The sequence below is a fragment of the Pocillopora verrucosa genome, chromosome 6, assembly GCF_036669915.1.
Source record: "Pocillopora verrucosa isolate sample1 chromosome 6, ASM3666991v2, whole genome shotgun sequence".
NCBI lineage: Eukaryota > Metazoa > Cnidaria > Anthozoa > Scleractinia > Pocilloporidae > Pocillopora > Pocillopora verrucosa.
Window position 1 is genome coordinate 7,179,070 of NC_089317.1, and position 136,132 is coordinate 7,315,201.

Here is a 136,132-nt window from a genome sequence, read left to right on the forward strand (position 1 = left end):
TTTTCCTCGCCGTTTACTTAATGAACAGAGATAAATCTTCGTTCATGAATGAATCGTCGATAAGAGTGAATAATACTCTCCGTTAGACATTGACTGTTTTTGAAGAAAACATTGTCGTGACAGTCCTAGCCAAACTAGTTCCGTTGTTTTTCAAATGTTCTTGCGTTTTTTTTTTCTTATGTTCTCCCTAATTGACAGGTGTCAGATTGTGACAGATACTTGTAAAAATAATGTTTCAAAGTTTGTTTGGAAGCCTTTTAAATCACCTTTATCGTTACGGAAATGAAAATGTTTTGGTGAGGCATCTCTCTTTAATTTGCATCACCTCCATTTTAACTACCATATACTCGCTCAAAAAATTGTTTAGTTTAGGAAAGATCTTGCCATATTTACAGCCCTAAATCATTCGGGTTCTTTCGGAAAGAATTTCGTCAAGTTTAAAAAAAATTAAATATGCTATGTACCGGCTAAGGGTCGGTCCGTATTGTGAAAAACTGTGACCTCGGTCTTAAAATGCTTTTCACCATACTGACCTCCCAGCCGGCAAATAACTTACATATATCATTTGTGTTTCTGGTTCAAAAGAAAAGGTTGGAAGTAAATGTGGGTGAAAAGCGAAATTTACTGTCTATCATTATAAATATTGGAAAATCAAGGCAATACTGTCTTAATGAAAACATTAATGATTCCCTCTTTATCAAATGAGACAAACAGGAACTAGTTTTGAGTGACATAACTAAGCCAAGACTGCCACCGTCATTTTGGACGTGCTAGGCAACGTATATTCAAGAACAAGATAGAATTTCATTTCAGACCTGTTTATCCATTTTGTGGTGTATAAGTTTCGCATTTTGGTACGTAATATCTATTTAGAATCTTCAAATTGCCTTGAAACTTGGAAGAAAATTGTTCTTTAAACATTCACTGGAAATCGGTAGCCAAAATTATTTGTTTAGGTGTTATTTAATTTTCATGTTAACCTGTAATTTCGTCAGTCGCCAGCACCTTTTGTTGCTTCACACAAGAAAAACACACGATACGAAATGCAATGATCGATTTTGTCCCCAATCTCACGTTATAACAGAAAAAGCTTTTGAACACTTGTAAAGCTCCGAGCGCTTCGGAATAAGTGATATTTTTAATGAATCTTCGAATTGTTTTCAAGTTCAAGGATTGTAAATAGCAGTTTTATGGAAAACGAAGGTTGTTCTCTTATTTCAGTGTGAATCCTCGCACGCCATCCAGTCGCTAGCGCCGCTTGTTGAAACTAAAACGAAAAAAAAATAACTCTTTTAAGATTATCATTGGCTTCTTTTTCACCTCACAACTATTCTTAGCAACAAAGGTCGCCATTTCGTTTGTTTATTACTCGCCAAAAACTATCAAATGCACTCAAAAGTCTAAAACTGAAAAAAAGTTTACAAGAATCGATCAATCGAGCGAGCGAGCGAGTGCTATTATCCAAATCATATCTACAACTCGCTCTTGCGCATGCGCGCGATTCACGAGTTAAAAATGAATTTGCTGAAAATTTTATATAGAATTTGGAAGATTTTTGCCTAGAGGGAAATTACTTTTTCTTAACATTTCAATGTTAAAATTTGTGAAATACAAGGTATGAAACCCAAAAGAAACTAAATTTTAAGATCTGAAGTTTTTGGTAAATCAGAAATGGTGTTGTGTTGAGAAAATTTCTTAAGAAAAATAGATCAATTTCGTGGCTAGTCTTAAGTCAGGCATGACTGACCAGGATTAGTCAAAAGTCACGTGGTTTGATGTAAATGGCCTTTCGTCAATAAACACTTTTTCTAAAACATTTGCTATAATTATAGCGTATAGCAATAAGATGAAACTCTGTACCATATGTAAGACCCGAGTACTCCTCGATCTCTTCGTGAATCTTATCGGTGTTTATCACCTTGCAGGTAAATAACTTTATCTCCTAGGATTTGTCGTCACAATCAGGAGCATGTCGCGAAAGTGTAATGATATTTTAACACTTACCATTTAAATGCACGGATTTTCCCCCTGGAGATGTTTATTAAATCATTAGTGCTCTTTCGAGTACCCTGGAGAGGATAAATAATAATAATAATAATGAGAACGGGTGCTGACCATACAATTTTGGAACAGTCAACAAAAGTTAGTGCTCTGGGAATTATGGGTAGTTGTCGTCAAGTAAACTGCGCTTTGTCACGAAAGAGGTAATAAACGGATTGGTAACGGGACGTACAGTGTAAATTGCTATTACCGGCGTCCAGAGTATTGTCTTGGATAAGACCACTTATCGTTTCGCGTACATTTCCTGATAAATGCAAAGCGTAATAGTAAATGATGCGATGATAGCAGCTGAGTGAAAAAAACGGGGGAGGGGTGGGTCGGGTCGCGTACTGTTTTGCTGCTACTATCGCGCAGTTCATTTATTTCGTTCTGTTTTACTAACTGAACGCCTAGAACCGGCTAATGACTCCAAGTCTCTGCATTTTTTAATTCAGTGGACTTGCTTAAGAAATGGACGTAAGCCGTAATCAAAGAACCTTCGTACAATTACTTTATATACTTATTATAATATGTGCACTATACTTAACAGTTGTTCCATGAGCCCGCACCTGATAAGGACTGGCTATGCCAATCTCGTATCCAACCAGTCAGAAACAGGAACCAATGGAATAATTGACCGCACGACTTGACCACTGAGCTTGTACAGATGAAATGTTACCTCAAAATTCCTGTCGGTTCATTCTGTCAATTGAATTTAAAAAAATTGACCCCATCAGAAAACCTGAGTAGCCAAAGAAAGTAAAAGGGAGACGTTGAATTCCACGTGTTTAAAAAAATATGTGGATCAAGAATTTGATCGAACCCAAACCCAAACACAAACCCAAACCCAGAGGCTTCACGAAGCAGAAAAAAATTGTTTAGGTTAATATGTAGTTCAGATTGACACTCGAATAAAATATGATTTGTTAAAAGCTTCTTTATAGACACTCTGGTCTTTATGTTTTATCGTTATGTAAATGAAATGGGTGTTTTGTATGGCGTAACATACCGTTCAAAATTCAGTCAGGTTATTTTCCCTATCGAAAAACTAATTTAAGTGTCGAAAATCAATTTAAAGGGTCCGTTATTGTTGGCCTCTTTCAGACCTCCTCGTTGTCTGCTATTTCCCGTGTCTGAAAGAAAACATTCAAGGAAAATGACACCCGAGCTATGGGGTAAAAAATGCTCGGTGGGACCCGGCTACGCCAATTGTTTCGTAGATTTTATCGAACACCAATTATTCAGTCAATACAACGGCCCCAAACCTGAACTCTACGATCGCTACATCGACGACTGTATCAGCGCCACCTTTTCTACCAGGGATGAGCTGACTCAATTAATAGCCGTTATCAATTAATTTCGCCTGGCTCTGAAATATACGTAGGAAACTTCCGACACTTCTCTGGCTTTTCTAGACATCAAAATTTCAATTAAAGTCAGAAACAAGAGCCAATGGAATTACTGAGTTATTAAATTTTTTCACTTTTTGGTAATCCGTTTTAACTCTCAATTTTCTTCAAATTAAAGCCACCTGAAGTCAATATCATATCTAATCGTCGAAACAGCGAAACTTGAATCACATAAGCAACGGTTAAGTTACGTCCGAAGCTGAATGAAAATTCAACTCAAGCAGTTTAATTCAGCTGTACACAATAGGCAAGCGAAAAATTTTGGGAACAGGTTAATTAAGTGTTTTGTTTAACTGGAACGAAGCAAAGCTTGTGATCGAGGATAGCTTTCGTTTCAATATCCTGACGTCAATTTCTCGCTTCGAACGTACGAGTTAAGGATTATGTTCCTACTGAGACATTTGGTTAAATCAGTAAAGATAGTTATACCCTAATGTTCAAATGTTTTGCTGCGTGGTAGCGAACGGAGGTTGTATATCAGATGATAACCGAAATTCAGAGAACTAATAAGAACACTTGAAATATGAAATATCATGATCTTGAAATTTAATGGAAATAGATGGTTAGTGAGTGCGTACGACTCTTATTCAGTTCGGACTCAAACCTACCACCTTCCGTTCAGTACTTCGGACACTCTAACACTTACATACAGTTGACTTGTGGCAAGCTAGCTCGATTACCTTTGTCCTTGGAGATAGACTTCCTGCATATTGCGAGCATATGATTATTGATATGTGATTCTTACTCGCAATGCTGCATTCATTAGATCTCTTACTCATTTTGCTAACGCTAGGTATTTGTGATCCAACTGAGCTTACCAATGGAATTCGCCGGCTGCACAAGACTCGCGAGGGATGGCTCTCACCGTCTCCATGGTGTGAACAGTATCAGTTTTTTCTTGGCTATATTTTTACAAGTCTTAAAGTGGTCAGAAGAAAGAAAACGAGAGGAGAAATCAGTAACGTATCTGTTGATATGTCGTCAATACTAGACCCGTATGAAGAGTGTTCAGCGCCGAGAACAGTGTTGATTGAAGGAGAACCTGGTATGGGAAAAACCACCTATTGTAAAAAGAACGCCTACGACTGGGCCACCCAAAAGGCGAACACCTCAGGGCTGCGGCTCAACAGCATTCAAAGCAGTATTGTTGCTGAAGTGTCGAGAAATGCATTCTGATGTTTGGGAAGCCATTGATGAGCAGCTTCTGCCCCGTGACATCGATGAAGAAGTCAAACAACAATATCATTTTATTGATATTGGATGGATTGGATGAGTTACCATCCAGTAAATTGTCGATTTTTTCTGAGTTAATTGAAGGAAGAGTACTTCCCAGGTGCCACATAGTTGCAACAGCAAGACACGAAGCTGGAAAAGAGGTGAGGAAATGCTGTGACACGCTGCTTTAGATCGAAGGATTTACTGAAAACCATGTGAGAGGACTTGTCACCAAGTACTTTAAGGAAAGACACGATTTAGCTCAACCGCACTTGGATATGGTTGAATGTGTCTCGAGAAGAAATAGAAAAAAGAAGGGCGGGGTTTGAGCTAGGATTTTATCACTGGGGGACAATTTGTCCACTCAGAAAAAATTTTGGAGGACATTTTTATTTTTAGGGGGACAGACTAATTAGTTTTTATTTAAAATTTTTTTATATTTATACAGGCAAGCCAACGCAAACATTTCTTTTTTTTTTACCGGATACTTGTAATACAAGGAAAGTGATACAAACAAGAAAAGTTAAGTTACAGTGCTGTGCAAAAGTATCAACGACGATTATCTTCGTTTATCGCGCTTTGTTCTTCCGATATATCGCCGATATATCGTTCATTTTCTTGACACTTTAAGAACGAAAAATCGACGAGATATCGGAGCTTTCCTGCGATATCTCGTTCCAACGATGTATCGTTCCGGCGATATATCGCTAAAACAATATATCGTAGAGCGTGCGGAACATCATCACGATATATCGCCTCAGTAAAATATCGTTTCAGTGATTTATCGCTGAATCAGGAATGACTCATTGCGATATATTTTTCTAGTGATATATCTCCTCAGCGAGTTTTCTTATAGCGAGAAATGCTTGTCTACTATATCTCGTTCAAGCGAACTTATGGAGGAGTTTACAACGATTCCACGCTTGGCCAGTTGTTTTTGAATCTGAATGCTTGTTACCTCGCGGGTACATTATATGCAAATACAGGTTGGTTGCCATGGGGATGCAATAACACATCGCAACGCGTTAAAAAAAATAAGCTTTGCACCCTCCCTGAGTACCGTTTTCACAAGTTGTCTTTCTCTCGCTCTCGCTATTCTCGTTTGTTCGATAGTATCAAAATAAAGGTTATAGCGGGTTTCGCCCATAACGAGTTTCGCACATATCGTTTCGCCCAGAACGAGAATGGTTTCGCCCAGAACAATAAAGGTTTCGCCCATAAGTAAAACTTCTACACTCTCACTCGGAAAACGTCAACCTTATAAACGGTTGTATGCACAGAATGAAGAAAAGTGACTTGACCTGAGATCATGAAATTTTGAAACGAACAAGTTACTGTTGAAACGAACAAGTCAATTATAGCTTTCACTGTGGAGAGGGGATTGTTAAGGTAATTCGCGCACGAAATACTGCAGAGACGTCCGTTTGTCGTAAAAGCATTGCTATAATTTTTTTGCATCACTTTTCTTCTCGAGAATTAAATTAAACGCTTTTGAAAACACTTGCGCGTGGAACATATCGTTGCAAATCTTTTGTACACGGAAGATAAGTTCCGCACGCCAGCTTATGAATACATGTGAATATGGTTTCGTGAATACTAAAACAAAGGAATCGAGAGTTAAAGATTGTATTTCTGACATAGGTAACGGCAACATATAATTGGAAAAGAGATAGAAACTAGTCAAGTTCATGAGTGCGCGCGCGTGGAATAGCTTTACTACTCCGACGAAGCGTGCGGTACGAAAGCTTTAACTTAAAGGAAATTACCGTCTTGCACAAAAAATCTCAATCAAACCTTATCAATAGAATTTGAAAAGCTTACTCTTGCAAAAATATCTCACCTGTTCGCTAATCAATAGATTTTCACTCTTGCAAAAAAAATCTCACCTTTTCACTAGTCAATAGAATTTGAAAAGAACCGAAGTTCACTCCTGCCAAAAAAATCTCCCCTTTTCACTAGTCAATAGAACTTGAAAAGAACCTTTGTTTACTCTGGCCAAAAAAATCTCACCTTTTCACTTGTCAATAGAATTTGAAAAGAAAACTGAAGTTTACTTGGCACGCTATTGTTTCCAAAGTGAAGTCAAATGTAATTTGAATACCAATAGTAATTGTATTGTTTATGAATAGACGCGCGGTCCTAATTACAATTTGTTAACAAGTTTTATAAGATGTTGTTGTCCGCCTTTCTCAGTTGACATGCCGACTAACAATAAAAAAAATCCGCCCCTTATTCCAGTATAAAAGGGGTTAATACCGATCACGAGAGTCATTCGATCATAGATCGCCATACAAACCCGCCATACGAAATTTCTCGTGTCTCGTCCAAAAAAATGTGTTCAAACGACTGTTGTATAACTTGCAAACAACCTGTGCGACCCAGACAAGAAGGTCAGGCCCCGCGCTACGTCCGCCATTACGAAAGTCGTGTATGAACATTGTATGAACAGAAAACAAAAGCCCGGTTACCGGGCTCATCTAAAGCATATGCCTAAAGAGGCCCTTAGCCTGGATAATCACTGATTGTCAGTCTGGGCGAATCGAATTTATGCCTGGGCGAAACCATTCTCGTTATGGGCGAAACGCTTCTTGGGCGAAACTCGTTATGGGCGAAACCCGCGGATACCAAAATAAATATAGTCTTTCTTATAATTTGTCTTATTTTGTGTAGTAGCGAACTTGCTTGACTGATGTGTAGCGAACGTGGGGCAAACTTCGACCATAGCCGACTCTGTATGTAGCGAAACTGGCTTAAATTCATTATACTGCCCTTTTCACGCTGATGAAACAGAATAGAATGATACACTAGGTTTACTTTCCTACTCACTCAGACAGTATCAGTCTGGTCAAAAACTCGCCGAACGGCGCAATGTTGCCTCACCAGTCTAACATTTAGCCATGGCGATATCTTATCGACGCAAACGATATATCGCTAAGCTGCAACGATATGTCGCCTAGTTTAAACGAGATATCGTTAAGCGGCTGAGTTCAAACGATATATCGTTCCGGAAAAACGATATATCGCTGAGTTCAAATGATATATCGCTCAGGGAAAACGATAATTTGTGAGGAGCTCAACGATATATCGGCGACATCTCGCGGTTGTTAGAACAATAGCCCCCCGATATATCGCCGATATATCGTTCTAACGGAAATATCGCTCAAATATCGCTGATATCTCGCGATTATCGCGATAAACGACGGTAATCGTTTGCAATTCTTTTGCACAGTACTGTATTGGTATCAACACTTTTTTTTCTCGTCATATTTAAACAAAGGATCAATGACTATGCTTTATACTTCGAAACATTACACGGCAGAATCTTGTCCCGGCATCCCCTTGTAAACTTCAATTCCTTTCTTAATTACTGGTAGACGTACTTGTACTAATTCTTCTGTTGGTTCTCGCCTAAACATCAAGGGCTGTAGAAAAGTCAAAGTCCTTGAAAGGTGGCCCCTCAATGTCAATGGTCATGAGCACATCTCAGCTTTCAATCTGTTTCTCAAAGCATTCTTAATTCGATTCTGTGCGCTAAAACCTCTTTCACAGCCAGCTGTATTAGTAGGCGATACAAGTGCCACTTGACAAAGCTTAATAAAATTTCGGACCTCATCGCTATGATGGGTAGCGAGCATTTTCCATAGTTCAGCAATGTGGCCCACGGGGTAATATTCCCTCACAATCAGCTCTTTAGCAAAGTTCCATTCAATTCTACATTTTGACGATTAAGTTTTTCGCTGCCGTCAATTATCTTAACAGAAAGATCTGTATGATCTTGGATCACAAATCCTAATCCAGATCCTCCCAAAGGAACGCACCCTTAGAGTTCGCATGTTTGTGAAAAGTGCAGTATAGATTGCCAGGTGCGTTCACCACGCTTAGTTGACCACGAGACGTACGTGTTCAGTAAAGCGTGCCTGAAACGTGACTTTAGAATGAACTTTAAACGTGCGATAAAATATACTTTCCACGTTCTGTTTTAGCTCGCAATTTCTGTTTTGAAATAAAACTCTTCGTGTGTGCTTCCTTTCGAGTTTTTTCCCCTGAATTTGGTAGGGGACAGATTGTCCCCTAGGCCGTTTTTTTTTAGGGACAATTTCAATTGCAGTGCGTGATTGGCGCAATAGCGCGGCCTGGCTCAAACCCTGGAAGGGACCAGTAGAAACGGAAGAAGACCTGACAGATCTTTACAAACCGCAATTGAATTGCCTCGGGTTGGTAGCGTTGAATGGTTTATCTAACTACAAATTGGATTTGAATGAAACTCAATTGGGAAACCATGCAAAAGAGTTGGCTGAATTTGGATTTCTTGCATAAAAGTTTTAAGAATTCTTTGCAGCATTCTTCAATTGTGCTCAGATTCAAGGGAAATTAGACTTGACGAACTAGTTTCCTATTCAAGGTATTTTTTTAAACTTGAAGAGGTACTTTCAGCCATGAAATCCGATGAACACGTCGTGGCTCTTGTAAAGAGTTTAACAAATGAAGTCAAGGAAAATGAAGGCAGTGGTTTAAAAGTTGTATTGGAGGCCATTAACGAATGTAAAAGACAAAAGAGTGATTTTCACTCACGGTTAACGAAGTCTTTTGGAACTTGTTTGAATCTGACCAATTTGAATTTGTATTACAATGGTATTGGTGGTGCTGGTGCTACCTCTATTACCGAGGCCATCAAAGTGAACAAGACGCTAACCAATTTGGATTGGTCTGACAAAGGCATGAGTGAAGCCAGCGCTACATCTATTGCTGAGGCAATCAAAGTCAACAAGACGCTAACCAATTTGAATTTGTGTAGCAATGGTATTAGTGATGCTGGAACTACATCTATTGCTGAGGCAATCAAAGTCAACAAGACGCTAACCAATTTGAATTTGTAGAGGTAATCACATGATTTCGAGTTCAATTTGGAATAAATAAGCACGAGTAAATATTTTCAAAGACTAACAAAATTGAGTTATGTGAAGAGTTTTAGAGACCAGGCACTTTATTTATCACCGGGGGAGGGACAATTCATTTTCCCTTTTTTTTTTTTTTTTTTTTTTTTGAGGGGGGAGAGGGGGATGGGGTTTACATGGTTTGCAATGAACGGAGGCTGCTCAGTTGTCGCCAACAGAGTTTTAAGGGGGACTATAGAAAACTGACCGCCAATTGACTGTCAATGAGGAATCATAAGTATATTATGGGGGAAGCAGGTAAATTAAGTCGTGACACAACCAAAATCCTCCAGCCCCCCATAGGCGATAAAAAATGACCGGCGCCTTACAACATGAAGCTAGTCTTTCTGAGTGTTTGACTCAGGGTTCAATTCAGATTTTATCTTCACTATTTGAGCTTGCACAGATAAATTTCAAGTTATAGGAATAAGGTCAATAATTCCTTAGTAGAGCTTTACGAAGTATTTATTTTGAAAACTTTATGCTTTTCCTTTGTAGGCGTCAGCTTAAAAATATATTTGAGAGCATTAATTTAAAATCAGTCGCAGAGTTCATTTCTTTAATCCCCGCAGGACCATCCGACTCTCTGTCCATGTGTTGATTCCGTACAATATTCTGATCAGGTCCATCTAGGTCAGTCCTTCTCGCCTAGCTAGTCTTTGGACGGGTTGATGATGGAGACGTCAAAAGAACAGACCTAAAGGCTTGGTTTACAGTTTAACTTTGCTGATCAGACTTCAACAATTAGTAATCAGAAGGAGGAAGGTTTTGATTGGGATTAAGTGGCAACTACGAGCGTCGAAGTTGAGAGTCTCTGGCTGTGTTTTTAAGGGGAGGGGGGAAGGGACAGATTCTGGCCTTTAAAAATTTTAAAAACGTAAGAGGACTAACGCATCACTCGTCAGTTGTTTTGGCAATAAAATGCTATTAGAAATCTGCCGTGCGTGTCTTGTCAACATGCGTGACCTGTAGTAAGAGGTGGTATGAAGTGAATCACGCGTCACTCGTCTCCAGCTTTGGGGGAAAAAAGGTTGCTTATTGTTCATGTGAACCTTAAAAGAATGCCGTTGTAATTTTTTTAACGATGTTTCTTCCTGAGGCCGAGAAACGCATTGCAAAGTTAGTTTTATTGCGTGATGGTGTTACTCGATTTTAGGTGTTATATTTCATTTCAGAATGGTCTTATCTGCGCATATCATGAACAACTCCCTTCTCTGGGTCTGTTAGAATACCTACCTTTTATGACTTTCTTCGTTCTCTCGACGGAAGATCGGGAAACAAGGAAACAAATAGGTTTAAACTCACATTGCTGTTCATGACAAGAGTTGACGCGAAGAAAGAGCAGGTACAGACAAAATAGTAAAGTTATTCACTCCGTAACTTTAACTTAAACTTCAATAACCCGTTGTTGACTTACGGTATTTCACTCGCGTAAATGCGTATGATTACGAAAATTTTAACACAAGCCTTTGGAAATAAGCGTATGGTGAAGATATAACTGATACATAAGCTACTTTTTTTCTCTTTTCAGGTCGATTGCGTACCCTCTACACGTACCCCGTGTGTAATTATTTCGTTTAAAGCGCCATTCTGAGAGGTAAGTAGATTCATGAATTATGAATTGATGCGCACTAAAAGGTCACTTTATTTGAATTTCATACTTTAGTAAGGGTCTGTTTTGTACTCAGACCAGATGTTTTACTTCCAGCAGTCGTTTCTGATCTAGATTAACGGGACAGGGAAATGCTTTAGTGAAGATTGGAACACGCAATACGTATCAGTCTAGGCGGAAGTTGCTATTTTCGAAGGCGACAGGAAACTGAAAGCGAAAGCCTTTACTCACAGTTCGTTTTCCGGTGCTAGAGAATGACTAGCCTTCTCTAATTCAATGACATGTTTTCCGAGAACTCGACTGAGGCATTATTTATTGATGATATTTTTTTCAACAAAATTATTGTGCTTTTAAATTCAATCTGATAAACCATAGGACATTTGACCACAAGTAATGTTTGGGACAAATCGTGCAGTCTCGGTTATAGTCAACTAATTTTCCACAAAGTGTGACTCTCATTTGATGCATATAAGCTGATAAATCTAATAGTGCTAAAACATAATATTAACAGAGAGACTTTCTTATGCAGAAAACCCAAAAGATAGGGAATATTTCCATAACAAATAACCACTGAGGTGGGTGGGATGGAAAGAAAATGGCGGATGAGGTTCAGTGTGCACTGAAGAGGCTATTGAGCATTTGAACTCTAATTCCAAAGCAATCTTTCTTTGTACCTTAGCATATAGCTTTACTTTACCAGTAACAGGGACCACTTAAATTATGCAACAGCTGATTCAAAGCTAAGTTTCCCAAAAACTATTGAAGTTTTCCTTGGCAATTTGTTGAATGACATATTTACATATTATATATTATATTTATATATTATCCTCAATTCCCAGTTCAACCTGCTGTGTTTTAAAAATAGCAAACACATGCAGTATCCATGAATTGAAATATCTGAAGGTTTTACCATTATAGGATTCCTCTTGAGCTCAATTATTTTTTAACAACCCCTTTTCAGCATGATCGAGTGAAACAGCCTTATGTCGTCTATGTCTTTCAGATTGTCCTAAAGCTTTCTTCAGTTCACTTTATTGTTCAATAGCAACAATTACTGCCTTAACCCTTTAACTCCCAGATCCAATTTTTAATTCTCCTTACTGTCAGTTATACAATTCTTATAATGTTAGTTCAGAGGATTTAGTATTGGATCAACTAATTATCCCTGAATTGAAATTTTTCTTAATTCTTGTCACTTAGTTGGTTGATTGTAAGGAGAAATTTGGTCTTGGTCACTCATGGGAGTTAAAGGAATAAATATAGCACCTTGAATGGAATTTTTGTGACCGTCATATCTCTCACATTTGATTAATATTTATTTTGTGTTTTTCTTTTTCAGAAATTATTAAATGTCCATCATTTTCTGACTGCTCATATTTTTTTTTTGAAGGCAGGAAATCTTAACAGGGAAGGTATATAGGTTTTTTTTTTCCATTTTTCCCTCTTTAATATAAGACATATATGTAAGGATTTTTTGTGTCTTATTCTCATGGCAATGAAAAATGTTTATGTTATTATGGGCTATTCTCTTTTTTTCATGAATATCAGTTTGCTTTGAATATGAAACATAATGTTAAAGTAGCAAGATAGGCCACTAATTAAATTTGCATCAATCTTTAACCAGTGGTTCGATCCTTTGAATTTACGCTCAGGAGTATAAATTGAATGTTGTCATCCTTCAATAGTGTTTGACACCATGTCTCATTATGTTGGACCTTGCAGCTGAAATGCATCTAATGATTAGAAAGTTGCTTTGGTTGTTACAGGTGTAATGACCAGTATAAGATGCAACTGCTTGCTCTAATGCAAGGTTCTGTATTTGTGACCATCCATACAATTTTTGGGAGAAAGGTGATAGCAAGCTTAAGCTCACAACAGGCTTCTACTTGAAAACATCCATGTTTATAATTATCAACTTCTTGATTAGCAAAAATCAAAGGAGGAACATTTGGCTATGAATGAGTTGCATTAGGATTTAAAGCAGACACTTTAATTACTTTTTCTCATGTGGAGGTTACTTTTGATGATGTTTGTAGCACATTGAAGCACAAAATCTAACTCATGGCTGAATGAATTGTGACAATTACATGTAAACAATCCATTATGTTCAAGATATTCATAAATCACAGTTATATACAGCCAAAATGTTTGTGTAAAAGTACATTTCATTGGATGGCCAGAGGAATTTTTAGGGGATGATAAAAATAATGAAAACCATCATGGCCCATACCATCTTACAACTGCTTAAATGATGAGATTTAAAATATTTCATATCTAGCCCAATCATAGATTTTTAGATTAAGGAGACCCTTAATTGTTTAAAAAATAGTAATCTGAAAGTTGACTTTGTGGCAAATGGCTAATACAGGCTGTTTATTTTTGTCCAATGAAAAGTGTGTGAAAATGGCTGGCACGCTGAAAGGTTTAAAATGATTTAAGTAAGACACATGTATTCATTAAATCTCACCAGAGGAACAAAGCTAACAGAACTCAACACAAGAAAGAACTTGTGCATAAGATTTTTTCTGAAATGGGTGTACTTTGTACGTGTAAATGAGAGCAAGTAACATTATTTTGTTATGGATATTACATAATGGCCATAATTAAACCAGTCCTCTTTTTTTGTTTTCTCTGAAATTAAAAACCATTTTTATGTCAGCCTCAGGCTCCTTTTTTACTTTCTAGGGGCCTAAACTTGAGTGTTATAAATTATCGAAATCCTGGAAAACACATGAAAACATAAAGCCCACTTCATGTAATGGACATTATATTAAAGACATTACATTACAGACATCACATTATAGACATATTATATTATGGACATTATGACTGCATTACTTTAATTATGGTAATTCTCTTTGGAGAAATAAATGCCACATGCATACCAATTTTGTTCAAATTTATCATATCCAAGTTTTCAGTGCTTTTAACTAAACACCATTAACAATAACCATAACAACAACTGTACATTGATTAGGAGAAGTAACACCATGCTGACATGAGGAGTATAAATTTTCAAAAAGTGTGAGTCCAAGTGTGAATTAAGTTTTCTGAGACATATATTTAGAGTCAGCACCTTCTTTTATAATATCTGAAGATAACAAATTAAAATATAGCATGCAATGTTTCAGAAATGTAGCTTAAAATAAGCAATACTTCAACTTTCAAAGGTCATTGCACTGATAATACTATAGAGAAAGTTGTCAATTCATACAGTTCAGTGCAGTATAACTTTCCAAAATAGTATCAACTGGCTTATTAACAGTCAATGAATAGTACTCTTGCAAAAAGTTCAGAACAATCCAAGTTTCATAATTAAAGCAGTGTTTAACTACTGCAATCTGCAGCTAGTTTGATTATTTATTTGAAAACATTTTCTTTTTGAAGATATTTAAAAAGCCTCTTGATATATGAAAGACTTGGAACATGGAAACATCCAGTGCCTTTAAGCTCTTTGGAGTCATAGAAGACTCTTCTCTTGTGGACAATATCAATAGTGCAAGTCTCAGAGGCCAGTTAAATCTTTTGACAACTTGGTGAAGAAATTTGATTTCAACCTCATTATCAGTAACCCTAAGGGCTCTTCCAATGTAAAACTCAGTGTCACACTAGAAATCCGCACCAGAAAGCAAGAACCAAAAGACAGCAGAAACACTAGTTAGAGCATGCTCATTAAAACTGAATCGTAAGGAGCATGCTCTTTATGGAATACTCCAGATACCACCATTACATGTACACCTAAGTTTAGTATTGATGCTATGATTATCAGCTGAACCAAAAAAGAGAATTAACTTGTAATTGGGCCTGATTAAGATAAATTTATCAGTTCTGACAAAGTCAATTATCAAAAGTTCATATTAAATAAATAAAAATATTCCCTTATTCTTACCAGTGTAAGAAAAAGTTCCGGTATCCGGTTAGATCGCTCCAAGTCAGATCGCTCCATACCAAAGTCAGATCGCTCCACTCGAAAGTTAGTTCGCTCCATCAAATAAGTTACTTCGCTCCATACATAAGTTACTTCGCTCCATGTAGAAACCTAATACACTAACTTACTTCTGATCTTTATAGTTTATAGTTGATGATGTGTATTGCGTCTTGCGATCGAGTTGCTGAAATATAAAGTGATCGACGATTCGCTCACTTGAACCCACCAAAGCAAATTACCAATTATGAAATAAGTGTTTCAGTGTGTAATAAATGATGAAATAAGTGTTTCACTGTGTAATAAATGATAAAGTTATGGTCTAAATGTGTTAAAAAGATCATTCGAATAAAATGTTCTGGGAGCAATATGACAACAACGAGAGGTCCGCCAGACAGCTACTGAAAGCCTGTTCTTTCCTGAACGGTCCTGTTTAAAGAGCAGCAGACACCACAACCATCACAAACAAAAGGCTCCTTTAGGAGCCACCAAATAAAATAAAAGAAATGACCAACAATGAATATGATTTATAAATATTGCTTTCAAAGAATCGGCATTTTTAAACGTTGTCAAATCCAGCCGTGAGTGAGACTGGGTTCGACTCCGGTTAAAAATGGCGAGTCTTTAGTCGCGTTACAACACTCTTTCTTTTCTTTTCCCTTATCCTTCTGTCTCTTATCAACCTTCCACTTTAGTTTTCTTCATGGAGCGAAGTAACTTATGTATGGAGCGAAGTAACTTATTTGATGGAGCGAACTAACTTTCGAGTGGAGCGATCTGACTTCGGTATGGAGCGATCTGACTTGGAGCGATCTAACCATGGAGCGATCTAACCGTAAGGCAAAGTTCCATAGCGTAATATCTGTAACGAAAATTTTATAATGTCCATAACAGGAAGTTTTTACCTCAAGCACAAAATCTAACTACAGAACAAGGAATACAACTAGATTTTAAAGTTATGCAATCTGCACGATGTGTTGATGTGTTGTGTGTGTTCTCATCTTTGTCCCTGAAATCATATGGAGGGTCACATTTGGTCAGCCTTTGTGAATCATGGAGGTTTTTGTTGTTGTTGTTTTTTTGTTGTTGTTGTTGTTTGTTGTTGTTTTTAATTCTAGTTGACTTTTGATAATTATAAATGAATAAAGGGGGTATAAGTTTCTAAGGAAACTGTGGTACTGCCTTGGTGGGAGAGTATACCAGGATAATTTAGTATTATCAGTTGAGTTGATAAGGTTATAAAGGATGACATTTTGAGTGTTAGCCCTTTGTCAGAGCAAACAAATTGTCAGCTTTTAACCTCATCACAGAGGCAAATTTACATTTATTTATCAACTCGGCTGACAATAAGAAAGTACTTTGATACAATTATATAATGTTGCCGTTAATACCACTTGTAACCTTGGGGCACCTGTTAGTGCCCTTATTTGTGACTGTCATTGTCTTTCATAACTGACATATAGTAACTGTTGTTCTGCTGCTTGTCTTTTCAGACTTTCTGACTTTATCCCTGATTCAAGGATTATTTTCTTGAACCCAGGAAACTCTATACAAGGTAGGAGGACTTGCTGCTCTTTTTTTCTCTCATTTTTGAAACTTGCCTTCATTTTGTCAATCTGTATTAACCCTTTAATTGTCATGACTGGCCAAGACAGAATTTCTCCTTACAATATCAACACAATATCAACCAGAGAAGTGATGAAAGTAAAGAAATGTATAAATGTGAGAGTTAAAGGGTTTACTTAATAATTTATTTGCAGGGAATAATTTTGTCCTGTTTGCATATGTTTAGAATTCTGCAGGCTTTTATTTCACTCATATCCATATAGTATCAATTATTTTTTCTGGTAATGTCCTTGACAAAGTACATAATCACCCCACACTTGCAGATCTTGGGAAATTAGTACATTCTTGCAAAGTGTCTATCATAGGTTTTGCCAAGTTAAACCTAACTTAAGTCCTTCAAGGTACCCTTTGGCAATTAGCAGCTACCATGTCGATTTTGTGTAAATTATTTTTTTCATGTGGAGAGGTTACTTCTGATGATGTTTGTAGCATGTCAAAGCAAAAAATCTAACCCAATGCTGGATGAATCATGAAGATCATGTAAACAATCCAACACATTCAAGATATTCATAAATTGCCATTAGATAAAGCCATTGATGGCCAAAACATTTGTGTAAAAGTATATTTCACCAGATGGCAAGAGCAATTTTTACAGTATGATAAAAATAACCAAAACCATCATGACCTATTCTATTTTACAACTGCCTCAATAGTGAAATTTAAAATAAATTATTTCATATCTAGCCCAATCATGGATTTTTGCATAAATTATTTTTTTCATGTGGAGAGCTAAGGTTACTTTTGATGATGTTTGTAGCATGTCGAAGCACAAAATCTAACCCAATGCTGGACGAATCACAAAGATCATGTAAACAATCCAAAATGTTGTGGATTAGGAGACCCTAAATTGTTTAAAAAATAGTAATCTGAAAGATGACTTTGCGGGAAATGGCCAAGAAAGGCTGTTTATTTTTGTCTAATGAAAAGTGTATGAAAATAGCTGGTACGCTGAAAGGTTTAAAATGATTTCAGTAAGACACAATGTATTCCTTAAGTCTCACCTGAACAACAAAACTAACAAAACTCAACACATAGAAGAACTTGCAGAAAGGATTTTTTCCAAAATGGATGTACTTTGTAATAATGAGAGCAAGTGCAACTGGCTTACTAAGAGTCAATGAATAGTACTCTTACAAAAAGATCAGAACAATCTAAGTTTAGTTATTAAAGTAGTGTTAAACTTCTGCAATCTGCAGTTAATTTGATCATTTATTTGCAAACATTTTATTTTCAAAGATATTTAAAAATCCTCTTAATATATGAAAGACCTGGGATATTGAAAGGTCCAGTGCCTTTCAGCTCTTTGGAGCCACAGTAGACTCTTCTCTTGTGGACAATATCAATATTGCTCCTCAGAGGCTAGTTAAATGTTTTCTAAACTTGGTGAAGAAATTTGATTTCAACCTCATTATCAGTGACCCTAAGGGCTCTTCCAATGTAAAACTTGTTGTCACACTAGAAACCTGTACTGCATCTCAGAAAGCAAGAACCAAAAGACAGCAGAAACACTAGTTAGAGCATGCTCAATAAAATGGAATTGTAAGAAGCATGCTCCATATGGGATACTCCACCTACCAGAGTTACATGTACACCCAAGTGTGATATTAATGCTTTGGTTATCAGCACAACCAGAAAAGAGAATTAACCTTTAACTCCCAAGATCTAATTGTTAATTCTCCCCTCTAGCTGCTACACATTTCCTTGTAAATTAGTTATGAGAACTTGGTTGCTAGATGAAGATAGCAGCTTCTACCTGATAAGTTTGAATATTCTCATCACCTGTTTCCTGAATAATTTATGGTTTGTAGGGAGAAGTTTTACATTAATCACCTCTGGGAGTTAAAGGGTTAACTTGTAATTGGGCCTGATTAAGATAAATTTATCAGTTCTGACAAAGCCAATTATAAAAAGCTCTTAGATAAACAAAACTATTCCTTATTCTTACCAGTGTAAAAAAGAAGTTCCACAGTGTAATGTCTTTAACAAAAATTGTGTAATGTCCACAACAGGAAGTTTTTAGCTCAAGCTCAAATCTAACTACAGAATAAGGGATACATATACAATCAGATTTTAAAAAAGCTGTGAAGCAGCTTTGTTCCTATTATTTTAAAATAATTATTGTCTGAGTAGTCAATTCACAGGGAAAAAAATGTCAAGTGAACACAAAAAATTGTAGGTTGATTTTTTTGTAATGTTCATAACAGAGTTTAACACAAAAATTTTGGAAGCCTTTGTGAAAGAAAGGAAAATTTCTTTTCTGCTGATGGTCATGTACCCTGTGAGGAATGTTTGTACAAATTATACATTGAAAACTGTGCAAAATAAGTTTGTTAAGAAAATTAGTTTCCAAAAAATTGGTCTCTGAATGTAATGTCTGTAACATGGAATTGCCCTCATGATTCTCGAAATCATGATGGCACATTTCGTTTCAAAGAAACGAGTGTCAAAGTGACTTTTAAGACTTTATTATGTCCTTATGATCATAGGAAAATTGTGCAGGTGGATTTTACCGATGAAAATAGAATCCTATATATGATTAATGATAGAACCGAAGTGTTATTGAGTAAGTTGTAGAAAGAGATGAATATGTAATGAAAGGTTTCAAAATTGAATGCTCATCCAGCTTGTAACACAAGCATGAAGGGGTGATTTTTTCTAACAATAGCATAAACAATAACTTTCTATTAAGCTGTTGTTTCTTAGCTCCACCTGAACAGTTAATGAGCTAGAGTGATATTCCCTGAGGAGGAAAGCCAATGTAATGTATGACCAATCAAAGCTCTCCAGAGTGCAGTTCACTGCTAATATTACAGATCTATATATTTTTCACTACTGTTAGTAAATATCACGAGAACAATTGGCATTCTGCATGATGTGTTGGTGTGTTGAGTGTGTGTCATCACCTTTGTTCCTAAAATCATATAGAGGGTCACATTTGGTGAATCATGGTGGTTTTTTCTGTTGTTGTTGTTGTTTTTAATTCCAGTTGAATTGTGATAATTATAAATGAATAAAGGGGGTAAGTTTCTAAAGAAACTGTGGTGCTGCCTTGGTGGGAGAGTATACCAGGATAATTTAGTATTATCAATTGAGTTGATAGGGTTTAAAAAGATGACATTTTGAGTGTTAGGCCTTCGTCAGAGCAATTGGGCTGACAAACAAATTGTCAGCTTTTAAACTCGTCACAGTAGCAAATTTACATTATCAATTAACTCAGCTGACAATATGAAATTACTTTGATATAATTATATAATGTTGGGGTTAATACCAGTTATAACCTTGGGCACCTGTTAGTGCCCTTATTTGTGACTGTCATTGTCTTTCATAACTGATATATTATAGTAACTGTTGTTCTGCTGCTTCCCTTTTCAGACTTTCTGACTTTATCCCTGATTCAAGGGTTATTTTCTTGAACCCAGGAAACTATACAAGGTAGGAGGACTAACACTGCTCTTTTTTTTTTCTCATTTTTGAAAATTGCCTTTGTTTTGTCAATCTGTATTAACCCTTTAATTGCCATGAGTGACCAAGAAAGAATTTTTCCTTACAATATCAACACAATATCAACCAGATAAATGATGAGAGTAAAGAAAAATATAAATTTGGGGATAATAAGTTGATCCAATACTAAATTCTCTGAACTAACATTATAAGAATTGTAGGATTGGGAGTAAGGAGAATTACAAATTTGATGTGGGAGTTAAAGGGTTAATAATTTATTTGCTGGGAATAATTGTGTCCTGTTTGCATATGTTTAGAATTCTGCATGCTCTCATTCCACTCATATCTATGTGAGTATTAATTATTTTACCTGGTGATGTTATATCAAGAATTATGCATGATATTAATTACCTATTTAATTATGTTGTGATCAATGGTTGTGATTATGTTTGGCTACAAACAAATTGTGGAAATACTCTTAGAAAATGTTGCTGAAATTCTGGTGGTCCTTCTGATATACTGCTGGTTTAATTACTGAGTGCAGCTTGGTTTGTAGAGTGCTACAACTGTATCTTGACTTATGAACATTAACACTTGAGAGACTTGATTTTATGCTGGTTGAGTCATCTCTTTGGTTTCTGTGTTTGGTGGTCATTGGGTCACTGGTTAATTAAGACTTGTTAATTTATATAAAATCAGAGTTTAAGCTCCCCTCCTAAAACAGGAATATGCAAGATCTTGTGCAGAGAGCTGGTTCCATCCTTGACAAAGTACATGGATTAGAAATTATCACCCCATGTTTGCATGCCTTGGGAAATTAGTACATGCATTCCTGGAAACTGTCTGTCATACAGTAGGTTTTGCAAGTTAAACCTAACACAAGTCCTTCAAGGTACTCTCTAGCAAGTAGCTGCTACCATGGTGATTTTATGCAAATATTGGTACCCAGAAGTAGTGTCAATAAAATGATGGTATTGGTATTGGTGCAGTTTTAGGTCTGGTCATGGAAGATATGGTGAAGATACATGTATAATTGATACATAAGCTTTTTTTTTTCCTCTTTTCAGGACGATTGCATAGCCTCTTCACATGCCCAAGGTGTAATTATTTTGTTTGAAGTACCATGCATTCTCAAGAAGATCATGTGAGGGGTAAGTAGATTCATAAATTATGAATTGATGTGCACTAAAAGATCACTTTATTTGAAATTCATACTTCAGTAAGGGTCTGTTTTGTACTCAGACCAGCTGTTTTACTTCCAGCAGTCATTACTAATCTAGATTAATGGGACAGGGAAATGCTTTAGTGAAGATTGGAACACACAATGCATATCAGTCAAGGCAGAAGTCACTTTTTTTGAAGGTGACAGGAAACTGAAAGCAAAACCCTTTCCTCACAGCGCTAGAGAATGACTTGCTTTCTCTAATTCAATAACATGTTTTCCGAGAACTTGAGCTAGGCATTATTTATCAATGATATTTTTTCAACAAAATTATTGTGCCTTTAAATTCAATCTGATAAACCATAAGACATTTGACCACAAGTAATGTTTGGGACAAATTGTGCAGTCTTATACAGTTAGTTACATAGGTAACTAATTTTCCACAAAATGTGACTCTTATTTGATGCATATAAACTGTTAAATCTAACAGTGCTAAAACATAATATTAACAGAGAGGCTTTCTTATACAGAAAACCCAAAAGATAGGAAATATTTCTATAACAAATAACCATTGAGGAGGGTGGGATGGAAAGAAAATGGCGACTGAGGTTCAGTGAGCACTGAAGAGGTTATTGAGCATTTGAACTTTAATCCCAAAGTGATCTTTCTTTGTGCCTTAGCATATAGCTTTACTTTACTAGTAACAGGAACCACTGAATAGTTTGCATATGTTAAATTATGCAACAGCAAATTCAAAGCTAAGTTTCCCAAAAACTATTAAAGTTTTCTTATATTATATTTCCTCAGTTCCCAGTTCAACCTGCTGTGCTCTAAAAATAGCAAACACATGCAGTATCCATGAATTGAAATATCTGAAGGTTTTACCATTATAGGATTCCTCTGAGTTCAATTATTTTCCAACAACCCCTTTTCAGCATGATTGAGTGAAACAGCCTTATGTCGTCTGTCTTTCAGATTGTCCTAAAGCTTTCTTCAGTTCATTAGACTTTTCAATAGCAACAATAACTGCCTTAACCCTTTAACTCTCAGATCCAATTTTTAATTCTCCTTACTGTCAGTTATACAATTCTTATAATGTTTGTTCAGAGAATTTAGTATTGGATCAACTAATTATCCCCGAATTGATATTTTTCTTAATTCTTGCCACTCATTTGGTTGATAACATATTTATATTGTAAGGAGAAATTTGGTCTCGGTCACTCATGGGAGTTAAAGGAATAAATACCATGTGACCATCAATATCTCTCACATTTGATTAATATTTATTTTATGTTTTTCTTTTTCAGAAATTATTACATGTCCATCATTTTTTGACTGCTCATATTGTGATTTTTTGAAGGCAGGAAATCTAAACAGGGTAGGTATGTATGTTTGTATGTTTTCAGGTGTAATGACCAATATACATGTAGGATGCAACTGCCTGCTCTAATGCAAGGTTCTGTATTTGTGACCATCCATATGATTTTTGGGAGAAAGGTGATAGCAAGCTCACATCATGCTTCTACTTAAAAACAGCTGTTTGTAATTATTAACTTCCTGATTAGCAAAATCAAAGTTGGATCCTTTTGGCTGTGAATGAGTTGCAAATTAGGATTTAAAGCAGACACTTCAATTACTTTTTTTCATGTGGTGGTTACTTTTGATGATGTTTGTAGCATGTTAAAGCACAAAATCTAACTCAATGCTGGACAAATTGTGATGATTGTGTAAACAATCCAACATGTTCAAGATATTCATAAATCACCATTACACATCTGTTAACAGCCAAAATGTTTGTGTAAAAGTATATTTCATTGGATGGCCAGAGCAATTTTTAGGGGATGGTAAAAATAATCAAAACCATCATGGCCCATACCATTTGTACAACTGCTTAAATGATGAAATTTAAAATATTTCATATCTAGCCCAATCATGGATTTTTAGAAAAAGGAGACCCTAGATTGTTTAAAAGATAGTAATCTGAAATTTTACTTTGTGGAAAATGGCTAAGAGAGACTGTTTATTTTTGTCCAATGAAAAGTGTATGAAAATAGCTGGCATGCTGAAGATTTAAAATGGTTGCAGTAAGACACATGTATTCCCAAAATCTCACCAGAGGAACAAAACTAACAGAACTCAACACAAAGAAGAACTTGTGGATAAGATTTTTTTCCAAAATGGTTGTACTTCTTAAATAAGAGCAAGTAACATTATTTTAGTATGTCCATAACAAAAACAGTGTTTTGTTTCGTTTTCTCTGAAATTAAAAACCGGTTTTTTTTTGTCAGCTTGACTCCTTGTTTACTTTTGAGGGGCCTAAAATCGAGTGTTGTAAATTATCAAAATCATTGAAAAACACAAGAAAAAGTAAATCTTACTTTATGTTATGGACATTACGTTACAGACATTAAATTATGGACATCACATCACAGACATTATATTATGGACATAATATGACTGCATGACTTTCATAATGGTAATTCTTTTGGGAGAAATAAATGCTACATGCATACCAATTTTGTTCAAATTTATCACATCCAAGTTTGCAGTGCTTTTAACTAAACGCTAATAACAATAACTATAACAACAATTGTACATTAGCAGTATAGCAACACAACGCTGACATGAGGAGTATAAATTTTCAAAAATATTGAGTCTGAGTGTGAATTAAGTTTACTGAAAACATATTGTATTTAGAGTCAGTACGTTCTGTGTCTGAAGATAATAAATTAAAATGTAGCATGCAATGTTTCAGAAATGTAGCTTATAGAACAAGCAATACTTCAACTTTCAAAGGCCATTGCACTGATAATACTATAGAAGAAGTTGTCAATTCATACAGTTCAGTGCAGTGTAACTTTCCAAAATAGTATCAACTGGCTTATAAAGAGTCAATGAATAGTACTCTTGCAAAAAGTTCAGAACAATCCAAGTTTAGTAATTAAAGCAGTGTTTAACTACTGCAATCTGCAGTTAGATTGATTATTTATTTGCAAACATTTTCTTTTTAAAGATATTTAAAAAGCCTCTCAATATATGAAAGACTTGGAACATTGAAATGTCCAGTGCCTTTCAGCTCTATAGAGCCATAGAAGACTCTTCTTCTGTTGACAATATCAATATTGCTTCTCAGAGGCCAGTTAAATGTTTCCACAACTTGGTGAAGAAATTTAATTTCAACCTCATTAGTAACCCTAAGGGCTCTTCCAATGTAAAACTTGGTGTCACACAAGAAATCTGCCTTGTGTCTCAGTAAGCAAGAACCAGAAGACAGCAGAAACATTAGTTAGAGCACATGCTCAATAAAACTGAATTGTAAGGAGCATGCTCTTAATGTGATACTCCACATACCAAAGTTACATTATGGATATCAGCACAACCAGAAATTAAAAGAGAATTAACTTGTAATTGGGCCTAGCTGATGAAGATAAATTTATCCGTTCTGATGAAGTCAATTATTAAAAGTTTAGAAATAAACAAAAATACTCCTTTATTCTTACCAGTGTAGAAAAAAGTTCCACATTGTAATATCCGTACCAAAATTGTGTAATGTCCATAACAGGAAGTTTTTACGTTAAGCTCAAAATCTAACTACAGAATAAGGGATACCACTAGATTTTTAAAAGGCTATATAAAGCAGCTTTGTTCTTCTTATTATTATTAAATGATTTTTGTCTGAATTGTCAATTCACAAGAAAAAAGTGTCAAGTGAACACAAGAAATTGAAGGTTGAATTTTTTTGTAATGTCTGTAACAAAGTTTAACACAAAAATTTTGGAAGCCTTTGTTAAAGGAAAGTATCTTTTCTTCTGATAGTCAAGTACCCTTTGAGGAATGTTTTTACAAAATTATAAATTGAAAAGTGTGCTGAATAAGTTTGTTAAGGAAATTAGTTTGCAAAAAATTGGTCTCTGAATGTAATGTCTGTAACATGGAATTGCCCTCATGATTCTCAGAATAAGCACACATGCAAGAAACTTCTGTTCAGTAACATTATGATGTACAACTTTTGATTAATACTTTAATTTCGGTTCTATTCCTCATAGGGACTCAGAATTTTTTCTTTGTCACACGCTCTGACAAGACAAAAAAAACATTTTTCTTTATTTCAATATTGGAGTTGTTACACCACAAATGTTCTTTGGCAACAAAGGAGAAAAAAACATTGTAACTGTATAAATTTTGTGCATACAAACAATGTTTATTTTTGGAAACCATACAGCTTTAAAATTCATTTGTTACACCCATTTGTTTACCAGTATTTAAGCTTACCCATCACAATTGAGTGCTATTGAGGTCAAAAGGAAAAGATATGGATGAACAAAAGAAATTTCTAGCTACATGTGCATTAGTTTTTGTTTTTCTTGAATTATTATCATTTAATTGCGTTATACTGTGTTAACTTATTATACGCTAAGCGTGACATCAATCAGACTTTTAAAACCAAAACAAAGACCAAGCGTGCAAACTTGACCAAAACAAAACATAGTGTGTCCTTTATTGTTTAAAAATAATATATGCACATATTGAACATGCTAAGCATGTTGTGTTGGGGTGTTGTTTGTGTGTGTTATCACCTTTGTCCCTGAGATCATACGGAGGGTCGCATTCAGTCAGCCATTGTGTATCATGGTGGTTTTTGTTGTTGTTGTGGTTGTTGTTGTTGTTGTTGTTGTTGTTTTTTTATTCCAGTTGAGTTTTGATAGTTATAATTAAATAAATAAAGGGGGTAAGTTTCTAAAGAGACTGTGGTGCTGCCTGTGTGGGAGAGTATATACCAGAATAATTAAGTATAATCAACTGAGTTGATAACGTTTAAAAAAATGAAAATTTGAGTGTTAGCCCTTTGTCAGAGCAATTGGGGTAACAAACAAATTATCAATTTTAAACTTGTCAAAGTGGCAAATTTATGTTATCAACTCAGTTGATAATACAAAATTACTCCATGAATGATTATAGAATGCTGTGGTTAATACCCCTTATAACCTTGGGGCACCTGTTAGTGCCCTTGTAACTGTCTTTGTCTTTCATAACTGATATGTGGTAACTGTTGTTCTGCTGCTTCCCTTTTCAGACTTTCTGACTTTATCCCTGATTCAAGGGTTATTTTCTTGAACCCAGGAAACTCTATACAAGGTAGAAGGTCTTGCTGTTTTTTTTTCTCTCATTTTTGAAACTTGCCTTCATTTTGTCAATCTGTATGTATTTAATAATTTATTTGCTGGGAATAATTGTGTCCTGTTTCCATATGTTAAAATTCTGCATGCTCTCACTGCACTCATATCCATGTGAGTATTAATTATTTTGTCTGGTAATGTTATGTCAAGAACTGTGCATAATATTACTTACCTAAAATGTGCAAATATTGGTAACCAGAAGTAGTTATAATATAATTATGGTATTGGTATTGGTACAGTCTTGGGTCTTGTCATGGAACTACAGGTTTTGTATGGTAATTAACCTGTAAAATGTGCTCTGATTTTTACTGCTACTGATCAATCTCCTACCACAATGAAGTTACTGTGATGCTCCTTATATAGTTGATCTACAGTATTGTGCAAAAGTAATGCAAACACCTGTCGACGAAATTCCTAGCTTTTCGACGAATTCTTGACCGAAACGAAACTTCGACGACATTTCTGCGAATTTTCGAGGCATGTATTGTTTTGACAACTCGAACTTTCGGCAACATATTCCTTGATGGCATTAATGCGACTCGAAATTTCAAGCGAAAATTCGTTCTATGCGGCGAATATTCGGGGCGATAATTCGTTGCAATTGTTCATTCTTTCAAAAAGATTTGGCTGAATTTGTGGTTCGGTACTGCTCTATGTAAAACTCCCATGGAATTTCCCGCTACGATTTGAGTCCTCCGCGTGACCTATGTTGTTTGCAACCATGGCAACACTCAGTGTATCAATTGTGTCGATGCGTTTGGGATCATTTACGTACTCTACTTTTGGTAGTCATCGTGGCCAAATATTTAAATTATTCTACAAAAAAAATAAAAAAGCCCCTCCACAAGCAAGGCCTCCACCCAGCTGAAATACCGAAAGCGTTGAAACGCGACGGGTTACTAGGTTTTACTACGCGCATCATTTGAAAGTTGCGTCTCACCAGTTTCGTGGTAAATTTACCTCGATCGGGAAGACCTCAAAAGCTGTCTATGGAAGCGAACAGTGTATGTAGAAACTGTACAAAATAAGCATTGGCAAAAGATGCAGGAATTTACGCAAAAATAGGGCAACGTGACCCAAATAATAGTTGTTTCAGCCGTCATTTACTAATATTCAGTATTTTGTTGCGAAATGTAAAGTATTTCACACTTTTATTAGCGTCTGATTGTGTAGGATCAAAACGAACTAAGAACGCTTAAATGCTAAAATACTGCACGCACTCTGAAGCTCGCGTTATATATATATATATATATATATATATATATATATATATATAATATATATATATATATAAATTGTGAAGAATAAATATTTCCAAACAAACATGGGTATAATGATATCTGGAAAGCAATCAGCGATATAGATGCTGTCTATTTGCGTAGCGATTGAGAACGAATAAACAAGGAACACATTTCTCGATTGACAACGTTTGAAAACACTCAAAACAATTTCTCTGCTCTGTCTGGTTTAAAAGCGGAGTACTGAAGTTGATTGGCCATGTCACCCGCCAAGAAGCTTCCATTGCAAAAACTGCTATGCATTGGACGCCAGGAGGGAAACGCAAGCGGGGTCGCCCCAAGATCACATGGCGACGGACAGTTGAGAAGGAAATAAAGGAGATGGGGAAGACCTGGGAGGGCATCAAGTTCATGGCAAGGGATCGCCAGATGTGGAAGGAACACGTTGCTGCCCTACATGCCTGTTAGGCGTAAAGGGCATGATGATGATGATGATGATGACTGAAGTTAATGTTTAAAACTATTACAATCATTTGAGAGTTTATTTCCACCAAATACATGTCTCTTGATCGCAATTGCTGTGTTTAGTCTCAAAAATTAAGTGTCTCTGTCGCGGTGAAAAAGGTTGGAAATACGTTTGATAACATTTCGTGTTGCTTACATGAGCAGTAAACAAACTTGATCACTCGCAGACGGCTACTGTCAGTTCGAAGCGAAATTTCGAACACTAATGATCGAAGAGACACTTTCCGCCACGAATTTTCGCTTCATGGCGAAAATTCATCGAAAAAGCATCCTTTGTTCAGACGAAATGTCGTTTAACAGGCCTTGAACTTTCGACTGAATTTTCGTTCGAACTTTCGACGAAAGATCGTTAGAACAAATAACGAAATTCGCCGAATTCCGCTTGCATTACTTTTGCACAATACTGTACACTTGAGAGTGGTGGTGTATGATATACTTTGGAAGCTCTGCAGTTCTATAAGTGTATGTCTGGTTTCTGTCTTATTGTAGGGCTGCAATGGCCACTAGAAGTTTCATATGAGTGTATATGTAGCTTTGCCTCAGGGCAGCTGGCAAAGATTTTTTCTCTCATGTATAACTGACTTGTGGGCTGTGTTCTGCAGATTTGTATGGGTTTAGTATCTTGGTGAAGTGTTAGGGAAACCTGATTTCATGTTTAGAGATTTGTCACTTGTGGTTAATCTGATAATACTTGCATGAATTATCATAAAGGAGATTTCTGACTGGTTTTGATTTATTATGCAATTGTTGGTCATTACTTATGGAGCAGTAGGTGTGTATAATCACCAGGTAGTGGTGTTGCATGGTGTTGCATGGTGTTGCATGGTACATGACCATCAAACTAGTTTATTCCCACCACAATGTTGTATAATATCAATGGTTTGTCCTTCTTGGAGTGGTGGTGGATGTGCCTCAGCGATGTTGTTAATAACTATTTTTCTAGCTTGTAATTTCTGTGGTCATTCTAGGAGTGGCCATGAAGGATGCATATGCTCAGTCTGATCATGCAATTATATTTATAATATTTTCCAAACACAGCAACCCCTTCTGACTGTGTTTAGATGTTTGTTTTTCTGTATATATTGGTTAGAGGCACCTAGAAAATATGGCTTTGGCACCAATAACAAATGGCTGGGATTGCTGCACTTAACCTTATAATGGTGGCCAGAGCTGCTTCTTATTGTTATGTGTTGTAAATGTTTTAAAGTGGTGGTGTATACTGAGACTGACTAGTTTATCCTGATGTCTGGGGCTTTGTTTGTGTAAAGATTAATGCACCGGGACACCAATTTGAGAGGTAAAAAGTGTCACTCTGATGCTGAGTTAATCGCTAGGTTGTTGGTGAGAAAATGCATTAATTCAGACTGAGTTCCCCTCTCTTACCCTGGAATATGGAAAAGGTCTAGTCTAAGAGTTGTTTATTTTGGTAATTGACTGAATAATTTAATGCCAGTGGTCGAAGACCTGCCAGCAGTTTGTGACGGGGGTGCCAGATTAACCTAGTAATTAATGGCCTTGCCTTGCTTACAGTTGCTGTTACTGGCTTAGTGGTGGGTGGAATCAGCTGAGGTTTTATAATTCAACTTCTTGTGGTGATTCAGATTTCTGACTTTGTCCCATGCACATGACAGGGCATAAAATATCTTTCTTCTGATAAAATAATGTTTACCAAGTTGGTAGGAAACCTCTTACTGGAATTTAGCTCCAGTTCTAGAAGTTATGTTCCTGCTGGCCACATGATAGTGCATGCTAGTGATCCCATGTGGCTTCTTTGTCATTGCAGGTTCAGTTGCAAATGGAGGTTGCATCCCTAAATTTTTTGGATGCTGCATGTAGAACAAAGTTTTTTGTTGAGTTTCTTTTCCCTAACTGTAGTGGTAACTGCAAGTGGTGGGTTTTGCTGTTAGGCACATTTTGCTGGTGGAGGTGGTAATATTATAGAGAATTTTAAATCTGTTGAATCAGACTTTTTTGTTCCATGAACTGGGACACCATATTTTGTACTGGTGCACAAGTTTCAATGACCTTGTATTGTATCAGTAACAATTAGAGTTACCTTCATGTGGCAGAATTAGTACATAACTTAAAAAAGGTGCATTTAATAACAGTGACTGTGCAATCTGTTCTCAAGGGCTGTACTGATCTAATATCAATAAGCAGAGAAACTACGAATTTCCTGAGTTTTAAAAAGACTTTTGATGTTCCCAGGTGTGATAGTGAAGTAGAAGCTGGTGAGGAAATCTACAAATTTCTTCTGAGTTGCTCCAGGAATTTTGGTACTGGAAGAGAGACCTGGTGTCAGGTTAGGTGATATACCTGTGAAAAATTGCATTTACTTTTCCATTTAGAGTGATGATTAATACCCCATATTGCCTAATGCCATAGAAATTGGGATAGTTAAGGTGTGTTACATGGATTTTGCCTTCTAGCTGTAGGCTGTCATTTAGTGATTTTTGTAAACTCACTGACCTGAAGTAATATCATTTCGGTATTTGTTGTGTTAGTATTTCCTGGTCTAGTCATGGAGTTGGTTCCATCGGCTGACCTGGTAACACACTGATTTCCATATTGATGACAATTTTCCTAACACAGTGTAGTTTGCTTGTGGTTATGTACTTCTTGTCCTTGTTGGGATGGTGATGGATAATACTTCTGCAGTTATGCTTCAAATGACCAAGTTGATGCGGTGATCTTTGCAGGGTGGTACATGGAGGTTGTGTTGTCTTGCTTTGATGTTACACTGTGGTCTGTATGTTTGTGTCAGCTTGTGGATCGCATTAGAGTTATGGAGGTTTTCAGGTTTATGTATAATAGTCGCGCTGGCAATGCTCAGATCTTTTTGAAGCTACATGAAGTAGTAAAAACGTGGCTTTTGTATTAATGCTGGTGGCATTGTTGTTGGACTTGTCCTTGCTCGGGAGACTGAAGCTGCTCTTAAATCACTGGTGCTTCTTTTATCAAAAAGAGGCATTATTTGCCAATTGAGGTGACTCTGGTTTGAGTGGTAGTGGTATTGGCTTAATGCCTATGGCTTTGCCTTTTAATGCGTTGAGCATGTCTTGATTTTGTGTGTTACCTGATTGTTAGTGATGATTTTAGTTCTCGTGTGGTAGCAGTTTCGGAAGCACTGATGGCTGGCGGATGTAGGGGTTAACGGTTTTGGTTTTTTTCATCTCTTCGCTGACAAATTATAGTTGGGGATGTTGTCGCAGTTACTACTCCTAGATCAATTTTAAAACTTTCCTATGCAGTGGTTAATTGGCAGTGTTAAAGGTGATAATGTGCCAGAACGTGATGATCTGCACGCGAGTGGCTTGAATTTAGTGCGTAACAGTGACGGTGATTATTGGGAAATATGTGTTTCGGGATTTTTGTTGTAGTAGCATAGCTAGCTTATTTGTGTACTTTGGCAGCTGTTCCACATTGAAATCTTATAGCAGACGCTAATGTCGAGTTTTCTCTTCTTTTTTTGCATCGATAAACAATTCAGACGTATTTAAGGTCAATTGGTTTGCAATACGACACTCAAGGTAAGGTTACGTGCTGGGTTATGAAAGAGTTCAACAGATGCTTTTATTATTAGTGAGGGAGAGGTCTTGGATTGGTAGATCTCAAGAAGATGCCTGACTTAAAATATTTAAGAGTATAATTACACCTTATGTCGACCTTGGTACTTAGAAGGTAGATTCCATTCCATTAAGAATCAAACGTCAACGAGCCACCAGAACTGACTAAGTTTACGGCCCCCGAGAGGAAATAAACACTCTTTTCGGTGATTCCTTTCTCCTCAAACTTTCAAATCGCGTTTCGTTTTTGCTGTTTATGTCTCTGGTTGGTACTTTGTTAACTAAAAAACGAAACTCTTTCTTAATCTAAAAACTGGGTTGAAATGAAAAATCTTAGATTAAATATCTTGTTAGGTTCTTTCGTTGGTGTTCCTTGCTCCAAATGATTTAGAAAATGATATCACGATTTGAAACCATTCTCGGTCTCAATTGGCTATCGGGAGTTTTCTTTTTTTCGAATTGGTTTGATTAGCATCACTTAATGTCAATTCTCTGTTTGACAGGTCATCCTGGAAAAGTTAGTATTATGGCTATGGCTATTTTACCATTTGCGTCTACGAAAGAGACTACTAACTATGCAAGGTTATGCCGCCTCCTGGTGGATGTTGGATCTCAGGTGCTTCGGTCCACTTTTGACACAATACACCCACCAGCGATTCTACATACAGTTTTGGGAAGTACCTCAGTGCATTATGCCACATTGCAATCACTGTACAAAGGGAGGAAGAAAGTGCTGAATCCCACGCAATGGGGAAAGTTGTACCCTTCTCACGCACCCGTGTCTTCTGTAGCCTTCGATATCACACTTCTAACGGTGCTTCTTAGAAATATCTGTGGTTTGGGCCCTCCTGCCAATGGATGGGATCGTCTTCCCCTAGCTACAAACTTAAGCATCGCAGATGACATCGCCAGAGTCAAGTATTACAGGAACACTGTATACGGCCATGCTTCTCAAGCCTCTGTGGATGACAGTAGTTTCAGTGCTTACTGGCAGGAAGTAAGAGAAGCTTTGGTGAGACTGGGAGGAGCTCATTTTAGAGCTGAAATCGACAATCTTGAGCACGACTGCATGGATCCAGATATCGAGGAGCATTATCGTGAGCTGATGAAACAATGGAAGAAAGACGACGACAGCATCAAAGACAAGCTTGAAGAAATTGAAGGTAAGAAAAGCATTGTGTACTGTCAATGAGGATGAACCAGAAGGCTACAAATGTATATATTTTCAGTTAGCACAGCATTGCATGCGAGCTCATGAAGTTTTCATTTTGGTCGGAACTAGTCTTATATTTGGAAGGTATTTTTGCGTCATGTGTGAAAAATGAAGAATAAACCCCAATGTTGACACTGTGTGTTCATTTGTAGTATTTTGGTCTGTTCGGGGTACTCGTGTACAATTGCTGGACTACATTTTTGTGATTTCTAAGCGTCCTATTGAGTTTGATCTGTTCGGAATCGACTAGATATTGACATAGGTATCATTGCTTTATCTGTACGTAAACGTGAAGCTGTAATATAAATTTGCTTATGAAAATGCGCATACCTTTGGAAATTTTCAGATTCGCTGGAAAACATGAGAAGAAACTTCAGAGACGCAACTGACAAGATAGAGATTTATATGAAAGAGGTGAAAGAAAAGCTTACTAGTCTGACGGCCTCAGCTGAAAAAAGCACACAAGAAGGTTAGTTGGTAGAAAGAGCTACTCACAGAAAAAAAGTTATGAAGAGCGACACTGTTTTTTTAATGCATGACGCAGCTCTTGTGCATGATGACGGTAATCGCTGGATGTCGGCCAACACAGCATACTTTGGTATTTTACTGGTCTAAGGGCGCACCCTGGCCACCACTCACACTTGCCATACATGAAGATACTCTATAATATGTGAGATGCCACGAAATGTGAGATATTCTGCCCTGGCTACCTCTCGGATTTGATGGTGTTTTGACAGCACTCATACATATGTATGATCTTAGGCGAGATAGGTTATCGTTCTTTTTTTTCGTATCATCTTTCTCATAATGAATCTAACTTCCTAGTAGCGTTAGATGTGACCCACGCACTTCTCAATAAAATAACCAAATCCCTCCTCCGGTCATATTGTGTAGTATTCAATTCTACATGGGAAAATAGTTGAATTAGAATCGTCTTGAGTAAAATGGGCCGGAATAAGATGCATGTGGTTATTTTACATTTCCTGAGGAAAAGACTGCAGGCAGAACCTCCCACTCCATTACAGACGGGTCTCTAGGTTTCCTTTGCGTTTTTTTTTTTGCCTAGTAAAACACAGCAGTGTAGTATAACTCATAATGTTTTCATTTTGGTTGGAACTAGTCACATATTTGGAACGTTAATCTAGCGTTATGTGTGAAAAATTAAGGATTAACCCAAATGTCGACAGTGTGTTTTCATTGGCAGTATTTTTGTCTGTTCGGGGGTACTCGTGTACAACTGCTGGAGAGCATTTTTGTGATTTCTAAGCGTCTTATTGAGCTTGATCCCTACGGAATCGAGTAGATATTGACATAGATGTCATTGTTTATCTGCACGTTAATGTGAATTTGTGATGTAACTGTGCTTATGAAATTGCGCTTATCTTTCTTACCAATGCAGATTCGCTAAATGACCTCAGAGATACAACTGAGAAGATAGAGATTGAAATGGAGGAGGTTAAAGAGACGCTTTGTAGCCTGACGACCACAGTGGAGAAAAGTACAGATGAAGGTTGGTTGCTAGAAATAGCTACTCACAGATAAACTGAACTATCAACAGGGACTCCGTTAACTTGAGTACAAAACACTCTTTTGAGCATGACCACATTATTCACTTGATGTCGGCTAATTTAACACTTTTCAGGTAATGTATTGTTGTAAGAGCACACCTTGGCTACTAAGATAAACCTACTCTGGCTACAAATGAAGATACCAGGTAATGTGTAGGATGAATGGGATGGCACGGAATCTCAGGCTACCTCTCAGATTGGATAGCTTTCTGACAGCACTCATAAACATTGGCCGAGAAGGGTTATTGCCTTATTTCAATTTTACTTTTGTTAAGGACATAACGAATCTAACTTCCTAATTCGTTAGATTTTACCTGCATATTTTTGAACAGACTAATGCAATCCTTCCTCCACTCAAATTTTTTGTAGAGCATTCCATTTTACGTGGAAAAAATTGCTGAATGAGGGCTGTGTTAGTTAAAAGGGACAGGAGAAGGCGTATGTGGTTATTTTAATTTTTCCGAGGGAAAACCTGTGAACGAAACTTCACAATGCATTGCAGGCGGACCTCTGGTTTGTTCTAGCGTTTTTCTTTTTCTATGATTAAACGACGTGAAAACGAGGGCGGAAAAGCGTTCTTTGGTTTTTTTTAATTAGTTCTTACTCTGTCCCTTTTTACCGACAAAACTCTTACTCAGACTATCGGCTCCAATGATATCAATATTTATCTCCCGAGTTTCACTATCAGAAACCGCTGAAGCCGAGCCATAAGTTTCTTAAGAATGTTGTATAAAATTTAAAAAAACAACAACGACAACAGAGGAAGGGAAAAGGATCTTTTAGTTAACTTTTACTGAATATGGCGACTCTCACACGGACTAAAAGTTCCAATGTTATTCCACGAAAGGGTCTCTTGAGAAAATGATAGGCGAAATGGTAAAGATGGACAGCGAACTGAAAGAAGTGAAGGAAAAGCTGTGTGCTTTGACAGCCTCAGTGGGAGAAAGCAAGGATGAAGGTCAGTTGAATTATACAATAAAAGTTATCCTGCTTAACCGCAAATTTCGCCGTAGTCAACGTGGCCTGTATGTGAGAGAGGGAGAGATCATCCTAGGTTAAAGAGATTCAGTTTTTCAAGTTAGACAATCTCTGGAATAATCTCTGCGGTGTACTTTCATTCCCTCCAATTGTTCAAACTTTTACCCGTAATTAGCCTGGAAAAATTTATATTTTGATTAGAGTGGAGAACGAAATAAAACGAATACAGTTTTAACGAAAACATTGGCATTAAGTTTGGCTTGATGTTAGAAATGAACAGAGCAGGTTCCACTGCATTTAGTCAGTAAATTGACATGAATCATACATTGATACCTTTTTTCATCGTCCAAGTAATTTCTTTGGCAGTGGTGTCGTACTTGTTCACTAATTTAAATTCAGTGCCGAATACCTAGTAGCATTAGATGTAATCCGCATATTTCTGAATAAAATAACTAAACCCTTCCTGCGCTCATATTGTGGAGTATTCAATTCTACATGGGAAAATAGTTGAATGAGGATCGTCTTGAGTAAAATAGGTTCCTAAGGAAAAGACTGTAGGAAAAACCTCCCACTTCATCGCAGGCGAGCCCCCGGTTTTCTGCAGCACTTTTGATGAAACCGCGTGACAAAGAAGGCACAAAGCCGTTGTTTGGTTTCCATTTATTTGTTCGTAGTCTCGGTATATCCCGAAAAAGCCTTTCTCAGACTACGGCTCCAATGATATGAATATTTATCTCCCGAGTAATTTATTTTACGACAGAGTTTCACTGTCAGACACCCTTAAAGCCGAACAAACAGAGTAGGTGTACCTGAATTTATAATCTAAATGGCTTTTAATCAGTAAGCATGAACCATACACTAAAACCTTTTTGCATCGTCCAAGTAATTTCTTTGGCAACGGTATCGTACTCATTCACTTATTTAAATCCAGTGCCGAATACCAGAGAGGCACCACAATTTTCAATGTTGCATTCATCAGATTTCTTACTTATTTTGCTACTGCTAGGTATTTTTGATCCAACTGAGCTTATCAGTGGAATTCGCCAGCTGTACAAGACTCGCGAGGGATGGCTCTCACCATTTCCATGGTGTGAAGAGTTTCAGTTTTTTCTTGGAAATATTTTTACAAGGCTTAAAGTGGTCAGAAGAAAGAAAACGAGAGGAGAAATCACTGACGTATTTGTTGACATGTCGTCAATACTAGACCCGTATGAAGAGTGTTCAGCGCCGAGAACAGTGTTGATTGAAGGAGAACCTGGTGTGGGAAAAACCACCTATTGTAAAAAGTACGCCTACGACTGGGCCACAAAACAGCAAGAACCTCAGGGCTGCGGCTCGACAGTATTTAAAGTGGTATTGTTGTTGAAATGTCGAGACATCCATTCTGACGTCTGGGAAGCCATTGATGATCAGCTGCTGTCCCTAGACATCGATGAAAAAGTCAAACGACAATTTTTTCGGTTTATTCGTGAAAATCAGTCCAGCATTTTATTGATATTGGATGGATTGGATGAGTTACCATCCGGCAAATTGTCGATGTTTTCCGATTTAATTGAAGGAAAAGTACTCCCCAGATGCCACATAGTTGCAACAGCAAGACACGAAGCTGGAAAAGAGGTGAGGAAATGTTGTGATGCGCTGCTTCAGATCGAAGGATTCACTGAAAAGCATGTGAAAGGATTTGTCACTCAGTACTTTAGAGAAAGGACGGATTTAGCCACCAAGCTCTCGCAACGGATGTCGCGAGATAAAAACCTGATTGAAATATCGGCCAATCCTCTAAACACAGCACTTCTTTGCCTTTTATGCGAAGAGGTTGAGGGCAAACTCCCCGAAAACAGAGCTCAACTTTATTTGGATATGGTTGAATGTGTCTTGAGGAGGTATCGGAAAAAGAAGGGACTGTCAGAAACGGAAGAAGACCTGACAAACCATTACAAACTGGAACTGAATCACCTTGGGTGGGTAGCATTGAATGGTTTACTTAAAGACAAGTTGGATTTTAATGAAAGTGAATTGGGAAACCTTGCAAAAGACTTGACTGAATTTGGATTTCTTTCAGCGCAGCCTGGTGGCAGCAAATTGAGACCAAAACTGCATTATGCTTTCTTACATAAAAGTTTTCAGGAATGCTTCGCAGCATTCTTCATTTGTTCTCAGATTCAAAGCAATGAAATTACACCTGCAGAACTAGTTTCCGATCCAAGGTATTTCGTAAAACTTGAACAAGTACTCTTGTTTTCATGTGGAATTTTAGCCGTGAAATGCGATGAACAAGCTGAGGCTCTTGTAAAGAGTTTAACAGATGAAGTCAACAAATATGAAGGCAGTGGTACAAAAGTTGTATTGGAGGCAATCAACGAATGTAAAAGACAAGGAAGTGATTTTCACTTACAGTTAGCAAAGTCTTTTGGAACTGGTTTGAATCTGACCCATTTGGATTTGTCTTACAGTGGTATTAGTTATGCCGGTGCTACAGTTATTGCCGAGGCAATCAAAGTCAATAAGACGCTAACCCATTTGGATTTGTATCGCAATGGTATTACTAATGCCGGTGCTACATCTATAGCCGAGGCAATCAAAGTCAACAATACGCTAACCAATTTAGATTTGTCTCTCAATGGTATTAGTGATGCCGGTGCTACATCTATTGCTGTGGCAATGAAAGTCAACAAGACGCTAACCAATTTGGATTTGTCTCGCAATGGTATTAGTAATGCCGGTGCTAAATCTATAGCTGAGGCAATCAAAGTCAACAAGACGCTAACCAGTTGGGATTTGTCTCGCAATGGTATCAGTGATGCCGGTGCTAGGTCTATTGCTGAGGCAATCAAAGTCAACAATACGCTAACCAATTTGGATTTGTCTTACAATTATAGTAGTGATACCGGTGCTGCATGTATTGCTGAGGCAATCAAAGCCAACAAGACGTTAATCAATTTGGATTTGTCTCGCAATGGCATTAGTGATGCCGGTGCTACATCTATAGCTGAGGCAATCAAAGTCAACAAGACGCTAACTAATTTGGATTTGTCTCTCAATAGTATTGGTGATGCCGGTGTTACATCTATAGCTGAGGCCATCAAAGTCAACAATACGCTAACAAATTTGGATTTGTCTCGCAATGGTATTTGTGAAACTGGTGCTAGATCTATTGCTGAGGCAATCAAAGTTAAGAATTCCCTAACCAATTTGGATTTGTCCTTCAATTATACTAGTGATGCCGGTGCTACATGTATTGCTGAGGCAATCAAAGTCAACAAGACGCTAACCAATTTGGATTTGTCTGAGAATGATATTAGTGATGCCGGTGCTACATGTATTGCTGAGGCAATCAAAGTCAACGAGACGCTAACCAATTTGGATTTGTCTGAGAATGATATTGGTGATGCCGGTGCTACATGTATTGCTAAGGCAATCCATGTCAACAAGACGCTAACCAATTTGGATTTTTCTTTCAATAATATTAGTGATGCCGGTGCTACATGTATTGCTGAGGCAATCAAAGTCAACATGACGCTAACGAATTTGGATTTGTCTTTCAATGATATTCGTGATGCCGGTGCAACATGTATTGCTGAGGCAATCAAAGTCAACAAGACGCTAACCAATTTGAATTTGTTTCGCAATGATATTAGTGATGGCGGTGCTACATGTATTGCTGAGGCAATCAAAGTCAACAAGACGCTAACCAATCTGGATTTGTCTCGTAATGATATAAGTGATGCTGGTGCTACATACATTGCTGAGGCAATCAAAGTCAACAAGACCCTAACCAATTTAGATTTGTCTGAGAATGATATTCGTGATGCCGGTGCTATATGTATTGCTGAGGCAATCCAAGTCAACAAGACGCTAACCAATTTGGATTTGTCTCGCAATGATGTTAGTGATGCCGGTGCTACATGTATTGCTGAGGCAATCCAAGTCAGCAAGACGCCAACCAATTTAGGTTTGTCTGAGAATGATATTTGTGATGCCGGTGCTATATGTATTGATGAGGCAATCTAAGTCAACAAGAAGCTAACCAATTTGGATTTGTCTGAGAATGATATCAGTAATGCCGGTGCTACATGTATTGCTGGATTTTTCTTTTAATGATATTAATGGAAACAAATGTGAACAAAACCGCCAATGATTTGAACCGACTAATTGAAGTGATTGTACTTTCTCTTTTGTATTTCAAAGTATTTGGCTTTTTGTAACTTTTCCTTTTTGTGAACACATGGGAAAACTCTTTGGGTGGCTTCTTTTAATCGTCATTAGTTTCGCTTTGATTAGATTACATTGAAGTTGTAATAGCTACCTTTGTGATATTTTCTTTACTTAAGGTGATGCTTATACTCCTGAGGTATTTAACTTAGAAGAAAAGAAGAAGTGTATAACGCCTTTGTTTTTTGAGTTTTGTTATTAAAGGAATATGATAGATCAGGGCCATAGCCAGACTTCAGAACAAGACGAGGTACGCTTCGAGCGCCGAAGGCGCGAGCCACTAGGGGGGGTGTGGGGGCATGCCCCCCAGAAAATTTTGAAATCTAGAGGCTCAGAAATGCTCTTTTAGGCATTTTCCATGACATTTCTCTTCAGAAAAGTTAATCTTGGGCAAGTGTAGAAGTTCACTTTTTATTGCTGAACGATACTGGTGCCAAGTTAATGACCATCTGCATTTTAAAGTATTCAAATGTTGTAACACGTATTATAACAATAAAATGAATCCACGAGAGTGGCTAACGTTTATGGATTTTATACTGTAGATAATTAGGAGAAGACTTAGGTAACAATTTTTTGAAGTTAGTTCTTATATGATATACAGAATCGCACTTACTTATAAATTATCTGTTTCGATACACTCTTGCCTATGTTCTTCAAGTTTGAGACAGCCATGTCATAATATTGCCATCTCTTATACTTGTAGGACTAATAAAATACTTTTCCCTTAAAAGTTAGAAAACTGAAAATTTTTTGCCGGTCGTTTGTTCTTTACTGAAATTTAAGGCAATCCGTCTGTGGCCACAGGCATCCCATCTCTTTAACTGCTGTCAATTTCCGTTGGTTTATGAATGTACGCTAAAGCAAGCCCATTCAGCCTCGGGGTAGCCATGCCGGTTCGGGACCAGGTTTTAAGCCTTCTCAGTGAGCTGAAGGAACGCTCGCATGAGCAGGAGCCAACTGGAAAGGTCAACAGAAGCTGTATAATGGTCGATATTTGTGGATAGAATTCTTCATTACAATGGCTCACTGCTTGTTGCAAGCTTTGGATTTGCTTAGCATCGGAGTTGTTGTTCTCCATCTTCCAACGCAGTAGCTGTTGAAAAAATATTCCTTTTGTATAGATAAACAAATCGCTATTCTGGGATTGCTCACTAAAGTTAAGGAGTCAGTTTCCTTACCTCTTGCGCAAATTCGGCGTTGTTAGGGAGTTCGTCTCTGTAAATAGACTCGTAGTTCAACTCAAGTAGTTTATTAAGCCATTACTACAAAAGCATGTGGTCGGGAAGAACACAGCACGTGATGAATTACACGTTACGTAATCAACATGCGTGACATAGAGAAGTCGTTACGTTACATAATTATCATAGAGATTAGATACTGTTACATCCCCCCACTTTGAAACAAAACAAGTTATAACGATTCTATAAAGAATGATATGCATAATTAGTGATTGTGTTCATGACTAATCTATAACGGTAGTGTTCAACATAGTTCAACTGTTCAAGTATTTAAGTGTCTAGTCAGTCTGGAGGTTTTGAAATGCGTCCAGATCTTGTTGTGTAGGCTTGACCGTCCTGAGGTGGGGTAGCTAAGCTATCTTGTGATGCTGCTGTCTCAGGAGTAGTTGGTGGTGTTTCTTTAATGCTGTTGTCCTTTACCTCGGGTCTGGGTTTCAACTGTAGTCAAATGCGACGGTAGACACCTTCGGTTCGGTCATTCTTAACGATGAAGGGTCTTGGTTCCTTCGCAGGTCTGATAACTGTTCCTCGTTCCCATGTCTGAGTGTGGTGGTCATAGATGTTGATTGGCTGACCTGGTTGAAATGGTTGCAGTGTCGGTCCAGCAGTCTTGTTGTAGTAGAATGCTTGTAGCTTTTGTCGCTGGTGCAGCTTTTCCTTTCTCTTACTGGTAGTGTCGCTGACACTTACACGCTTGAATATTGGTAGTGTTCTTCAACTTACGGTTGTTCAGCAGTTCTGCTGAAGATTTCAAGTTGCTGCTGACAGGTGTCGTACGGTAGGATAGTAGTCCAAGATGGGGGCCTTCTCCTTCTTAGTCACATTTCTTGAGGATATTCTCTACTGTCTAAACCATGCGTTCTGCAGAACCATTAGACTGGGGGTACATCGGAGAGTTGGTAAAATGTGCTACTCTATGGGTCTGCATGAAGTTGCGGAATTCTTGTGATGCACTGTGAAGACCGTTGTCTGTGGTAAGCTGTTCCGGTATCTCGTGTTCAGCGAAGATGCTTTTCAGGTGGTTGATGATGGCACGGGAGGTAGTGCTGGTGAGCTTCCTAGAGATTAGAAACTTTCTGAACTTGTCAAATATCAGGAGGTATTGGTTTCTTTTGAACTCGAACAGATCTGAGCTAAGTATCTGCCGTGGGTAGCAGGGTGCTTTAGGCTATAGAATTTGCTGCTTTTGTTGTTTTCTTTGATGTGCTTGGCAGGTGGCACAGTTTTGGACTAGGTTGATGACATCTGTGGTGTTGCCTGGCCAAAATACTGCTGATCTGGCTCGTACAAGGCACTTCTCTTGTCCAAGATGTCCGTGGTGGATGGTGTTAAGAGTATCATGCCTGAGCGTGGTAGGCATGACTATTAGCTCTTGCTTCGGGATGAGGCCGTCCTCAATGGTGAGTTCCTCGCGGAAGTTCTCGTAGTTGTGGGGTGCTTTAGGGCATTTCTCCCTGGTCGCAGGCCACCCTCATGTATCACATCGCGAAGTTCGCTTGACGTTGGGTCGCTGGCTGTCTCGTTGCGAATCTAATGAAGTTTTGTCGCTGATGCTGGGAGATTCTTTGTGATCTGGTGGATGTCAAACTGTGGGAATTCTCCTTCGGGTGGAGCTGGATGTAGTGATACTCTGGAGGGCATAGGCGATGGGTACTTCGGCTCCCTTTACATACTTCACGGTAACGTCGTACTTCAGAGCCCGTCGAACTTCAGAGCTCTGTAATCTAGCAGGGTAGCTGCTTAGTTTTTTCTTGAAGATCGTCCCGAGCGGCTTGTGATCTGTGTGGATAGTGCATTACTTGCTGTAGGTGAAGTAATGGAACCTTTCAAGTACCCAGGTGACGCCGAGTGCCTCACGTTCAATGTTACTGTATCGCTGTTCGGTCTTGGTAAGGGCTTTAAAGGCATAGCAGACAGGCTGTCCGTCTTGTAGTAGTACAGCGCCTAATCCTTTCAGCAGGGCGTCAGTTTCAATGACGGTTTCTGCATGCGGGTCGAAGTACTTAAGTACGCCGAGTGATGAGACTTATTTCTTGACCTTGGTGATGATGTTTCTCAGGTCCCCAGGAGAAGGCTGTGCCTTTCTTGGTCAGGTTACTCAGTGGTGCTGACAAGGTAACTAGGCGTCCGAAATATCTCGTGACATAGTTGACTAAGCCAAGGCCTGAATCAGCAAGCAAGTAATTACCGGCACTTTCTGAGAGTTCCTCGGAGAGGATTCCGTTAAGCTTAAGACTTCTAGGGGAATGGTTCTCAACGGCAAGAAGTGCAAAGAAATGTGCATTACGTTTTTACAGTATTGCCCGTTTTCGCCACCCACTTTAGCTGTTGGTAATTCTATAATAGAAAAGGTTTCCTGTTACAAGTTGTTGGGGATACACTTATCAGATAACTTAACGTGGAACGAGCATGTATTTCATATTGTAAAGAAAGGAAACAAGAGGTTATATGCAATACGTGCTCTTAAGAAGTGTGGTTTAACTGATGGGCAGCTTATCTTGGTCTACTGTAGCATGATCAGATCTGTCTTGGAGTATGCAAGTCCTGTATGGGCTGGCCTCACGCAGTACTTGAGTGATCAAATTGAGTCGGTGCAAAAGAGGGCTCTAAAAATCATTTTCCCGTTTATGAGTTATGAGGACGTGCTTAAGAAGTCAGGCCATAGGAGAGAGGATGCATGCGTCACTTTCCTTAAGCGGAGTTACTACTCTTCTGACCTACTACGAAATTTAGTACCGCGATGTCAATTTTCAAGACCATATGCCCTTAGGGCAGCAAGATCTGTGTCTGTACCTACCTCCTCAAGATCTATTAGATTTGGAAATTTTTGTACTATTAAATATCAGAATCATGTGTAATATACTTAACTACAAGTTATCTTATTACTTATAGTATTTAATGTTTACACAATATTTAATATTTATATTTAATTGATATCTAAAATAGTTCTATGTATGCATAATGTAGAAGTATTTGTAAATTATGACCCACCTTGTAATTCAGTTTCTTCTGCAAGAAGGCTGAATAAACGATCATAAATAGGCTGGCAGAAAAGAAGAAAGTAATGTATTTGAAAGTATCCATAAAGTTTCGGACTTCGGGAACTTTACTGCAGCTGGCAACAATGGCTAAATTAAGGCAATGGCTTGTGCAGTGAACAAAAAAACTTTGCCTTGGGCAGTTTTAAGGTAACTCTTGCTTGAACCCCGGACACATGTCCACTCATTGTAGAGGCGCCATCATACCTTTGACCGCGCCACTTACTTGAATCCAAACTCTATTGTTGTACATTGTCTACTAGAACTTCGGAAATGGTATCGGCATCTGTTTTATGCAGGTCAACTAAACCAAGAAAAGCTTCTTTAACCTCAAAGTTGTCTGTAAGATACCTTACACAGACAGAAAGTTGTGTTTTTGTTGACTTGTCTGTTTTCTCTCGGCCATTACGCTAAAGAACTTTGACTTTTCTATTTGTTTAACGATACTCTCGCGAATTTCGTCTCCTGGGCAAGAGATAAGTTAATTCTGAATTTGCGGAGATAGGTAAAACGCATTTCTTGGGGAGGTATCTAGATGATTCCTAAGAATAGAACCAAGTCGACTCTTCCACTCAATAAAGAAGTCAAAACTACCATCTTCTCGGTGTTGCTGCGAGTTCCAGTTGCCCCTGAGCGGTATTCAAGGATCCAAGATTTTTCTTAGGAGGAGGTGCACCACTAAGGAACGACGTAACTGACAGGTAACGTAAACAAATGCTGCAGAATACTAGTTATATCTTAAAGCTACAGGTCATCTGAGGGGGGGAGGGGGCTGTGCACCCCCTGTACCTTCCCCCTAGGTCCACCCCTGATCTTTAAAATCAAAATTGGTTTGATAAATTAACTAAATTAACCAACATCGTCAGGTCCTAAGTTTTCTTTGTACCTAACAAAACCTTTTCTCCTTCTCACTGTCCAACCTCGTTTTCCTTTCGATCTCCCGGTCGTTTTACGAACTCAGGTTAATTAAGGCCTGGGTCACCCTGTCTTTAACCCATATTTTGAGAATAACTTAGCTATTTTGCGAGGGATTTTTCTCACACTTGGCAGAAATGTGTATCACTACCATCTCTCTCGGACTGAATTGTGGCAGCGTAATATGATACTCTCAACAGCCAAAAACAGTTAATTTAGGCGCCAAATTCGTCGGTTGCTTTCTTGAGCAAATTCCCTCCACTAAACACAAGGCAAATCAAAATGCAGTTATCGCTATGAATATTTGAGACGTTTTTCATTGTTTTCCCACTTGGAATGGCTGCCAAAAAAAAGAGAGATGTGCTAAGCAGATTAAATCAAGTTTTGTCTCTGCGAAGCTGCTTCCTCTATCATGGTTTTTGCCAGAAAACATCTTAGCCTTTACCTGGTTCCAACCACTATCAACGAAAGTAATCCTACAGGTTCCTATTTATTTGGAAAAAAGACAAATTAAAACTGTTTAAGAGGTGGGAATTTTCAAAAAACTCGCAGTCACGTAATTCAACTTAGTGTCCGCCATTTTGACACGCGAGTCACGCGAGTGTTCAGAAGCAATAATTTAACGGCTGATACACTACCAAATACTAATTGGAGCAATCTCAGAAGTAATACAGGCAAACTTTGTATACTTTTGGTGATATTTATTTCTTTTTCTCGTTTTCTGAGGTCGATTGCATCTCTGTAAATCCAGGGTTAGATCGCCTTTGACAGTTCTAATAAAACACAATTGCAAATTTGGGCGGTAAGAATTAAGAACGTTTGTAATTTTATCCTAAGTAGTATCATATAACGAGACTGAATTACAATTTTGGCGCAAAACTTGAAAGTTATTGCACTGATTCCTTGGAATTCTTCAAGGTTTTGTTCCCTAACAACGGTACTACTCGATAACGAGCTAAGTGTATTCGTGTGAAACGAAAATGTCTGTCATTTTTAATTGTGGATTTGCAAGAGTTGCTGTAAAGGAGAGCTTTCGTAAGGGTTGGAAGTGCTTCGGTTGAAACTTTAAACCCTAGCGAAAAGTGGAAGAACTATCTTGCAGCGTTCGAGGGTGACAGTCAGGAAGTCTTTGCGGTCGAACGTTCCACCTACGTCAAGAAATCCAAAGCAATTTACAGCTCTTTCCGAAAGATGAACTCAAAAGCCAGGGCCCAGTACCAAGACACGTTTTCAATGGTAAACTGGAAAGCTCTTAATACAGCGCAGAAGAAACAGCACACACTGTCAAATTGTGGAGGTTGTCAAGTGCACTATTATGCCATCCGTAATTTTTTCCCTAGTGGAGAAACTTTCAAAACCCGAAAACTTTTAAAAGAGGCCCTTATTGAAAGTGGGGTGAAAACACAAAGTTAAGTGAAACCAACGCAAAAAGCCATTAAAACTGCTGTAAAACACATTTATTCAAAAGTGAATAGCCACTTTGAGAAAATATTTAAAATAAGCTTTGCTGAAGCACAAACAAAAGTGAAGGAACTTCAACTCCAAAAAAAGAAAGACGCAATTGAGAAAAAGCGGCAGCGTCGAGGGAGAGCACGCCAAGAAAAAAATAAAATCCAATGCTAATGTCTAGTCCATCTGGAGGAGGAGTAATGTTTCTAGTTACTTTGCAGTAATTTGCATGCCAAACAATGAGATCAACAATCTTCACCTTTACTTTTGTTGCAATCTAGCATTTATTTAAGCACACTCTCTATAATATATTTGCCTTCATTTTCCAGTTTTTTAAAAGGAATGCAAGTATCAAATAATCCACTGTAAACTTAATCAATCATACTGAACTTCTTCCAACCAATGGAGAGAATATAATACTGGGAGAAGGATCCTATGGCTGATGCCTTCTGAGACAGTACACACGATTTGATATAAAGGTTGTGGAAAAACAGTCTCTGATGCAGGACACCACAGAGATAATGAAGGAGGCTCACATTATGCAGGCACTCACACAAAAATATCCTAACCATAATAGGTGTGCAGCTTCAAAAGCAGCCCATTTACTTAATAATGTAGTTTAAAGGGGAAGACAATACATCTGTGACAATAAGCAAACTATTGTCTTGTCAGAAAAACAGTGCAACAATACAGAATGTGCAAAGCTCACTCATAACAAATGACTGGTTAATTATTTCACATGATTTGACAGAAGCCCTTTCACATATTCACACAAAAGGCTTTCTTCACTGTGATTTGAAGGGTAATAATTTTCTTGTGAGTAACAAATATGACTACATCATCGATTTTGGAAAAGCATGTGACAGCTCCTTTCCTCCTGCAAAGAATTAATGAAGCTAGTGATATTTTTTCCCTTGGTAAAATTCTGTTCAAAGTAGGTGGTAAGCAAAACATTCCACTTTTGGTTTCCATGGCTCAAGAATGTTTGGATGCCAGCCCTGTAAGAAGACCAACAACAACAGGCATTATGGCAACACTGGCTTCCATAATATCTCACTGAATACTATAAGCTTAAGCAGGGGTTTCACGGGCCTAACACTGGGCAAATTGACTGGCTGGGAACATAATTTTTCCTGCATGTTGTGACTGACATAAATCAGAATCAAAACACATTTTGCCTGCTTCCTTGTACATTTCCCATCACCTCAAAATCTTAATGAAACCTTTGCTTAAGAAAGTAATAATTAACACTCTAATCAGGTAAAGTGACCCTAGCCAAGTCACAGCAGGAGTCTTTTTATTGGGCTTTGCAAGGTTAAAATTACAATGTATGTGCATGTCTTTAGCAAGTTTATGTGTGCTCTTGGTCTAAACTAATTTTGTACTTCTGCTTTACAAATTGTGAATAAATGTTAGAGGGACATTTTTAATAATGCACAGATAAGGTGCTCTAGGGTCCATCAGGTACAAATTACTTCATAGGTCATACTCATGTCTATAATTTTACATCGCTGCTAGATAACATACATGTACCGATTTATTTCCCAATTCCTGCCAATTATTGATCTATGAAATTGAATTTAGGCAAGCAACTAGCAGATCACACTTAAAATTATAAACCAGAGTTTTAACCAGTTAGGCCACCATAGCCTTCTAACAGGAATATTGACTAAGAAGAGCAACAAAAAAAGCAAGAAATACAATTTTAAAATTTTCCTTTCTGACTTTGTAACAAGGGAAACCTATCCTGCTCTTAAGATGGCACATCTTTTATGAGTAGGGCTGAGAAGATGACACATCTTATACCAGTTTGTGTCTGCTCTTGTCACAAAAAAAAACAGTGCCCCACTTGGGGCAACAGTAAGCACTGGTAATTAATCATGTCTTATCAACAAAGAGAGAAGGCTATGGTCAGAATCATATGCATGTATCAGAACTTTTGTGATGCATTTGAATTAAAAGATACTCCACTGGTGTAGTGGGTAGAATATTTACATTCAAATAGACACATATATCAATTACAAGTCCATCATTAACAATGATTGTTGCAATTATTACCAGTCAAAACTTAAAAACCAAACTGTTGACTATAATTAAAACTGATATAACATGATTTAAAAACCAAAAAAATGCCTCATAAATAACACCATTAACATGCTTGTAATAAATTAGTTGTGTGGAATAACTGGAAGGACCTCTTCAAGAAAACAAATAGGGATAACAGTAAATAAAACTGGTTTTAATTAAGTAGATTCTCTTTAGAATCTGCAAGGGCTGGCTGGTTTTCTGTGTGAGTGATTAAAATTATTATTATTATATATTTATAGCAATTCAGTGAGGGACCTCGGAATAAACTAACACACATTAGTACAGCTTTTTTCCTCTTAGTTTTCGAGGGACAATTTATGACAAGACAATCTGCATCTTACATGTCAGCAATTAAACTTACCTAACAACTGCTTTGGGGGATTACGTTTGTCAGTAAATTCATCTGCTTCTTGGAGAAATTGTTTCCAAAGCATTCAAAAGCCTAAATTTTGATAAACACCACAAGTTTACGCATCATGATGTGATAGAGGATTTATCAAGCTAAATTTAATTTCAAAATTGAATGGTATATCCACAATGAAACTTTTTTCTATGCATTTGTTACAAAACATAGTACTTTTTTCTATGCAAAGGTTACAAACATTGTAAAACGCTACTGAGCTCTAGAAATAAGCGCTATATTATAAATTCATGTTGCATTGTATTTGCAGTGAAATCAATGAACATGTTGTGAGCGGTGTTTAGAAGTCTTCGTACGTTCAAAAGGGTTCTCTTTGGCTTTAAGATAGCGATATCATGCCATTTTTTGAGGAAATGAAGATAGCAAAGAAAATTTTATTACCTTCTTTTGATGTCTTCCTCTAGATTGTCGGATTCACCAGCGAAGATGGGAAAATCCAATGCAAAGCCGACACTTCAAAATGGCGGATGCCGTTCACGAACTACGCGATCTTGATTCCAAGTAACTATGGTTACTCGCGCAATCCACGCGAATTCCGCGAACCTTGCTGGGGGGCACTGTAGGCGAAAATCATTTTTGACCCAGGCCTTAATTAACCTGAGAAGAACCTGAAAAGAACCTATTTTGTACATAGCTGCTTTCTATCCTTAGTGTTCACAGTTGTGGTTGACGACGTGGAGGGGGCGTGGGGGGGGCATTGATTTAAAAGATCACTTTTACTTTTACTTAGTGAGTCCAGCAAGATAAACAGAAATTCCTTCAATGTAATGTTTCTTTGAAAAACCTGAGTTAATTGGCTCGAAAACAAAAGTAAAAATAAGCCGATCGAGGGCTACAATGTTAAATTAATAAAACTGATGCGAATAACCCAAAGTAAGTGAGCGGCTTGGTCAAATAATAAATTTACATTGAAGTCCAGAAATGCTTTTACCATGATGGTCTTTAAGCTTTCGTCTCTTTGCTACCGTCGGCCCAGTTACATCTGCAGTCTGAATGGAATTATCTTTATCCAAATCTTCAGGCTCAGCTGATGCCGCTAAATTAACACTTTCTGAAGATGTGGACTGATTATGTTGTGCATGATCGCCACTTTTTCCACCTAAGAAAGCAGTAATTCATTTCTGTCTAGACATTTTGAGCACGCCCTCATAAGTCAGTGCGGTGAATGTAACTCTTGACAGTTTTTCCCACCTGCGGGAAAAACTGAATGAAAACTAATACCCGTATGCGAAGTCTTAACTTGCTTCCCGCTTTAAAATTTCACTGTACCACCAAGATGGAAGTCGTGGAAGAGATAAACCGTATCCGTGACGATCGCCTCCTTGAAACTTTTGAAGAACATCGAGAGGCATTGCTAGATGTCTTGAAAAACACCTCTGCGATAACCGCGGCTGTACCGGGAGAGGACTTTTTACGACGTATAGTAGAAACATATTTTTGTCTGAGAGACAACATCACCTCAATGGTAGACAGTATGGATGTTCTAGAGGCAAACCTGTACGAGCCTCGTGAAAGTGAAAAGTTTTAAATGCCTCTCTTACGCCAACCAAATACAAACGGCTCTTTTAAAAGCCATCACAAACAAGAAAGGCTTGATCGACAAATGTTTTAAAATCTATTCTTTTAAATTTTCCTTTCGCTTAAACGTTCAATATTATAGTGTTTGCAATAAATCGGCAGCCAGCAAACGACCTTTTGTTATTTTATGACAGTCATATAAGAAAGCTCTCACACCGGCTCTTAGCATCGCAGACAAGACACGGGAATAATGGTGACCTTTGATGTCACGCGGCTTTGTAGAAATTACAAAGTCGATCATTACTTCAAATAAATACAAGCTTTTGGGTTTTATTCAGGATGGGTTTGTTGTTTTGTTTCTATTTTTTTTCCGTGATGTACTGACCTGTTTTTCGTATTGAAAACCTACTATTCTCGAGTATAGTTTTTGCTGTTTTTCCGTGGCAAAACACGTGAGAATCACCCTCCTCTCCAGCGTTTGGTAACTGACTCAAATCAAAGCGAGGCGGAACGTTTGCGACAGAAAACTTTTTCATTTTTTGTAATTACCTGACAAAACCCTGTCTTAATCTGGGATTGTAAAAGCTTTTTGCTCGTAAGGGCTGAGGTACGATTTTCCAAAATATTACAGAGACTAGATCGAGTCCTATTAGTTCTTGCAGTTGGATCTGCGGGTCCTAGATTTCCGTGCGAAGACTGTGAATAGTTTTCTGTTTTCATAAACACTTTAACATCTAACATGCATATTCATTTCCCCATAAACAAGAAAAAAATTCTGCCGAACTAAAAACAGACGTCTGCTCCTAAAGAAATTATTTCACGGTCGCCTGTGAAATAGCCTCGAGGTTATAATTTAAAAAAAATTAGTTTACCCGCAATTGAAGAAACATAAAAGAGAAATATAATTGCGTCAGGACCAAGCTGGAAGAATAAAAACAAAGAAGACCACACAATAGAGTTGCAATTAACAGTTTCCGTCAAATAAGAGTTGTTTTGAACAGTCAACCATTGTCCGCTGGCACAACACAATATATTCTACCCTGGGGGCTTTTAGCTATGCAAAATTTACGGTAACAAACAGCTTACTATTTAAAAGCTTTTGTACTCCTGAAGCGCAGCTGATTGCTCAAACTGACTAATTGACTTCAAAGTAGAAAGCAGATTTGCTTTTTTTTCCGTAAACGTTTTTAATGTAGAAAAGCTTGTGATCTACAATGCAAAGATATCTGGTGGGGTGGAAGCCAGAAGCAGTTCAACAAAGAACAAAAACACTTTAAAAAAGGCAAGTTTTGTCTGATATGCTTTACGAAGTCTGGTGAACGCACTGCGATGCGTAGGATTCAAGCTAAGAGGGACTGGTGCATAATTTCTCCTGACAGTGCCACAACTGAATCAAAGTCAAAAGTAATGAGAATTAGGCAAGTGATCACCAATTTCAGAAACTCTTGATTGTTAAACAAATTCTCCTTGTCAGAACCTTGGGAAATGTTTAGCTAACAGTATGGAGAATATACATATTGATGTTAGGTTGTAAAGGGTTAACATTTGAAGATGTGTCTGATCCGCCAACCCTTTTACTCACAAGATCTCATTATTAATTCTCCTTACTGTGTGCCACAAAATTCTTATGAAGTTAGTACGGAGAATTGGGTATTTTTTCAACTAATAATTTCTTAATTGATACTTTTCTTTATTCTCATCGCTTGTCTGTTTGATATTGTATTGATATTGTATTGATGTTGTATTGATATTGTATTGATATTGTATTGATATTGTAGTGATATTGTCAGGAGAAGTTCTGTCTTGGTCACTCATCGGAGTTAAAGGGTTTAGTACACAGAAAATGGGTACGATGAATTTCATTGTTTGACATGCTGTGTAAGATAACGTCAGATCGCTTGATCTTGCAGCTAAAATAATTGGGTGACTGGTTTAAAGGAGCTGCGTATTATTGAGATCAGAAGCCAATCACTTTGTTTTTAGCAAATTTAAAAGATCATGACACAGGGGCGTTGTAAGTGTTTATAAGGAGGTACGCCGGGAGTAGGGCTGGTAAACATTTCTGTGCACCTTACGTGAATTAGCTTATACCGTTGCTCTTTTTTCGCGTATAGCGGGCTCGGTAAAGAAGGGAAGGCCTTTAGAAGGGATTATCTGGCGCTGGGAAAGATTTACACTATGCATGTAAAGATTCCTCGTAATCGCGCGTTTTCGTAAATCTGAATTGTAAGATTTTTAGGTGATACACTTAAAAGAGAATTATCTGAGAAAAGACAGGGGGAGGGAAGGAGGGCAAAGCACCTCCCCCACTCCCCTAAATGAATTAAGCCATATTTTGACTTGAGGATGATAACAAGTACCAGGACTCCTTACCACAGGCATCTCAAGCTCGATAAGAGGTAATAGAATTTTGAGGCTTTCTTACATGATACATATTTTGTCTTCCAAAGTCCGCTGACATCAATCAAACTCGATCACGAGCAACGACGAAATGTCGCAAAATCGTATCAATTTGTAACCGAATTTTTCAATATATGGTATGATTTTGGTTATTGAACTTCGGCTGGTAGTGTCTACTTTCTTCGAGAATGAGTAGGAATCTTCTTCGTGGCATAAACAAGCTAACTCAACTTCACCACTACAAGCCCCCAAAATGGGCCTCCAAGCTGAAAAATATTCCACGATACTACGTTAAGGTAAGGTAATATGAAAAAAGCTTTACTCAGAGCTCTCAAGTTTGACATCTGGTAAAGGGTGAAACGTTCGACCACATATCCATCGAGTGTAATGCCGCGCTCGGCCATCACGCATCGGGGGTGGGGGGGGGGGGGTATGTAAGGAGGCATTCTCCCCCGGAAAAATGTAAAAAATGTATCTAAGACGTATACCCCCTTATTCTTGTTCTGAGCATTTATGAACAGAGACCACTGTACTGGTCTGCAGTCAGCATGCGACTGACTAACTTCTCACCAATAGAACAAAAGGAAAGTAATATCAAGTTTATTATCTAAAACCTCTAGTACTTGGATCTCAAACATTTTTGTAGGCCATGGAAAAATTTATGTTAACAAGGAAAGATCTATTGTAGATCGGAACATATATAATTTATGTGTTCTCTTTTAAGTGGTTCTGATGGAACTTAAAGTATTTTTGTTTTGTAGCTTGCTCAGCGTGATACTCCAATACATCAGTGGAATCTTCCCACTCTCCCAAAAGAGTTTTCATTATTTATTAAAAGGGATGACATTACAGGAAGCACTCTGTCTGGAAACAAGGTACACAGCTTGGAATTCAGTTCTTGATCAACATTTTTAATTAATAAATGTTAAGATGTGGCATTATCTTCATCAACAATAAGTGAGCTTAGTAAGATGAGGTTGGTGCAGCCACAGGAGATCCAGCAAGAGGTTGCACAATTTATTTGGAATGCCTGTAGTTTAAAGAAGAACTCTTTTTTAAGTTCAGTAGGAAAACAAGACAACAGTTTGTTTGGCATCCACTGACCCTTGCGAACTGAATTCCCAGTTTTCTGGGAATTCCTAGGAATTCCTAGGAATTCTCAAAAATTCCCAATTATGCAAATGACCCTTACAAACCGAATTCCCAGTTTTCTGGGAATTTCTAGGAATTCCTAGGAATTCCTAAAAATTCCTAGGAATTCCTAGGAATTCCTAGGAATTCTCAAAAATTCCCAACTATGCAAATTAACTCTGATTTAAAAAGCTTGGAATTACTGGGAATTTCTGGGAAAGGAAGACTCCAGTTTTGTGAGGACTTGGAATCCCTAGGAATTCCTAGGAATTCTCAGCTTTACAAACTACCTATAATTTAAGAAGTGTGGAACTCTTGGGAATTTCTGGGAATTGAATTTGAGGCAATTTTAATACCCTGAGGTCCACATAAATTCTAAGAAATTCTCAATACCTTGAATGTGAAGGTTTTAAGAAAAAGAGTAATTTCAGAGGCTTAAAACTTTGGCTCAATAAAAGGTATGCTATACAAAACTTACCAAGAGATATACATACATGTACATGTTTATAACTTAAAAATCATGAAATTTATTACTCAAACTAAGTTTTAGTAAATCTTTACATTAATATGGATTATCTCATGAACCAGCTGTCAGTTATGTTAAATGGAAATTGCCAACTTCCACAATAATTAACAATAATTACATTGTTATCTTACTTCCCAAACCTACATTACTGGTTGCCTTTGTTAGAAAACCTTGGAACAGTCAAGCTCAGTTGCCTCAAATGCTGTCAGAGACTTTTTGTTGACAATACTTTTAGTAGAAATTTCATGCCTTAGACAAACAAATTCAACACCTAATTAATCTTTCTTTTTTCATGATTGTTGTTGCTGCTTTTTTTTTCAGTTTTTTGCTCTATTTTCATGACTAATTGCTGTAATTTGTTTTGCTGTTTTTATTCTTACAAAACATTTTTGTAAGAAAAGGGGAACATTGACTACCTCTGTCTTGTCTGCATGCCAAATGTTTGCAAAGTGTGCAGATGATCCACAAGTATTGGAACTCTTACAAAAATGTTTTGTAAGAGTTCCAATACTTGTGGATCATCCACACACTTTGCAAACATTTGGCATGCAGACAAGACAGAGGTAGTCAATGTTCCCTTAAAGGAAAAACACCTTTTTATATGACGTCTTCAATTTACTTTATTTGAAACTCTGATCTGAAAATATTTGTCAACAAGACTTGTTAGTAGTGAGAAGTACCAACCAAGTTTCCTTTCATAACTTAATTTCTTAAATGTCCCAATCACTGGATCTCCCAAAAAAATATTACATCTTTTTATTTTTGGTGCAAATTACAAGTCCTTCTTTATATAAAAATGAAAAGTGATAGTCACACTTCAATAATAACAGCTCTTAGGTTTACTTGTTGTTCTTCTCTGTCTGTCAGCTATCAACAAGATTGTTTTATACTTCGGGCAGTGCATAACTATTTGTGGACCAGAATTCCAACGCACCTCTGTAATCGCATATAGCTACTCCTGTCTCTTGTACAAATGTTTCTCCTTTGTAAGACGCACTCTACTCTGTTGTCAATACTGCTTTAAGTTCAGTGGAAACGACTGACTGAGGAATCGAGATGGCGGTGTTGGAACGTGTTGCTGAACGCTTGCTACGGTCAAGCTTTGTAGATTTAGGTACTGGTAGACTGGGATCATCTATGTATCTCTTATGCTTCCGAATGTGGTATCCTTCTTTTATAAATATGAGGGTAAAAGACGATTTGTAGTCGCATTCAAAACTGTGATTGGTTTGTGTTATTTCTCACCTTTGCCATTAACACAACTCAAGTGAGTTTCGAGTCTTTGTTTCCTCGACAACTTTCGGCCACAAATCGTGCATTTGTAATACGATCGATTCTTTTCGATTATTTCTACATAGAGTGAGCTCACATCTTTATTTATATCACCAAGCTATCTATCTTCTAGAAGCAGAGAACCGGTCGGAGAAGTCAGAATAAAGTTAAGCGCTTCTCTTAACACTGCAATCGACAAGCCAGCGGATTCACTTTGCTAACCAATGACAGGTCCTAAAAGATCCACGTGATCATACCCGTGATCGGAAACAAAGAAGACTCTATTTGGCGCTCATCTTTGAATGTACTTTGGATCGGTTGATCGCTTTTCTCAACTGTTTTGCTTAATATAACATTTCTAAAGATAGCTTTTATTGTGGTTCAATGGGAAAACGAGAATAGCGTGAGTGTTGTAAAAGAAAAGAAAGTCGTTGGCGCCGTGGAGTTAAAAGAAGGGACAACAGTTGACATATTGACTGGTACAAACAAGGGTCGAGTGGCCATCTGTAAAGCTACGATTTTGAAAGCTTGTGGTGAGTAAAAATTGCGATATTCGTTACGTGATCAAAATCTTATAAAAGAATAGATGTAGCGGGTTGAATTAAGCTTACATAACGCTCGGCGCAACTGAAACTAGAATAATTCTGAGAATCGAATCGGTCACTTGCATGCCGCAGTTTCTTAAGCTTATGCTTTACAATGAAATAAACCTATCAGTAAGGTTTCAAGATTCCTCTAGTCACGTTTGGGAACATTCAGGATTCATAATAGGAACTGTTATTAAACAAACCTTAGTACATAAAGAAGCCCTCCTTGGTAAAAACAAAATAATGTATTCAGCCCTTTTTTAGTAAAATCCATGAGAGAGATGTACTAACTCTAATATAAAAGTCACTCAATATAACAGAGATTTCTCAATTTGAGAATCCAATGAATGCCCTTTTCCTCATAGCCATCTTAAAAGCCTGGTCTGAGCTTTAAATATACATATTTTAATATATAATTTTTTTTCAAATTCAGATGTCAAGGAATCCAGATACAAAATGGTCAAGGTTCTTGTTGACAACCTCATTCAAGGCCAACTCATTGTGAGCCCAGGAAAAAAAATACAAACAGTACAAACAGCAGCTAAGTTTGCAGTTTAGGATAACTTCATTCTAATTTATTGTTACAGTTACAACAAGATTTTAATCAAAAAATCAATTTTATTTGTCTGTAATTAGCCCCTTCACTCCCAAGAGTGCTTGGTTTTCAAATATAACTAAAGATATTGTATTTTATGGAAAAGAATCAACAGATTTTATTCACAATTTGTGTCAAACCAAATTTAATGATTGATTAGAACTATTTTATATGAATAGCTGTAATTGAGGATTAATCCGTATGAAGTTTTCAAGAAAAGAAAAATAAATCAAATTCCATCCTAATATTACCACACATTGATGTTAATTAATAAAAAATATTTTACATGTAAGCCTTAATTAAGCTTCTAAATAAATTTCATTGAATACTTGATTTTAGCTGGGTTTTTTTTAATTTAAAGTATTTATTTTATATCATTAGCCTCAAATTTTTGCTTAAAATTCCCAGTAATTCTTAAACATTCCTAAAAATTCCCAAAAATTCCCAGAAATTCCCAGAAATTCCCAGAAATTCCCAGAAATTCCTAGGAATTTTTTAGATTTACAGCTTTTCAGGGAAAGTCATTGGTTCTCTGAGTTGGAATTCCTAGGAATTCCTAGGAATTCCAAGTCCTGTTGGCTATAAACTTGGAATTTCTGGGAATTTCTGGGAATTTCTGGGAATTTCTGGGAATTTCTAGGAATTTCAAGGTTTTTAGAACCAGAGTTGTTATGGTTGGGAATTCCTAGGAATTCCTAGGAATTCCCAGTCCGAATTTACCGTGAAAATTCACACCTTTATTCCTAGGAATTCCTAGGAATAAATTCCTAGGAATTCCTAGGAAAATCCTAGGAATTCCTAGGAATTCCAAGAGCCATTTCGCAAGGGGACTGTGCTAGTCAGTGGAAGATGACACATACCATATTTATTCAAACACAGTGGGGTTTATTAAATTTTTCATGATTCGAGTTTGGCAATTATTCTAGGGTGGTGTTTATTCTACAGTGACATTTATACAAGGGCAGTGTTTTTTAATTATCCAATTTGTTTCTTGCAAACAATAGTATGGTAACTGACCATTTTAATTTTAAAGAGCAGAAAAATGTTTTTGTGCTTGTCAAAGAGTATTGTTTATATCATTCTAAAATTCCCAATTTTGCATCAGAACTGGTACATTCAAAAGGATGTGTCTGGTTCACTTAAAATTTCCAACTGTGATTGAAGCATTGATCACATCATGATTCAGCATTTATTCAAGGGTAGCATTCATTTGAATAAATAATAAATATGTTATGTACTAATTAAACTGCTCACATCAAATAGAGAGGAAGCTCACAGGGGTTACATTTTTGCCAGCCTTTTTTGAGAGTACAGACATTTTTTTTAGTGACTGCTACTTTGGTTTTCAAGTTTTTATTCTCTCAAATTTAAGTCTTTACAGCTTATGATATTTTTTGTATAGCTGAGGGTCTCAATCAAGAGACAGCTGAAGATGGTTCAACTTAGAATTTTGCATGTGAGCGATGAAAATCTGTGTATGAGCACTATTGTTTGAAAATATTGCAATGTGGAAGCTGATGTTATGCTAAAACAAATGCAAAAGAGAGTATAGCAGTTCTAATGCAAATGACAATAATATGATATAACTTTGCAATCATCTGAGTAAAATGACCATAATTATATGGAAATGCGTAGCTTCAATTGTGTCTGTACCTGTGGTCAAAGTCATCTCATATCTTTATCTTACTAACCCTTTGAGTGACTGGTGTCTAATTTCTTCTTACAAATCATGCCTTGATCACATATTAAGGTTATGGGAATAAAGAAAATGATCACCCACTTAAGAAGCTCTTGATTGTTAGACAAATTCTCCTTGCCAGCACCTTAGGAAATGTATACAGAACAGTATGGAGAATATGTAAACTGATTTGAGTGTGTAAAGGGTTAAGTGCATCCTCAACTGCTGAGTAACCTTAAATTGTGCTTGTCTCATTTGACTATGGCAATGCTGTTTTAGGTTTGTAAGCTGGAGTTTTTGTTGGCTGATGTAGTCTGGATAAGAACTGTGACACAATATTTACATGTGGTGGAATCCAGTCCAATCATTGCAGAAGCACTGCAGTTGCTGCGAGACAACTTGGTTTGGATTGTTACCTGTTCTTAAGAAGTCCTGAACAGGCAGGTATTTAATTTACTTTAAACTTTTTAAGAAAGAACTGATGCAGAAGATTTTAAGCTGCTTGAGTCATGATCAAAGATCAGTTACCCCTAAGCACATGTTATTGGCAATCAGACAAAGAGTGATACCAATGTGATCTATCACTAACGATAACTTAACAAACACACAACAACATGGAATCTCGGAACTTTTTCTTTTACCACGCTCACAACAAGATGAAAAGCATCTTTCTATATTTCTTTGCCAAGCTCAAAACCTACAATCTTTGTTTTTTTTTATTTGCAAAGATGGAATCTGTTTGTGAAATAGAAGCTCCTCACATTGCATTGAATAGTGGACTCATACAAAGATGAGATGAGAAGATTCACGACTGCATTGTCACATATTATAGTTGAGCATATGTTTCTTTGAGATTTGAAGCAGACAGGAAAAACTGCATAATAGGCTGCTAACAGAAGTTCAATCTTTACTCTAATGTTGCTCATTTCAAAGGAAGAAGGGCACCAATTTTGCTTCACATAGATGGCTAAATTTTAAGAAAGTTAGCAAACTTATTGAAATTTTCATTTGATCTTTTTTTCTTCATGCAGACCATGGATAATGGTTGTAAAGGAAACCTGTTTTTAAACAAATTGGTTGGAAGTCAAATTATTGTTGTTCCTCAGCTTCAGTACAAATCTAGCCTTAAACAAATGATGGAGATAATGTCTGAAAAATTGTAAGTAAAAGGTCAGAGAACTGTAAAACCTAGAGAGCTGGCACCTCTATGGTTGCAATCATTAAAAGTATTCTACCTCAAACTGACATTAGGCTTTGATTTTAGACAGAGCTATCACCAAGTGACAGTAATGAAGCAGCTCATTGTATTATAATTGTCAATGAAAATATTGAAATTCTTTTGAAGAAATTTGTGTTGCAGCCATTTTACAGTGGAATTTACTGTGTATTAATTTACTAGTAACAGGTTTAGATGTAGGGATAGATCTCACTGGCAGAACTTGCTTGAAAGGTTTAAAAAAAACTGCATGAATTTACTGCAATGCCTGGGACATTTTAGTTGAATAGTACCATCTTTGGGGTGTACACTGATGAAAAATCATGATGGCTGCCACCCTAGTGCATCTTCTAAAACATGAAGGTGAGCAAAAATATTACAGGAGCTGCTATTGGCTCTCAAGTTGGTTCCTTTTAAAGGAATTGAAAATCAAGTCATATCTACAATGCAGCCTTTTAGGTGCTAATCTTAGAGAGTCAGAAATCTTGAGATGTTTAATAGGCCATTATACAGGTCTGTACTTAGTTGCCAAGCCTTTGATTTGGAGTGAGGCTGAAGGTGACCTTGTTGTGATAGAGACCAATACCTAGTTAGCTTAACAACAATGCAATTTACATTGGAAAAGTAGCAAGGTTTGTATCATAACAAAGTCACCCTTAGCCTCACTCCTGTTGAAAGTGTAAATTGGGGATGATATTGTTTGGAGAAATTAGATGCTAATCACTCCTAGGGAATAACACACCTAATTAATTTGTAATGGAGGTAAATTTTTTCTACGGTTTCCCTATTTTAAAGTGATTCCCAGTGTTCTCCTTTATTTTAAGCGTGACAGGTAAAATGAATTTTCAAACTGGTAAAGCAATCCTGTTACCTGTTGAATTTTCAAGAATTCCAAGCAATTTCAAAGGGTAATAAGAGGTACTACAGGTGGTAAATGTTACTGGTTACTGCCTGGAAAGGAGAACACTGGATTCCAAATTTCTTGTTGGCCAGGAGATTATATAACCCACACAGGAGACCGATAGATTCCGTTCTGTCATGTGACTCTCAGGAAATGCTAAGAAAACTCAAGAGAGTTGTTATTATAATTATTATACAGTGAGTAAAGAAGGTAGCACTGATATTGGAGAATTCTTGAACTAATTTTTGATGGGCTAAGTTATTTTGACCCAGTTCCTTCCTGCTGACTTTGTCTGTTTTTTTTTTCCGGGGAGGAACAGGGTTCATCAGCTTATCTGATTGAAGTTGGAGGCCCCTCTTACATGGGGATGTTTGGTTACTTAACAGCATTTCAAGAAATGATAGATCAGGTAAAATTACAGGCTTTTTTTGTATTGTGTGTTCATTTTGTGCATTTCTGGTCAAGAAGTCATGAATGCAGTTAAACACTGATCACAAAAAAGCCTTTTTGTTAAAAGATTTTTTTCTGGATATCTTTCAAAATGTTGGCTTTGTTTGTTTCAGAATGTGCTGGAGAATTTTGATGACATTGTTGTTACAGTTGGCAGTGGTGGAGGGGCATCAGGAATTGCCATTGGTAACTATCTAACAGGATCAAAACTCAAGTACGCTCTAAATAGAAATATTGATATTTTTTTATTGACTGTGTGGGAGGGTTGGACAAGGAAATATTTGTCTCAAGGTCATAACATATAGACCTCTCTCTGACCAATCTGTTCATTATGCCCAGAGGCCAAATGTTTCCCAATCTGGCTTGTCTTCACTTAGTCATTAGGGATTTTATCATTTGACCAGCACTCTTTGTCTTCTTTCGTTTTGCTGTTTGCATCTTGGGAGGCCATATATAGAGCTCTGCTGTTATTTATGGTGCCACTGCCACTACTGCTTTTCTTCATCTAAAGGATTTGATTTTTTACAATGTTTTTCATTGAATTTACATCCAGGGATTTACTGGTCTTAGGATAAATAATAATAATAATAATCATAGGACTGAGTGGAATTCAATTCAGTCTATAATCTTACAAGTGATTAATACAATCAGATGACTGTGAAGTGGGAGTCAAATATGTTAATGTTAACACAAAATCCTGTTACCAATTAATCAAAACTATGACAAAATTTGAGAAAGAAACCAGATGTATTGGTTATGCGTTTTTGTAACAGGGTGTGCACATGACACATGCTGTCCACTCATATAGGCATGACATGTCAACTGTCCTGTTACACTGTTCAGTAAGAGGCATGACACATGCAGTGTCCTATTAGTGCTTAAATTGGGCTGGTGATAACTAATCACATTGGAGTTTTTTGTTATAGTTGCCACTGAAATGCTGTATCACCTTTCAGGAACCCCTGACAAACTATATCATGCTGGGGAACATCATGAAAAAGCTTACCAACCTATAGGCTGATAAAAAATTTCTGCAACTACCTAAGCTATACATGCTGAAGATTTAAGCCAAAGAGATTGTGCCTCTTGAGAATTTCTCACAGGCCTTTCTATCTTTCTAAAAGTTTCCCCTTGTTTTCTTTGAACACTGGAGACTAATTGAGACCTGTAATAGTAACATCATTGTCATTTATTCATAGATGTCATGCAGTGAACGTGTGTGATGATGCACCATATTTTTACCAGAAAATCAATGAAGACCTTCAAATAGGTGGGCTAAATGTTCTAGCAGAAGAAATAATTGATATTATTGATGGATACAAGGGAAAGAGCTATGGCAAATCCACTGAAGAAGAGTTAGTTTGCAGATTTTGGTTTCTTCATAATAGGACTAGTAGTCAAGCAGTCCCTCCTTTTTCAGAGAAGTCTGTTGGGCAAAAAGAAAAAAAAAACAATGAAAAAGGTTGACGTAAGCTCCTAGCAGCGCACTTACCTTCACTGATCTTTTTTTTTTTTGAGTCACACAACTTTCATAGACTTTGCCCAAAAGGATGGATTTCTTGTAGTCTTCTACATATGTTACATGATAACCTGCTTATTTTGGTACTGGAATGAAATGCAAGTTGAAGAGAGTTGTTTCTATCTATCAGTAAACAACCTTTTCAAAACATGAAAACATAAGAAATCATGCCTCTCATTGCCTCTTGTTCCTTTGCTAATGTTAAGCATGGAAAATTTGTTTTCAGAATGCTCTTTGGCTGACAGTATTTTGATTTAATTCAGTGCGAGTTAAAAGCTGAAATTTTATTGCTGAAAGTTTAAATGACATGTGCTCTGTTAACAAGGGATCAGTGTATTTGTTTACAATGTAGAAGGAATGATCACTCAATGATGTTCCAAACCACAAAGTTTACCTGCCCCCACTCTCCCCCCCCCCAATTATACCACAGGTTTATGCAATAATAATGGATAATATAGCTACAATTATTAAAATTTATTGTTTATTTATTCCAGGATTCATTCGAAATTGCTTGATTACCAAATGAAAACATGATCTAAATTTTTCTTAACCATTTACATTCGAATTTGCACCTTACGAACCCTGAAATCTTTTTATCGGTTAATGAAGAGGACATTGTGAAGATATCCAGAACAACTGGTATTATGGTGGACCCCGTGTACAACGTCAAAGCCATCAGAGGAATGCTACACGAGATGAACACCAACCCAGGGCGATTTAAGGGTCACAGAATACTTTATATTCATACTGGTGGGTACAATTTCTCAACATCATCATTTAATAAATATCTCCTTCCTTCCCTTTGACAAAGAGCCCACATACCTTGAAAATAATGTTTTCTCAAAGGTAATCCCTTAGAACTGCGTTTTTCCCTGCAAATGATATTCTGCTCATGCGTGGTTGTGCTGGCTTAATTGTGTATATCATGATATTTTTCTCAACCTGGTACGTAAATTGCAAACTTGAGACCCCATTTTTGATCCCTCGTAGAAGTATCAGTAGTTCGTAACTTGTACTACAGTTGCATGTAGCATGTACTTTCTTTCGCGTGGAAGCAAAATATTATACATTAGACTGACTATGAGGACTCTGATTGGTCCATAGGATACAGTCCATATCCAATAGCAGATATTGGGTTCTCATGTCGCGTTTAAATTATGCCTAGTTTCCAAGCCCCTCGTCCGTGTAGTGTTCTCAAACTCTTGCAAAATCAGAGAGAAGATTCTTCTTCTGCAAATTGTTTCCAAAATTGTATGATGAATCAGTTATTGAATTTGGTTTTTAGCATGATATTGTAAATTATTAAACCTGGCATCTGTGTTATCTGCCTCGGCCTTCGGCTTCGGCGGATAACTCAGACCCCGACATTGATAATTTATGATATTATGCTCAACCTCATTAAATAATTGCTCATTATTATTCAATTGCACTTAGTAGAGTACAAACAACGTGCGAATCGAGTGAAAATTTCCTGTGATATTGTACATTTGGTTATTTTGTAATGTAAAAAAACTTGTTTAATCGGCTGGCTGCGCGTGCTGCACTTCTCTACCTGCGTCGCTTTTCCCACTTTTTGAAAAATGGCCATGAAATAAAGCAGTTGAGCAATAAATAACTTATTAGACGTTTTGGTGTGTGGTATCGCTGGGTATATTTACTCATAGTTTGTATTTTGTCTCGCCTTGCGGGATCGTCAAAATATGCCACGACTGATAAAAATAGTTACCGAAAGTACACACCAAAACTTCTGATAACATATATCTTTTGATGGAAGACTGAATACGACAACATCCACAGGTGATAAACGTTCATATATCGCTTAGAGGATGGTATTACCACTCCTTTGAAAATGGCGAGACCTGATTTGTAACATTGTTATATAATGCGAGTTTCGCACACGTCTGATAGGGTGTGTCTTATTTTCCAACAGGAGGTGTGTTCGGTTTGTATGATGGAAGAATGGACCCGTTAGTAACTCGCCCTGCACTGGGTATAAATGATGTTGTCTGCTGGGAAAGTGCGAATGATCCCATGCCATTCTGAGGCTGACTGGTTCGCAGTTGTCTCTCTTATTTGAGATATTTAGGTAGTGCTCGAGAGGTCCGCGTGTAAAAAGATTTTTCTTCGTTTCTCATCGTTCCCTTTGTTAATGTAGTGCTAATCTCTCGCGAAACCCTCGGCCGCGCAAGAAAGACTGGGAGCTAGTAAATTTTAAGATGGTAAGCAAAAAAGGTCAGTCAAGACATGCCTATGTTCTTTTTTGGCGTCATCCAGCAAAATTGGCCACGAAAGAGGAGGTAACAGTATTGCATGGACTCCTCCAACCATCAGAGGGAAAAAGCCTTTGATCAAGTTCTCGTGAGTTTACATATCCAAGACGAACACAGCAAATTATTGGACTGGAAAAAAATGTTTAAGCCTTTGAAAATATATTCGTGTAAAACTATAAAGATTTAAAATTCTGACTTTTTTATTTGATTTATAACATATCTTTGATTTTAGACTAATAAAAGGTCACTTTATATCCGCTTGTCAGTATAACAAGTTCTATTTTTTGGATCAAATTTGACAAGCAAATTTTGGTGAGTTTTGCAATTGCTTGGGGTAATATTTGGATTCCAAGTTTTGTTTTCTGTCCAACGAGGATTTCGACAAAATTGATATCTCTGAATCAAAGGGCAATCAGATGGGCATTGGGTACGTTCGGAGAAAAGTTTCCCGTTGATTGGATCCATAATGCCGAAGACCTTTTTTACAGTTCCGTGGCTCTGTGTCAATTAAATTGTGAACAATTCACCTTCATAAACTTTGCTCGCCTCGTGTTGATTGCTTTCACAGTGTTTTACGTGAACATCGTCGGTGCAATGAGGCTAAGGACCGCTTTCATGCAGGTTGAAAGCTGACTTCTTTGAATAAATGTGTATCTCCAACCTTAAGTTTATCATCTTTCGATGACCAGCGAGGATTGTGTAATCGTAATAATGGCCTCGCCAATTTATACCGGTCAAGATCCCAACCGATGTAGCAAAAACCATCGTTTATTCGTGCCTTCGCAATAATCAGCAATTTCAGGAAAACCTTGCGCAAACCGCTTGAATCCATTATTTAGAGATTTTAATCCTACAATGCACCGACACTTTCGATCGATCTGTTACATAGGAAGGCTTTTGATTGCTTTCATGCTGATCCGTTTCTTCCAAACGGTCTCTCACGTGAATCCGTCCATAATTTTTGTTAGGGAGGATCTCACAGAACTTCATCCCGAAAAGAATGCTTTATTTGCTTTTCACTTCGTTTCAGTCCGCTTTTACACGCATGGATTCTGAATTCTGGCGTTTTAAAAACCAGAATGAAATTTCTCAACCTCCCGGAGAACAACTCGCTCGGAGTGATTTGCAAAACAAATAGTAGCTTGTTCAAGTTCGCAGAAAAACATCAGCTGTGAATTTTCTAGAAAATTCTTTCGAAGTGTTGTGAATCTTTTATCATGGTAATTACTTACATGCGTGACTTGTGTATTCGACATGAACTGATTCACGGTACGTTGTTGTCTGAGAGCATTTCCACCTTGCGATTATACTTTGGTACACAGTGGCTCTGGTAGATGAAAGGTGAGAAATTTTTTTTAATATTCGAGCCTTAAAGGAAACATTTTATCGTTGTTTACTTGGCTATGTTATTGTTAAACTTAAGCTGGAGTCCAATACACCTATGATCACACTGTACATTAAAGCTTACCGATTTATTATGCGAATATCAACCAGTGATATTCTGAGATTGAAACAGCCCTGTACGACCATTATAGAGCACGTAGAAAAGGAAAAAGTAACATTTGATCTGTTTGATTTAACTGGAAGAATAACAGATGCTTGCTTTGAAATGTGTAAATGTACATACGGAAAAAATATCTTCGTGGCTAACATTAACCTCGGCCGTTCCTTTCTCGATCTGTTGTCAACTGATCACCAAACGGGAAACAAGTTGGCTGTCAGTTTTCTCATCACTTTCAAATTGTTTTTTTTCTGGATGAACACGAAAAACGTGGACAATGAATTTGAGAGGCATTCAAGTTTTGATCTTTGACACAACTGGATTAAAGGTTTCCTTTTCAACTTTCCGCAAAGTTCTCTGTTTTGATATTATTGCATTGAACGTTTAACTTTGGCTTCAGCTAGGGAACCTGATGATTTGAAACTTGAGGATTGGAAACACAATTACTTTTTGTAAAGGATTCCTATCAGTTGAGTCATTTTGATGTCTATCGGATATCTTTGAATCATTTCGCAACAAGAAAGGTTTCGAAAACTTTTTGAGTCAGTCAGCCATGATACTTTGGTACACTCTGGCTCTGGTAATAAATTGTAAGAAAACTCGACTTATTAGACGAGCCTTAAGTTACACCTTGTATAGCTGTTTTACTCAGTTCTGTCATTGTCCAACTTAAACTGGAGTTTTATACGTTTTAGATCATACTGCATGTTCATTTAATTTAAGCTTGTTTATTGTACTATCATCAATTGCAACCAGTGGCAAATTGAGATCGAATTAGCCTCATACGACCATTATAGAGCACTTCGAAGAGGTAAAAGCAAAATTTTGTCTTTCTGATTCGATCGAACTAATGAACGTATGTTTGTTCTGAGAATGTGTTCATATGCAGAAAAAATTTCCTCGTGGCTGCCATTAATTTGGCAGTTCCTGTCACGATCTCTGGCTTCGCTCTGATTCTGTTTCTTAGCTATAGGACTATAATCATTTGAGTCTTTATTATTCGTACTGGATGTCTCTGAATTACTTCGCAACGGGAAAAAGGTTTGGAAAGTGTGTAAGTCCATCAGCCATGAATAGCTTTGCGGTTATTGAACTGACTTTTGCGACTGATATTTGATAAAGTCAGGAAGCTTTTGCTGAAATGCTGATTGCATGCTTCGACAAAGCTATTTTTACTTTGACAGCAGCGACCAAATTTTCTTAACAGCTGTCCTGTGATCTTCACTAGCGACAACACCATGCTAATGCAGGAAACCTTAATTAGTTTTGAAGATGTTATGCTTACGAAACTGAAAGTAAGACTTTGCATTTCTCGATCTTCTACGCAGTCTTTAACTATTGTAAAAGAGACTTGCTTTTCAAGCAAAGGTTTTCTTCCCTAACTCTTGATTTATCGTTAGGTTTCGTAGTCTACGACGCTTACTTTTAGTATTTTACTTTTAGGTACATAGCAAACTACGCATTTTGTGGGTAATCAGCCGAATTATATTTAAAAAGCATTGTCAGATAGTTTTCAAATAATGTCGCGCCAATTAATTCATCCTAAACGCGAAGGATAAGACAAAGTAAATTATTAAAGGGATGAGAAAATATAAGAGAGAGAATAATGGATTGCAGATGATCTCTTCAAGGATTCATCTTTGAGATTATAAAATGCAAACTCATGTGAAGTTATTTTTCTGTGGTTCTGCCCAAATGATCATGAAAAATGACCTCCGGCGAGTAATAATCTTCTAGAATACCAAACATAATTTAACGATAAAACTATCTGGTTTGAAAAGCAGGATCCTCTTGTGAGAAACGGCTACTTTCCCTATGAAATCAGTTTCCGCTTTCAGTTATACGTTTGGTAGTTGGACTTTAATTGCTCATACAGCAGAGTTAGCTCGGTAAGATGCAAATTGTAATCGTTTTGTTTATTATTTTCATTGTCATGCACCGACCGTTCAACTATCACGCGATAGAAATCTCGAGCTCCTAATCTAACTGTTATAAACAGAGTTACATCTAAGAGTCAGAAGAGGCTTCAGGAAGAGCTTAAACAAAAAGAAAGAAGAAAGAAAGAATTATAAAAGGGGCTTGGAGATCTGACTCGGGTATTTCATTATTAGATATTATTGTTGTCTGTGATATTTTCTTTGCTCCGCGTCCAAGGGAGCTTACACCCTTGCGAAGATTTGCACGAGACATTATACCTTGGAAAATTTGCGGCAGAACACTAGCCGTGAATGTTCCCGAAAATGTTTTAGAGATTGTGTGAGTCTTTTATTATGGAAATTATCTTTGAATGCATGCATGCGTGAGTTCTGGGCGCGACAAGGACTGATTCACGGTATGTTGTTGCGTAGTCTTGGATCATTTGTACGTTGCGATGATAATTTGGTTCACTTTGGTTCTGGTAAACCAAATGTAGGAAAACTTAAGTTATTATTCGAGCCTTAAATTACACCTTGTATGGCTACTTTACTTCGTTCTGTCATCGTCCAACGTAAACTGGAGTTTTATACGCTTATGATCATACTGCACATTTAATTTAAGCTTGTTTATTGTAGGTTCAATTGCAACCAGTGATTAATTGAGATTTAATTACCTTTATACGACTATTAAAGGGCACTTCAAAAAGGTAAAAGCAAAATTTTGTCTCTCTGATTCGTTCGGACCAATGAACGTATGTTAGTTCTGGAAATGAGTTCAGATACAAAAGCAATTTCCTCGTGGCTGCCATTAATTTGGCTGTTCCTGTCTCACTCTGTTGTCAACTGGCCTCGCTCTGAGTCTCTAAGTTTTCTCATCACTTTCAAGTCGATTGAGTAGTTCATAAAAACTCTTATACTTCATTTCAAACAAAGCTGGAAGAAAAATTTGGGAGGTATTTGCGTTTTGATCGTGAACACAACTGGATTGAAGTTTTCTTATTCAACTTCCCCGCAAAGTTGTTTGTTTTGAGATTAATACATCAGTAAAAGTTTAACTTTGTTTTCAGCAAGTGAAATCGTTTATGTGTTACCTTTATGGTCAAATAAAACTCTTTCTTAGTCTTTTTTATTGTTATTGGATGTCTTTGAATCATTTCGCAACAAGAAAAAGTTTTGGAAAGTTTGTAAGTTAGTCAGCCATGAATGACTTTGTGGTTAATTAATTAGTTGACTTTCGCGACGCAATATTTGTATATTGCAATTGAGACTTGCTTTCAAGTAAAAGTCTTCTTCTCTGACTCTTGATTTATCGGTAGACTTCGTAGTCTTTGTCAGTTACCTTAAATCTTTTGCTTTTGGGTACATAACAAACTACGCATTTTGTGGGCAATCAGCCGAATTATATTTAAAACGCATTGTCACATAGTTTTAACATAATGCCGCGCCAACTGATCCTAAACCTAAAGGATACAACTAAATAAATTATCATAAAGATGGAAAAATATAGGAGAGAAAATAATCAACTAAAATATATACGTGGATTGCAGATGAACTGCTTCAAGGATTCATCTTTGAGTTAAGAATATGCAGACTCATGTGAAGCTATTTTGCTGTGGTTCTGCCCAGATAATCGTGAAAAATGACTTTCAGCAGATAATTATCTTCTATGATACTAAACAAAATTTGAGGATAAAAATATCTGGTTTGAAAAACAGGATCCTTTTGTGAGAAACGGCTACTTTCCCTGGGAAATCCGTTTCCAATTTAAGTCATGCGTTTGGAAGAGGGAATTTAATATTTCATACAACAGAGTTAACTCGGTAAGATGCAAATTGTTATTTTTTTATTTATTCTCACTGTTATGCACCAACCGTTCAACTATCACGCGATAGAAATCTCAAGCTTCTAATCTAACTGTTTTAAACAGAGTTACATCTAAGAGTGAATAAAGCTTCTTAGGAAGAACCCAATCAAAAATAAAAAAGAAAGAAAGGAGGCATGGAGATCTGACTCGGGTATTTCATCATTAAATATCATTATTGTAGTCTGTAATGTTTTTCGTCTGCGAGACATTATACCTTGAACATATTAGCGGAAACTAAACTTGAAGGATTCAATAAAATATATTTGATAAGAAAGCTGGTAAAATAGAAGAGAGACAATAATCAATTAAAATATTGACATGGATTAAAGATGAAATGCTTGAAGGATTAATCTTGGAGCTTTACGATATGCAAAAACTATAATGTTCTCATTTTTTTAGCTTTGTGTGGTTCTGCCCAAATGGTCATGCAAATGGTCAATTCAACTTTAAAAATATATGGTTTGAAAAACAGGATCCTTTTGGGAGAGATGGCTGATTTCTCAAGCAAAACTCATTTTCTGCTTTAAGTCGTACATTGAGTTGGAAGACTTAAATTGTACTTACACCACAGTTAAATAAGTTCGATGCAAATTTTTATTGCTTTATTTATTCTCACTGTTACGCACCGACCGTTGTTTGGAAAGAAAAAGATCCTGAAGAACTTCTGTCTGATTGTGCATTGTTTGCTGGTTTCAGGAAAATTTTGACAGGTGTGACTCACATACAAGTAATATCTATAGATCGTGTTTAGTGTTGCATACCTTAACCACGTGCACCTCTGCTGCACACGTAACTTATTAGACTGGCAATCAATCCTAGTAATCCATTTTAAAGAATGGAGAAAGTAAGAATATATCAATTCTATATAGTGTACCACTCTCTCTTTTTTACGGTTAAATGGTGATTGTGTTTCTCTTTTTCAGAAATCTTGACATCATCCCTTTCTTGCATGCCACATCTTGAAGGAAGAAAATTCAATTAAAGGTATGTAGACATCTGGTTTGCACACGTGACCTATGAGGTCCCTTCGTTCAATTTGTAAATTTGGGTTCCCAGTTGAATTTCCATGTGATCAAAGTTCTACTCTGTATGCGATCTTGCGATAAGGAACTTGATTTCAACTCACATTGCTGTCCATGAGAAGAGTTGACCCGAAGAAAGAGCAGGTACAGACAGAATAGTAAAGTTATTCACTCCGTAATTTTAACTTTGATAACCTGTTGTTGACTCACAGTATTTCTCTCGCGTAAATGCGTATGATTACGAATATTTTAACACAAGCCTTTGAAAATAAGTGTATGGTGAAGACATACTTGATAAATGAGCTACTTTTTTTCTTTTTTCAGGACGATTACGTCGCCTCTTCACGAGCTCCGGGTGTAATTATTTGGTTTGAAGGGTAAGAAGATTCATGAAATATGAATTGATGCGCACTAAAAGATCACTTTATTTAAATTTCACACTTTAGTAAGAGTCTGTTTTGCACTCAGACCAGCTGTTTTATCTCTAGCAGTTGTTACTGATCTAGATTAAAGGGACAGGGAAATGCTTTAGTTAAGATTGGAACACGTAATGCGTATCAGTGAGGGCGGAAATTGCTGTTTTCGTAGGCGACAGGAAACTGAAAGCGAAACCCTTTACTCACAGTTCGATTTCCGTCGCTAGGGAATGACTAGCCTTCTTCAATTCAGTATGTTTTCCGAGAACTCGTGTTAGGCATTATTTATCGATGATATTTTTTCGACAAAATTATTGTGCCTTTAAATTCAATCTGATAAACCAATTAGGACATGTGACTACAATTAAGTAATGTTTGGGACAAATCTTCCAGTCTTAGTTACAGTTAACTAATTTTCCACAAAATGTGGCTCTTATTTGGTGCATATAAGCAGATAAATCTAACAGTGCTAAAACATAATATTTACAGAGAGGATTACTTATACAGAAAACCCAAAAAGATAGGGAATATTTCTATAACAAATAACCATTGAGGAGGGTGGGATGGAAAGAAAATGGCGAATGAGGTTCAGTGTGCACTGAAGAGGCTATTGAGCATTTGAACTCTAATCCCAAAGCAATCTTTCTTTGTGCTTCAGCATATAGCTTTACTTCACTAGTAACAGGAACCACTGAATAGTCTGTAGATGTTAAATTTATGCAACAGCCAATTCGAAGCTAAGTTTCCAAAAAACTATCAATGTTTTCCTTCGTAGTTTGTCGAATGACATATATTTACATATTTAGATTTCCTCAGTTTCCAGTTTCAACCTGCTCTATTCTGAAGTTAGCAGACACATGCAGTATCCATGAATTGAAATATCTGAAGGTTTTACCATTTTAGGATTCCTCTTGAGTTCAATTATTTTCCAACAACCCCTTTTGAGCATGATCAAGTGAAACAGCCTTATGTCATCTATGTCTTTCAGATTGTCCTAAAGCTTCCTTCAGTTCATTACACTGTTCAATAGCAACAATTACTGCCTTAGCCCTTTAACTCCCAGATCCAATTTGTAATTCTCCTTACGGTCGGTTATACAATTCTTATAATGTTAGTTCAGAGGATTTAGTATTGGATCAACTAATTATCCCTGAATTGAAATTTTTCTTAATTCTTGTCATTTATTTGGTTGATTGTAAGGAGAAATTTGGTGTTGGTCACTCATGGGAGTTAAAGGAATAAATATAGCACCTTAAATGGAATTTTTGTGACTGTCAATATCTCTCACATTTGATTAATATTTATTTTATGCTTTTCTTTTTCAGAAATTATTAAATGTCCATCATTTTCTGACTGCTCATATTGTGATTTTTTGAAGGCAGGAAATCTTAACAGGGTAGGTATATATGTTTTTTTTTTCATTTTTCCCTCTTTAATATAAGACATATATGTAAGGATTTTTTGTGTCTTATTCTCATGGGAATGAAAAATGTTAATGTTATTATGGGCTATTCTCTTTTTTTCATGAATATCAGTTTGCTTTGAATATAAAATATAATGTTAAAGTAGGAAGATAGGCCACTAATTAAATTTGCATCAATCTTTAACCAGTGGTTTGATCCTTTGAATTTACGCTCAGGAGTATAAATTGAATGTTGTCATCCTTCAGTAGTGTTTGACACCATGTCTCATTATGTTGGACCTTGCAGCTGAAATGCATCTAATGATTAGAAAGTTGCTTTGGTTGTTACAGGTGTAATGACCAGTATAGGATGCAACTGCTTGCTCTTATGCAAGGTTCTGTATTTGTAACCATCCATATGATTTTTGGGAGAAAGGTGATAGCAAGCTTAAGCTCACAACAGGCTTCTACTTGAAAACATCCGTGTTTATAATTATCAACTTCTTGATTAGGTGGAAAGGTGGAACATTTGGCTGTGAATGAGTTGCATTAGGATTTAAAGCGGACACTTTCATTACTTTTTCTCATGTGGAGGTTACTTTTGATGATGTTTGTAGCATATTGAAGCACAAAATCTAACTCTTGTTGTTGTTGTTGTTGTTATGTTTTTTAATTCCAGTTGAATTGTGATAATTATACATGAATAAAGGGGGTAAGTTTCTAAAGAAACTGTGGGAGAGTAAACCAGGATAATTTAGTATTATCAACTGAGTTGATAAGGTTTAAAAAGATGACATATGACATTTTGAGTGTTAGCCCATTGTCAGAGCAACAAATTGTCAGCTTTTAAACTCGTCACAGTAGCAAATTTACGTTATCAATTAACTCAGCTGATAATATGAAATTACTTGGATATAATTATAAAATGATGCGGTTAATACCCCTTATAACTTTAGGCACCTGTTTGTGCCCTTATTTGTGACTGTCTTTGTCTTTCATAACTGATATTTAGTAACTGTTGTTCTGCTGCTTCCTTTTTCAGACTTTCTGACTTTATCCCTGATTGAAGGGTTATTTTCTAGAACCCAGGAAACTCTATACAAGGTAGGAGGACTTGCTGCTCTTTTTTTCTCTCATTTTTGAAACTTGCCTTCATTTTGTCAATCTTTATTAACCCTTTAACTGCCATGAGTGACCAGGACAGAATTTCTCCTTACAATGTCAATGGAATATCAACCAGATAAGTGATGAGAGTAAAGAAATGTATAAATTTGGGGATAATAAGTTGATTCAATACTAAATTCTCCGAACTAACATTATAAGAATTGTATGGTTGGGAGTAAGGAGAATTACAAATTTGATGTGGGAGTTAAAGGGTTAATAATTTATTTGCTGGGAATAATTGTGTCCTGTTTGCATATGTTTAGAATTCTAAGCTATTGTTTCTTAGCTCTCCTTGAACAGTTAATGAGCTAGAGTGATGTTCCCTGAGGAGGGAAGCCTAGTAGATGTATGTAATCTATAAATTATCAAAGCTCTCCAGATTACAGTTCACTGCTAATATTATAAATAAAGGGGGTAAGTTTCTAAAGAAACTGTGGTGCTGCCTCAGTGGGAGAGTATACCAGGATAATTTAGTATTATCAATTGAGTTGATAAGGTTTAAAAAGATGACATTTTGAGTGTTAGCCTTTTCATCAGAGCAATTGGGCTGACATTAAGGAATTGTCAGCTTTTAAACTCATCACAGTGGTGAATTTACATTATCAACTCAGCTGATAATATGAAATTAATTTGATATTATATAATGTTGTGGTTAATACCACTGATAACCTTGGGGCACCTGTTAGTGCCCTTCTTTGTGACTTTCATTGTCTTTCACAACTGATTTATAGCAACTCAGTGTTGTTCTGCTGCTTTTCTTTTCAGACTTTTTGACTTTATCCCTGATTCAAGGGTTATTTTCTCAAACCCAGGAAATTCTATACAAGGTAGGAGGACTTGCTGCTCTTTTTTTCTCTCATTTTTGAAACTTGCCTTCATTTTGTCAATCTTTATTAACCCTTTAATTGCCATGAGTGACCAAGACAGAATTTCTCCTTACAATATCAACACAATATCAACACAATATCAAGCAGATAAGTGATGAGAGTAAAGAAAAATATAAATTTGGGGATAATAAGTTGATCCAATACTGAATTCTCTGAACTAACATTATAAGAATTGTATGGTTGGGAGTAAGGAGAATTACAAATTTGATGTTGGAGTTAAAGGGTTAATAATTTATTTGCTGGGAATAATTGTGTCCTGTTTGCATATGTTTAGAATTCTGCATGCTCTCAATTCACTTATATCCATGTGAGTATTAATTATTTTGCCTGGTAATGTTATGTCAAGAACTATACATTATATTAATGACCTATTTAATTATGTTGTGATCGATGGTTTTGCATGATTATGTTTGGCTACAAACATGTGGAAATACTCTTAGAAAATGTTGCTGAAATTCTGGTGGTCCTTCTGATATACTGCTGGGTTAATTACTGATTACATGCAGCTAGGTATTTGAAGTGTTTCAACTGTATGTTGACTTATGAATATTAACATTTGAGAGACTCAATTTTGGGTCATTGATTAAAACTTATTAATTCATATAAAATCAAAGTTTAAGCTCCCCTCCTAATACAGGAATATGGAAGATCTTGTGCAGAGATCTGGTTCCATCCTTGGCAAAGTACATATGGATTGGCAATTATCACCCCATGCTTGCATGTCTTGCATGGGAAATTAGTACATTCATGCAAAGTGTCTATCATTAAGGTTTTGCCAAGTTAAACCTAACTTAAGTCCTTTAAGGAACCCTTCGGCAATTAGTGGCTACCATGGTGATTTTGCATAAATTATTTTTTTTGTGTGGAGAGGTTTAACTTTTAATAATTTTTGTAGCATGGACGTCAAAGCACAAAATCTAACCCAAGCTGGATGAATAACGAAGATCATGTAAACAATCCAACATGTTCAAGATATTCATAAATTACCATTACATATAGAGCCATTGACGGCCAAAACATTTGTGTAAAAGTATATTTCATCAGATGGTAAGAGCAATTTTTACGAGATGGTAAAAATAACCAAAACCATCATGACCTATTCATATTGACCTATGTGTAAATAGTGAAATTTAAATATATTTCATATCTAGCCCACTCATGAATTTTTGGAATAAGGAGACCCTAAATTGTTTAAAAAACAGTAATCTGAAAGTTGACTTTGCAGGAAATGGCCAAGAGAGGCTGTTTATTTTTGTCCAATGAAAAGTGTATGAAAATAGCTCTTTTTTTGTTTTCTCTGAAATTGAAAACCAGTTTTTTTTGGTCTGCTTGGCTCTTTTTTTACAAATTCTAGGGGCCTAAACTTGAGTGTTGTAAATTACCAAAATCCTCGAAAAGCACAAGAAAAAATAAAGCCCACTATATGTTATGGACATTATGTTACAGACATTATATTACAGACATCACATTATAGACATTATATTATGGACATTATGACTGCATAACTTTAATTATGGTAATTCTTTTGGGAGAAATAAATGCTACATGCATACCAATTTTGTTCAAATTTATGACATCCAAGTTTTCAGTGTTTTTGACTAAACACTAATAACCATAACAACAACTGTACATTAGCAGTAGCAACACCAAGCTGACATGAGGAGTATAAATTTCAAGAAGTTTGAGTCCAAGTGTGAATTAAGTTTACTGAAAGACATGTCATATTTCGAGTCAGTACCTTCTTTTATAATATCTGAAGATAACAAATTAAAATATAGCATGCAATGTTTCAGAAATGTAGCCTAAAACAAGCAATACTACAACTTTCAGAGGCCATTGCACTGATAATATTATCGAGAAAGTTGTCAATTCAAACAGTTCAGTGCAGTTTAACTGCATGATTCAGTGTAGTGTAACTGCGTGATTCCCATATTGACGAAAATTTTCTTAACATAGTGTTGTTTGCTTATGGTTATGTAGTTTGCTTGTGATTGTGTAGTTTTTGTTCTTGTTGGGATGGTGATAGATGATGCTTTTGCAATTATGTTTCAAGTGACCAAGTTGTAGCAGTGATCTTCGCAGGGTGGTAAATGGAGGTTGTGCAGTCTTGCTTTGATTTTTAACTGTAGTTTATATATTTGTGTCTGCTTGTGCATCGTTTTGGAGCTATGGAGGTTTTAAGGTTTAGGTATAATGGTTACGCCGGCAATGGTCAGATCTTTGTGATGCTGCATGAAGTAGTAAAAACGGGTGCGGCTTTTGTATTAATGCTGGTACAACTGTGATTACTTTTATTATTAGATACTTCTTAGGCGAAATGGGGAATTTTGTTAGATATAATAAATCCTAAATTATAAGATTAAGTTTCTCTTTTTAGATTAGTTTTTTATTTTAGCAGTATAGTATATATCATTTAATTATTTTAATGATATGTAGGTCCACATCAACCTTCTTGGCTGCCAATTTGCTACCTGCATTATCAAATAAAATGATAATGATGATGATGATGATGATGATGATGATGATGATGATGATGATTAAGAATCAAACGTCAACCAGCCAGAACTGACCGGGTTTAAGGCCCTAGAGAGGAAAAAAAAAACTTATTTCCCCTTAACCTTTCAAATCGCGTTTCATTTCTGCTGTTTATGTCTCTGGTTGTTACTTTGTAAACTGAAAAACAAAACTCTTTCTTAATCTAGAAACTGGCTTGAAATGAAAAATCTCAGATTAAATCTCTTATTAGGTTCTTTCGTTGGTGTTCCTTGCTTAAAAGGATTTAGAAAATGACATCACGATTTGAAACCATTCTCGGTCTCAATTGGCTATCGGGAGTTTTTTTTTTCGAATGGGTTTGATTAACATTACTTAATGTCAATTCTCTTTTTGACAGGTCATCCTGGAAAAGTTAGTATTATGGCTACGGCTATTTCGCCATTTGCGTCTACGAAAGAGACTACCAACTATGCAAGGCTATGCCGCCTCCTGGTGGATGTTGGATCTCAGGTGCTTAGGTCCACTTTTGACACAATACATCCACCAGCGACTCTATATACAGTATTGGGAAGTACCTCAGTGCATTACGCCACATTGCAATCACTGTACAAAGGGAGGAAGAAAGTGCTGAATCCCACGCAGTGGGGAAAGTTGTACCCTACTCACGCACCCGTGTCTTCTGCAGCCTTCGATATCACACTTCTAACGGTGCTTCTTAGAAATATCTGTGGTTTGGGCCCTCCTGCCAATGGATGGGATCGTCTTCCCCTAGCTACAAACATAAGCATCGCAGATGACATCGCCAGAGTCAAGTATTACAGGAACACTGTATACGGCCATGCTTCTCAAGCCTCTGTGGATGACAGCAGTTTCAGTGCTTACTGGCAGGAAGTAAGAGAAGCTTTGGTAAGACTCGGAGGAGCTCATTTTAGAGCTGAAATCGACAATCTTGAGCACGACTGCATGGATCCAGATATCGAGGAGCACTATCGTCAACTGATGAAACAATGGAAGAAAGACGACGACAGCATCAAAGACAAGCTTGAAGAAATTGAAAGTAAGTAAAACATTATCCACTGCCAATGTGGATGAATCAGAAGGCTACAAAAGTATATATTTCCAATTAACACGGTAGTGTAGGTCAGCTCATGATGTTTTCATCATTGTCAGAACTAGTCTCATATTTGGAAGGGATATTTGCGTTAGGTGTAAAATGAAGAATTAACCCAAATGTTGACACTGTTTTCATTTGCAGTATTTTTGTCTGTTCGTGGGTACTCGTGTACAACAGCTAGAGTGCATTTGTTGATTTCTAAGCGTCTTATTGCGTTTGATCTATTCGGAATCGACTAGATATTGATATACATATCATTGTTTTATCTGCACCTAACGTGAAGCTGCGATATAAATTTGCTTATGAAAATGCGCATACCTTTTGAAATTTTCAGATTCGCTGGATAACACGAGAGACACAATTGACAAGATAGAGATCGAAGTCAAAGAGGTGAAAGACAAGCTGAGTAGTCTGACGGCCTCAGCTGAAAAAAGCGTACAAGGTTAGTTGGTAGAGAGAGCTACTCACAGCAAAAAAAATTATTAAGAGCGACGCTGTTTTCTTGGGTACATAGCGCAGCTCATGCATTACGACGGTAAGCGCTGGATGTCGGCCAACACAGCATACTTTACTAGTCTAAGAACACACCTTGGTCAATACTGGCACTGGCTTTACACGAAGATTCTATGTAATGTGTGGGATGCCACGGAATCTGAGATTTTCTGCCTTGGCTACCTCTCGGATTTGATGGTGTTTTGACAGCCCTCATACATATGTATCATCGTAGTCGGGATAGTTTATCGTCTTATTTTAGTATTACCTTTCTTATAATGAACCTAACTTCCTAGTAGCGTTAGATGTGACCCGCATATTTCGGAATGAAATAACCAAATCCTTCCTCCTGGCGTATTAGAGTATTCAATTCTACATGGGAAAATAGTTAAATGGGGATCGTCTTGAGTAAAATAGGTTAGAATAAGATGTATGTGGTTATTTTACATTTCCTGAGGAAAAGACTGTCGGCAAAACCTCCCACTTCATTGAAGGCGGGTCTCTAGATTTCTCCAGCTTTGAATCACCGCCGTGTCGGGTTACTCAGGATGTTTTCATTGAGGACGGAACTAGTCACATACTTGAAACGTTATTCTAGCGTTATGTGTGAAAAATGAAGAATTAACCCAAATGTTCACACTTTGTTTTCATCGGCAGTATTTTTTCTGTTCGTGGGTGCTCGCGTATAATTGCTGGAGTGCATTTTTGTAATTTCTAAGCGTCCTATTGAGTTTGATCTATTCGGAATCGACTAGATATTGATATACGTTTCATTGTTTTGTCTACACTTAAACGTGAATCTGTGGTGTAAATGTGCTTATGAAATTGCGCTTATCTTTCTTACATTTCCAGATTCGCTAGAAAAGATGAGGCACGACCTCAGAGACACAACTGAGAAGATAGAGATGAAAATGAAGGAGGTTTTAGAGACGCTTGGTAGCCAGGCGACCACAGTGGAAAAAAGCGCAGATGAAGGTTGGTTACTAGAAAGAGCTACTCACAGATAAACTGACCTACCAACAGGGATTTATTAAAACATCTTTTGAGCATGACCACATTATTCGCGTGATGTCGGCCAATTTAACATTTTATTAGGTCATGTATTGTTGTAAGAGCACACCCTGGCTTCCAACCTGCCCTGGCTACAAATGAAGATACTTGGTTATGTGTGGGATGAATGGGATGGCACGGATGTGAGGCTACCTCACGGTGTTGGATAGTTTTCTGACAACACTCATACATATTTAGCTTAGAAGGCTATTGTCTTATACTAGTTTTACTTTTGTTGAGGACATAGGGAGAAATGAGAGGGCGGAAAGGCGTTCTTTGGTTTTTATTAATTAGTTCTTACAATGTCGCTTTTACCGACAAAAATATTTCTTAGACTATCGGCTCCAATGAAATCAATATTTATCTCCTGAGTTTCACTATTAGAAACCGCTGAAGCCGGGCCATAAGGTTTTTTAGAATGTTGTATAGAATAAAAAAAGTACACAGAGGAAGGGAAAAGGATCTATTTAGTTAACTTTTAATGAATAAAGTGACTCCCACTCGGACTAAAAGTTCCAATGTTATTCCACAAAAGGGTCTCTTGAGAAAATGAGAAGCGAAATGGCAAAGATGGACAGTGAACTTAAAGAAGTGAAGGGAAAGCTGTGTACTTTGGCAGCCCCTGTGGGAGAAAGCAAGGATGAAGGTCATATGAATTATACAATAGTTAGTCGTAGTAAACATGTTCTGTATGTAAGAGAGATCATCCTATCTTAAAGAGATTCAGTTTTTCAATTTAAACAATCTCTGGAATAGTCTCTCTGGTGTGCTTTCCTTCCCTTCATTTATTTAAACTTTCACCCGTAATTAGCCCAGAAACATTACATTTATATTAGAATGGAGAACGATATAAAAATAAAGTACCGTTTTAAAGAAAATATTGGCATTAAGTTCGGCTCCGTGTTAGAAATTAACAGAGTAGGTTCGACGGCATTTATAAGCTAAATGGCCTTTGGTCATTAAATTAACATGAATTATGCATTGATACCTTTTTTCATTGTCCAATTAAGTTCTTTGGCGATGGTGTCGTACTCGTTCACTTATTTAAATTCAGTGCCGAATACCTAATAGCATCGAATGTGATCCGCATATTTCTGAATAAAAGAAGTAAACCCTTCCTTCGCTCATATTGTGGAGTATTCAATTCTACATGGGAAAATAGCTGAATGAGTATCGTCTTGAGTAAAATGAGTTAGAATAAGATGTATGTGGTTATTTTACATTTCCTGAGGAAAAGACTGTTGGCAAAACCTCCCACTTCATCGCAGGCGAGCCTCCAGTTTTCTGCGGCATTTTTGATGAAACCGCGTGACAAAGATGGCAGAAAGGCGTTATTTCGTTTTCATTTATTAGTTCGTAGTCTCACTATATCCAGAAAAAGCCTTGCTCAGACTACGGCTCCAATGATATGAATATCTATCTCCCGAGTAATTTATTTTACGCCAGAGTTTCACTGTTAGACACCGCTAAAGCCGAAGAAACAGAATAGGTTCAACTGAATTCATACTCTGAATGGCTTTTAATCAGTAGGCATGAATCATACACTAAAACTTTTTACATCGTCCAAGTAATTTCTTTGGCAACGGTATCTTACTCATTCGCATATTTAAATTCGGTGCCGAATACCAGAGAGGTACCGCAATTTTTAACGCCGCATTCATTAGATTTCTTACTTATTTTGCTACTGCTAGGTATTTTTGATCCAACTGAGCTTATCAATGGAATTCGCCAGCTGTACAAGACTCGCGAGGGATGGCTCTCATTATTTCCATGGTGTGAAGAGTTTCAGTTTTTTCTTGGCAATATTTTTACAAGGCTCAAAGTGGTCAGAAGAAAGAAAACGAGAGGAGAAATCACTGACGTATTTGTTGACATGTCGTCAATACTAGACCCGTATGAAGAGTGTTCAGCGCCGAGAACAGTGTTGATTGAAGGAGAACCTGGTATGGGAAAAACCACCTATTGTAAAAAGTACGCCTACGACTGGGCAACAAAACAGCAAAAACCTCAGGGCTGCGGCTCAACAGCATTTAAAGTGGTATTGTTGTTGAAATGTCGAGACATCCATTCTGACGTCTGGGAAGCCATTGATGATCAGCTTCTGCCCCGAGACATCAATGAAGAAGTCAAACAACAATTCTTTCAGTTTATTCGTGAAAATCAGTCCAGCGTTTTATTGATATTGGATGGATTGGATGAGTTACCGTCCAGTAAATTGTCGATGTTTTCCGAATTAATTGAAGGAAAAGTACTCCCCAGATGCCACATAGTTGCAACAGCAAGACACGAAGCTGGAAAAGAGGTGAGAAAATGTTGTGACGCGCTGCTTCAGATCGAAGGATTCACTGACAAGCATGTGAGAGGATTTGTCACCAAGTACTTTAAAGAAAGGCCGGATTTAGCCACCAAGCTCTCGCAACGGATGTCGCGAGATAAAAACCTGAGAGAAATAGCGGCCAATCCTCTAAACACAGCACTTCTTTGCCTTTTATGCGAAGAGTTTGAGGGCACACTCCCCGAAAGTAGAGCTCAACTGTACTTGGATATGGTTGAATGTGTTTTGAGAAGATATAGAAAAAGGAAGGGACTACTAGAAACGATCGAAGACTTGACAAATTATTACAAACCGCAATTGAATCACCTTGGAAAGGTAGCGTTGAATGGTTTACTTGACGATAAGTTGGATTTTAATGAAAGTGAAGTGAGAAACCATGCAGAAGACCTGACTGAATTTGGATTTCTGTCAGTGCAGCCTGGTGGCAGCAAACGGAGACAAACACTGCATTATGCCTTCTTACATAAAAGTTTTCAAGAATTCTTTGCAGCATTCTTCATTTGTTCTCAGATTCAAAGCAAGGAAATGAAACCTGAAGAACTAGTTTCCGATCCAAGGTATTTCGTGGAACTTAAACAAATACTTTTGTTTTCATGTGAAATTTTGGCCATGAAATGCGAGGAGCAAGTTGTGGCTCTTGTAAAGAGTTTAACAAATGAAGTCAACAAAAATAAAGGCCGTGGTGCAAAAATTGTACTGGAGGCCATCAACGAATGTAAAAGAGAAAAAAGCGATTTTCACTCGCATTTATCGGAGTCGTTTGGAACTGGTTTGAATCTAACCAATTTGAATTTGTCTTACAATCGTATTAGTGATGCGGGTGCTGCATGTATTGCTGAGGCAATCAAAGTGAACAAGACGCTAACCAATTTGGATTTGTCTTGGAATGATATTAGTGCTGCGGGTGCTACATGTATTGCTGAGGCAATCAAAGTGAACAAGACGCTAACCAATTTGAATTTGTCTAAGAATGATTTTAGTGATGCGGGTGCTACATGTATTGCTGAGGCAATCAAAGTGAACAAGACGCTAACCAATTTGAATTTGTGTTACAATGATATTAGTGCTGCGGGTGCTACATGTATTGCTGAGGCAATCAAAGTGAACAAGACGCTAACCAATTTGAATTTGTCTTACAATCGTATTAGTGCTGCGGGTGCTACATGTATTGCTGAGGCAATCAAAGTGAACAAGACGCTAACCAATTTGGATTTGTCTTGGAATGATATTAGTGCTGCGGGTGCTACATGTATTGCTGAGGCAATCAAAGTGAACAAGACGCTAACCAATTTGAATTTGTCTAAGAATGATTTTAGTGCTGCGGGTGCTACATGTATTGCTGAGGCAATCAAAGTGAACAAGACGCTAACCAATTTGGATTTGTCTTGGAATGATATTAGTGCTGCGGGTGCTACATGTATTGCTGAGGCAATCAAAGTGAACAAGACGCTAACCAATTTGAATTTGTCTAAGAATGATTTTAGTGCTGCGGGTGCTACATGTATTGCTGAGGCAATCAAAGTGAACAAGACGCTAACCAATTTGAATTTGTCTAAGAATGATTTTAGTGATGCGGGTGCTACATGTATTGCTGAGGCAATCAAAGTGAACAAGACGCTAACCAATTTGGATTTGTTTTGGAATGATATTAGTGCTGCGGGTGCTACATGTATTGCTGAGGCAATCGAAGTGAACGAGACGCTAACTTATTTGGATATTTTTTAACAGCTTAAACAACTTTGAAGTAGAAGGGCACTGCCTTTAAAGTAGGCAGGTACCCTTGAAAATTGAGGGCCGAAGGCCCGAACCTCTAGGGGGGTCCGGGGGCATGCTCCCCCGGGAAATTTTTAAAAGATAAGTCTCCCAGAAACGCCTTTTTCCTGCTATCTGGAAAGAAATATTCTTGTAATGATGCATACGTAATCTATTATAATAAAAAAGAATGGTAGTTTGGGAGAATTTGTTCATTTCACTGTTGTTTCCGGAGCCTCTTTTTATCCTACAGTTACATCATTACCTTGATGCAACGCGCGCCGCGACCCAATTTCCTGTAACACGGAATTCCCAGATCACTTAAAACCTTCTAAAATCGTCTTTCTCAAGAGCCCCCCTGAACACATAGTCAACAGTTTTACGGTAAATCCATTCGCCGTTTGTCATTTCACAGTTCCCTTACAGTATTTTGAATTTTGTCTTGAAGAATCCGATGAAAATTTTTTTAAGTGTCACGCTTGGATCTCTTCGTACTCTATGAAGAGTCGGCGAAAAGGACAATATTCAAATTTTTTCACTTTCTAGAAGCGCTTGAGGATTCTAAATGAAGACAAAATACTTCCAATAGAAACTGGTATTTTTCAAAGTGAAATATGGAAAAATGTCAGACTGCCGGACGTTTCAAGACCGTGTCCGGTAGTGTCTGGTGAAAATTTCTCACTCTGTGTACAAGGTCAGCGAAATGGAGAACGTTGGCATTTTTTCACTTTTAGAAGCGCTTGAGGATTGTAAATGAAGGTAGAATATTTTCCAATGAAAAATTAGTATATTTCAAAGAGAAATATGGAGTTATTTGAGGACCGTGTCCAGCCGTGTCATTGAAATTTTATGTGTCAAGCGCTTGGATGGCTTCGCACTCTGTGCAAAATGCAGATTACGGACCGCAGACCGGGTACAAAATGCAAACTGAGAATTTGTACTGTTTTTTCGTCTGATACGTGATAACATGGCATCTTACAACATACCGAGCGTCACGCAAGCGCTTTTCTGCGATCATCTTTCACGATTATTTGTACTATTGTGGAATATTCCTTGCCTCTCTCTTAATCACAGTCGTTTTTAATTTTTTTCAAGCCTCATTCAGTATTGTCATTTTGTGCGCGAGTTGGTTGGCGTGATGTCTTTACAGAATTTACCAACTTACTGAAAGTAGATGTGGATGTTAATGGATGCCACTAATGAATATTTAACCTGCGCAATTTTCGAGAAATTCATCTTTTTAACCGATATGTGTTCATTTTGTTGACAAAAATGCGAACTAAGACCAAAACTTTCTTTCGACTTGATATATTTTCAACGTTCAGAAGAGTACACACACTGATTTTCACATATGTGTCTTATATTGTCATCGGTTTACATGAGAAACCGGAGAATTTTTATAGGGAAAAGCGAAGCGTTGCCCTCGTGACTGGCCAATTGTCAACTTTTTTGATGGTTTTATCTCTCGTCGTTTTGGTGACTACCCAAATATTAATATGTGAAAATCAGATTATATGAAGACTTGAAGTTCTATTAGGAACGATTGTGGCCGCTTGGTTAAAAATCAAATGCAATGGCCGCTTTGTTTAAAACAAAAGATATCAAGAAACGGGCAAGGAATATTTAATAGATAATTACTGCGACAGTCAGCGTTATGAGATATATTGCAGCCAACTGAGGGCGTAGTCTGCCTAATGACCTCTGCCCATCCCACCTCGAGCCCACACACTCTTTTTTCCAATTCCCATCACTACGAATGCGCAAGTTTGCTTATCACACAACTGCCCAAAAATAAAAGAAAATTTACTCCAAAAGTCTTGAAAGTTCACATAAACGAATTCAACTGCACCTATATTCAGCAAGTCCAAGAAATCAATGCAAACCTAAGCCATAACATGAATGAGCTGGCTCCAAGAGCCCTTTGATTTTCATTACTTCAAAGTTTTGAGCGTCTCTCTTTCATTAAAAACCAAAACAAAAAACATTCATAGGCATTGTTTTTTATTTCTGTTGCGAACTGCAGAGCCATTCAATGAAATTTGATCACTGAAAGCTTCCTGAACGGGAGGTTTGTGAGAGGGGGGGGTGGACAATAGGGGGGAGGTGGGGACACAGTAAGGGCGAGGTAAACAAAGTTGTTGTGGATAACTCTAAAATGGTAATGTGTGCCGGCGTATGCCTAATTCCGCAAAGGCCTAGTACTTAATGATGAGTTAGAAGAGCCCCAGATATGAAGGGATGATTTTCGATTTCCTACCTGTTTCAAGACCTTGGGGAAATTAGCTGGCTGCAGGAAGATCAGGATTGGCACCAATTATAAATTCTTTCATCGAAAGATTGGTGGATAGAACTTGGTCCAACAGACTGTAAACAACTCTTATAAAAATTTCTTACAAAGGAGCTCTCTTAAATATAGAGCTAATAAAGTGTTTTCACTTATCGTATTTATTCGATTAAACGCCGCGGCGTTTATTAAAATTTACGTGATTCAAGTGCGATGTTTATTCGAGGGCGGCGTTTATTTAAAATGCAATTTACTTTTGCAAACAATAGTATGGTAACTGATCATTTTAATTTTAAAAAACAAAAACACGATCTAGTGCTTGTCCTCAATTTCACAATCTGCGTGTTAATACTACTGCAATACTTAATGTGAAATAAAGTGAACATAGTTCACCCAATTTCAATGTATCTGTCCTCTTCATGATCCGAATCCAAAAGATATAATGACGGATGTGCTCTCTCAAAATCAGAACCGGTACATTCAAAGGGATTTGTGCCTTGCTTACTCAGAACTTGCAACTGCGATAGAAGCAATAATCGTTCACTGCCACAAGGCTGTCGTTCCTTGGGGCAGTGAATCATGCCGTCCACGGGAAGGTTCAACATGCAGCTCGAGAGAGTTTTTTTTAATCACCTCTGTGGGTAGCTCTGCTCAAGAATCAAGAATTCACTCCAAAATGGTACTTTAATTTCGGGGATAATTTCAAATTTTCAGCAGCTGTTTCTTTGTGAATTCCCACGGTACCCAGCCAATCATTCCTTTTTAGTGTAAGTGGCCTTGAACGGCTTGTTCCAAGAAACGTCCGGTGCCTGGATATGCTTGTTGGACCCTTCTGGCATTATTACTTGATCGACTTTTTTTTCCGACTGCAATACGTAAGCAATAATATCTTCAGTTTTGCAGTCGAAGAAGTTCCAGGCTAATAGTAATCAACCACCAACCTGTATTTCGTTGCCCTAGGGCCTGTTTAAACGGATGTGGGGGACCCCAGGTAGGTGAGGTGACCCGCCTAACCGTGGGCTAAAAATAGCCAGCGTTTACATACAATCTTACAACCCCGGGATGCCAGGCTGAAGTTTCTCAAGGTTGTTATCACACTTGCAATTAAGGAGTTTAAGATGTCGTAAAAACGTGTCGTAAAAACATGTCGTAAAAACGTGTCGTAAAACCGTTGCAGAAAAACGTAATTAATTTTCCTCTGAGATTTTGGCCAACAGCTCGATGCGTTAACCGTTTCTGACAGTACAACGTCTTCACTTTGGCATAACGTGTGAATGTAGTGTTGAGTTGAAAGTAAAAACGTGACAAAATCGCTGTCGAGGTTTTATTGCTAAGTGGATGTAAAAATTGATGTTTTAACGTTTTAGCTCTGCATGGGAAGACCAAGAAATGTACAAAGTCTTAACACACTCGTGTTTCGCTGTTGTTTTCCTTATTTGATCCTTTTGTAAGATGAACGGCGCCCCGCGTGGGCGGGTTAACCGACCTTGAGACGTTTACATGGCAATGTTGCCCCCTTGCTGACAGGGTTACCCTACCCAGCAGACCGGGCAACCCATCTAGATGGATCACCCCACCTATCATGTAAACGTGATCAAGATGAAATAATGGATTACGTGGACAGGCGGGTTACCCAGTTAGGCGGGTTACTTCACCTACCTGGGGCTCCCCATCTCCATGAAAACAGGCACTCAGTAGTCATCGGTCTGCTTTTTTGAGTCTATTATTTTTTTTTCACGGAGTTCGGCTATTTTCTTTGCTGTATTCCCATTGCAAATAACACGCTATTGGGACAAAACTCGAAGTGTTTGGTCTCTACTTCTGTTTTGATTCATTTAAATCTATCAATTTTAACTTAAAAATTCCCCTCTTCCTTTATTGTTAAGAGAACAAACCACCGTTTTAGGTAAAGGTTTTGAGTTTATTTTTTTTCGGGTGCTAAATAAACAAATCGCTGTTTATAAAGATACCAACTCTGTCGACGTGTTTTTGGCTGAAATTGGCCCGTCGCTTATATTGTTCTTTAATTTATAATCTATCCCACTGGCATAATTTTATAGCAAATTGCAGGTAACTATAAATGTTGTTGTAAATACGTGAGTGTGAGCTAAATAAAATCTTCGCACACATAAAATGTTCGAAACATGTAGCTGTCGCAAGAAAATACTCACTTGTGCATGAACCTCGTGTATACATTCGGTGTTTTGCTCGGTTGCTTTTATAGATTTCTGCTAATGTCACTGTAATGAAAATAGCATGTTTGTGTAGTCCAGCTGTTTAGATACATTTTCAAATTAACTCTAGGTTGGAATTCTATTTGAAAAGATTGTCGAAGAAATCTGAGAAATAATGCAACATATTCCATCTCAGACACTGATTCATGAATTACCGTAGTAGACCACTTTCTAACCCTGCTGAGAAATTATTCCCATGCAACATATAGAGAAATGCACTTACGTATATGTAGTCCATGTTTTTGAAGTAGATTATATCTGCAGATCTCAGATTCCCCAGCTAAAGGTATCCTGAATCAATTTCCACAACGCAAATACAGTTGTTTGGTGAGGTAACCCGCCTAGGTGGGGTAAGTCAACTGTCCATATAATTTCTTACTTTATTTTGATCACGTTTACAAGATAGGTGGGGTGACTCGTCTGGGTATGAGGTTCTTTTACGGACAAAATATCGAACATGGATACATTAATATAAAATAAACTCATTCATGCGTGACCTTATATAACTAAAAGATGTTCAATAAAACTAAAAGATGAGTAAGCGGAAATAGAAATGACCGGAAGTCAGATTAAACAAGAAGCCCCGGAAACTAACACTTTCAAAATGGCTGAAATAGAGGCAGATGATCAGTGAAGTTTGAGAAGCACTATGCAAGGTGCACGGATTTGGCTGCCCGACATCGAAGGATTTTTTACGTCCTTGGCTTCTTAAAAACAAAGCGAATAGTCCCAAGGGTAATCTATAGTTTGCGCTATTGTTTTCTTCTAACAAAGGACTGTATGCATAATGAAGTATGGGGCTGTGTGGAAACTTTGCCCAGAGATCACCTCAACTTCATTTGGGAAGGCTTCATCTATTCTTAGAGTCAAAGTGACCAGAGTTCTTTCGTTTTCTCGTAAACGGCGACTAAAAAATTCAGCCGAGTCATAGGACGCATGGTTCCTTTGCCCTTCTGCACTTTCCAGTAGCCTGCCCAAAGAAAAAAAAAATCCTTCGATGTTGGGCAGCCAAATCCGTGCACCTTGCATAGTGCTTCTCAAACTTCACTGATCATTTGCCTCTATTTCCGCCATTTTGAAAGTGTTAGTTCCCGGGGCCTCTTGTTTAACCTGACTTCCGGTCATTTCTATTTCCACTTCCTCATCTTTTAGTTTTAATGAACATCTTTTAGTTATATAAGGTCACGTGTGAATGAGTGAGGAAAGCGATGTATGCTGCACAACATCGATTTATCACATCCAAAGTCGATGTTTTCCGGATGAAATTGATTTATTTTATTTTAAGACTTGTATTATAACGCATAACAATAACGTAATTGAACAAAACATTAACGTATCCATGTTCGATATTTTGTCCGTAAAAGAACCTCATAAGTTCTGTCTGTGATACAAGTTTGCCAATTCCCCTATCGGCTTTTGGAATCGACTTAACCCTACCTTTACCATGGCCGGACACTTCTTTTGGCACCCTACATCTGCTACTGGAACCACGACTCCACCCAACACCGAGATTTGATCTATGAGTGGGGCAATTTGTAAAATCATCGATATCTTTTGGCGTCTCGAAGATATCGGCACGCGACAAAATAAGATCAACTTTATTTTCTGGGTCTGAAAACTTGTAACTCCGCATGTGACTTGAAATGTCTTTTTAACAACCACGTAAGGAAACGACTTGAGATATACAACTTCGGTCTTCTCGATAACTAAACCCACAAGTTCCACCAGCGAACGATTTAACTGAACAGCAAATCTCCATGTTAGCATGTAAGATGAGACCCTTATGAAACAGATCAGTTAGCTAAATCAGTATGTAGCTTGTCGAATTGACTATTGTAGCCATTCTTTGATTTCAGCCAGCAAAGGAATCATTAATAGATCTGGACATTCTAGTTTTCTGAATGCAGTAATTCCTGAAAGGTTTTGCTAGATGTCATGCAAAGAGGGGAAAAAAACCATCTCTTGATATTTCGGAGGTTGATTCATCTTTGAATTTCTGTGTCACGCTTGTCATGCAACTGATCTAATAAGATAGAGAAGATATATAAACCGGAACCCCAATTTGGCTAGAATGTGGTGGAGCATAATTAACGTGATCATCGAGACAGCTAATAAAATCACAAATAAACAAGGTAAGAGTGCTATGTTAGATTTTTTTGGAAATTGTAATGATTTATGCCAGTTAACGGCGGCGACAGGAAGGCACACCATGTATGTTTCATAGTCGCTATCAAGTAAACTTTGCCGGACTTTGAGTTCGTCTCAAGATAGAACAACACAAATACACAGTAATTTTATAACCATCCTTTTGTCTTTTAAAAGCTTGAAGTTCAGAGATTCTGTCATATCGGTTATTGTTAAAACTGTCTTTGTTTGATGCTACTTTTCGACACAGGAAAAGTATTTCGGACAAAAATATTCACCAAAAAAATTTCTTTGCCAGTTTAATAATGACAGGGGATTAAGATTAGATGATAAAACAAAGTATTATGTTGACAGAAATACCATAGGTCTAGTATATTCGTTACATGAGGTCACGCAACTCGGGTAACGCTGTTACTCTGATGCATGCTGACATTAGCTCTTAAAATCTATTCTTTTGAATTTTCCTTTCGCTGGAACGTTCAATATTATAGTGTTTGCAATAAATCGACTACCAGCAAACGACCTTTTGTTCTTTTATGACAGTTATATGAGAAAGACCCCACACCGGCTCTTAGCATTACAGGTAAGACACAGGAATAATAGTGACCTTTGGAAAACCGCCACTCACAATCAATCTTGCTGGCCCAGCCGGTCTTTGGACGGGTCGACGATGGAAACGTCAAAAGAACAGACTTAAAGGCTTATGAGAAGAAAAAAGGAAGTTTTGATTGGGGTTAAGTCACAACTACGCGCGTGGCCGGGTTTTTAAGAGTGGTGGGGGGGGGGGGGGGAAGGGACGGATTCCGGCCCTTCAAAATTTTGAAAATATAAGAAGACGAAGATCGGAAGATCAGGAAAACAGGGAAAAGAATTGGTTTAAACTGACATCACTCTCCATGTGAAGATTTGACCCGAAGAAAGGGCAGGTACATACAGAAAATTAAAGTTATTCAATCTGTAACTTAAACTTCAGTAATCGGTTGTTGACATACGGTATTTCACACGCGTAAATGTGTATAATTATGAAAATTTTAACACGAGCCTTTGGAGGTAAGCGTATGTTGAACATATATTTGATACATAAGCTACCTTTTTCTCTTTTCAGGACGGTTGCTTAGCCTCACTACGTGCCCTGGGCGTAATTATTTCGTTTGAAGCACTGTTGTCGAGAAGATCGTGTGAAGGGTAAGTCGATCCATGAAGTATGAATTGATGCGCACTAAAAGGTTACATTATTTGAATTTCATACTTTGGCAAGAGTCTGTATTCAGACCAACCGTTTTGCTTTCAGGAGTCGTTTCTGATCTACATTAAAGGGACAGGGAAATCATGGCCAGAAATCTGTGACAGTCAGCGGTTTGAAACGGGGGCTCGTGTATCTAAAAAAATTCCTACTACGCATGCGTTCTTGCATCAGATTACATATAGCAAATTATGGCGAGCGGCGTAAGGGATTCGAGCAAGAATAGCCGCGGTTTATTTCTTCAATTACACAATGTTTCTTCTGCGGACCTTCTTTGGGATGAAAAAAAAAGTAGAAAAAGGAAAGCTAATGTTTCTTCTGATTATTTTGCCGTGGAAAGGTTAATCTCGAGGAGGACATCACATGGAACGGTGAGTTCACAATTTGCCCTGGTCTACGATGTATGTCATTAATTTTCTTACATGCTAAAGTTTTATAATTAAAATCTTCAGGTTCAATATTTGGTGAAATGGAAGGGATACAGCGCGTTTCATAATAGTTGGGAAGATGAAGATAACTTGACTACCGATCTTATTAGGTATTTATTGTTGTATCATTTTTTCAAACTGTACTTAAATTACCATTACAATTGAACATGCTGAAATACGGAATTAACAAGAGAGATGCACTCGTATAAGCTCATTCATAGAAAGGTTTATACTTAACTAATTTTTTTTCACCAATAATACACGCAGTGATTGCTGCTTTTCTTTTTCTTCTGCCTTTGCATTGCTTTGAGTATTATTTGTTCATAGACAACCCCTCTTACAATGTTTCCATTTTCATTATTTTTCTTACAGAACTTATGACAAGCCAATTGTTGATAAAGAGAGGCTAACTCGAAACGTTGATAACCTGAGATTATCAGTCCTCTTTAAATTAAGAAGGAAATCAAGGTCTAATGCTATTTTGGACTTTGATCATGATTGTTTTCGTTTTTTGTTTTATGGTAAAGGAAGGGAGGGAAGGGAGAAGGGGTATACTTTGTTAGATAAGGATGATTTTAAAAAATGTGATTTACCAGAAAACTGGGATAGGGTTATTGATTGTAATGGGGATGGGGTAAGGGTTAAATATCCATTTAAAATTAGATTGTTTTTAGAAAAATCACCAAAAACATATTCTATTATAAATGGGAAAATTCAAGAAGATCAGAGAATGTTAATTGAGAAACTATCAATTGATTTCAGTCGCCAACATGTAACTATTCAATCATAGATATTATAAACAGAAAGTGAAATTGAAATGAACTGTAATGGCTTTAGGGACTGTAAGGGGTTCCACCTGAACGCAAAAGCTGATAAGAATATGACCAACAAGTGAGTTGAATGTACAAAATATACATGGCCCCTATCTAATAACCCTAGGCTTAATCCACAGTATGAATTTGCTTGAAATTGCTTTTATTTACAAAGTTAATTATAATTTTGTTGAGTTGATGTGTTTTCACTGCACTCTTTGCTTGTCATGTAGCTTTTCATGTGAGTTTGTTTATATAATTTTGAATGTGTAAGGGAGTCCCCCCTTAGAGTAACTAAAGCCATTTCATGCTCCCAGAATACTAAATATTCCATATTTTCTCATTGACAAATTTCCTCCAGTTGTTTAATTAGTTCAGCCTTGGTTTTGTTGCTGAATCCTCTCGCATTTCTCTTCTTTAATTCTTCTTTCAATTGCTTCACTGTCATATGAGAACAGCTAGTGTCAGTGGTAGTGGACTCAGGGAGGGGATGTTCATTTTGAGCTTCAATAGATTGCTGGAGAGGATCTTGACTTAAATTTACTCGTGCCTTTTTTTCGGTTTTCTTTAATTTCAACATCCCAGTAGCTCTCCTTGCGCTTCATGTAATTGCGTACTTCCCGCTCGTGTTCTTTAAGCTCCCACTGACGTTGCTCTTGTCGCAGAACATCTCCTGCAGAATCCCACTTGTTGGACTTTCTCAGAATTATTGCACGTGCTACATCATTGTTCCTTTCAACTCCTTGCCCTGTAAATATTTTGACTGAGTGGTGGAGCTCAAAGAACTTAGGAATGTGTGCAACCATAATGTGCATGTATGGGGTAACTCTGGCTTTCTCATACCCTTCTCTTTTGCCATTTAGACTGACAAAAAGAGAAATCCACTCTTTGACTTTCATGAAAAATTCTGTGGGGTCTTTCTCAGGATTCCAGTCATTGACAACTTTGTAAATTTCTGCAAACTCTGTCCAGACTGCAACCACAGTTGATGCTGTTTCTGGGTGGAGAATGGATTTCTGGCCATGCTTTAGTTAAGATTGTGTGACAGTCACTAGACATGTAATTTCTCCGAGTAACTACATGTATAGTGGCGCGTAGTTTTTACTATTTCATTTTGTTCTTAGGAATTTTTTTTATATGATTCAGCAAGCTTGTGATATCACTTAGGAATGCCTTTACAGCTGCAAGTGTAAGCTCGAATGTGCTTTCACGGTGTCCTGGCAGATTTGGACCCCCTCTTAGATTTGGACCCCCGGTCCAGATCCGGTAGCGGATACAGCCTCCCCGGCCCTAAACCGCTAACGAATATGGACCCCCTCCGCGAATTTGGACCCCCAAACAAAACTGAGTGAAAACATCATCCTTAACGTTCTAGTAGAAATAGCGAAAACTTTACGTTCCAGTTCGTACTACAGTATGTGGTTAAATTCAAAACGTGCGTATCGTCAATGCATGCGAACTGGCTGCTGGAAATGACATGTCGGATGTTTCTTTTGACCAAGGGAAAATGCGCAAGCATTTAGTTTAATGTTTGGAGAAAGGTCGTTTCGAACCTTTTCCACGATAGTCGAAAACCGCTACATTCAATAGACTGATTTAGCAAGAGGACGGGAACGTCATTTCAGAACGGGAAAGCGCGCGGATAGTCTGCACATGACTGTACTTCGACTTCCAGTGTTGGCGTTGCCGTTCTCCCCAATCGATCGTGTTTATGCTGGATTCCCAAAAATTCAAATTTGAAAATTCAAAGGTGATGTTGATCTTGAAAAAGCCGAGGTAAGGATATTCAAGAACAAATATAACTTTGACGGTTCGTTTTAACGACTGCTAAGTCACTTCTGAGACACAACGGGGCGACGTTCTCGACCAGTTTCTTTGCGGTATTTTTGCTGCGCGCGCCATTGTCAACTGACGTCCCCGTCCTCTTACTAGACCACTCTAATAAGAGACAAAATTGTAACATCAATTTATTTTGCTATTGTTCCATGCCCGGACGATATGGTACAGTGGGAATCGTGCGAGGAATGGTTGCAAATGAGCCGCGAGGGATTTAGGACTGCCCGGGAGGGCGGGTGGCTCTGCATTGTCTGAAGACCGCCAGACTCTAGACGTCTTCGTAATTGTTAAGTTATTATTTCGGATCCCTCAACAGTTAATAATCGTTAAAATTAGAAAATGAGATTGAGTTCAATGTAATAGTCTCCACTTTTTTTTAAGACCTAGATATTAGTGTTGGTTTGCATTTGAAAATAAGCTGAGAGTTCCAATAGTTCAGAATAGAAACGTTTTTACTTATCAGAGGCTTTACGAACGACTTCTAGTAGGAGTAGTTACTTCGTTCTTGTTCAGAAACTGTTTGATGTTATTTAATCAGATAATCAGACTGAGTTTTTTTTGTGACGACGCAATAGTCTCCACTATTGTTATGACGTTTCGTATCCACGTTGATTCGCATCGGAAGAAGCAAAGAATTATTGTAACAATTTCGATAGTTCGAATGCAGTAGTTTGTTTGAATTTAGTTCTTGCGTATACTGTGCGACTCGCTATAATGAATGCGGCAGAATTGGAACGAAAAGGCTGTTTTTCTTTACCTTTATTGAGGAATGTTGTGTTGTGACTGAAGAGAATATCGACAGAGAGCTTTCAGATAGAATTAGTAACCAAATATGATACAAACGATGCTAATAAGGAAAGTTCGGAAGGGGAGTCCAAATCTGCGAAGGGGGGTCGATACCCCCTAGCGGAATTGAACTAGGGGGTCCAAATCCGCTGTGACAACCGGAGCTCCCGAATGTCCACTGTTCGGTTTTAGTTTAGTTGGATTTGTGCTGCCGTGCTGAACTGTTCGCTTGAGAGAAGGCTAAAGAGCTAGAGAACTTACTCCTGACAAGGTAGGGTTGTTTACGCTGTTTACTGCATTAAGTACATGTGCTTGACCTTGTTAATTATCGAATTGCTTTTGGTCGCTAAGGTTGTTGTCTAGCGCGTAAACTCCGCAAATTCGCTTAGTTATTATTAAATTTTACTGTTTCAAATTATTTCATTGTATTTTGTTTTTAGCCCGCTTTTGCGTTTGCTTTTTCGTAATTAGGAATCAGGGACATTCGCTCTTTTGTTTATTGGCATTTCTCATTTTATTTTCATCTGCTGTTATCGTAATTGGACACGCGCGTTTGTTCCAAAACGAGCTCCCTTAATTCGTTTTTGTATGCACAATATTCGCACAGTTGGTCATAATTTCCATCAGTTTATTGCAAAACAACCTGTGTTTCTCTTACAACTCTTGTTGTTGTGCTATATTTTCTTAGTTTTGTTTTCACGTTTCGTTCGTTTGTTTCGCTTTAGTCATAATTTTAATTTAATAGTTTGCCATTAATAGTCAATATAGTCATTTTTCCTCGCATTTTATAAATAGCTTTTGGTCTAGAGAATATATATACAGTTTGTGTTCTCACGAGTTTATATTCTCTTGCTTTGGTAGCACGCGATTATCTGATAATCCCGACAAATCTGCATATTGACATCTTAAATGTTAATTTGTGAAAAAAACATCAGAGTAAAGGTATAAATTGATTTCCATCGAAAATCGGGTAAAGAAGAGAAAAACAGACGAGATTGAATAACTCAATTGTCATGGAAGCTGAAGATGTCATGAACAAAACGTTTTACCGCGACGTGTATATAAAAGATTTTCTTCAATTTACGTAACTTACAGGATATCTTCGGTTATTGTAACATCATACAGGGAAAGTATAAAAAATATATTCCTTTTTAAACATTTGTTAAGGTTTTCGAGACTCTACAACGAAAAGGATCCAGGCCGCGTGAAACGGAATGGAACGGAAGGTGTAACAACTTATCACGGACTTCTGCACGAACCCACGAATTGGAAATAAAAGGTTTTCGTGAAAATTTTGTACCTTTCGGGATATCTACGGTTATTTTCACATTCCCACACTGATATTAATGATCACCTCGATCCATCATGGAAAGAAAAAAGGTTTTCAAACGAACAAATTTAAATGAATTTGTGAAGTTTTTTTGGCTCTACATCTCCTAAAACAACAACAAAAATGGAGGCCGTGCGAAACAACATGCCCCTTGAGCGACCTTGTACCGGCTCGGCCAATCCCAGGACTCATTCTGACCCAGTATTAGCAATGAGGCGTATTGCGCGTAACGTATTCTTGAAGGAGCGCGGTTCCCTTTACGAAAAAAATTAGATTTGTTTCGATGGTTTGTTTATTTACATTAATGAGAGCAGATCCTCTTCGGTAAATCATTCGAAAGATATTGCAAGAACAATTAAAGTAGTTAAGTCAGAAAATGGCTCTTTAGAAGCAAAACACGCTATAACATTTCCACGATTATTATCGATAACTTAAAATGTTTGCCTTATCGTTCGTGCTAGAAGAGGTTAATAGTCGTACCAAAGGTCAAACCTAAGCAACTTGTTTTATTTTTTTTCTTTCGTGCCAATAAGTTGCCCATATTTTTACTTCTCTTGTCAAACCTGCTATAAGAGCTCTACATTTATGTTAAATAGTTAACTGTTAATTGAAGTAACATAGAAGGATAGCTCTTTAAGGCGGTATTAATGGTTTATGGTAAAAGATTATGATAAGCCGGAAGGATGAGCCCCTTTAGAAATACAGAATCCATTTAGCCAGTGAGATTCTTTAGAAGAATATCAATCAGTTTTTAATCGACTTTATCCTCGTGGTTGCTTATTTATAGGCTCCCTAATATTCAGTTCTTGAAACACTATTAGAGTTTGCTGTCAAATTTTGCGGGAAAAGTTGACCTACTATCGAACAGGCGAATAACCTCTGGCTGAGACGCGAATTCGATCGCTTTGCAAGTCGTGAGAGCATCGTTGTTTGGTCCCAGACCTCGTTTCTTACCACCCCTCTCCCCAAGGTTTTTTTTTAGCTTGCGTGTTCAAGTCTTTTCTTTAGTGCATAGATAAACAACAACACCCCAATAAGTTGTTACGTATGGTTTAAGACCACACACGGAAAAATTACTTCATTTATAGTAATACTCTGACAACTTTATTCCATCCGTTATGATTTGATATTAGTCGGCTAAGCGTAGCGGGACCCGTCTTCCCTCTCTAAAAAACGGAGGGAAGGAAACGTCTGCGAAAAGGTGGTGGGTATGGCTACAGAAAGGCTGATTTGATTTTGCACAAGCATCGCGTTCACACGAAAAAGAAAAAAGGGCTACATAATGACTAATAGCTGTTATTACGGAATTTTGACCAAGTACAATGAAGTTTGAGAAACACGATTTAAAAGAAGTTAGGTATTGGGTATGGACACTGGAGACTGAATCTACGAAGTTTAGCGATTGATTCACCGTTTGTTGATTGAAACCCAAAGCCCTTTGGTTTTGTTTGTAAGCCGCCCATTCATCTGTATAAACCAAAGAGTCTGGTTGCACGTTTCGAATAATCAGCAATAGCGTAGCAGCATTTCGCCTTTTGGCAAGCTGTAAATATGGTCTAACGGGTTCATACTGGGTATCGAAAAGCCCAAGAATCCATCTCTCTCCTCGAGGTCGACGTCCCCTTTGGTATTATTGAGACAGAAGTGCACACAATTTTCATTAAAAAGTATAGTCTGTGAAATAGAGGAAAACTAAGCAAAACCGTTTGTAAGCAGGTGTAGGCCATAAATAGACGGAGAATGATCTAAGATAAATTTAATATATTGCAGATGTTAAGTTTTGTGAGAATGTTTGATGCCGAAGAATGACCTGGCTTAGAAAAAAATACCTAAAACAATTTAAAACAAACTCATACGAGACATCGAAGCGTATCTTTTGGTGCTTTGTTCTCCATTATTGTACTGACCGCTTTGGACTACAGTAAGGAACATTAACATCGCTAGACCACGTACAGTCCTTCTTTCGCTCTAAAATCTGTCGGCAATACACTTTTCTAATGGTCCGTCCTATAGGTCTGCGTTCTTTCTATATGCATACCTTGGACTTGTGATTAAACTTTGATTAATCAACTTGTATAATAACACCTGGGCCGCCCAACTGTGGGATCGGGTTGTGCAGCAATGCATCCCACGCAATCTCCTGGCCCTTTCGTGCAGACTTGTCTAAGACTTTTCGTGAAGCCGTCCCTTCAATCCTCATTACTTTGATGGACACACTTTGCGCCCATTTCCAAAGAAAGTGCAGTTGTCTTCTTAAAGAAGTTCTACTTCCAGCTAAATATGAGTTTACTCTCACTGACGAGACACGTCCACAACGGAAACATTTCCTGTTGAGTAGGCTAAAATAGTTATTGTCGACAGAGGACGTAAAAGGGGTTGACGCAGCCGGAATATAACTGATCCAATTTTGCGGCAAAATAAAATTTTGTGATAAAAAAGGAAAAATGATAAAGGATAACAAATAGAAATAAACAATAAGTCAAAACTGACGGTTTGGTGCAGTAGACATTATTTTTTGCGACTGTCATTTTGTGTGAAAAAAGGTTAAAAAGTAGTGAAGTATAGCCTGTGTACATCCACCCCATCCCCTCTATTGTTAGTATTAAATGCTTATGGCCAGCTTCTGCTACATGATATCTTTTGTTTTACTTCGAAGTGCGGTATGGAAGCTTTGTTTCCGAGGGGGAAAATGGTTTAAGGCAGTAATTTATTTTTTGGGGGCATAATTACTAGTCTACATAATTACGAGCGTAATATCGATAGCTAATGTTAAAACAGTTAAGAGCCCTTACAGTGGTCAAACGCCAACAATTCAACACCAGTTCCGAAAACATAGTACTGGCAAACATAATTACGAGCGGGTAAACTAGGAGGATATCAATTAGTACATTCTCTAGTCATGTGTGATGTACAAAAGCTTAACTTTTCAGTGACTGTCCTAACTCTTGGCTTGAAAGCGAAGAATTCCAAGTTTATTAACTACAGTTTGGTGGGAACTGCGCACGCGCAGTGCGTTTGATTGCTGTGAACAGAAGCCTTTCTACTGTCCAACCTCGTTCTCAGGGTCTCTTGGAGGCAGTGAGAGAGAGACCTTAAGAACGAGGTTGGCTAATGTCGGGCGTTCGGATCATAACAATATGCTTCTTAGGGCGACACGATAGAAGAAAATGACCAATAGCGCTACAGGTGTTGCACTAAAGGGTAATCTAATTAAATCGAATGAAATTGGCCAGTGACGAAAGGTTTGTAGGAAAAAGGCACAATCGCACTTGAGAACAAAATCTGTCAACAAAACATCGCGCCATGCTATGGGTGCATCGCGGTTTTTCGCCAGGCTGCCTTTCCCCCAGCCAAAGTATCTGGCTATTAGCACCGTATGAGTTTTAAAGTGATTATCTTGATATGTGCCGCTCTAACAAATCTCAACGACATCTTGGTTTGTAAATTTCCCGCAATTGATTAGGCAGTAAATGTTTCTTAATAACTTCCCTTCAAGGCTTCTTCATATGGAACTGCGGATCGATTGCACCTGTATATAAACAGAAACAAATTAGACGCGAGCGAAAAGAACAAAAGAAATTGCCGCATGTTAACTCAGTATGAGGCTTATATGATCATGATTTTCGCGATAACGTCTATTTTATGTATTCCGAATCTAGCTCATCATCGGATTTTAGATAATATGTGCAGTAGGCGCTAATAGCCCATTTCCGAATTACCTTTGGCCTCTTTTTCAAAGCGAGTCCTGGTGCTCATGGACGGTGAAAATTGTCATATGTTTTGAAATGAGTAACCTCCTGCGCGAACGCTCCTTGTGCTACTTCTGTGATCTATGACCGGGAGGCAAGAAAGTGAAAAAAACACGACCTATAATCGGCACTGAAAGTGTGAATTCACGCTAAGTTCTCTGGCAATTATTAGTTTTCCCAATCTCAATGACGTCGCCCTCAAGGGTGGAGAGAAGAGGACATATATGTATAAGACTCTGAAAGCTACAGGTTGCTTTTTATGTTAGTGGGAGTTAGCTTTTGGTACGGAATTCGAACATGGCTAGAAGACTGAGAAGTGCATGATTTGGGACGTTTGTCTGATGGGCACACCTTAAAGTGCCTATGACACGATATTGTTTTTTTGCATTTTGTGGTTAACAGTTTATTTCAAATAAGAAATAATCGACCTTAGCGTCTAGCAAGTTCTTCTTGACCGTTTTTTTGCGCATTGAAAGTACGATTTAGCGGCCAAAAGTGTCGCGCGTTAAGCGCGCGACAAAAAATGATTATGTTACATAGATATGACGTAGAAAATTTCAACTATGGTGGAGAAGGGAGAAATCTAGAAGAAAGAACGAACGTATTGCGTAGCTGGAGCGCCAAATATAGTTATCTACATGAATAATACAAATAGACCGGGTATTTCTATACACTACATTGCAAAGGATGTAGCTGTATGGCCAAAATGTACGCGTTTCGACTGTCGATATCGAGGAGATTTTACTCTTTAATGTCGTCGGCCTTGTGCTTCATACCGGCTTCGAAGACGCCTGTTACGAACACATATCACTACTCAAATCAGGGGAAGATAACCAATGAATTCAGCTAAAAATAATGCTGATTAAGGCGCCTGTTCCCGCAACGTACACGATTTTTCAACATTCTTTTCGGCTGACATTTCGGAAGCGAGTGTCACAAGCTTATTGTTTTTTATTTCAAGCACTTGAGAGGTACTCATACTCCTTGTCTTTCCACATGACTACATTTGCACTTTTTTTATCGTATGAAAATCCCACCAATTGCAGTTTCCATCATATTTTAATAACAGAAATACATCATTTGTAATAAACTCCAAGCCCTTTCCTGAGCTGACCGACATCCTGTTGCGTGAACAGTGCGAAACCTCTAGCGGATACTGGTATGAACACAAGCTCGAAGGGGCCGTGTGTACGTATTGTCCTAACCTGGGTTTCCGAAAATCCATACCACGAGCCATCAATGCCCCCCGGCCTCAAAGAACTAAGAGTAGCAACAGTAGCAATGAATCCAAGTGCTGTGTGAAAGTCTATGCGTACGAAACATTCATTTATAATACTGATGTTAGTTATTTTCTTTGAGTGGAATGGGTCATACGGCAATGCTGCCTTTAAACTAAAGAAGTCTTTCTCTGTTAAAATCCCTATTTGACATTAACTTGAATCAGATGACCATAAACTTATTCGTTTTCCGTTCGATTTGACTGGCTCGACGATCGCGACGATAGTCTCAGATCTGCCTTTCCAATCTCTGAGGAAAGGAGTAACTGAGAGTGAAACTGCCCGCTGACTTCTCCGTGAAAAGCATCGTGGCTCGTGATACAGCTGATTCTTTCGTCAAAAGTTGGCTTTTGGTTTACTAAGGGAATCTCTCTAGAGATCAGAGATCACTGGGGAACCTTCACCGCAAATAGTGCGGAGGAATGAAATGTTATGGCAACAGAAACGAACACAGCTACTCATTCTTAACATAGATTTCGCCACAGAAACCAAAACACAAACGTAGAAAACTAAACATTCAGTAAGGGGAATTTTTTTTGTCCTAATCTTGACCTGAACACCGCGGGCGAGAAACCTTCTTTGTAAGTCTTCGTCGAAATCTTCGTTTGATGCACGCGGTTCTCCTTCGTAAGGCTGAACCGTACTTGCAACTTCCATTTCTACTCTACTACTTGAGTGCGATGTACCACAACTCTCCATGGAGTTTGCTGAAGGTAGGTATTCATCGCTATCGGACATAATTTCCAGAGTATTTCAACGCTGACTGATAAAAAGATTACAAGAGATGTGAGAGATTTGTGTGTGAACTAGTAGTTTTCACAGTTTTCTACGTCATCACCTGCCAATTCGTTACCAGTCCACGGGACACTTTTAAGACAAAATAATAGCACTTTAGGGTCCAAAAAGACCGAGTTTTAAGTTTTTTTAAATTTTTTCTTCCATCGGGATTGGTTTGTACATATAATAAGCTAAACATTTGTGCAAAAAAAATTCGTGTCACGGGCACTTAAATAGATTGCCCATTTCGATGCAATTTTTGTGGAGAGTCGGTTAATGTTTGCAACTGTGTCAACTCCAGCCTCGTTGACGTAGTTTTGGCTTCTGAGACTCCCGAGAAGGAGTGCAAGGTTTAGAAACAAAAGGCGAACACTTAAAACAGGTTAGTTACTGCTCTTTCGGCAATATTTTGACACTCGTGATTAAGTGATACAGGGAAAGCGAAATATCTGAGAACTTTGAACATTTCAAACGTTAGCACCAAGATGTTATCTAGTATGACAGAATTGAGGTTTATTTACCCTTTCCACGTAAATCGTAATTAATGTAATTGAGGCTGTTCATATTCCTGCGAAACGTGATTAAAGCTTTTATTTCTTTGTAGTCCCAATTTTAAGGTATTTTCACACGCAAATTGAACGAAATTTTTTACTTAAACGTTGCCCGTGAATAAAGAGTTGAATTAGACGTGAGTCGTGAACGACGGTTGAATAGGGGTATACAAATCCGCCCATCCCGACTATTTTCATTGCAATTGTACAAGTTTATTTTTTTATGCCGATCTCTCAAGAAGTTTTTTAGCATTACTTTTTTATAAGAAGGAAATAGAGCAGCACAGCGCTAAAAAATTGAGCAATAACTCGTGCGGTAAACTCCATTGACAGGCAAAGCATCGTGGGTAATTCTTACGCCCGGGAATGGAGGTGTGGAATATTCCCACATAAAAGTTACGGGAGTGCGGGGGTAGTCGTCCGAAATTTTAGAAGAAAACCAGGCCCTAACAGACACCAGTAAGAGGTATCAATTTTTAGAGCTAAAGTCACAATATTTTTTCTGTTCACATCAGTCCCAGGAAAATTCTACCGGTGGTCGTTTCATCACCAAATCACCAATTATAACCCCTCAAGTACGACGATCGCCCCTTCACTTTCAGATGGACTTCCCCCGCCCCGTGTACTCACATACCACATATTTCACGGAGCATACTTCGATCACGATTCACCAAACTTTTTTCAGTAAATCACGATTAACCTTTTGGGGGCCAAGGGCGAACTACAAAGAAGCACCTGGATACGGAGCATTCGCAACGGCAAAGACGCTCGAAAGTTAAAATTTTACTTTCGTTTCTGTTACACATATTTAAGGTCTTAGGACCATTTCAGGGTGGAAAAAGGTATTGGAACAACTGACGACTAACGTAGCTTACTGCTTAAATCTCCTGGCTCTTCCCATACTACCAAGCCACAAGACAAGACACAAAAAAGTCTTGATAAGAGATCTTAAGGCTTTCGCTTTTGTGGCTAAATCTTTTTACGGTTAACATTTTTACGGCTAACGGTTAAAATTTTCCAAAGCGGCTAAATTTTTGGCCAGTTTTACAGCTAACGGTTAATTCCATTGAGACCCTCCTGAAGGTTACACACCAGAAGACCCCTGACACTTCAGACCATAGTTAATAGAGGGGAATGGTTATGAAACCCGAGAAAGTTCTTTGCTGTATTTCTTTGTTCGGTTTTTCGGTCTTGACCGTGCACAATACGTAATTGTTGTTTACTACAGACAGAGGAACTAACCAATAGAAACGTTTCGGTTACGTAATTCATGCATAGTGTATGGGCGAAAAACAAAAGATTGTGCACGGTCATGGACCTTTCTGCATAAATCTTGAAATCTTTGTTTGCTCCTTTGATGTTTGCCGGCCTTTGTAACCAATCTCCTCTATTAACTATGTTCAGACTAACTGAAAATTTGAACTTAACCCAAGTATATCAAAGCTGCGGTAGGTAACACTCGCCTATCACCTCATAGTTTATTATGAAGGTTATTTACAGAACACTTGACTTTGATATTCAGCTAAATGAAACAATCAGGTTTTAAAGGTTGTACTAGGTTTCAATGTTAGCGTGCAAAATTACAAAACGATTATGTCCTTTTTTGCAACAGGTCCGATTGGCAGCATTTCGTCAGGGTATCTGGGCACATCCCGACTTTCTTCCCACCCCTTAAGCGCGATTCAACACCACGAAAATGGCCAATCATGAAGTGACGAAACTACCCTCTCCCCCCCCACACACACACCACACACACCATGATCAATTTGACATTATCTATTGCCTTTCCATTTTGATCGATTAAATTGGCCGTGGGGACTTGAAGGGACTGTATCATCTATTTTAGCAACAATTTTCAAAATGGGTGAAAACTTTTTGTTTATTGCAGCAGTGAAACGAAGGACGGGATAATGCTCACGACACCGTCTATGCATTTACGTTATTAGTGTTTCAAAAATTCAAATTCTTTTTTACTGATTAAAGAAAATCATCATCACACCTATTTATTTCTTGGTTGTAAGATGATAGACGTCACAAAATAATTGCGCTTTTTTAAAATGACAAATATCTGTTTATACTGATATTGAATTTTCTGTCGTTCTATTTCAGTATTAATTACAGGATCCAATTTGCAAGGGATCCATCAGAGGTATCAGGCAGTTCTGGATATTATGGTCAAGAAACACAAGCCATGGTGCGATTTGGCATCCCTCGCAACACTTTAAGGGATTATATTGGCATTTGCGAATTACGCAGAATAGATAGCAAGAGATACAAAAGAGTGGTCGAGGCAGAACGGCAAAGATTGGGAAAGGTCTCCGTTAAATCTACTGAGTTGCGCCGTAGGGCGGTTCTAAACGAATACTGAGTTCAGTCAAATAGATCAAAAGAAGAAAAGAAGCTCCTTCCTTTTTATCCGAAGGAAGGCTTTTACAACCAAAAGTAAGTTCGGGTAGAAATTTATATGTATTGGGTGTAAGATTCGCGAGTAGTTTATTTACTGAAGGCGCGCTTTTGATTGGCTCTAATTCATAGGGGGACCAACGCGCTGAGAATAAAATTAACGAAGAAATGACGCCGGATTCTTTCACCCTAATATCACGTGTTCTGTAGTTGCAATTCAATTTTCATCTGAGGGAAAATGTGGTAAGGCGCCAGCTTTGTGTGTTCTAGGCGTTTCTGTAGTTTCTTGTTTTAGCTCACGTTCTTTAATCGCGAATGTTATCAGTTGGGTTTAGACGTCACCTATGATTGCCAAACTAACAGAGTGACATGAGGTAATAATTGCACAGTCTTTGATAATAGATATATACCAGGGGACCACAACAATAAAGGGAGGCGAGTGGTAAGCGATTTAAACAATTTTAGTACACGAAAGTTCTCTCGAATGTTTTTAAGTATTTAGGCATTACAGTTTACTCTTTGGATGGTTAAAAATACTCAAGTATATCCCAGCTATGTTCCAGTCTGCTCTTAGGATTATTTTTTGGATAGCTTTGCCTTGGGCTGATATGTTTTCTGTCTTTATTTGTAATGTTCCAATCCGTCCTGAATACACCAAATATCTACACAATTTTTTTTCAAGCTGAAAAACGGTTTGCTAGTGTTTCTTGTAGTGCCACCATAATGAGTAACCAGTTCAAAGACGTTAAAAGTTAATACGAACTTAACAATCTGTTAGTATACTTTACTTACATGGTGACTTATGCAATACTATGCCTCGCTTCGCTTTAAACCCTTTTAGACTGTTCTGAAAATATACTGCATTCTCAACAAATAATGTGCGATGTTAATTTCAATTTCAAACAATCATGTCATAAGCTTAATTTTATATACTAAATACAATAACGAACACTTTTTATTAACTGCTATGGAGGGTAATTAGGTTAATTGAGGGCCTGTGTATATAATACAGGAAGAAGGATCACCCTTACCGTCCCTGCTTGAGTTTGAAATATATACAGAAACGCTTAGAGACTAGAGTGAAAACTCGGAGGAGAATTTCCCTCTTCATCCCGTGTTAAGAATTTCCCGTTAGGACAATGCTTTCTCGAAAATTCTTGAACTGAAACCAAGCCCAGTAGAAAGAAGTAACTGCAACAAAAAGACAAGAACAGGAGAAAAAGGAAAAGCCAAAAAAAAACCGTAAAAAATTCTTAAAAAGTTGGTTTAGACTTTAGTGAATGCCCATGGAAAAATCGTTTTCAGCCGTACACTTTATCGTTCACACGAATCGCTTGTCCAACACGCGTCGAGTAATTCTGCCATTGGTTCTGAAATTTCAGTTGTATGATCATGCACCACATCCGGTCTATTGTTTTGTTCAAAACGCGCTTTTCCTGTTTATGTTTTCTGCACAATTTATGTTTTGTTTTTTCATATTAAACAGATTGTAGTCTATTACGTCCTCGTATTTTCAAGAGCCTTTTCTTTTCTTTTCTAGCTTTTCCTTTCCTTTCTTTTAGCTATTGATTTGTTGTTAACATACTTCCTTGGTTCTGCTGAATTGAGCGTTAAATCGGTTCTGCAGCTTGTACTGTAATTTTTCTAGTTTATATTCCTTTATTGCATGTAAAACATTAGTTTATTTTGTATCATTTTTCTTAGTAACATCTGTTAGTTGTTCCCGTTTGTTTTATACCATTTTATTTTACTTCCGTTTACTCTATTTTGGTTTTCTGTCTGATGTAGTTTGCCTGCTGTATTGCTGTTGGTTCGCATTTACAATAAATTGCTTTTGAAATCCTTGAATCCTCCTCGTTCCTACTCGCTCGACTGCCGCATCCTGTGTCATTAATTTCGAGTGTTCTCTCAACTTGCCAAGTGGGTTATCCTTCCGGTAAACCAATAGAAAGTGCGGTCTGTTGCTTTTACCAAAAATACTGTATTTTTATGATGAAAGTTGATCCAGAAAGAGTTGTCAAATCTACATAGTGTCTTCAAAGCGTTTTGTGGGTTTTTTTTTATGTCTTTGCAGAGAATAACCTTAATTTTCGACTGTGAAGCCATGTTCAGTCAAGCAAATTATTATGAGTAGTACTGGTACACAACAGAGTTAGAAATTCCAAAGTCGATCATTACTTCAAATAAATACAAGCTTTTGGGTTTTATTCAGGAAGGATTTGTTGTTTTGTTTCTATTTTTCTTTTCCGTGATGTACTGACCTGTTTTTCGTCTTGAAAACCTACTATTCTCGAGTATAGTTTTGCTGTTTTTCCGTGGCAAAACACATGAGAATCACCCTCCTCTCCAGCGTTTGGTAACTGACTCAAATCAAAGCGAGGCGGAACGTTTGCGACAGAAAACTTTTTCATTTTTTGTAATTACCTGACAAAACGTTGTCTTAATCTCGGCTTGTAAAAGCTCTTTCCTCGAAAGAGCTGAAGTACGATTTTCCACAATATTACAGAGACTAGATCGAGTCCTATTAGTTCTTGCAGTTGGATCTGCGGGTCCTAGATTTCCGTGCGAAGACTGTGAATAGTTTTCTGTTTTCATAAACACTTTAACATCTAACATGCATATTCATTTCCCGATAAACAAGAAAAAAAATCCTGCCGAACTAAAAACAGACGTCTGCTACTAAAGAAATTATTTCACGTTCGCTTGTGAAATAGCCTCGAGGTTATAATTTCAAAAAAATTAGTTTACCCGCAATTGAAGAAACATAAAAGAGAAATATAATTGCGTCAGGACCAAGCTGAAAGAATAAAAACGAAGAAGACCACACAATAGAGTTGCAATTAACAGTTTCCGTCAAATAAGTTGTTTTGAACAGTCAACCATTTTCCGCTGGCACAACACAATGTATTCTACCCTGGGGGCTTTTAGCTATGCAAAATTTACGGTAACAAACAACTCACTATTCAAAAGCTTTTGCACTCCTGAAGCGCAGCTGATTGCTCAAACTGACTAATTGACTTCAAAGTAGAAAACAGATTTTCTTTTTTTCCCGTAAATGTTTGTAACGAAAGAAAGCTTGTGATCTATTACGCAAAGATAGCTGGTGGGGTGGAGACCACGAGCAGTTCAACAAAGAACAAAAACACTTTAAAAAAGGCAAGCTTTGTCTGATATACTCTACGAGGTCAGGTGAACGCACTGCGATGCGTAGGATTCAAGCTAAGAGGGACTGGTGCATAATTTCTCCTTACAGTGTCACAACTGAATCAAAGTCAAAAGTCATGAGAATTAGGCAAGTGATCACCAATTTCAAAAACTCTTGATTGTTAAACAAATTCTCATTTTCAGAACCTTAGGAAATGTTTAGCTAACAGTATGGAGAATATACATATTGATGTTAGGTTGTAAAGGGTTAACATTTGAAGATGTGTCTGATCCGCTAACCCTTTTACTCACAAGATCTCATTATTAATTCTCCTTACTGTGAGCCACAAAATTCTAATGAAGTTAGTACGGAGAATTGGGTATTGTTTCAACTAATAATTCCTTAATTGATACTTTTCTTTATTCTCATCGCTTTTCTGTTTGATATTGTATTGATATTGTATTGATATTGTATCGATATTGTACCGATATTGTATTGATATTGTATTGATATTGTATTGATATTGTATTGATATTGTATTGATATTGTATTAATATTGTATTGATATAGTCAGGAGAAGTTCTGTCTTGGTCACTCATAGGAGTTAAAGGGTTTAGTACACAGAAAATGGGTACGATGAATTTCTTTGTTTGACATGCTGTGTAAGATAATGTCAGATCGCTTGACCTTACAGCTAAAATAATTGGGGGACTGGTTTAAAGGAGCCGCTCATTATTGAGATCAGAAACCAACCACTTTGTTTTTACCAAATTTAAAAGATCATGACGCAGGGGCGTTGTAAGTGTTTATAGGAAAGTACACCGGGAGTAGGGCTGGTAAACATTTCTGTGCACCTTAGGTGAATTAGCTTTTATTTCATAGGTACTGAGATTTACCCACAAAAATCGTAGTGAATAAAATTCGTACTGATTCTAAATGTAGCCAATCAGGAGTACGAACGACAAAATTTCACCGTGAAAAATTATCGTTCGTCCAATCAGCAACGCGAACGACGAAATTTCACTAATGATGAATGAACGTACTGAAGAGAACGTCATGCGAGAGCCGTTGCACAAAACCCGCGCGCTTTGAAAAATGGCCGAGGGAAGGTTCGCTTCTGTTTACTCAGTTGAAGAATTCATTTTAGAACACGAAAACAAAAATACCGCTCAAAAAACTGAAAGAGATGTAAGATTGCTTGAAAGATTTTTGAAAACGAAGGACGAAGACAGGAAAATTGAAGATATTCCAGCGGCTGAGTTGAATGAATTCATTAGCGAATTTATTATCTCCGTACGTACTAAAGATGGCAACGAGTACGAGCCGACTTCGCTTCGAAGTTTAATGGCCAGCTTCGAACGACATTTGAAGAAAAAGGGATAAGGTAAGCTTAAGTGTTATTAACTTTATGCACTTTTATTAACTTGTTGTTGAGAAATTTTTAAACTACTTTTTACGCTTTTCATCGCCCCATTTGTGCTATTTGTCTACCAAAGACAACACGAAAAAATCTCAGCACCTATGAAATAAACACATTACAGCATGGAAAATGCGCGCGTACGATTTTCATTCACTCGTTGATACGTATCAGAAAACTCACTCGTTCGCTGCGCTCACTCGTTCGTTTTCTGATACTACACAACTCGTGAATAAAAATCGTACGCGCGCATTTTCCATGAAGTAATCTCTATATACCGTTGCTCTTTTTTCGCGTAAAGCGGGCTTGGTAGAGAAGGGAAGGCCTTTAGAAGGGATTATTTGGCGCCGGGAAAGATTTACACCATGCATGTAAAGATTCCTCGTAATCGCGCGTTTTCGTAAATCTGAATTATAAGATTTTTATGTGATACACTTAAAAGAGAATTATCTGAGAAAAGACAGGGGGAGAGAAGGAGGGTCAAAGGCACCTCCCCCACTCCCCTAAATGAATTAAGCCATATTTTGACTTGAGGATGATAACAAGTAACAGGACTCCTTACTACAGGCATCTCAAGCTCGATAAGAGGTAATAGAATTTTGAGGCTTTCTTACATGATATATATTTTGTCTCCCAAAGTCCGCTGACATCAATCAAACTCGATCACAAGCAACTACAAAATGTCGCAAAATCGTATAAATTTGTAACCGAATTTTTCAATATATGGCATGATTTTGGTTATTGAACTTCGGCCGTAGTGTCTACTTTCTTCGAGAATGAGTAGGAATCTTTATCGTGGCATAAATAAGCTAACTCAACTTCACCACTACGAGCCCCTAAGATGGACCTCCAAGCTGAAAAATATTCCACGATACTACGTTAAGGTAAGGTAATATGAAAAAAGCTTTACTCAGAGCTCTCAAGTTTGACTTCTGGTAAAGGGTGAAATGTTCGATCGCTTATCCATCGAGTGTGATACCACGCTCGGCCATCACCTTTCTGGGAACGGGGTAGGGGGGAGGGGGGGTTGGGTATGTAAGGAGGCATTCTCCCCCGGAAAAATGTAAAAAATGTATCTAAGACGTACACCCCCTTATTCTTGTTCTGAGCATTTATGAACAGAGACCACTGCACTGGTCTGCAGTCAGCATGTGACTGACTAACTTCTCACTAATAGAACAAAAGGAAAGTATTATATAAAGTTTATCATCTAAACCTCTGTGATGTGGATCTTAAACATTTTTGTTGGCCATGGAAAAATTTATGTCAACAAGGAAAGATCTATTTTAGATCAGAACATATGCAATTTTAATCTGTTCTCTTTTAAGTGGTTCTGATGGAACTTTAAGTATTTTTATTTTGTAGCTTGCTCTGTGTGATACTCCAATACATCGGTGGAATCTTCCCAGTCTCCCGAAAGACTTTTCACTATTTATTAAAAGGGATGACATGACAGGAAGCACTCTGTCTCGAAATAAGGTACACAGCTTGGAATTCACTACTTGATCAACATATTTAATTAATAAATATTAAGATGTGGTATTAACTTCATCAACAATAAGTAAGCTTGGTAAGATGTACCTTAGAGGTTGGTGCAGTCACAGGAGATCCAGGCAAGAGGTCGCACAATTTATTTGGAATGCCTGTGGTGTAAAGAAAAACTCTCTTTTAAGTTCAGTAGGAAAACAAGACAACAGTTTGTTTGACATCCACCTTCTACTATCAATGACTGTGCTATTCAGTGGATGATGAAACATACCATATTTACTCAAAAACCCAGGTGGGTTAAATTTTCAAGATTCGAGTGCAGCGTTTATTCTAGGATGGCATTTTTATAAAGGGCAGTGTTTTTTTAGAATCCAATTTATTTCTTGCAAACAATAGTATGGTAACTGACTATTTTAGTTTTAAAAAAACAGAAACATGTTTTATTGCTTGTCTAAGAGTATTATTTATATCATTCTAATATTCACAATTTTGCATCAGAACTGGTACATTCAAAAAGATGTGTCTGGTTCACTTAAAATTTCCAACTGTGATTGAAGTTGAAATTATAAGATCCTCGCAGCTAAGAACACTACTGAAACTAGTAGTTGTAAGTAGGACCTGAAAAAAATTTCTTTCAGGCCCGTATGGGATTTGAACCCATGACCTCTGCGATACCGGTGCAGAGGTCATGGGTTCAAATCCCATACGGGCCTGAAATTTTTTTCAGGTCCTACTTACAACTACTAGTTTCAGTAGTGTTCTTAGCTGCGAGGATCTTGTAATTTCATCTTTCCACCGCAGTGCAAATATGTGAATTTTCATATATCTAAATCTGTGATTGAAGTGTTGATTACATTATGCTGCATTTATTCGAGGGTATTGTTCATTCAAATAAATACAGTATGTACTAATTAAACTGCTTAGTCACCCAAGAGAAAGGAAGCTCACAGTGGGTGTATTTTTGCCAACCTTTTTTGAGAGTACAGACGTCTTTGTTACAGTGACTGCTACTTTGGTTTTCAAGTTTTTATTCTCTCAAATTTAAGTCTTTACAGCTTATGATATTTTTTTTTTGTATAGCTGAGGGTCTCAATCAAGAGATAGCTGAAGATGGTTCAACTTAGAGTTTTGCATGTGAGCAATGAAAATCTGCATATGATCACTATTGTTTGAAAATATTGCAATGTGGAAGCTGCTGTTATGCTAAAGCAAATGCAAAAGAGAGTATGGCAGTTCTAATGCAAATGACAATAACATAATATTACCTCGCAATCATCTGTCAGTAAAGTGACCAAAATTATATGGAAATGTGTAGCTTCAATTGTGTCTGTACCTGTGGTCAAAGTCATATCTTTTTCTTACTGACCCTTTAAGTGACTAGTATCTAATTTGTCCTTACAAATCACACCTTGATCACACATTAAGGTCATGGGAATAAAGCAAATGATCACCTACTTAAGAAGCTCTTGATTGTTAGACAAATTCTCCTTGTCAGCACCTTAGGAAATGTATACAGAACAGTATGGAGAATATGTAAACTGATTTGAGTGTGTAAAGGGTTAAGTGCATCCTCAACTGCTGAGTAACCTTAAATTGTGCTTGTCTCATTCAGCTATGCCAATGTTGTTTTAGGTTCGTAAGCTGGAGTTTTGTTAGCTGATGCCCTGGACAAGAAGTGTGACACAATATTTACATGTGGTGGAATCCAGTCCAATCATTGCAGAAGCGCTGCAGTTGCTGCAAGACAACCTGGTTTGGATTGTTACCTGTTCTTAAGAAGTCCTGAACAGGCAGGTATTTAATTTACTTTAAACTTTTTAAGAAAGAACTGATGCAGAAGATTTTAAGCTGCTTGAGTCATGATCAAAGATCTGTTACCCCTAAGCACATGTTATTGGCAATCAGACAAAGAGTGATGCCAATGTGATCTATCACTAATGATAACTTAACAAACACACAACAACATGGAATCTCAGAACTTTTTCTTTTACCACGCTCACAACAAGATGAAAAGCATCTTTCAATATTTCTCTGCCAAGCTCAAAACCTACAATCTTTGTTTTTTTTTTATTTGCAAAAGATGGAATCTGTTTGTGAAATAGAAGCTCCTCACATTGCATTGAATAGTGGACTCATACGAAGATGAGATGAGAAGATTCACGACTGCACTGTCACATATTATAGTTGAGCACGTTTCTTTGAGATTTGAAGCAGACAGGAAAAACTGCATAATAGGCTGCTAACAGAAGTTCAATCTTTACTCTAATGTTGCTCATTTATAAAGGAAGAAGGGCACCAATTTTGCTTGACATAGATGGCTAAATTTTAAGAAAGTTAGCAAACTTATTGAAACTTTCATTTGATCTTTTTTTCTTCATGCAGACCATGGATAATGGTTGTAAAGGAAACCTGTTTTTAAACGAATTGGTTGGAAGTTAAATTATTGTTGTTCCTCAGCTTCAGTACAAATCTGGCCTTAAACAAATGATGGAGAAAATGTCTAAAAAATTTTAAGTAAAAGGTCAGAGAACTGTAAAACCTAGAGAGCTGACACCTCTATGGTTGCAATCATTAAAAGTATTCTACCTCAAACTGACATTAGGCTTTGATTTTAGATAGAGCTATCACCAAGTGAGTGTCAGAAATCTTGAGATGTTTAATAGGCCATTATACAGTTCTGTACTTAGTTGCCAAGCCTTTTATTTGGAGTGAGGCTGAAGGTGACCTTGTTGTGATAGAGACCAGTACCTAGTTAGCTTAACAACAAAGCAATTTACATTGGAAAAGTAGCAAGGTTTGTATCATAACAAAGTCATCCTTAGCCTCACTCCTGTTGAAAGTGTAAATTGGGGATGATATTGTTTGGAGAAATTAGATGCTAATCACTCCTAGGGAATAACACACCTAATTAATTTGTAATGGAGGTAAATTTTTTCTGCGGGTTCCCTATTTTAAAGTGATTCCCAGTGTTCTCCTTTATTTTAAGCATGACAGGTAAAATAAATTTTCAAACTGGTATTTTAGCAATCCTTTTACCTGTTGAATTTTCAAGAATTCCAAGCATTTTTTGCTGATTTTGTCCTAGTGCGGTCTGATAATGTTATTTAAGAATTTTTATTTCGCTGTCACAAATTTCAGCTTCCATTTGATGGTTTTTGGCAAGTTAAAGCGTTTTTAGCAGTTTCTTTAAATTTCAACGTTTGAACCACTGTTTTTTGTATTTTCCGAATTTGCTGATTTTGTCGTAGTGCGGTCTGATAATGTTATTTAAGAATTTTTATTTCGCTGTCACAAATTTCAGCTTCCATTTGATGGTTTTTGGCAAGTTAAAGCGTTTTAAAAAACCATAACTAGGTTTAGAAACTCCTAAAACTTATAGTAGCGTATCGATATTTCCTGTCAGTTTTCTCAGGTACACATTCTGCTCGGGTATTTGGTGTCATTGCATTCATTTTACATGAACAAAGTCAAAGTCTCCTAACATAATGCTAAATTTTCCTTTTTCAAGTGGTTTTATAGTACAGGAAGCATACATTTTTGTGCCTCACATGCGTAAAACTGAATAACAAACTTTGATTATGGTTAAATCTTGTAAGATTTTAGTTACAGTATCGCCTTCATCAGTTGTGATCTCTTCGTCGGATTCATCTGATGGTGAAGAAGATGGATATCCTTTGTCCTCCATAACAGTGGTGGAGGCTGAATCTGATAGTTTTTTGCAAGAAGACCTTGGAATTACCTCAGACCTAGTATCCAAAGCCATCAGGACTATTGACAATACAACAAGTGTAAGTCATATCCTAAAAAATTTTTCATCTTCACTTAACCTAAACTTCAAAGCATGTCACTTTAAGCATTTAGGCCATTTCGTCCATTGGAATAAAAAACGGCTTTGAAACAAATCAGGGTTTCAAACTTAACTTTACACTTTTGGATTTGACATGCGTAATATTTTTTATATAGTGGACGAACCAGAATGACTACGGCACTCAAATGATGGCGACTGAAGAACTTCAGTTTATCAGGACTGTCTTGGGCAGGCTTGAGTGCTCCTTTGCCAGGCAGGAGGCCAAGATGGATCGCATCCTAACCTTGCTGACATCTTCAACTTCTTTGCTGCAAATTCCCCTGTGTCCGTCCTTCACACCAGTTAACTCACATTTTACGACGCCATTGCCGACCGATTCTTCCGCTGAATTTCCACCGCCCCCTGTCACGCCTAGGCCGCAGGACATTGAAGTTCGTTGTCCAGATCAGTCCTCTTCAATGTGCAGTCCTATGGAAGATGGTAAATAATGTCGTTTATTTTACTTGTGTGAAGGAAAAATACCCAATAGAAATCCGTGAACTTGTCTGATCCTTCACACTCTTGCTGAGCACTAAATTAGTTTTAATGGATAAAACTATTTTGAGAGTGAAACTTACCTGTTTTATATGTTTTTTTTAAGGAACTGGTACAGTTGCAGTTGGAGGAAATGCTAATGTGCGGCTGACAAAATCTGACTACAATTTTGCGAAGGCCGCCTCCAAACCCACCGTCATGAGCCTTCGTCTAGTTGACCACCTCTTTACAAAAGACACCCTTACGAAGTCAACTGTTCAGGGTACCAAGGAATTTGCTCCCCTTGACCGAGACAAACTTGATGCAATTAAAAGTGAGTAGATGAATATTAATTGTTAAAAACTGAGCAGATATGGAATTTGTTTTCTTAAAATCGTAATGTATAATTTGGGGCTGACTTTATTCTGTTTGAAAGGAACTTCTAAATAACCTTTAGCGGATTGCAGTTATTTATTTATGTTAGTGGTTAGGAAGCCAGGATGAATAGCCGGTTTATTTGTCAACATTAATTAATCGCTGTTCATTTGCATTCTTTTCAGCTGAAGTGCTGACCGCCTTTTCTTATCAATGCCGGGGAATGGAAGACGTTCTACGGATGTGGGAACAGTGCAAAACAAGTATTGGAAAAAGATGTCAGAATTTACGAAAAAATAGAGCAATGTGACTAAACTAATTTTTGTTTTCAGTCGTCGCCAATTGGTATTCAGTGTTTTGTTGTGAAGAATAAATATTTCCGAACAAACATGGTGTTGTGATATCTGGAAAGCATGCTGCAATCAGCGATATGGGTGATGTCTATTTGCGCACGGGATCGAAAACGAATAAACAAGGAACATTCTTCCCAATAGAAAACGTTTGAAAACACACTAAAGACATTCTCTGCTCCGTCTGGTTAAAAAGCGTTGTACGTAGGTTAATTTTAAAAACTATTGCAATCATTTGAGAGTTTATTTCCATGAAATACATGTCTCTTGGTCAGAATTGCTATTCATCCCGATTTACTTTCATTGTTGTAAACTGATCGAACTCTGAATTGGATATGATGGTTTAGGCCTCTTTAAACGTCAGGAAACTGAAATTGATGTGACGTTTGAGCATTTCTGGTCAAGAAGTCATGAATGCAGTTAAACACTGATCGCAAAAAAACCTGTTTGTTAAAAGATTTTTTTCTGGATATCTTTCCAAATGTTGGCTTTGTTTGTTTCAGAATGTGCTGAAGAATTTTGATGACATTGTTGTTACAGTTGGCAGTGGTGGAAGTGCATCAGGAATTGCCATTGGTAACTATTTGACAGGATCAAAACTCAAGTAAGCTCTAAATAGAAATATTGATATTTTCTTTATTGACTGTGTGGGAGGGCTGGACAAGAGAACATTTGTCTCAAGGTCATAACATATAGACCTCTCTCTGATCAATCTGTTAATTATGCCCAGAGGCCAAATGTTTTCCAATCTGGCCTGTCTTCACTTAGTCTTTAGGGATTTTATCATTTGACCAGCACTTTTTGTCTTCTTTCTTTTTGCTGTTTGCATCTCAGGAGGCCTGCATATACAGAGCTCTGCTGTTATTTATGGTGCCACTGCCACTACTGCTTTTCTTCATCTGATTTTTTACAATGTTTTTCATTGAATTTACATCCAGGAATTTACTGGTCTTAGGATAAATAATAATAATAATGATCATAGGACTGAGTAGAATTCAATTCAGTCTGTGATCTTACAAGAGATTAATACAATCAGATGACTGTGAAGTGGGAGTCTGATATGTTAATGTTAACACAAAATCCTGTTACCAATTAATCAAAACTATGACAAAATTTGAGAAAGAAACCAGATGTATTGGTTATGCGTTTTTGTAACAGGGTGTGCACATGACACATGCTGTCCACTCATATAGGCATGACATGTCAACTGTCCTGTTACACTGTTCAGTAAGAGGCATGACACATGCAGTGTCCTATTAGTGCTTAAATTGGGCTGGTGATAACTAATCACATTGGAGTTTTTTGTTATTGTTGCCACAGAAATGCTGTATCACCTTTCAGGAACCCCTGACAAACTATATCATGCTGGGGAACATTATGAAAAAGCTTACCAACCTATAGGCTGATAAAAAATTTCTACAATTCAGATTGTGCCTCTTGAGAATTTCTCACAGGCCTTTCTATCTTTCTAAAAGTTTCCCCTTGTTTTCTTTGAACACTGGAGACTAATTGAGACCTGTAATAGTAACATTATTGTCATTTATTCATAGGTGTCATGCAGTGAATGTGTGTGATGATGCAGCATATTTTTACCTGAAAATCAATGAAGACCTTCAAATAGGTGGGCTAAATGTTCTAGCAGAAAAAATAATTGATATTATTGATGGATACAAGGGAGAGGGCTATGGCAAATCCACTGAAGAAGAGTTAGTTTGCAGATTTTGGTTTCTTCATAATAGGACTAGTAGTCAAGCAGTCCCTCCTTTTTCAGAGAAGTCTGTTGGGCAAAAAGAAAAAAAAACAATGAAAAAGGTTGACGTAAGCTCCTAGCAGCGCACTTACCTTTTTTCACTGATCTATTTTTTTTTTTGAGTCACGCAACTTTCATAGACTTTGCCCAAAAGGATGGATTTCTTGTAGTCTTCTACATATGTTACATGATAACCTGCTTATTTTGGTACTGGAATGAAATGCAAGTTGAAGAGAGTTGTTTCTATCAATCAGTAAACAACCTTTTCAAAACATGAAAACATAAGAAATCATGCTTCTCATTGCCTCTTGTTCCTTTACTAATGTTAAGCATGGAAAATTTGTTTTCAGAATGCTCTTTGGCTGACAGTATTTTGATTTAATTCAGTGTGAGTTAAAAGCTGAAATTTTATTGCTGAAAGTTAAAATGATATGTGCTCTGTTAACAAGGGATCAGTGTATTTGTTTACAATGTAGAAGGAATGATCACTCAATGATGTTCCAAACCACAAAGTTTACCTGCCCCCACTCTCCCCCCCCCCAATTATACCACAGGTTTATGCAAGACAATAATAATGGATAATTATAGCTACAATTATTAAAATTTATTGTTATTTATTCCAGGATTCATTCGAAATTGCTTGATTACCAAATGAAAACATGATCTAAATTTTTCTTAACCATTTACATTCGAATTTGCACCTTACGAACCCTGAAATCTTTTTATCGGTTAATGAAGAGGACATTGTGGAGATATCCAGAACAACTGGTATTATGGTGGACCCCGTGTACAACGTCAAAGCCATCAGAGGAATGCTACACGAGATGAACACCAACCCAGGGCGATTTAAGGGTCACAGAATACTTTATATTCATACTGGTGAGTACAATTTTTCAACATCATCATTTGATAAATACCTCCTTCCTTCCCTATGGTTAAGAGCCCACATACCTTGAAAATAATGGTTTCTCAAAGGTAATCCCTTAGAACTGCGTTTTTCCCTGCGAATGATATTCTGCTCATGCGCGGTTGTGCTGGCTTAATTGTGTATATCATGATATTTTTCTCAACCTGGTACGTAAATTGCAAACTTGAGACCCCATTTTTGATCCCTTGTAGAAGTATCAGTGGTTCGTAACTTGTACTACAGTTGCATGTAGCTGACAGCAGTGTTTTCAAAAGTAACCGGCGCCCGACGCAAGTCACCGGCTACTTCGAGCGTTAGCGCCGGGTACTTTTGGAAGTCAAAATTAAAAAAAAAAATTAAAAAAACATAAAGTTCCGATTCCTATGGGTTAAAGTTAAGGATAACATATTTTGTTCTTGCCCACTGATCGCGTTCCAGCATCAGAAATCGTAACTCTTTTATTCAACAGCATTCAACTTGGACTGGAAACCATTTGCGTTTTCCCACGAAAGACCGACATCTGATCCTGCTATTTCGTGACTAGTTTTTTCTTGCGTAAGCGAATTATGAAATCGTCTTCTTCTCCACATCGCGTGTTTGAATCTGTTTGTGAATTCGTGAGAGCTTTGTACTTGGCGCTTTCTTTAAGAAAACGGTCCCAGTCACCGGATGAAAAGGCAGAAATCACAGCCGCTTTTAACCCAGTTTGGGTTCAAACAGCAAAGAAAGGAGATTGCAGGTATGAAACACTTTTTAAAATGCAAATGTTCGCCGGGTTCCTGTTTACAATCCCCCAGTCCATCAGAAAATAAGTATTGGTGCATGTTATGAATGAAACATTGCTTGAAAACAATATTGTATCGCTTAGGTTGAATTATTTATTGTCAACAAGGCGATTTATAAGGGATGCTTTTATTTATTCAACGCTTGGTTTCGTGAGGCGCCGTTTCGAGAATGAACTGGCAGACTCTGGCGATTAAATAAATTTTATGCCGACACAAATTTGGTCACATTTAACTTTTTATATAAGCCAGGCATTTTTAAGATTTTTGTGAGACTTAAAGTTTCATTTCAAGTCTTCATAATCAGTAAAGCGGGTGAAACTGAATGTTTTACAGTTCTTTATGGAAAATTAATTTTATACGAAGCCGACACAGCCAGACTAGTCGCGACATAAGTCGCGCCACATGTTACGGCTCGCTTAACATATATGAGTTTTACTGAAATTGATTGTTTAGCAAAGCATTGTTCTTCTGATAACTAAAAAAAACAGTTAAAACAGTTGTGCCCGCGGAATAAAATTGATTTATCTAATCGATTGAAATTTTGGCTAACAATGCATTATTTATGGAGCTTGTATGTCGCGCTAAAAAATAAAATTTAATCTCCGCCTTTAACTCAAATTTTGTATACGTGAGGTCATATACGTGAGCGCGAAATAACTATGCTTGGTTTATTTAACGCGTTGGTCATGGGGGATAAATGGTACACATTGTCAACATCGATACATATTCTCACTGCTTTCGTTAGATGCACCAGACACGGAAGGGTCTTCTGCAACGCCTAGTACGTCCTTAAACTTCGAAGATGCCGAAAGTTTGCCCGTCAATGTGTTATGCAACTGCCAAGAAATCTCTGTGACCGCAGCCCCTACCAACCACGCTGAAGGTAAACGAACTTTTTATTACAATTCGTGATATTTCTTTCTTTTTTTGAGAGTAGCCTTCTCTAGTTGGTGGTTTGCATCACACACTGAAGAAAAAAGGTAAAGAATCTTACATGTATTTTCCTCCCACAGATACTGTGTGTATACAGTCAGAGAGTGATATCACGAACAGTTTCACTGAAGAACAGCAGACGAAGAAAATTCATCACTACATTCTCTGCAAAAAGCGTGACTGCTTGGGTGTGTCTCAAGAAGAAAGAGCACGCATCAAAACAACCAAAAAGAAGCAGATGTTTAATCACAGCCTTATCTTTAATAAGGATTTGGCCTATAGCCCTAAAGTACAGATGTGGTGGCTCGTTTACATCGAAGGAGAAGGTCAATACTGTCTGATCTGCAAGAAGTTTAATTCCAAGAATCCCCAAAACAAAAAGGAATTTTTTTCTGCAGAACCAAGCACAAGGTTAAAGAAAGATTGCCTCGAGGAGCACATTGCAACAAAGAGACACAAAGATGCAATCACTGCCATTCTTATGAACAGGTTCTCAGTTTTCCAGAAAGAGCTCGATCATAATGCTGAAGTTCAGGTTGATGTGTATGAAAGAGTTTTCTATTGCCTTTACTGGTTGGCAAAGGAGGATATAGCAAATGTCAAGGTTAAGAGTCTGTTAAAGTTGGTTGCGAAGCTGGGGTGTGATATGAGTGGCTTTAATCACACATCAGTAGGTTCCTTTCGCAACATGTTGCTTCTTCTTGGTGAAATGATTCAAAATGAAGTCATTTCTGCTGTAACTGGGCCATTTGGGGTGATGGTTGATGACATGACTGACATTGCAAATTTGGAGCAAATGATTGGTTTCATCCAGTATTATAACAGGGGTAGCGAAAAGGTTGAGGTGAAATTTTTGTGTTTGGAAAATGTTCTCGCCAGCTCTGACGCAGCAGATTCTTTAACCATCACAAGCATCCTTCTGGAAGTCATTGAGAAACACAGTCTCAATTTTGACTGGTTTAAAAGCTTTGTGTCAGATGGAGCAAGTGTCATGGTGGGAGAAAGGTCAGGTGTAGCTACCAGGCTGAAAGCAGATGAAAGAATCCAGTCGTTAATATCTGTCCACTGTGTTTGTCACAAACTAGCGCTGGCGTGTACCGACACTTTAAACGATCTTGCCACAATAAAGAAGATGCAGAACACACTAAACACCCTTTGGCAACTCCTTGACAACTCGAACAAGAAGACAGCCATTTTCCTGAAAGTTCAACTTGAGGTGAGTGAAATAACTCTCTCAAACAAGAATTCGCAGAAGAAGATAGCTAAGAAGCTGAAGAAGGCCTGTCAGACACGATGGCTGTCATTTAACGCTGCCGTTCAATCCGCTTGGGAGAGCTTCTCTGCCATCATCCAGTTCCTTATCAGGATGAAAGATGAGGACCCCACATGCCAGGGCCTGTTAGTTCAAATGAACAACGTCCGCTTCCTGGCTTGCTTGTATGTTTTAAAGCATGTGCTTCCTGTTCTTGACAACCTGTCAAAATCGTTTCAGCATTCTACTGTCAATTTCAGTCACCTTAAACCAGAAATTGTTCGTGCTAAGGCAGCGCTGGATGAAGTGGCAACCAAAGAAGTCCCCATCAAGCAATTTTGCCAAGATATCAAGGAAGGAAAGATGGTGCTGCTGCAGTTTTCCCCTTCTGAGCATCAGCTTGCATCCATGCGAAATTTGTTGCTCAAGTATGTCTCTGCTTTGAAGGAAAACATCGACCTGAGGTTTCAGAACACCCTCCCTCTTCTGGGAGCGCTCTCCATCTTTGATCCAACTCTTATTCCTGCAAGCTCTTCAGAACTTCCCTCTTACGGAGTAGATTCTATCCAAGTTCTTGCCAAGCACTACTTCCCCGACCAACAAGACCGACTTTTGGCAGAGTGGAATATATTAAAGTACCACATGAAGGAGATGGCCATTCCAGCTGATGTAAAAGAAGGCAAGACTACCATGCCAGCAGAGTGGTGCATGTCCCAGCTAATGAAACAAAGATCTTCTTTCCTTTCTCTTCTCCCTCTCCTCATGCACATTGTAGAAATAGCTCTCACGATGCCCATAAGCAACGCATGGCCTGAAAGGGGAGTCAGTCGAGTTAAGCTTATAAAGTCAAGGCTCAGGAGCAGGCTGACCAATGAGATGCTGGAGGCCCTTGTTAATATCTCTATGAATGGTCCAGAGGCAAATTCTTCAGAATGTGACACCCTGGTGAAGAAGACCACTGAGAAATGGCTCTCTGGAAAACGCTACAATTTGGCCAAAGGGAAGTCAGCCTCAAGAGAAAGCAAGGGCAAAGAACCTGCACCACCAGAATTAACAAGTGTATCAACACAGACGGACCCACAAGTTGAAGATCGTCAGAGTCAAGAAGAACAACAAGCGTTGCAAGAGGAAGAGCAGGCCCTCATTAAACTTGGCTTAGCAAATTTTCAAGATGATCCAAGTTGTGACGACAGTGACAGGGACAGTGCAATGGGGGAAAGTGATTTCAGTGACAGTGACTTTTAACTAAAAAGAATCGAGCCTGAGTGCTTGGATGCCATAACGAAACTGTTCATCTGTATTTTCAATCTGTAGGAAAACTCTGACTGCAAAAATAATTATTTCAAAAGTTGATTCATGTTATAACAGGTCAATGAAGTACTGACAAGGGAAAGAGGTCAATTTTTATTTAGATGTAAATTGTAATATGTAACATGGGAATGGAAGGAAAGCATTGTAATATGTATGAGTAAACATAATTTTCAAGAAACTCTTGATAATGAGTCAGATTTAAGAAAAACTCTAGGTTATAATAAAGTGTACAACGACCTAAAAAATAACTTTTTGGTCCTGAAAATGCACCAGAATGCACCTCAGAGCATGCAGATTTTCAAAATTTTCTGGGGGAGGCCCCCCATACCCCCCTTGCAGGAGGGGGAAACCCCCTCCCGCACCCTCCCCACGGGCGGCTTTGCCGCCCGGCGCCGCTGTCGCGGCGCAGTGGTGCTCCGGCTATTTTAAAATTTCCTCCTGATACTTTTTTTCATTTTGAAAACCCTGTAGTAGCATGTACTTTCTTTCGCGTGGAAGCAAAATATTATACATTAGACTGACTATGAGGACTCTGATTGGTCCATAGGATACAGCCCATATCCAATAGCAGATATTGGGTTCTCATGTCGCGTTTAAATTATGCCTAGTTTCCAAGCCCCTCGTCCGTGTAGTGTTCTCAAACTCTTGCAAAATCAGAGAGAAGATTCTTCTTTTGCAAATTGTTTCCAAAAATGTATGATGAATCAGTTATTGAATTTGGTTTTTAGCATGATATTGTAAATTATTAAACCTGGCATCTGTGTTATCTGCCTCGGCCTTCGGCTTCGGCGGATAACTCAGACCCCGACATTGATAATTTATGATATTATGCTCAACCTCATTAAATAATTGCTCATTATTATTCAATTGCACTTAGTAGAGTACAAACAACGTGCGAATCGAGTGAAAATTTCCTGTGATATTGTACATTTGGTTATTTTGTAATGTAAAAAAACTTGTTTAATCGGCTGGCTGCGCGTGCTGCACTTCTCTATCTGCGTCGCTTTTCCCACTTTTTGAAAAATGGCCATGAAATAAAACAGTTGAGCAATAAATAACTTATTAGACGTTTTGGTGTGTGGTATCGCTAGGTATATTTACTCATAGTTTGTATTTTGTCTCGCCTTGCGGGATCGTCAAAATATGCCACGACTGGTAAAAATAGTTACCGAAAGTACACACCAAAACTTCTGATAACATATATTTTTTGATGGAAGACTGAATACGACAACATCCACAGGTGATAAACGTTCATATATCGCTTAGAGGATGGTATTACCACTCCTTTGAAAATGGCGAGACCTGATTTGTAACATTGTTATATAATGCGAGTTTCGCACACGTCTGATAGGGTGTGTCTTATTTTCCAACAGGAGGTGTGTTCGGTTTGTATGATGGAAGAATGGACCCGTTAGTAACTCGCCCTGCACTGGGTATAAATGATGTTGTCTGCTGGGAAAGTGCGAATGATCCCATGCCATTCTGAGGCTGACTGGTTCGCAGTTGTCTCTCTTATTTGAGATATTTAGGTAGTGCTCGAGAGGTCCCCGTGTAAAAAGATTTTTCTTCATTTCTCATCGTTCCCTTTGTTAATGTAGTGCTAATCTCTCGCGAAACCCTCGGCCGCGCAAGAAAGACTGGGAGCTAGTAAATTTTAAGATGGTAAGCAAAAAAGGTCAGTCAAGACATGCCTACGTTCTTTTTTGGCGTCATCCAGCAAAATTGGCCACAAAAGAGGAGGTAACAGCATTGCATGGACTCCTCCAACCATCAGAGGGAAAAAGCCTTTGATCAAGTTCTCGTGAGTTTACATATCCAAGACGAACACAACAAATTATTGGACTGGAAAAAAATGTTTAAGCCTTTCAAAATATATTCGTGTAAAACTATAAAGATTTAAAATTCTGACTTTTTTATTTGATTTATAACATATCTTTGATTTTAGACTAATAAAAGGTCACTTTATATCCGCTTGTCAGTATAACAAGTTATATTTTTTGGATCAAATTTGACAAGCAAATTTTGGTGAGTTTTGCAATTGCTTGGGGTAATATTTGGATTCCAAGTTTTGTTTTCTGTCCAACGAGGATTTCGACAAAATTGATATCCCTGAATCAAAGGGCAATCAGATGGGCATTGGGTACGTTCGGAGAAAAGTTTCCCGTTGATTGGATCCATAATGTCGAAGACCTTTTTTACAGTTCCGTGGCTCTGTGTCAATTAAATTGTGAACAATTCACCTTCATAAACTTTGCTCGCCTCGTGTTGATTGCTTTCACAGTGTTTTACGTGAACATCGTCGGTGCAATGAGGCTAAGGACCGCTTTCATGCAGGTTGAAAGCTGACTTCTTTGAATAAATGTGTATCTCCAACCTTAAGTTTATCATCTTTCGATGACCAGCGAGGATTGTGTAATCGTAATAATGGCCTCGCCAATTTATACCGGTCAAGATCCCAACCGATGTAGCAAAAACCATCGTTTATTCGTGCCTTCGCAATAATCAGCAATTTCAGGAAAACCTTGCGCAAACCGCTTGAATCCATTATTTAGAGATTTTAATCCTACAATGCACCGACACTTTCGATCGATCTGTTACATAGGAAGGCTTTTGATTGCTTTCATGCTGATCCGTTTCTTCCAAACGGTCTCTCACGTGAATCCGTCCATAATTTTTGTTAGGGAGGATCTCACAGAACTTCATCCCGAAAAGAATGCTTTATTTGCTTTTCACTTCGTTTCAGTCCGCTTTTACACGCATGGATTCTGAATTCTGGCGTTTTAAAAACCAGAATGAAATTTCTCAACCTCCCGGAGAACAACTCGCTCGGAGTGATTTGCAAAACAAATAGTAGCTTGTTCAAGTTCGCAGAAAAACATCAGCTGTGAATTTTCTAGAAAATTCTTTCGAAGTGTTGTGAATCTTTTATCATGGTAATTACTTACATGCGTGACTTGTGTATTCGACATGAACTGATTCACGGTACGTTGTTGTCTGAGAGCATTTCCACCTTGCGATTATACTTTGGTACACAGTGGCTCTGGTAGATGAAAGGTGAAAAATTTTTTTTAATATTCGAGCCTTAAAGGAAACATTTTATCGTTGTTTACTTGGCTATGTTATTGTTAAACTTAAGCTGAAGTCCAATACACCTATGATCACACTGTACATTAAAGCTTACCGATTTATTATGCGAATATCAACCAGTAATATTCTGAGATTGAAACAGCCCTGTACGACCATTATAGAGCACGTAGAAAAGGAAAAAGTAACATTTGATCTGTTTGATTTAACTGGAAGAATAACAGATGCTTGCTTTGAAATGTGTAAATTTACATACGGAAAAAATATCTTCGTGGCTAACATTAACCTCGGCCGTTCCTTTCTCGATCTGTTGTCGACTGATCACCAAACGGGAAACAAGTTGGCTGTCAGTTTTCTCATCACTTTCAAATTGTTTTTTTTCTGGATGAACACGAAAAACGTGGACAATGAATTTGAGAGGCATTCAAGTTTTGATCTTTGACACAACTGGATTAAAGGTTTCCTTTTCAACTTTCCGCAAAGTTCTCTGTTTTGATATTATTGCATTGAACGTTTAACTTTGGCTTCAGCTAGGGAACCTGATGATTTGAAACTTGAGGATTGGAAACACAATTACTTTTTGTAAAGGATTCCTATCAGTTGAGTCATTTTGATGTCTATCGGATATTTTTGAATCATTTCGCAACAAGAAAGGTTTCGAAAACTTTTTGAGTCAGTCAGCCATGATACTTTGGTACACTCTGGCTCTGGTAAATAAATTGTAAGAAAACTTGACTTATTAGACGAGCCTTAAGTTACACCTTGTATAGCTGTTTTACTCAGTTCTGTCATTGTCCAACTTAAACTGGAGTTTTATACGTTTTAGATCATACTGCATGTTCATTTAATTTAAGCTTGTTTATTGTACTATCATCAATTGCAACCAGTGGCAAATTGAGATCGAATTAGCCTCATACGACCATTATAGAGCACTTCGAAGAGGTAAAAGCAAAATTTTGTCTTTCTGATTCGATCGAACTAATGAACGTATGTTTGTTCTGAGAATGTGTTCATATACAGAAAAAATTTCCTCGTGGCTGCCATTAATTTGGCAGTTCCTGTCACGATCTCTGGCTTCGCTCTGATTCTTTTTCTTAGCTATAGGACTATAATCATTTGAGTCTTTATTATTCGTACTGGATGTCTCTGAATTACTTCGCAACGGGAAAAAGTTTTGGAAAGTGTGTAAGTCCATCAGCCATGAATAGCTTTGCGGTTATTGAACTGACTTTTGCGACTGATATTTGATAAAGTCAGGAAGCTTTTGCTGAAATGCTGATTGCATGCTTCGACAAAGCTATTTTTACTTTGACAGCAGCGACCAAATTTTCTTAACAGCTGTCCTGTGATCTTCACTAGCGACAACACCATGCTAATGCAGGAAACCTTAATTAGTTTTGAAGATGTTATGCTTACGAAACTGAAAGTAAGACTTTGCATTTCTCGATCTTCTACGCAGTCTTTAACTATTGTAAAAGAGACTTGCTTTTCAAGCAAAGGTTTTCTTCCCTAACTCTTGATTTATCGTTAGGTTTCGTAGTCTACGACGCTTACTTTTAGTATTTTACTTTTAGGTACATAGCAAACTACGCATTTTGTGGGTAATCAGCCGAATTATATTTAAAAAGCATTGTCAGATAGTTTTCAAATAATGTCGCGCCAATTAATCCATCCTAAACGCGAAGGATAAGACAAAGTAAATTATTAGAGGGATGAGAAAATATAAGAGAGAGAATAATGGATTGCAGATGATCTCTTCAAGGATTCATCTTTGAGATTATAAAATGCAAACTCATGTGAAGTTATTTTTCTGTGGTTCTGCCCAAATGATCATGAAAAATGACCTCCGGCGAGTAATAATCTTCTAGAATACCAAACGTAATTTAACGATAAAACTATCTGGTTTGAAAAGCAGGATCCTCTTGTGAGAAACGGCTACTTTCCCTATGAAATCAGTTTCCGCTTTCAGTTATACGTTTGGTAGTTGGACTTTAATTGCTCATACAGCAGAGTTAGCTCGGTAAGATGCAAATTGTAATCGTTTTGTTTATTATTTTCATTGTCATGCACCGACCGTTCAACTATCACGCGATAGAAATCTCGAGCTCCTAATCTAACTGTTATAAACAGAGTTACATCTAAGAGTCAGAAGAGGCTTCAGGAAGAGCTTAAACAAAAAGAAAGAAGAAAGAAAGAATTATAAAAGGGGCTTGGAGATCTGACTCGGGTATTTCATTATTAGATATTATTGTTGTCTGTGATATTTTCTTTGCTCCGCGTCCAAGGGAGCTTACACCCTTGCGAAGATTTGCACGAGACATTATACCTTGGAAAATTTGCGGCAGAACACTAGCCGTGAATGTTCCCGAAAATGTTTTAGAGATTTTGTGAGTCTTTTATTACGGAAATTATCTTTGAATGCATGCATGCGTGAGTTCTGGGCGCGACAAGGACTGATTCACGGTATGTTGTTGCGTAGTCTTGGATCATTTATACGTTGCGATGATACTTTGGTTCACTTTGGTTCTGGTAAACCAAATGTAGGAAAACTTAAGTTATTATTCGAGCCTTAAATTACACCTTGTATGGCTACTTTACTTCGTTCTGTCATCGTCCAACGTAAACTGGAGTTTTATACGCTTATGATCATACTGCACATTTAATTTAAGCTTGTTTATTGTAGGTTCAATTGCAACCAGTGATTAATTGAGATTTAATTACCTTTATACGACTATTAAAGGGCACTTCCCAGGTAAAAATATAAGGTGGGATCCCGCCAATCCCACCTGGGATCCCAGGTGTGTCCCGGGTGGGATCCCGCCTTTTTCAGGTGGGATCCCGGGTGGGATTATGGAACATCCCGCATGGGATCCCACCTGGGATTATGGAACATCCCGCATGGGATCCCACCTGGGATTATGAAACATCCCGCATGGGATCCCGGGTGGGATAATGGAACATCCCGCATGGGATCCCGGGTGGGATTATGGAACATCCCGCATGGGATCCCACCTGGGATTATGGAACATCCCGCATGGGATCCCACATGGGATTATGGAACATCCCACATGGGATCCCACCTGGGATTATGGAACATCCTGCATGGGATCCCACCTGGGATTATGGAACATCCCCCATGGGATCCCACATGGGATCCCGCCAATTGAAGTTGGAATCCCGCCTTAAATTCCGAATAGCATCCCACCTGGGAAAGCACATCCCGGGCAGGATTAAACCTAGAATCCCACCAATCCCTCTTGGGATCCTGCCTCAAATTTCAGATAGTTTCCCACCTGGGAAATCATATCCCAGGCGGGATTGCATCTGGGATCCTGCCAATCCCAGTTTAGACCCTGCATAAAATTACAGATGGCTTCCCACTTTCAGAAAAATCCTTTGAGGGATCCTGTTTATCACTGGAGACCACAGATTTATAAAATGTACCAGATAGGGTATCTTATCAATTCTTTTTGTAACCTAATCCGTAAAATTAAGAGGATAAATATTTACTAGGTGAGCTATAGACCCCATCAATCCACTGAGGGTCCAAAACTTTCCAACTAGCTATAGAACAAACTGACACCTCCAATGGGATCCCATTGTCTTACCAAGCTGTTGATCATAAATGATTCAAACAGTACATGAATACACAGACTATATGTGATAAAGATCTCATAATTTATTTGCAATGAACCAGCATGTGTATGATACGTTTCATTAACAAATTTCTTAACCGAACATTGTTAAATAATAACAGCACAACTCAGCATATTACTTTTTCTTCGTCATTTAAGCAGACCATCTACAGTGTAATAAGGCTCCACGTTTAAAAAAATTGGCTGATGTGTATTAAAGAATAGAAGAAAGACAAAACCTCAATAATTCATGTTATCAAAATTTTGACAAAGGTACTGATTGAAAGTCTGCCCTCTCTTCAGTCGAATTGTTCAAAGCAAAGCAAGGTCAGAATGTTCCCAAATGTGACTAAAGTAATCTTGAAACCTTACTCATAGATTTATTTCATTGTAAAGTGTAAGCTTAAGAAACTGCAGCATGCAAGTGACCAATTCGATTCTCAGAATTATTTGAGTTTCAGTTGCGCTGTACTCACCACAAACTGCTAAAAATCCTAGCTTTAAATGGCCACTCGATCGTTGTTTGAACCAGTCGATATGTCAACTGTTAATTGTCCCTTCTTTTAATTCCACGGCGCCAACGACTTTCTTTTCATTTAAAACACTCACGCTGTTCTCGTTTTCCCATTGAACCACAATAAAACTCATCTTTAGAAGTGTTATATTACGCAAAACAATTGACAAAAGAAACAACTTCAAGCGAGAGCGGTTAACCGATGAAAAGTACATTCAAAGATGAGCGCCAAATGGAGTTTTCTTTGTTTCCGATCACGGGCATGATCACGTGGACCTTTTAGCAAAGAGAATCCGCTGGCTTGACCCATTGCAGTCTCAAGAGAAGCGCGCAACATTATTCTGTCTCTTCTGACCGGTTCTCCTCTCATGTTTTGATGATGACATAAATAATGATGTGAATTCACTCTATGTAGAAATAATCGACAAGAATCAAACAAGAATGCACGATTTGTGGCCGAAAGTTTTCGAGGAAAGAAAGACTCGAAACCCACTTGAGTTATGTTCACGGGTAAGGTGAGAAACAACACAAGCCAATCACATTAGGAAGTATAAGAGATACCTAGATGATCCCAGTGTACCAGTAACCAAATCAACAAGGCTTGACCACAACAAGCGTTCAGCAACACGTTCCAACACAGCTAGCCATCTCGATTCCTCAGTCGGTCTTTCCACTGAACTAGCAGTGGTGCCAACAGAGTCAAGTGCGTCTCATAACGGAGAAAACATTTGCACGAGAGACAGAAGCAACTACATGCGATTACAGAGGTGCATTGGAATTCTCGTCTGCAAATGGTTTTGCACAGTCCGAAGCGTTCCCGAGCTTGGAAAGGGGTGGAGAGGACGAAGATACAAGGTTGTCATTTTATACTACAAATAAAATTTTATACCAGACCTACAAGGTATAGAAGAATTTTGTTGATCGCTGACTCAGAGAAGAACAACAAGTAAACTTTAGAGCTGTTATTATTGAACTGTGACTTGTACTTTTCATTTGTATGTAAAGAAGGAATTGTATTTTGCACCAAAAATATAAAGAAGTAATACTTTTTTAGGAGGTCCAGTGATTGGGACATTTAAGAAATTAAGTAATGAAAAGAAACTCGGTTTGTACTTCTCACTACTAACAAGGATTGTTTTAAAAATATTTTCAGATCAGAGTTTCAAATAAAGCAAATTGAAGAAGTCATTTAAAAGGTGTATTTTCTCGAAGGGAACAGTGACCACCTCTGTCTTGTCCGCACGCCAAATATTTGCGGAGTGTGTGGATGATCCATAAGTATTGGAACTCTCACAAAAATGTTTTGTAAGAATAAAAACAGCAAAACAATATTTTCGTGGGTGGGATAAAGAATCCCAGGTGGGATATGTAAATCCCGACCAGGATCCCGGGTAGAATGCATAAGTCCCACCTAAGATCCCGGGTGGGATGCAGGAATCCCGCATTAAATGCGGGATCCCAGGTGGGATCAAATTTTCATCCCAGGTGGGAAAGGTGGGATCCCACCACCTAGGGCGGGATCCCGCCATTCCCACCTGGGATCCTGGGTGGGATTGCCGGGATCCCGCCTATATCCCGCCTGACATTTTACCTGGGTTCAAAAAGGTAAAAGCAAAATTTTGTCTCTCTGATTCGTTCGGACCAATGAACGTATGTTAGTTCTGGAAATGAGTTCAGATACAAAAGCAATTTCCTCGTGGCTGCCATTAATTTGGCTGTTCCTGTCTCACTCTGTTGTCAACTGGCCTCGCTCTGAGTCTCTAAGTTTTCTCATCACTTTCAAGTCGATTGAGTAGTTCATAAAAACTCTTATACTTCATTTCAAACAAAGCTGGAAGAAAAATTTGGGAGGTATTTGCGTTTTGATCGTGAACACAACTGGATTGAAGTTTTCTTATTCAACTTCCCCACAAAGTTGTTTGTTTTGAGATTAATACATCAGTAAAAGTTTAACTTTGTTTTCAGCAAGTGAAATCGTTTATGTGTTACCTTTATGGTCAAATAAAACTCTTTCTTAGTCTTTTTTATTGTTATTGGATGTCTTTGAATCATTTCGCAACAAGAAAAAGTTTTGGAAAGTTTGTAAGTTAGTCAGCCATGAATGACTTTGTGGTTAATTAATTAGTTGACTTTCGCGACGCAATATTTGTATATTGCAATTGAGACTTGCTTTCAAGTAAAAGTCTTCTTCTCTGACTCTTGATTTATCGGTAGACTTCGTAGTCTTTGTCAGTTACCTTAAATGTTTTGCTTTTGGGTACATAACAAACTACGCATTTTGTGGGCAATCAGCCGAATTATATTTAAAACGCATTGTCACATAGTTTTAACATAATGCCGCGCCAACTGATCCTAAACCTAAAGGATACAACTAAATAAATTATCATAAAGATGGAAAAATATAGGAGAGAAAATAATCAACTAAAATATATACGTGGATTGCAGATGAACTGCTTCAAGGATTCATCTTTGAGTTAAGAATATGCAGACTCATGTGAAGCTATTTTGCTGTGGTTCTGCCCAGATAATCGTGAAAAATGACTTTCAGCAGATAATTATCTTCTATGATACTAAACAAAATTTGAGGATAAAAATATCTGGTTTGAAAAACAGGATCCTTTTGTGAGAAACGGCTACTTTCCCTGGGAAATCAGTTTCCACTTTAAGTCCTGCGTTTGGAAGAGGGAATTTAATATTTCATACAACAGAGTTCACTCGGTAAGATGCAAATTGCTATTTTTTTTTATTTATTCTCACTGTTATGAACCGACCGTTCAACTATCACGTGACAGAAATCTCGAGCTTCTAATCTAAATGTTTTAAACAGAGTTACATCTAAGAGTAAAAAAAGGAAGAACCCAATCAAAAATAATAAAGAAAGAAAGGAGGCATGGAGATCTAACTCGGGTATTTCATCATAAAATATCATTATTGTAGTCTGTAATGTTTTTCGTCTGTGAGACATTATACCTTGAACATATTAGCGGAAAGACTAAACTTGAAAGATTCAATAAAATATATTTGACAAGAAAGCTGGTAAAATACAAGAGAGACAATAATCCACTAAAAAATATTGACATAGATTAAAGATGAAATGCTTGAAGGATTAATCTTGGAGCTTTACGATATACAAAAACTGTAATGTTTTCATTTTTTTAGCTTTGTGTGGTTCTGCCCAAATGGTCATGCAAAAATATTTTCCGCAGTACTGATCTTCTACAATGCCAGATACAGTTCGACTTTAAAAATATATGGTTTGAAAAACAGGATCCTTTTGCGAGAGATGGCTGATTTCTCAAGCAAAACTCATTTTCTGCTTTAAGTCGTACATTGAGTTGGAAGACTTAAATTGTACATACACCACAGTTAAATAAGTTCGGTGCAAATTTTTATTGCTTTATTTATTCTCACTGTTACGCACCGACCGTTGTTTGGAAAGAAAAAGATCCTGAAGAACTTCTGTCTGATTGTGCATTGTTTGCTGGTTTCAGGAAAATTTTGACAGGTGTGACTCACATACAAGTAATATCTATAGATCGTGTTTAGTGTTGCATACCTTAACCACGTGCACCTCTGCTGCACACGTAACTTATTAGACTGGCAATCAATCCTAGTAATCCATTTTAAAGAATGGAGAAAGTAAGAATATATCAATTCTATATAGTGTACCACTCTCTCTTTTTTACGGTTTAATGGTGATTGTGTTTCTCTTTTTCAGAAATCTTGACATCATCCCTTTCTTGCATGCCACATCTTGAAGGAAGAAAATTCAATTAAAGGTATGTAGACATCTGGTTTGCACACGTGACCTATGAGGTCCCTTCGTTCAATTTGTAAATTTGGGTTCCCAGTTGAATTTCCATGTGATCAAAGTTCTACTCTGTATGCGATCTTGCGATAAGGAACTTGATTTCAACTCACATTGCTGTCCATGAGAAGAGTTGACCCGAAGAAAGAGCAGGTACAGACAGAATAGTAAAGTTATTCACTCCGTAATTTTAACTTTGATAACCTGTTGTTGACTCACAGTATTTCTCTCGCGTAAATGCGTATGATTACGAATATTTTAACACAAGCCTTTGAAAATAAGTGTATGGTGAAGACATACTTGATACATGAGCTACTTTTTTTCTTTTTTCAGGACGATTACGTCGCCTCTTCACGAGTTCCGGGTGTAATTATTTGGTTTGAAGGGTAAGAAGATTCATGAAATATGAATTGATGCGCACTAAAAGATCACTTTATTTAAATTTCACACTTTAGTAAGAGTCTGTTTTGCACTCAGACCAGCTGTTTTATCTCTAGCAGTTGTTACTGATCTAGATTAAAGGGACAGGGAAATGCTTTAGTTAAGATTGGAACACGTAATGCGTATCAGTGAGGGCGGAAATTGCTGTTTTCGTAGGCGACAGGAAACTGAAAGCGAAACCCTTTACTCACAGTTCGATTTCCGTCGCTAGGGAATGACTAGCCTTCTTCAATTCAGTATGTTTTCCGAGAACTCGTGTTAGGCATTATTTATCGATGATATTTTTTCGACAAAATT

The 136,132-nt window shown here is 37.6% G+C and overlaps 5 protein-coding genes and 2 long non-coding RNA genes across 14 annotated transcripts; 6 read left to right on the forward strand and 1 right to left on the reverse strand.

Annotated features, from left to right (window-relative positions):
- The first annotated feature begins 10,644 nt into the window (after positions 1–10,644).
- On the forward strand, positions 10,645–40,504 carry LOC131788901 (NLR family CARD domain-containing protein 3-like). 5 transcript variants are annotated; one of them, XM_066168543.1, is made up of 11 exons: positions 10,645–10,943; positions 11,130–11,195; positions 22,672–22,746; positions 26,439–26,500; positions 30,513–30,606; positions 31,795–31,834; positions 32,374–33,033; positions 33,430–33,552; positions 34,483–34,593; positions 35,499–35,609; positions 36,636–40,504. In XM_066168543.1, the coding sequence occupies exons 7-11, from the start codon at positions 32,397–32,399 to the stop codon at positions 39,638–39,640; spliced, it is 3,987 nt and encodes a 1,328-aa protein (XP_066024640.1). In that variant the 5' UTR covers positions 10,645–10,943; positions 11,130–11,195; positions 22,672–22,746; positions 26,439–26,500; positions 30,513–30,606; positions 31,795–31,834; positions 32,374–32,396; the 3' UTR covers positions 39,641–40,504. The 5 variants fall into 5 exon arrangements, with proteins under 5 accessions (XP_066024640.1, XP_066024639.1, XP_066024641.1 ...); XM_066168542.1 differs by having other exon boundaries at positions 22,672–22,742; XM_066168544.1 differs by lacking the exons at positions 10,645–10,943; positions 11,130–11,195 and adding exons at positions 20,132–20,193; positions 21,270–21,353 and having other exon boundaries at positions 22,672–22,742.
- A 6,837-nt stretch (positions 40,505–47,341) lies between these two features.
- On the reverse strand, positions 47,342–49,481 carry LOC136281723 (uncharacterized). The gene is made up of 3 exons (XR_010717932.1): positions 49,372–49,481; positions 48,931–49,011; positions 47,342–47,479 (listed from the first exon to the last, which is right to left on the reverse strand). It is a non-coding gene; the product is annotated as an uncharacterized lncRNA (long non-coding RNA).
- A 3,491-nt stretch (positions 49,482–52,972) lies between these two features.
- LOC131790157 (uncharacterized) lies at positions 52,973–65,301 on the forward strand. The gene is made up of 9 exons (XM_066168553.1): positions 52,973–53,204; positions 53,670–53,783; positions 58,977–59,141; positions 59,729–60,276; positions 61,134–61,223; positions 61,378–61,478; positions 62,464–62,534; positions 63,393–63,533; positions 64,714–65,301. The coding sequence occupies exons 4-9, from the start codon at positions 60,271–60,273 to the stop codon at positions 64,824–64,826; spliced, it is 522 nt and encodes a 173-aa protein (XP_066024650.1). The 5' UTR covers positions 52,973–53,204; positions 53,670–53,783; positions 58,977–59,141; positions 59,729–60,270; the 3' UTR covers positions 64,827–65,301.
- Positions 65,302–66,300: 999 nt separating this feature from the next.
- Positions 66,301–84,626, forward strand: LOC131776782 (NLR family CARD domain-containing protein 3-like). 4 transcript variants are annotated; one of them, XM_066168548.1, is made up of 11 exons: positions 66,301–66,394; positions 71,258–71,318; positions 71,681–71,733; positions 73,098–73,168; positions 74,217–74,278; positions 75,104–75,165; positions 78,119–78,778; positions 79,170–79,277; positions 80,180–80,302; positions 80,913–81,023; positions 82,069–84,626. In XM_066168548.1, exons 7-11 carry the CDS (start codon positions 78,142–78,144, stop codon positions 84,435–84,437), a joined length of 3,348 nt encoding a protein of 1,115 aa, XP_066024645.1. In that variant the 5' UTR covers positions 66,301–66,394; positions 71,258–71,318; positions 71,681–71,733; positions 73,098–73,168; positions 74,217–74,278; positions 75,104–75,165; positions 78,119–78,141; the 3' UTR covers positions 84,438–84,626. The 4 variants fall into 4 exon arrangements, with proteins under 4 accessions (XP_066024645.1, XP_066024648.1, XP_066024646.1 ...); XM_066168549.1 differs by lacking the exon at positions 66,301–66,394 and adding an exon at positions 68,396–68,443; XM_066168550.1 differs by lacking the exons at positions 66,301–66,394; positions 71,258–71,318 and adding an exon at positions 71,373–71,500.
- A 7,935-nt stretch (positions 84,627–92,561) lies between these two features.
- On the forward strand, positions 92,562–93,461 carry LOC131769492 (uncharacterized). The gene is made up of 3 exons (XR_009339045.2): positions 92,562–92,741; positions 92,823–92,908; positions 93,171–93,461. It is a non-coding gene; the product is annotated as an uncharacterized lncRNA (long non-coding RNA).
- A 17,098-nt stretch (positions 93,462–110,559) lies between these two features.
- Positions 110,560–118,007, forward strand: LOC131787813 (uncharacterized). The gene is made up of 7 exons (XM_066168867.1): positions 110,560–110,761; positions 114,011–114,163; positions 115,973–116,157; positions 116,333–116,657; positions 116,818–117,024; positions 117,251–117,371; positions 117,919–118,007. The coding sequence occupies exons 1-7, from the start codon at positions 110,560–110,562 to the stop codon at positions 117,926–117,928; spliced, it is 1,203 nt and encodes a 400-aa protein (XP_066024964.1). The 3' UTR covers positions 117,929–118,007.
- A 2,806-nt stretch (positions 118,008–120,813) lies between these two features.
- LOC136281770 (zinc finger protein 862-like) lies at positions 120,814–124,653 on the forward strand. The gene has a single exon (XM_066168706.1). The coding sequence runs from the start codon at positions 121,852–121,854 to the stop codon at positions 124,285–124,287; it is 2,436 nt and encodes an 811-aa protein (XP_066024803.1). The 5' UTR covers positions 120,814–121,851; the 3' UTR covers positions 124,288–124,653.
- The last annotated feature ends 11,479 nt before the right edge of the window (positions 124,654–136,132 follow it).

Excerpts from the sequence above, each read along its gene's own strand:
- LOC131788901 (XM_066168543.1), top strand. The coding sequence starts at position 32,397 with ATGGCTATGGCTATTTTACCATTTGCGTCTACGAAAGAGACTACTAAC. Across the intron at positions 33,553-34,482 it reads TGAAAAAAGCACACAAGAAG|ATTCGCTAAATGACCTCAGA; the intron begins GTTAGTTGGTAG and ends TTACCAATGCAG. Across the intron at positions 34,594-35,498 it reads GGAGAAAAGTACAGATGAAG|GGTCTCTTGAGAAAATGATA; the intron begins GTTGGTTGCTAG and ends ATTCCACGAAAG.
- LOC131790157 (XM_066168553.1), top strand. Across the intron at positions 61,479-62,463 it reads CTAACAGGATCAAAACTCAA|ATGTCATGCAGTGAACGTGT; the intron begins GTACGCTCTAAA and ends ATTTATTCATAG. Across the intron at positions 63,534-64,713 it reads AATACTTTATATTCATACTG|GAGGTGTGTTCGGTTTGTAT; the intron begins GTGGGTACAATT and ends ATTTTCCAACAG.
- LOC131776782 (XM_066168548.1), top strand. The coding sequence starts at position 78,142 with ATGGCTACGGCTATTTCGCCATTTGCGTCTACGAAAGAGACTACCAAC. Across the intron at positions 78,779-79,169 it reads CAAGCTTGAAGAAATTGAAA|ATTCGCTGGATAACACGAGA; the intron begins GTAAGTAAAACA and ends TGAAATTTTCAG. Across the intron at positions 80,303-80,912 it reads GGAAAAAAGCGCAGATGAAG|GGTCTCTTGAGAAAATGAGA; the intron begins GTTGGTTACTAG and ends ATTCCACAAAAG.
- LOC131787813 (XM_066168867.1), top strand. The coding sequence starts at position 110,560 with ATGGCCGAGGGAAGGTTCGCTTCTGTTTACTCAGTTGAAGAATTCATT. Across the intron at positions 116,158-116,332 it reads CTATTGACAATACAACAAGT|TGGACGAACCAGAATGACTA; the intron begins GTAAGTCATATC and ends TTTTTTATATAG. Across the intron at positions 116,658-116,817 it reads GTGCAGTCCTATGGAAGATG|GAACTGGTACAGTTGCAGTT; the intron begins GTAAATAATGTC and ends GTTTTTTTTAAG.
- LOC136281770 (XM_066168706.1), top strand. The coding sequence starts at position 121,852 with ATGTATTTTCCTCCCACAGATACTGTGTGTATACAGTCAGAGAGTGAT.